The 111,002-nt window shown below is 37.7% G+C and overlaps 2 protein-coding genes across 2 annotated transcripts; both read left to right on the top strand.

Annotated features, from left to right (window-relative positions):
• The first annotated feature begins 23,554 nt into the window (after positions 1 to 23,554).
• LOC148420058 (uncharacterized) lies at positions 23,555 to 35,830 on the top strand. Its single transcript, XM_088421970.1, has 3 exons — positions 23,555 to 24,230; positions 35,628 to 35,697; positions 35,820 to 35,830. Exons 1-3 carry the CDS (start codon positions 23,940 to 23,942, stop codon positions 35,828 to 35,830), a joined length of 372 nt encoding a protein of 123 aa, XP_088278096.1. The 5' UTR covers positions 23,555 to 23,939.
• A 35,765-nt stretch (positions 35,831 to 71,595) lies between these two features.
• Positions 71,596 to 109,103, top strand: col13a1 (collagen, type XIII, alpha 1). Its single transcript, XM_088421780.1, has 35 exons — positions 71,596 to 71,616; positions 79,858 to 79,908; positions 83,089 to 83,124; positions 83,362 to 83,388; positions 83,608 to 83,634; positions 84,644 to 84,670; positions 84,751 to 84,777; positions 86,357 to 86,383; positions 88,013 to 88,084; positions 90,589 to 90,681; positions 91,291 to 91,332; positions 91,442 to 91,459; positions 91,634 to 91,660; positions 91,746 to 91,790; positions 92,048 to 92,065; positions 93,426 to 93,461; positions 93,544 to 93,588; positions 94,856 to 94,942; positions 95,025 to 95,051; positions 95,138 to 95,173; positions 95,265 to 95,321; positions 95,402 to 95,425; positions 95,544 to 95,597; positions 95,857 to 95,901; positions 96,719 to 96,760; positions 96,859 to 96,909; positions 97,014 to 97,040; positions 97,339 to 97,425; positions 98,715 to 98,750; positions 99,781 to 99,834; positions 99,903 to 99,956; positions 100,136 to 100,171; positions 103,814 to 103,900; positions 107,404 to 107,442; positions 107,519 to 109,103. The coding sequence occupies exons 5-35, from the start codon at positions 83,632 to 83,634 to the stop codon at positions 107,519 to 107,521; spliced, it is 1,326 nt and encodes a 441-aa protein (XP_088277906.1). The 5' UTR covers positions 71,596 to 71,616; positions 79,858 to 79,908; positions 83,089 to 83,124; positions 83,362 to 83,388; positions 83,608 to 83,631; the 3' UTR covers positions 107,522 to 109,103.
• The last annotated feature ends 1,899 nt before the right edge of the window (positions 109,104 to 111,002 follow it).

The following is a 111,002-nucleotide window of genomic DNA, read 5'->3' as shown; positions in this document are numbered from 1 at the left end:
CAAATCACGAGAAAAAAAATTGCATCTTATACTGTAGTCCGACAAATACGGTATTTTTCAGGCTAATGCATGATTCCCTTCTGTCAGGTTATGATGGACATTACAGGTTGACGTTTCAGGGAGAGATACTTACTGCTGGGAAAAAACAAGAACAAAGAGGAAGAGATGTAAAACACTGCAACCCAATCTTATCAAGTTACGCTGTAAAATCTTAATGGGCAAACTGTGTGTGTGTGTTTTTTTTTTCTTCCGGATGTTTTCATACTTACTTTCTGTAGTTCTCACGACATAATGTATTTGTTGACTGTTGATTCCGTTTTAGCATAGTGTGCAGCGTGATGATGGTGATTTCTGTTCCACTGACAGAATCCCATGTCAAGTGTTAAAAAATACAAATAAATAAATATTATGGAGACTCGAGCTTTAAATGGCTAGAAACTAATGGTATGTTCATTTTTTAAAAAATGATGGGGGTCCATGTAGCATGCTGTGATCAATACACAAAATGACTGTTCTGTGTGTATTTTTAAAACTGACCCTCACATGACTTTCTTTGCGTTAGTGTCTAGTTGTACTGTGTTGATCCTCTGTTATAGTCTCTGCCATATCCTGTTTCTATTCAGGAACAATAGTTCACAGATTGACAGTATGGGCATGTGTGAAGCTGCGTTCACACCGCGGCCCTCCTGTGTGAATGCTTTTTCCTGGCTTGCTGCCCTGTGTGCAAGCAACCAGTAAATCATTGTGGGTTTTTTTTTTTCATCTATTCCATTTTTATTCTAGTGGGGACAGTATGGACAGAAAAAATGTTGAACCTTGACTAATATCCTTTCATGTGAAATTGGACTTGACTTTGACTTAGAACAATGTCACTGATTACTACATAGAGTGGTACCTCGGTACTCGACCGCCTCTATACTCGACCAAATCGGTGCTCGACCAAAAAATTCAAGTAGGTAATGCATCGGACCTCAAACAGATTTTCGGTTCTCGACTAGCCGAGCCGAGCCGAGCCGAGCCGAACGCGCTCCTCGGCGCCAGTTCAACTCAGACCGCCAGCGGAGTAAGACGTTTGTTCGAGTATTTCTTCCCGGATTTAAACTTTTTCGTGTTGCTCTAGCCCTTAATAACGGGTCCAAAGAAAGACAGTGATAAGGGGAAGGCAAAGAGGAAAACAATGAGGACCACTATTGAACCGAAGAAGGAAATTATAGCAAAATATGAACGCGGTGTACGAGTGTCCGACCTCGCGTCGCAGTTAGCTAGCGTCATCATGGAAGGAGTAACTCCCTCGTCGGCCCAGGACGAAAGTTCGGTTCGTGTGGCGTTGAGCGTTATGTCCTCGGACGTTCCCGTCTGGTTCGAGATCACAGGCGGTAACTATGACAGCCGCTTCGACGTCTGGTTCGAGATCACAGGCGGAAACTACGACAGCCGCTTCGACGTGGGTAAGGCCAGCGGAACCCTAATTGTGGCCAGGCCGCTGGACGCCGAGCAGAAGTCCAACTACAACCTGACCGTGGAGGCCGCTGACGGGACCAGGAGCGTTAGCACGCAGAATACCCTGACCTGTTTGCGCTCATTCTGGTGCTCCTGCTAACCGGCCTGCTTGCTTTCGGCGTGAGCGAATCTGCGCTGGTCAACAAGATCTTCACCGGCATCAATCCGGTGGTGCTGGGCTTCGTCATCATCTCGGATTTGCTCCGTTTGGCCTCGCCGGCATCCTGTCTGGTGCCGCCACCTGCTTCTACGCCTTGGTTGGCTTTGACTGCATCGCTACCACAAGCATGTCTAATTATTCAGTACTACCACATACATAAGATGGCGGCGCGTGTATACGCAGCGGCCACTCGCTCTCCCGACAATGCGTTGTCTTGTGTACATGTAAAACGCAGAGGATAGTGAGAAACGCTATTTCGATTCCTTTGTATGTTAAGCACATGTGAAGAAATTGACAATAAACTTGACTTTGACTTTGACTTTGACACATACTTTCCATTATTTCTTATGGGAAAATTGGTTTCGGTGTTCGAACAAATCGGTGCTCGACCACCACCTCAGAACGGATTATGGTCGAGTACCGAGGTACCACTGTATTACTAAATGTAAATGTGCTTTATTTATTTATTATTTATTTTATTAATTTGCACACTTTATCTGACCTGGGCCTCTTCAGATCAAGAATGAAAACCCATTTATTCAGGGCAGCTTTCAATATTCAGTAGTGTGTTTTTTTTTTTTTTTTTTTAATCTTTTATTCTGTATGTTCTACTGTGAAGCACTTTGGTGGATGTAAAGCGCTAAATAAATGAAGCACATTTACATATTACTATATTATCAATTCTGCAAAATTGAGATAAAACACAACAGGAAATAAACTCATCCATCAATAACCTGTCTAAAATGAAAGTGTTTGGCCAAAACAAGTCTGCAAATGAATGATGAAAATAAAAATAAAAAAAAAGAAGCATACTATGTCTCTGAATAATATTCTTGTTCAGTGTTTTAACATCTGTTTAAATGGGCTGAATTTAATGTGCTCCAGTTCGTAGTAAATGATTTAATAAATAGACATAACAAAAGCAGGTTTTGTTTCCGTGACATACCGAGCATTATAATGGAAGACAAAAGTTTTTTATTTATTTACTGTGTTTTCAATTAGAATGACGAGCTAGATCATGTATTGTATTAAAATTGTAGTAAAATGTATCAGTGATTCAGCTCTTCATTTTTTCGCATATGTCAGCTTTTCTAATCGGATATTTAGACATTTACAGTTACTAATGATTAAACAATCAGACGTTGTGTTTTGAAATGTCAGATAGTGTTTGAATGCACCACGTGCACTACATACATTACATAGTTAGCGGCTAGCGCTAATGCTGGAGACTTGTGCCGTATCATACAATGACAGCGTAATTAAATAGCAGTATCTTAGCGTTATTGAACAGCGATTAAAATATGAGTATGATTCAAATATGAGTTTTAAGATCCATACAACTTCTCAAAAATCTGAAATATTATGCAAAAGAACAACTTCTGCCTCAGGTCTGACTGTAGCTCGCAGATTTTAATCCGCTAATCGTTTTCTAGAGGCTTTAAATAGCTTGAATATTAATTAAGCCCCAATTGTTCTTAAGGTACCGATATCAGCAGGATATCCCTATCATAAACACAAGAACTAAGGAAATACAACATTTGTTCATTGCAGGGAAAAAAGATGATTTTATTGTCTTTCGGTGTGTCATAGGCAGTTCGGTTTCTTTTCTGGGAACGAAATTATCATCTTATGTTCGTTATTGATATGACAATTTAGAGGGTTTACTTTTGTCTGACCTCAAAGAGTTAGACTTGCTATCATGTTTTAGGACAATGAGATGATTACTTTGCATGGTTGTTTCAAAGACGATATCACAGGCGTTGGTTTCCTTCCAGAATGCATCCATTTTTGTTGTTGTGTGGCATTTCTTGTCATTGGCTATTTTTAGGGAAATGTTTAGGGAAATGTTTCTCGTTTTATTGTACAGTAACTTTACATCACAAAATATTAAAGTACAATGGTGAAATGTTCCAATCATTCCGTCTCTGCTTTAGATATGAGAACAACATCATCATCATTTCAGCTCAAGATTCATTTCTAATCCAGTACGGCTCACAGAAGCTGAGTGCACTCACGCCTTCCTTCCCTGACTTGGGCCCTCAACCACCCAAACCTTAACACCATTGAGAAAACATTTAAAATAAAGACGGTGCCACGCTTGTAGATAAATGAATCAAGCTGCCCCAGGCCAAAAAATGCCACCCAGAAACTCTTACCGTGGACATCAATTAGATGAACATACACCACCTGAGTATACAGAATACGTGAATGGCTGTAATGAGAGACTTAGAAAGTATCCACTTCACATCGCATGGATGCAATTATTTGCCACAGGCATTAATTTACCACAACTCTGTTGGGTCGGGAAACTCTCAGCCGGCTTGCTGAAAACGTCCACTGTTGTATGAATGTAAATCTATGTATTTACCTTTAGTCTGAGACACATGCAGATACAGCATATTTCAAATTTAAATCTAATTCTAAGACCTCTGTAAGAACTTCCTTAAAGGGTTAGTGTGTAAGATTTAGGCTGTTTTTCATTGCGACAGAAGGAGGTGGCAAAGGTGCTGCATTTACCATTGTCCGTAGCTATAACAAACATGGTCGCCATGTAATATAATTTAATGAGAACTAAACCTATGATTATATTTAAAACATACTGTTAGTCACTAAGAACACATTCATTTGCAAGTTTTTTGAAAGTTACAATCATCTAATGTATTATTTTTTTAATGAAAACAGTCTAAATCTTACACAGGGTCCCTTTAAAGAGGAAAAAAATGATTTTATTCACATCTAGAATGATGAATTCTTCATCGAGTGCTTGTCTACGAAACAAAATAGGATTAATATCAATGACTAAACTAAATTGTGTGTTGAAGGCTAACTTCAAAATGAGCATCCAATACATAGATGTCAAAGCAAGGTCGTAGTACGCTTTTAATCTGGAATGATCCTTTATCCTTTGTAGTGGTGTTTGCTTCCAGCTAGTTTCTCCTCGTGACGTGTTTTTATTCCTATCACAGTCTGTAACTCACAACGTCACAACGTCAACACTATAACATTCAAATTCATACTCAATCGCTGATTAAGAACGCTAAGAAACCACGTGTCAAGTATTCTATTATTTACAATACAGCACAAGTCTCCAGCGTTAGCATTAGCTGATAACTATGTGGTGCATTCAAATGCAGTCAGATATATCAAACCGACACTAAAAAGGTCAATTTATTTTAATGTTAACGGCTAATATTTAACAAATGTGGGCTTTCTATCTATCTATAGAAGATTACCTATACCAAGAATGATGGGGGCGAAATTAAAATATATTTTAATTACAATACATGCTTTATTGACTCACTTAGATTTACATTACCTAATCTAATAAAGAGACCTCCATCTTCCAAAAGAAACCAAAAAACAAACAAAACAAAAAAACGACCTTGTTTCCATTTGTCATTCTATCTTGCAAAGCAGACTGGAGTTGAACATGACAATTCTTTGCACACCTACAGATTGAAGCGGAAATCATTTTGAAACAAAAATGGGTTTCGAATTGAAAATCGATTCTGAATCCAACCATAGATGCAAAAATTTGAATCGAATCAAGTCGTGAGACAGTCAAAGATCCCTTGTATTGACGTGCTTGATGAAAGTAGATTATTGTGTTTGCAAACATTAGTGTTAATCCATATCGACTGCCTAAATTACAAGTCACGTCATTTTTACAAGGGCAATTTAGTACTGTAAACTGTTGATGCTAATCTGACAGACTATGCAGAAATCCGGACATTTTAATCAGAGTCGCTCAAGCTCAACTCAACTTGAACTCAATTCCACTCTTATTTAAGTGCCCACAATGCTTATAATGCACCGATGACGCCATGAACCATCTTCGTCCCGAAACGTTTAATAAGCACTCAGTGGTTTGCTCTGCTACGTTACCACTCGCAATAATAATAAACATCGTTGAGTTCCAACATCCATTCCGAGAGATATCAAAGTAGGTTTTTTTGGGAGTTGATTTCTCCTCTGGACTCTTTATAAATGGTGTCAGCGTCCTTGTTCCCAATACATGAATTGTTCTAGGGAGGGCAGGAGAGGATGTACAGATAACTCAAAGAATACATTTCAAGGAAGCAGGAAGGTCATCCTCCAAGATGGAGCAGTATCACACCGCGGGGAATTATGGCAATAATTTTTCATCCGTCCAAACAGAAAGGTTGATGGGAAGTCATTAATTATTTTATTTTCTGCTCGGCAGGACCACACAAGACTGGTTTGCGCTGCTGCCTCACAGTAAGCACGTGATTGCAACTAGTACAAGGTGCATCTAAAATTCAAACAGGTGAAGCGATTGTGACTTTTACATGGCGCTTATGCAGTTTTTTTTTTATTTGTCATTAATCCTGATGTGTTTGAGAGATGCCATTCTGTGATTTGCATTTTTTTTTTAATGATTTCTTCTATCTACCAATGAGGGAGTTTAACGTTTTCAGTGCTCATTTCTTAGGCATTTTTTTCTTAGTTTTTTTCTTAGTCTGTTTATTTGGTATGTCAATATTAAGAAGGCAGACAAAGCATAGCCCAGGAATTTTTGTTTGGGTGAGTCAAGTGGGCTAATGGCGTCAGATTTACCCTACAGGGCTTAATGTTCAATTCTGAATTTTGGTGGGAGAATCTGATTTTTTTGTGAGGTTGTTCACATTTCCACATAAATGATATCTGTCCCGCATGCACAGAGGACACCGTGATGTCACACAGTGGGCCCTAATGTTTCTGGTCACGGACTTTCCACAATGTATGGCCAAATGGCTGTCATACCAGAGCCACAATGTTTTTTGTTGTTGTTTGTTTGTTTGTTTGTTTGTTTTTACTATTTCTTAATAAAAAGAACTACATTCCGCACTGTTCTGAAATTTGACTGTCCTTCCACCATAAAAGGTTCCATAGCTTCGATGTTGCAAGGAGAGTGTTTGCTATTTTCAAATATGTTACAGAGATGTCTGCATGTTATCTAAAATTACCCCTGCATACCATCTGAATGATTAAAGCTGTAGTGGCACGCTAACCCTGTCATATGGCTTCAATTGTGTGACCTTTTTTCATTCATGGCAGAGCTTTTTTTTGTAACCTATGCTGTTGACTCATTTATCAGACTATTTAGCTTCTTATAAGATAGTTTTATTGTCCGCAGCTTTGGCATAGACCATTTTGCATGAGGATTCGCTGTGGTTGGAACACTATAGCTAAAACACATGCTTGTGTTGTTGTCAAGGCCGAGACAGACATTGAGACTTGACTGGATCAAAACAAATACAAGAACAAGGCTTTTGGAGATCGAGACAAAGATAAGACAAAAACTTTTAGAGGTTGAGACAGAGATAGAAAAATCATTAATAAAAAACCATAACAAAATGACCAAATCCCATATATATATATATATATATATATATATATATATATATATATATATATATATATATATATATATGTATATGTGTGTGTGTGTGTGTGTGTGTGTGTGTTTATCCAATTCTTTACAGCAGCAGTTACAGTATTAATAGTAGTTGCAGTATAAATAGTCTGAGGAGAGTAAAAAGCTTTCAATTCAGAGATGAGACTAAAAAAATAGACCAAGACTTATCTCAAGCACCACACCGCTAACACGCGCATGTCCGCCCTCTCGTTCAGCTTCATTCACAATGCCGACCAGTTCAGTGTTGCATCCACTTGTCCAATGCACTGTCCCTGGTGCAATGTCCTTTTACCCAAGCATATTTTAAGGAGAGCACGATGCCAGGCTTTTGCTGACACCCCGTTTCCCCCACCCCTTCATCAATGTAATATTTGAATTATTACGAATTATTACGAAGGCATGTGCCAGAGAGCTCCACAACTGCATCCAAAAATCAAGAACCTTAATTTTTTCAGCTGTACTGTAACTGGTCAGTCACCTCAAACCCGTTCGTCTTGTATATCCCAACCAGAGGGTATGAAATGCCAGAATTTTTAGCTCTCACGGTGTCTTGCTCAAGGGTATCGTAGCCGTGTTCCTAGAGATGGTCTTGAACCAGGTGTTCCCCGGGGGCAATTGACGATACGAACCCTACTAACGCTTAGAGACTTTTACTTATACTTGTTCTATATTTGTCGACATTGAACATTTACACCTATGATATACAAAGTGTTTACGTTTTTCAATCCTTCGCTCAAGTGCGTAATGGACGTTGACAGAAGTCAATGTGTTTTCCAGTCAAGTACAATTACACTGTGATGCATTAGACAGCACTTGCACGCTGTGTAATGTGTTCCGAAACAAAAATAATCAGATGAGCTGGCTCATTTACAAAAGCGCTGAATGGCTTAATAATACGCGAGGCCAAATTCTCCATCACATGCACCCGTCTGTCTATCAGTGATCCAAGTCTTGTTTAAATAAGCACAAGACAAAGTTTTCCTGCAATTAACTTCAGCACTGGCAATTGCTTACCACTAATGACCGGCGTTATAGAGAACTACGCCTGTGTGTAAATTAGACGGGCACTGTGGAGACATTTACACCTTAAGATTGCATTGTCGATTGAATTAGAAAACAGGTTGTAACAGAGGAAGAAATAGCATGGAAAACAATAATCATGGGAAATTCTGAGCCTCAAAATGTAGTGACATATTTTCCTTACTATAAGGCGCACTCGTATATAAGCTGCAGCGTCAAAATATGAGCAAAAAAAAATGTTTTGTCATGGATAATCCGCAATGGACTATAAACCGCACGTGATAACATCAGATCTTTATGCAAAAAGATGGTATATGAAGTTTATCATTTTTTTAGTAATTTAATTGTTTTGTAAATGTCTGTAACTAGCAACATCCTCTCTTTAACAGACTGAACATACCTGCATCTTTAGTCCCAACATATGTATAGAAAATGGATGGCTGGATGGATGGATATCTGTTAGTTAAATAGCAGTTCAAGATCAATACTTCAATAGCGTCTATTTTTTTGCCTCACACATTCTACCTAATTCTTGTACAATCATAAATACATTAAAAAAATCACATGTACTGTGTACTGTATATAAAATGTACAAATTTACTTGAAAATTTTATACATTCGCTTATTATATTTAGACCAGTGGTTCTTAGCCTTGTTGGAGGCACAGAACCCCACCAGTTTCATATGCTCATTCACCGAACCCCTGTTTAGTAAAAAATAAAATAGGATTTTTTTACTGGTGCACGAAAGAATAGTGCATTAATATCACCTTGTTTAAATAACAAAACCAACACAGTGCATGGTAGGAAATCTCAGTGCAGGACGCTTTCAATGACAGTGCCCACTAACTGCAGACTAGACTGAGGGGTGGACCTATGCGGCGGAGGCTCCAGCGAACCCCTGAGACCCACTCACCGAACCCCTAGGGTTCGATGGAACCCAGGTTAAGAACCACTTATTTAGACATATATTTTTTTAATAATATATTGTTGTAACTCTTTTTGAGCACAACTATTGATTCACATCTTTTCAGTTCTATTTGATAATTGTTCCATAAATTGACACCTTGAACAGATACACACATTTGCTTGCTGGTGGATAGCAAAAAACCCCTAAAAAACTCACAGATAAGCCGCACTGGACTATAAGCCGCAGGGCTCAAAACATGAGGAAAAAGTTGCGCCTTATAGTACAAAAATGCGGTAATTTGTCAAAGTTATAGCAAATGCTTGATACGTTCTGTAAGAAAAGGCAGTGATTGAGTGTAGTGAGCCTTGCTAGTATTGTTGGTAAAAGTGAGGCTGTGTGGGCCGCATTAGGCTGGTATTTGATTGAAGTCTGCCAGGCTAAACTTACTATGTCTATCTGATTAGCGTGCAATTGCAGAGATTACACAGGGTGCTTTCATGTTTTCTCAGCTGACAGTTACCGTGGCTGCAGCCCGTCATTTAGACCCCCCCTCTTTTTTTTTTTTTTTTAAAGTGAGAGCATTTAATGGGTGACAGGTTCCTAAGCTTTGCTGATTTCAGGCAGGAAAAAATGTTCCCAAATTGCTTCGATGTCATCTGTTGATCAAGGATATATTGAGTGCTTCAAATGGAATTTGAATTTGTGCACCAGTAAAAAAATCCTATTTTATTTCAAATGGACCCCCCGACAGGGCTATCCGAAAGGAAAATAAGAAACATGAAGAGTGCTTAGGGTGGCTTTAAATATATTTGCAGAATCTTCCTGAGATTTTGAAGTAAACCTTTGTAAACTGACAGGATAGAGTGAATTAGCTAAAGCTCCTATCCAATCTCGGCAAAGGTAGCGGTTTCTTTTAGTCTCATTGGTCCGTTCAAGGTCACCGTTTTTCTTGACATTTTTAAGAAATTATGGAACTGTTGTTTTTTTCTTACATCACAGAACTTTAAACATTCAAAATCTCCTTGACAACAACAACAAAAATCAAGAAAAGCACTGTTTTAAAAACCGTTAGGACCTTGAGCGAGGCCTGACAAATCCCTGACGTGAACACACATTCTAATGTTAATGTTTGCATCTCAGTGGGATAGGGATTTAAGATTGCAATCACGATATTGGCTGCCACGATTAATTAAGCTGATCCTCTGCAATATTAACATTTAAAAAGCCTGATTTACCTGTCAAATCAAGCACTTTGTCATCCTACCACCAGGGGACAATGTTTCCCACATGTTTGCATGACAAAAGCCTCTGCTTTTTTCAATCCTAATATAATATTTACCAGTGTGAAATGTCGTTGAGTTTCTCCCTTGATTCCTAATTATTATTTACTTTATGTATTCATTTTAATTTATTATTATTATTATTATTATTATTATTTGTGAGTACCAAGCCTTGAAGCTTAAAAAAGGGCTACGAAAAGACATCTTTGACCAAACATGATGAATAATTGTGATTAATAATCATGATTTCAATATTGACCATAATAATCGTGATTATTATTTTGGTGAATGTCGGTGACGAAAAAAAAATCTTCATCCCCCAACGGAGAGGTTGTGATTTCATAAAACAATCCCTACTTATCAAAGTCGGTAAAATTATCAGTACAACTACTTACAAGTAAAACTAAAATTAAGTGGGTGGAAAAAAGCCATTTCATCTCCATGTTGTGCCTATAAATTTAATTTGTAAGAAACCACAGTGTCTGAGGAAACACAATAAGAAAAAACAAGATTTCTACTGATGATGTCATTCATTTCTTCTCTCACAGTAACATTATCATAGTCACACCTTCACCGCCTCACAATGACCTTCAGAATTTATTTTTTTTATTGTGTTTGCAAGGCTTTTCCTGTCTCATTTTTGTGCCTTTTAAACGAATCTTTGAATTTTTGCTAGTCACCCGATATCTATCAGAGGCGTTTTCAGGTCCAACTGTTCCGTTGGCGTGTTTTGATTCTTGTTTTCGACTGTTTCCCCGGTGTCTGTTGCCTGTCTCTGTTTGCACCCTGTTGTCTCATTAACAGCTTTACATGGTCTCTTCGGTTTGCCCTTGTCACCCCATATCGGTTTCAAGCCAGTTGTCATGTTCAAGACGGTCAAGCCAGTGGCACAAAATGTCAATATTGTCTCTCTTTAGAACGTGCTCGCCACCTGGAAACACCTCAGCCTGTCGTCTTCGCCATACTCGCCAGAAACTATTCTTTCCGCTAGCTCGTCTTCTCCGAGTAACATTTCTTTCAAGCAGTCGATAGCGCACAATTACTTATTCTGAATTCCGCTAGCTTCTTGCCAGATGGCCTCTGTTAAATGTTTTCTCAGTTGAGCTGCAGGTAGCGATGATACAGACCATTAACCATAAGCCAACTGGCGCCATACCAACGAACCGCCATTATCCTATCTTCCAGTTGTCATTTTCATGAAGTGTGGGGGCATTCGAGGAAGTTAAAATAATGGTCCCCCCCTCAATTCTATTAGCGTTGACCTGTGCACTACAACTTGGTATCCCGCAGGTTCTCAATGAACAAAGGTAGAGGTCATTTCAGTATATAAGGGATTACCTTGTATAATTTTTGAAACAGACATCTGCTTTCACCTGTTCCTGTTTTTCTATAAATCTGGCAATATTTGAATGTTCAAATCCCACTCCTACAACACAAGCATCTTTAGAACAGGCCATTGGCACCATGTCAGTGACTCCTAATCTTGAGTATTATTTCAGTGCATGCCTGTGATGACAGGTTGTTATGAAATTTATAATTTCTTCGTTTGACTTCTCGCTGTGACGTTTTCTCGTTTTACTGTAAGGCTTAAGTCTTGTGGCTTGCTCTAGTTCAATTCTTTGTTAATTTGTCATTCAATTCTTTGTTAATTTGTCATATGTTGTCACTGACTGGCAATGAGCATCCAAATGAAGGGAAAATACTGTAAGCATTTCTATTTCCTCTTTAAAACAGTGACCTTAAACCTCGAGCAGCATTTTGACTATTTTGGGGTCTTTTTATTATAATATATATATATATATATTTTATTTATTTATTTTTTTTATTATTTTTTTTTTTTACCGTATTTTCTGACTATTAGTCACATCAGTATATAAGCCATAGCAGCAAAAATAAATAAATAAAAAAATACCTCACACATATTTGCTTGACCGATGGGAAAAACCAGCAGATAAGCCGCACCGGAATATAAGCCGCAGGGCTCAAATCATGATGAAAAAGTCGCGGCTTAACGTCCCAAAGATACGGTAATTCATTCTCACAGTATTTTAGCCATATTGTACTTTAACATGTCACCATCTAGGTGAAGTTTCAGCTCCCTGGTGTCCTCTTTCAATGCTTTCCCTTGTAAAGATCAAAGGATCGGACTAACTGTCGCATATGGCTTAGGCAAAACTATAATCTGCAAAGCAAAGGAGGAATGATGGGAAAGTAGACTAGAGACGGTTATAAGAAGGAAAAACAGCACCCATTGAGCATCAAACCTCTTCCTCCTTTCAGGAGAATTGCACCCAAGGGAAACCGTTCTCAACTCTCGACATTGCAAGCAGGCGGTTTTTCGTGCGTGAAACTGAAAAGCTTGTGATTGATGGCTGCGATGAAACATTGATTGCCATGGATACTCCACTGGATCTCCGACTTGACAGTGTAGTTTCCCCTTTTCCATGTATTTCACAAATGGCATTAGCGCATAAATCTACTTCACAGCGCTTAGTTGTGACATTTTGTGGTGAATGTTTCACCTGTTTTTAAAAGAACCTTTTCAGAGACCCCTTTTTTTGAAGTCTTGAAGCTATACCTTAGTTATGACCGGTCCAGCAGGACAACACATCCTCTTTTTAATTTTAAATAATTTGACAATATACAAATGTAGATACATTTAATTGTTTGTTTAGGCAACTAGCCACATGAAGAACTGCACAGCTATTACTACGCTATTCAGTACACCCATAAAAAAATATTCAAATAAAATATTAAAACATTAAAATAGTGAATGCTCTTTTATTTATGTATATTTTGCAGAACTCTATTCAGTCGATGAACATCTACAATATAATACATACAAATAAACACAATTGTGCAGTATTTTGTCCAGTCATTTGATTTGAACATAGAAGGCATTTCACATCAAAGGAAAAGCATTGAAAGAAGACTCTAGGGAGCTGAAATTTCACTCAGATGGTGACGACATCTCAAAGTTCAGCATGGCATGACCTCTTAGTTAACGCACTACCAGGAGTGTGCCACCCCTTGGCTATAAAACTGAAAGAATGATGAAGAAGAAAATGGCCCAAAAATGATCAAAATACTGCACAGCAGTTACACATATTATAAAATGATAATACTCATTCTTAAGTATTGTGATTTTTCTAAAATATTTGAAATAAAATCCAGCATAAAGTTGCCTTGCACTCTAGTTTTACCAGAATTCTACTTTACAAAGTAAAGTTGACTTGATCAGTCTGTGCATAATTGTACTTTGAATTAAATGCCACCTGCTAAAAAAAAAAAAAAAAAAAAAAAAGGATGATTTGCAATCACAAGATGAATGTTTCTGACTTGATGGCCTGTTGACTGTGTGCGGCTGGACGTTGATCTTCTTAGCACTGCTGGTCCAGGACCCAGGTTTGGCACAGGCCGAAACCAAAATCTAAATCAGTCTGCAAAGCTTATATTCTGTAGCCAGCGGGCATGACCAAACAAAAGTGGTTGGAAAGCCCAGTGAGGAAAACCTGGTGCTGAAACAGCACTTTTCATAGTGGCTCCAAAAATAAACCTCCCCATCCAGTGAGCTCAATCACCTTGTGGTTTGTCTAATTAAATCATCCAGCCGTGGATTATTTAGAGATCTGAATTGGACTTTGCTAACGGTCCAAAAATATCACTTGCAGTAACTTGTTTTCAACAATGATAACAATAATATTTGGCAGGGGATGTGTGTGCGTGTGTTTCTTTATTACTTTGTGAGTTTGTTTCAAGAGTCTTGATTGAATTTGCCAAACATGGCTTGCATAGAAGCTTCATAGCAATATGATTGATTAAAATAGTAAACAAAAAAGAGTGCATTTTGCAAGGAAAACTCAAGCACTGTATTACATCTTTGGCTTACCATCTCAAAGAAAAACATCCCACTGGGGTTCTTTGAGAGGACTTCAAGAAAAAAATGACTGCAAAACTGAGTCAGATTTGATACTGTAGTTGTTTTCATCAGTTTTTTATGACAGGAAAATAATCATATTGGAAAATCATAACCATCTTGATTCTTAAATTTGCATTAAATGGTAGCAATTACTATTATCTAACATTGTTTTTGTTTGTGTTAGTGTTTTTGTTTGGTTTTGTTTTTATTGTTTTTAATCATTTAATATGTCTGTTGCAACTTTTGTACAAACAAGTTGCTAAAATGCAATCAATTGTGATTGATTATGGCTCATTTTCCGATTAATTACCGGTAGTTAAAATTAGAATAATTGACAGCCGGTATACAGCTTCTCCTGAATTTGCCTGATGAATTTGGCTCCCATTTTCCTCTGCATTTGCAGGTGCCTCCTCAAATTATTTGTGCAATGCAAAAACTTAAAATGAGAAGAGCAGACAACATTTTGTGGAGCTCAATCAATATACAGTAAATATCCATCAAGAAGTGAAGTAAAATGGTGGGAATTAAGGATCCACATACAGAGAAGTTTCACGTTCACTTGAAACGCTCACCATTTGTCTTTGACCTAAACTACACGTTGCATTTAATAATCCACTTTCCACACAGTCAAACCTCAAAACTGGATGCTTCTAATTTGTCATCCCAAGCCTGGCACTAAGCTGACCAACCACAGGGTGCATCTGGTACATCACTGGGGGTGGGCAGTGGTTAGCAGAGTTGGGAGTGGGAAATGCGCGGTTACTGGGAGGAGGATGACACCAAAGGCTTTTAATAAGCACTTGTGTATCTGTTTGCATGTGGTAGTAGTTTGTGTGGATGAGTCATGCTTAGCCAAGACAGATGGAGTTGACAGAATTCATCGGCCGTGTCAATGACTACTAGCAAGTGTAACAGCAGCATGGATGAACAATAATTGTAATTTCATTATCGTTAACAAAACTAGGTCTAAAAATAAATTGAGCATCAGATTAGCAGATGAATTGGATCAATGATATACAGTCATAGCTAATGAGTTATTTTTGAGTCATGTTTTTTAATATATAACTTTATGCTTTCTATATGTAGTTTAGCTCATCTTTTTGTGCTTGACTTTGAGGTATGGAAAGCAAAGGTCAATTGTTGTCATTGTTGACTATTGTTATTGACAAAATCTGGCATCTGTTGTGGGTAAGTGGACTGGTTCAGGGATTAAAGGAATATGTAAAAACTAAACTTAAAAAAAAAACAAGCCCCCATCACACCTTTGATAAGGTTAGAATGTTATTGAAAGAAGGAGCTTGCTTGCCACAGAAGTTTAAAAGTTTAGCTTACCACATCAATACAAAGCACCCAGTTGCGACTACAGCCTCAGCTAACAAGAACAAGTAAGATGCTAGAGCAAAGCTATTTGCCAAACTAAACATGGGAGCACAATACATTTAAACAAATTCTGCGACTGACAAGGTGGACAATGTTTTTTTTTTAGTGTTATATCTTAATAATTTGGCACAACGAAAACCATTCCACATGATGGTTGAAACTAAAGTTTGCACTCAGCACTTGGAACTAGTCTCAAATGCAACAAAAGGGAAATGCTTACAACTGCATCTGCTAAAGAAAACGAATGAGTGAAGCCATTTTTTTTTTGTTTTATTTTGCCTGTGTGAATCACAGCACATAAATTCATATACAACCACCATCCTGTTACTTTTACCCTAAAGACTAGCAGCCATTTTTTAAAGCATTCACCTAGCATAAGTTCTACAATAAACTTGTAGATGGAATATTCCATTTATCATTTCAGTCATGAATGAATATCCACTGCAAACCGCATAATCTGTCAACCTGTCTCTGATCCATAAACACACACAACCTGTGCCGCAAAATATAGTACCTTTTACGTATTCTAGGTAATCTAGTCGACTTTTGGTAACCAAATTAGCAGTTGCATAGTGAGGCAATTCCCACCTGGTCCACCACAACACCCACAAAAAACATACAAACGCGCTTAACTAGAATGAACTTGCGCTCAAACAAAAAAATGAAGATGCACCAGTTTTTAGTCAGAATATACGGGTACCGGTTTACCAAAATAGGGCCCTCATCCTCAGCTAGCTTGTCTTGTTTCTCCATTGCTGAAATAGTGCTCGAATGAATCAGACTGAAATTGTTTTTAATGGCACGAGCACAAGTGTGGTGATTAGAAATACATATTTGACACAACTGCCAGCAATACATTAGGAAGAAAATAGAGTTCAAATTATGTGTGACTAATTAGCAATGAATGACAAAACCACAAAAAACGCCAGATGTGGCTTCGAGCTTCATTGCAGCGGACTGGATTGGAAGGGTTGTGTTTGTGCTGTTCTTTTTTTTTTTTTTTTTAAATATGTATGTATATTCATAGTTCCAGAAATGGGCACATCTGTAGAATACTCCAGTCCAAGATTTACCAGCAGCCAGGCCACCCGCCCGTCATACTCCGTCCATATTTATTTCAATCTTAACCAAAACTGTCTTCTTCAGTCCATCTCACAGATTGTTTTTTTAACCACGCTTTCATGAATGCATTATTATATTTTAACCGCGCTTCCAAAATATGGGAAATGTCATTGCGGTCTGTGGAAATATATGCAAAGTCGTTCAAACTGGACTCCTGTTCCACTGACAACTGACGGAAATACGCACAGCAATGCTCCGTGTGTGACTTGGTGCACCTGTATTTGTAGGTTGTGATTCCGCCCAAGGGGCAAGTGTGTGGTTATTTCGCTAATTGTTTCCTGAACAAGCCCACCCAATAGAAACAGTGGCCCATAGAGTGTCATGTTGACCTAAGATTACCTTATTTAATCCTCCACTTTCTAAAAAGAGAAGTTACAGCTGCAAGCACCACTACGGTGACCACACTCAGCCCTAGTAATTTAGTATTATTAATACGGTACTTTATTTCAAATGAAAGACAGTTTGAGGGAAATACCCTTGTAACATTCCATGATTTTGATGGAAAGATTTAGATGATTTTGGTCGGCCGTCATTAGCGTTAAAACTTAACCAAAGACGTACTTTGGTTATGACTTGAGCTAATACAGACGTTTGAAGTTTGAAAAAGTGGATCTTAGTTTTATTAAGCTTTGCGTTTGACTGGTGACCAGTCAAGGCTGTCTTCTGTCTCACAGTAAATTGTAGTTTTCAAGATAGGCCTTTAAAGGGTCTCGAGCTTGTCTCGGTAGCAAAAGCATTTTTAGTCGTTCTTGTCGTGGTCTTGGGCAGGGCGTACTTCAGATTTTTGATTGTGACTGGTCAAGGCATTGAGGTCAACATCTTGGTCTTGTCTCTGTCTTGACCTTTAAAAGTCTTGCTTTATCTCTGTGTCCTCATCTTAATGTCTCAGACTCAGGTGTTGTGGTCTTGGCTACGGTATGTTCTTTCAGGATAGTCTTGGGCTCATTTGACCCCAGTAAACTGAAAGTGGCTAAAATGTATGCAAACAGCTCTGTAGCATTACATTTTGTTATCAAGTTGGAACTTGCAACTCCTCTCTAAAATTGTGTATGAAGTATGAATACTTGGTGCTTGTTGATACTCAAACCAAAAATAATCAGTTATTATCACATTGATGGTGCAGAATATCCCTTTAATGGGGTAACTTACCATATGTCACATTCAATCTGTCACGTTCCGTCTGGGGTTTTCGGGTTTTTGGATTTAGTTTAAGTAGTTTCTGGTTCATTTCGTCTGATTCATTCGTGTTGTTTTCCCTGCGTCTGCCTTTTTCTCAGTCTCGTTAGTTTTCGTGTGCCCCTGCTCCTCTCGTGTTAGCCAATCCGGTTCCCCTGCCTCCTGTCCCCGTCCAGCTGTAGTGTGTTTTCAGTAATTAGTCTTCGTGTATTTAAACCACCGTCCCTCTGTTGCTTTTGTCGGATTATTGTTTACAATCGTAAATAAAATTTATGAAACTTCAATCTTTGTGAAGGCCATTTTTTTCCCTTCTCTTTAGTGTTCCTAGTGCACCGAGCAAAATCCATAAAGGCGTGAGTCTGGTGTTGAGGCATATGACTGGCAAAGAGCCCTGTCCTCAAATCCATCAAACACTTCTGGGATGAGCTACAACAGGGATTGTGGGCTTGAGCCACACCAGATGTAAAAATGGACACAATTCCCACAGACATACAGGCAAGCATCAATTTTCTTCTTTATTATTTCCTATAGTTAGCTGTCAGATGAACAACTTCCACTATCTGTCAATCAGAAGCCCGGTTTTAGGATTTACTTCATTTTTTTTTTTTTGCATTTCTGAATGCAGCCCGTGTTATAAATCAACAGGCAACTTGTGCTTGAACTCCTTCCATTTGTACTGCCTGATTCACAGTGATACGACCCTCGTTTTTGGGGCACTCTGAACAATCATAGCCACGTTCGAACAACCCAAATTCATGAATGTTAGTCGTTCAAGCTGTATAATCAGGCATTTGTAATGCATTTTTGCACCACCGCCTAATTTGGGTATGAATCGCGCATGTGCATTGGGCAATTGCCGTATTTTGTTGTTTCTCATCCCCCCATACAGAGCACTGTTGGCTCCTAAGCGCCGAAATGACCAAACAAATTGGAAACTTATGGCACAGATCAGTTCGTGCTTCAGAAATTGCCCCCACCACCTGAACGCATGGCGCCAATAGCGAAACGACGAGCAACATTGGCGATTGAGTTTATTGAACAAGGATTATGGGTGTGATTCTGAACTGTCGTGTTGCTAGTCTTACGACTGGTAAGATATAAGGACATACCAGTATATGGTAGTAAATATGCTTGTGAGTAAATTTGTATATTTAAAAAAAAGTTTCAAAATTCCGGACAAAATCAGACAGCCGTTTGCTCGTTTTCACAAAAATACTTAAGGATGTTTATTGACTCATTTCAGTTCATGCAACTTTCCTCTTTTACTAAATGCACCTTGTGACTGCTGCTGTGCTTTAATATATAACTATAATAACACAGCAGCGAAGGAAAGGTTATAATTTGGATATTTAAAAGCCACATCAGCTTGATACTGCGGTAAGAGAGCAAAAGCTGGAACATTATTTAAGGTTTCATAAAAGGTGCCCTGTGTTCCACAAGTCCTTGAATCCTTCGGCACATATGGTTTCGCTAATGTGAATTAAAGCCCAAATATAACATACATGGATGTGGAATAGATGGCGCATTTGCTGATCATATTATAGCAATTTTATAGTTGAATTAGTTAAAGGTCAAACAGAGGTAAACAGCTTTATAATATCAGTCAATATACAAATTGTGCATGCAGTTTCACATAAACTACAGTGAACCACAAAGTGGCACAATGAAAAATGCAAAGAATATTTCCAGAATTTGTCTATTTAATACTGATATTGAGTATTATCGGCAATTGTAAGACATTTCACGTTTTGAAAATACGTGAAGCAAAAATCCATCAGGAATGCTTGAATCCAGTTTATGACTGACCTATTCTAGCCTTATTTATAATAGACAGTATGTCGACTCAGACCTGGTCACGTCATCGTTGCGCCTATCTTCTAGCAATGCTTTCTATGGAATGACTGTGAAGACGGTTCGAAAGATAGGGCAGGGCACGGTTACTGATAGTCCTGAAGGTACAGATCAGTGTTATCAATGTATTGGACGTGGCACCAGACAGGTAGCCATTGTAGGTGTTGCAGGACTGGAGTATTTTGATGGGACACGGTCAATGTCCAGGCATGCAGAGTAACAAAGCCTGACGTGATGGCAAGACAATCTGGCGGAACCTGGTAAAAACAGAGTAGACTTATATGCTGGGCAGGTAATTGGCTGCACCTGGTGGTGATTGGACTGATTGGAAGGACTGTACTTAAACAGGAGGGCGAATGAGATTGCTGAACAGGCAGGCTGTGAAATAAAATCTAAAGTTTCTGACAGTGTCAAGATGAATGAATCTCATGGTGAGTTTAAACTTCCCTATGATGAGATTTAAAGTCATCATGACGGGTTACCCTAAAAAGCCAACTGAATAATGGTTAAACGCTCATGGCAGTAAATAATTATGAAATGACACCAGAAAAAATATAAGCTCATCCAGTCATGGTCATGTCCATATCAAGACAAAGCCGTCAAGACAAAAGTTAACAACGAGAATGGCCAAAATCAAGGAAAAACGGAGACGGAAAGTTTATTTGTTGAGCAAAGGGGCACACCTACCTTGAATGCACAGATAAAGTTGCAATGCTCAAGAAATCAGATATAATAACTCAACTAGACATGCTGATTATTATGCAAATGACCAAGAACATACTCACGTTGTAAATAAAAACATTAATATTTTGAACTGTTATTAATAAATATTAAGAAGATTTTGGATTAATGGATCGCTTTTTTGTATTGTACTGTGATCTAGCAAATTCTGACATACATGCCCTGGTACGAAAATCAAAATTCAGCGATTTTTACGCTGATCGAAGAGGCGGCGTAATTGAAAATAGAGCACTACGTTACTGGTGTCTGTTACCATCAATGAGTGTTTTTCACGAGCGCATCCAATACGGAGCTGTTAAATCCTTAGCTGTAAAAGGAAGTCTAAAAATATTCTGTCTATCCTCAGTTCATGTCGCTAGCGCTTATGTTGTCTTTTGGTCGTGTCACTCTAGATGCAGGACAGCTGTTGGGCCTTTTCAGACGGTTTGCGAGGTTTAGCTCTCCCCTGCTTCTGTTCAAGATGAGGGCCTGGAGGCTACTCTGTTGTCTGGGTGGTCTTCTTAAATGGTCTCGACGGTCCTTCCCTAGTCATAATATCTTAATTGATACTCAGGGCACCTCATCTTTGATTGACTGGCAAGTTGCATTTTAAAATATCCACCAATAAGGTTGTAGAGGCCGAAATTGACACGTTACCATGACTTTCTCTATAAACTCACACTAAATAGCACAAATTGATGATTTTTCATGAGAATCTATTTTTCATGATTATTTATCATTGTTTATTATTACTGCAAAAATCCCACTACGTTCATACTTTCACGTGAAATCTGTAGTCAATGTGCGGCAATCCCATTGGACGCTTTGGCTAATATTAACAATGCTGTTGTTCATTAAACGCAATGATCGACATACTATGATTTAGTTAAACAGATCATTCAGTTCTAACCCTGAAATACCTCAAATTAAATAAGTAGTAAGTGGAAAAATAGGTATAGAGTGTTATGGTTGAGTTCCCACTTAATTGCAAAAATTACCTGCATAAAAATGACATACAAAAAAATATGTTTCCTCTCAGTCAGGAGGAGAATGATGAAATTAATATCTTGAAGGATAGCAGAACTATCGGTGCTTCAAAATAGTAACTGTTAGCTGTAAAAAAAAAAAAAAAAAAAACTTTAATTTTCAGTTGTTGTAAAAGCCATAACTCTGTTGTAATGCTTTTGTTCATTTTTTGTTGAAATTAAAGCCCATGTTTTGGAGGTTTCAGCATTTTTCTGTCTTATCAAACAGAGGTCAAATATTTTAAGCTGTCTTTAAACAAAGGTCAAAGTATTGTGACCTTAATACTGACAAAAAGAAAACTGGAAAGAGAAGCAACAAAATATTAACAAGTAATCTACCCAATATCAATCGCAGATGTTATGAGAGCAGATGTCAAATCAAAATTGAAATGATTCCATGATTGCAACAAATGCACCTTCAATTTTGAGTATCATCTTCAAAGAGTTCATCGTTTGGAGGATCACAAAGCCAGCTGCCCATATTGAGCCGCATTGTAATTATAAGGGTTTGAAGCACATGTCGTCATCATGCCAAGTGATTTTGGACCGGCGAGCTTCCGTCATAAGCCTTTGCAGGCGCATGGGATTCTAAGATGTGGCCGACACTGAAGGGACATCCCATGAGCCATCTAAAATTACAGTGTAAAGATGAGATTTTTATTAGCTATTTATACTGTGAATCCTTCTGCATGGCCAGGGGCCATATTCAAAGTTGGCAGGGGATTTCTTGAGGCGCACCTTCATATGGATGACTGCTACTAAATATTAGATTTTCTAAACTGCAGCTCGCTTGCCAGAATAGCATTCCAAAAGACCGTACGTGGCACTTGTTGATGGGGGGGTGGGGGGTGGGGTCACTGGAGACTGGGGTCACAGTGACAGTTGGAGATGGGCTCACTACTGGTAACACACTGCATGGTAACTTGGTTTCTCTTATGATTGTAAAACACACTTGCATGCTCACCTCACACACATGCACACACACACACACACACACACACGCACACACATGGTTACAAAGTGGTGCAAACATAGTCCAGTCTAGCCGCCAGTGTTTTTAATAGGCTTGGAGATGAGGACTTCAAAGGCCACGGGATATGACAAAAACGTTTTGTTTATTTTTAAACCATGGGTAAAACAACAGAAGCAAACTAAAGGTTTGGGTTGTCTTTTCTGCTCTGTACAATTTCAGGGCTAACATCAAATAGCAGCTTTACTAGCTCTTTTTATCTACTGATATGCACCTATGAGCACATCATTTGAATTGTGTGTTGGTCGAAGGAAACCTTGAGGCCAGTCTCTCTCGCTCTCTCTCTCTCTCATCCATCCATCCATTTTCTAGAGCCACTTATCCCCTAATATATATATATATATATATATATATATATATATATATATATATATATATATATATATATATATATATATATATATATATAAAAACTGTGTGTGTGCATGTGTTTTCTTTATTTTTCACCTAATACTCTTCAAATTGACGTAACTACACCAAATGACCACAACACCAAATGACCACAATTTATATGTCATTGGAGATCATTTTTAAAGCACAACATTTTGTTAAGTTAAATATATAGAGCTATTTTTATCTTTTTTTTGGGGGGGGGGGGCACAATAATGTAATTTCCATTCACTGCACTGTCACGACAGTGCTTTTTTAACTATATATATATATATATATATATATATATATATATATATATATATATATATATATATATATGGCCCACCCCGAGATTACCCTACCCCAGGCATAACTTTAATTTTAAATTCTAATTAAAACTGTTAAAATTAGAACGAATGGAGTGTTAACCATCATCACACTCCTCTAGCAGAGAAGCCGGACGATTTGGCATGTTGTTTTGATTCGATGACAGCAGTACAGTCAGCAGACCATCGCCACAGCAGTTGCCGGTTTCGCGTCCCCTAAAAATACCCCTCACCAAGTGCGCACATCAAAGGGGGCTACAGCGTTGCCACGAATCCCGCCCCGGCTTTTAACCTAAAGCCAGCCACGGAGGAGGAGCAATGCGGTGTGTGCAAAATGGGCCGCGGCATCTGAGGGAGAGAGAGGAGAGAGACGCTGCTTCGGGTTTCAGTGAGGCGCGCCGACGGCAGACCTGCGGCACACACTTAGAAGAGGAGCAAGCGATTTACGCCAGGAGAGCGCAACTGAGATGACAACCGCTCCATCTGCATGCCTCAACATCACCAGGAACATCTCGGACCCATGGCAAGCCGCAAAATGTACTTCTTTTCACCTTTGATATAGTTGCTCACCTGAGGTCATCTGGCAAACTTTTTAGAACGTTAAGGAGCAACAGGTTGACGACTTGTGACAAAGCCGGCGAGAAATTTCATCCGGTTCTCTTCATTCTGATGAGTTGACTGATTTTTTTTTGGTTTTCAAGTGGATAAAATCATTCATTTTAAGCCCATAATGGAAATGGAGCAGAAGTGGACAGTCGCTGGGAAAACGAGCCAAAAAGTACAGAAGAACGCTTCCGAAAAGCTCAAGTGCAGGGACAATTGGAGACATTTTTCTTCCCTGACGGTTTGTTTTGCATTCTCTCTGATAAGTGTTGGAATATGCATTGGAGTTTTTTTGAGGACGACGGCGTTGCAGTCTAGGATAGTAAGTCTCGAGCAGCAGCACCTCTCTGCCTGGATGTTGTCTCTGGAGCAGGTGGAACCCGTTATTTTGGAAAGACTGGACCAAATCCTGGACAAGGTGGGTGCTTTTCAGTGTCCAGTAAAACCCAATTTAATTTAGAGGTCAAAGACAAAAAAAAATCACTTTTCTCTCGAATGAAAAAAAAACCAGACAGTTCCTGGAGGGAAAAAAAAATGGTGGCAATTTGATCTTCATTTATCTAACTTCACAATGACTTTTAATTGCCATCATTTTTTTTCAGACTTCAATTCTTTTTCTTTTACTTTGGAAGGATTAGTTGCTTTGCGATATATTGTCTTTCTCATTTTGTGACACTATTAGTAATTCATGCAAGGCGCCAAAAAAAAAAATCTTTTTTTAAGGTTTTTTTAATGATGTTTTTGGATGGTGGACCAAAACACACTTTACGCACCCTAATATTTAGCCCCCTAGAAATAGTGATATATTAAATGCATGTTTGCTAAGAACATAATACAATGTTCAAATCCCCGCTCAGCAAGTTGTCCAAATGAAAATTTGAGTGCTTTAATAGTAGTTAGTAGCTACAAGGTGCTCTTCACATCTGTTGCTCCTAAAAGCGCCCTCTGCTACCCTTTTATTGACCACTTCCACAGCTACACTAACAAGCTTTTCAAGTGATTGAAGTCTCCTAACGGCCTGTTTTCTCTACCTCTGTTTTCTTTGGCCAAGCCTTTATCATCCCCCACTTCACCCCCGCTGCTTTCTCACAAACAGGCATTCGCTCTTACTAGGTGAGCAAAATGCCCGGTGCCTACTATTTCCTTTAGGCCCCCCCTAAAAAATAAATTTACAAAATGTAATTTCACACATAGTTTTCTTATCTTCCTATAGTATATTTAAAACCCCCTGAAAAAAATGAATTAATCATTTTTATTGATTCAACAAAGTTGGTGGTTGCTGGTAAATCAGATGGCCTCTGGTGTGACTCAGTTTTCAACTTTGTCATTTCATTAAAATCCATCCAGCCCCCATTTTTTTAGCACCACAGTGTTCCCTTGCTAAATCGTGGTTTGGTTACTGCGGCTTTTTCTATTGCAGGTTCACTTCACTAGTTTTCTTGCTTTTTTTCTCCTTTTAAGTCAGCCTAGTCAAAACAGCAATTTCACATATTAAAATAAAAGCAACTTCTACTACAGGGATTTTCATTTGTGACTACTTCGTATTTATTGCCAGTTTCCCTTTGTATTTTTACTTTTTTTTAGTTGCAATATTGTTTTTATCTACCTTTTTTTAACAAAAGAAACTAAAAACAGCAACCCAGCCTATTCATTTGGATTCACTGTTATGTCAATTTTGTCTCAACAAGACAACAATGTTGGTTGCATTTCACCCAAATGCGAGACATCATTGGAATTGCCAGGATGCACTCTATTGTAGTGCTTCTTAATTATTTTTTTCAACCAACTCTCACCAAATGTTAACTTTGCCTTTCAAATGGGTTCATACAGGTTACAGCTTATTCAGAATCTGAAAAAAAGCTTGAAATGTATTAAAGTACCTGAAAAAAGAAAAAAATCAATCCTCAATCAAACTAGAAATATTTTTGACCAACTGAACCTTTTGACAGTGAATAAAAAAAGAATAAAGAATAATAAATGTAAATCGATCTGGAATATTAACACCAATAACTTAAATATATTAACCTGAAGAAAAAGATATAAAGAATTGTGCTGCCTTTATTTGTACCGATAATCATTAATGTGATATAGAAAAAATGTGGACAAGAATTTAAAAGGTTTCAAACCTCCACGCAAATTTTGAGTTCCACAGCACCACCTACTGCCATAATGTGCAATTACACTACATAGAACAAACGTAAAAACCGTTATCAAATGCAAACACTAGGCAAATTCCTTTACTCCACTTATTTGGTTGGAATCTGAAGCGGACTACAGATTCTTCTGCTTTGTGTGTTTTCTATTGCCACTGTTTTTTTTTTGCAATCTATAAGTGACGATCACTGCTCTCATTGGCCAGAAATGACGAGGACAGGACATAGATCATAAACCTGGAAATGTAGAAAATCATTCAATTCCTATGCGCACTGAAGGCATCTCCAAAAAGTGGGTTTCAGGCCAGTTGTTTCATCTGCTCAAGGATTTTTTTATGTGACACCTGCATAAAAAACATATCATGGTCTTTTTAACCCTTGTGTAGTATTTTGACCATTTTCTTCCACATCATCCTCACAGTAGTGTAGCCAATGGATGGCACACTCTTGGTAGTGTCACTTGGACCTGTTGTCACCATTTGGGTGAAATTTCAGCTCCCTAGTGTCTTTTTTCAATGCTTGAATCAAATGCTCATGGTGTAAAGATCAAAGGATTGGACAAAATACCGCACGGCATTAAAGTTGACCAAATAATGCAGGACATAGTAGGGTAGCTTAAATGAGTCAAAATCTAATGTCCACTTTGGCCGGTATGCAGGGCTTGTTTTTTAAAACAAAAATATTTATTTATTTTGCATAGGAATTTTGTGACTCATTGGCCTTGAGGAGCAATTTTCCAATTTTGTGCAGCATTTTTTTTTCGTATAATCTCGGGGACCTAAAGCAACACTTTTTATCGAACAACATGACATTACAATGTTTAAGGTTAATGCATGGATTATCTTTTTTCTATCTAAGCTTGAAACTTCCAAGTGAATTTGAACGCACCATACTTCTCTTCATCACGTGAGCTTTTATGAATCATAAAGTCCAATATTTACTCCGCAAACAGCTTGACGAAACCACTTATTTCGAGGCATGATTTGTTGTTTTTTTTATGACTGAAGGACTTCATCATCGGAGATGTTACTTGTGAGTTACGCAATTACGCCCACAATAAAGACAAACCAAAATTTGAATTTTACACGGGGCACATAGTGATGAGAATCTCCATCTGCAGAGTTGCCTAAGGCAATGCAACAGGCCTTTTTTGTTTATCTCCCTGCATATACATAGTCATTATTAATGGGGCACAACCAGATGTAGCCTTTCATTGTTACTTTAACCCAAACAGACGATTTTTTTTTTTTTTTAACGTTTGCCTCTGGTGTGTTTTCAACAAAGCTCAATTGTCCAAAACGTTGTACGCAGTACAGAGGAACTCAATTTGAGCGCAGTCAATTGCGTGACCTTCAACCTTCCATTTGCTTTCATTTTGAAAGAATTTTTCTGTCTTACAGCTTATTCCGCAATCCGTGTATCCACTTCAGCTGCAAATATATTCTATCTCAATAAGTAACATAATTACTTGCAGTTATGTAACGACGGTGAAGTTACGCCTGCCTCACTTCGGTTATTGAAAGCGTGCTCTGTATAATGAATGACTGCATCGGTTGTAAACGGTGATTACAACTCAAAGTGAGGTAGTGCGTAAGGAAGATTCCATCTTGGAAAGATGGCTGTTTGGGCCAGAGGACTGGACTTGGACCAGTGTTCAACTTCAATTGCCAGATGCAGGTCAAGTTGTTTTGCCAGACTTTGCAGCACACAGCTGTTGTTCCATAGCCTGATGCAACCCAAGATTTGTACGGGAATAAAAAAATCCGCCCGAGTCAAACCTGTGATGTGTTTTCACAAAATTGGGTTCATATCTCTGAAAATTGAGCGATTAATATATTCTAATTACACCTCCTTAAAATGATATCTATTATATGGATTTTGCTCAAAAATTGGCGGTTAGATGACTTAGAATGTTGCTAAGTTCTCTTTCAATCTTTCAATTGTGCTTATTGTCTACTAATTCCTTAATTTTGTCACCTTTGAACACAATTTGATCCTTTAGCCTGCTTGAAAATGAAAGTCGAGACTTTAAGGAGGTTGTTTTTGTAGAAATCCCAAAATGGACATATTTGGCAAAAAATAAAGGCAAAAACTCAAAAGTATACATTTTTTAAATTTATTTGTTTCTAAAGATTGATTACAGAAAGATAAACAAGGATTCAAATTCAAACCCTAGAAGACTGGGTCGTATCTGCGCCACGCAATGTCAGTAAATACTTTCTAGTCTATTCTATTTCTAATCATGATTTATGTACAGCACTTTTTTCTTACAGCTGTGTCGTTTTTTTTTTAAGTGGTCTATGAATAAAGCTAAGTTGAAAGTCGTAAATTGGGGTCACCAACCTTTGTGAAACTGAGAGCCACTTAGCTACCAGTTTGATACTCACTTCCGAAATTACAAATTTGCTCAAATTACCTTTAACGCAATAATGAATGGTGGACGTATTTTCATGTATTGTTTGTCATGATAATTGGAAAACCGATAAATCATCATGTGAAAATCTTATTTCGATGAATGTCTGCCAGTTTTGCCGTTGTCAAATGATCACGTCTACAACGTTATTAGAAAATGATAACATCCCACGCATTGTAAGCCAAAGTCTAACTAACTACTTAAGGACCAGTACATCGAAGCTGCGATTGGCTCATAAATTTATAAATCCTTTTAGATTCTGTTACTTGGATCGTTACTCGGATACAGTTTTTTTTTTGCATTGGTTCCTTGACGTATCAATTACTATTTATCACCTTTGTCATACAGGACATTTCAAGCTGTATCAAGTTGCTATGCAGCTGCTATGGTCATGTATTAGTCATCTTTTAGGGTTTTAGTTTATAATAGAGGTTTTGAGCATGGGCCTAGCTAGAATTAAAGTCAAAGCTGTCTTACTAGTTCCAAGTCTAGATTTGAGTCTCTTTCCGCGCCATGTTTCAGCAGTCTTCCTTGTCAATGTTCCGAGTTTAGTTTCCGAGTCTAATTTGATGAGTCGTGGTAATGTTAAACTGTTATGTATGAAGACTTTTTTTTTCATTTCCATGTCCTGTTGGCTTCTGAGTCTGAATCCTCCTTCTCAAGTGACAGTTCTAAAGCTATAAATATCATTCACAGTGACTTTAAGGAATTTCAGCGGGTATTGTGGGATCTGGTTTAACTGTCAATGTGGTTGCTACCTGGCAAGCCAATTTACACCACGTGCGTGATTGATTCATGCATTGAGTCATACTGGCTTATTTATTGTCATTTTTTTATGGTGACTGTTGAGTATCATGCTATCACTTCACACAAGCTCCTTTAATTATATTCCTTATTGGCTATTAGTGCATTTTATGTCCTATTTATGAAGCTCTTGTTAATCATGTATGTGATTACAAGTACAAATGAAGGGTCTTAAGTTTAATAAATCAGATGTTGATGGCCTGTTTTCATTTTTTTTTAAATACCGTATTTTCCGCACTATAAGGTGCACCTAAAATCCTATTTTTTTTAAAGTTGATGGTGCGCCTTATAATCAGGTGCGCCTTATATATGGATCAATATTGAGATGGATTGGGATTCGTAGATGGGGAATGAACTGATAAAGTAAGCCTGTTTCTTTTGTGTGTTTACAGTTGAACAAGTTGGTCAAATTAACATTGAATTATTATGCTATTGAGAGTTTAGAGTTATTATTGTTATTACTTTGAGTATTATTATATTGTGATTGAAAAAGTTTTAAAATATGTCATTAATTTGGGGTGCGCCTTATAATCCGGTGCGCCTTATATATGGAAAAAGTTTAAAATATGTCATTAATTGAGGGTGCGCCTTATAGTGCGGAAAATACGGTACCCAAAAAAGCTTTGCACTGGTTAAGGGGTACTTGGCTGAAAACATATTTCACAGGCTGTACATCACTGAAAAAAAGGTTGAGAACCACTGGTTTAATATGTAACAAGTAGTTTGTGTTTGGTCTACAGAAGCTTGCTAATATGCCATTTTTTCTGCCACATCTTGACTTGACAGTATATGACCATCCTGCGTGTAAAATCTTTTAGATTCTGAGAATATCTTTAAAAAAGACCATATTATTGGGGAGCTAAATGCAGACGAAAAAAAAAATCAGCAATAGATAGGACAGGAGGGTTCTCTGCACCTGATTAGAAGGATCCATACTTATGAAGTTTTGCAAAACTTGCAGATGCGATAATCATATAAAGAGTTCTTTGTATCGGATTTACGTCTAGGCCATTTGAAGACCTTCAAAGGAATTCAGTTCTGGTAAAGCCATTCTTTTTTTCAGTTGTATATAGTGTGTACTGTTTCTCGGTCCATTGCCGTTCTTAAGGCTTGAATGGTGAAATTCCTTCTTAGTTTGTCTTTCCAGCAGGCATCTGGAGGATAGGGGCCAAAATTGACTGCTCTTTGAAGTCCCTCCAGGGTTATAAATACTTTTTTTATGGATAGATAAATGATTTTAACTTTACTAATGCAGGATATCTTACCACTTGGAGGCAGGTATTTTGTATTTTTTAAAAACTAATTACGTCCAGCCACCGAAGTATTTGCACTTCCTCACTATCGCCGCCGAAAAACACCCTGAACTCCTGACCTTCTCCTGACTCCGCCGCTATCCTGCCCCAAACATGGCCCCTATTACATTTACAATCATGCAAGAAGTACTCTCTGCATGCATGGCAAAAGGCTGTTTGCACATAGTGAGTGCAGATGCTGACTGGGAGCGCCACGCCACATTTGAGGTGAAGAAAAGTGGAAAATTCTGTTTCCAACTGCACTGATTTAACCACACAGCTCCCCGCGGAACTGTCACCCTCTATATCGAGAAGTCTGTATGTATGCATGTATGTATGACAACTCCGTTTTACATAGACCTCAGAAACACAAATAAGTGTGTGTGTGCGCCTGTTTCAGTAGACATGACATACCAATCAGAAAGCCTATTGCAAACAGCACACTCAAGCAAAAGCGCTGCGACTACGTGCCTCTGCACTTCATCAGGACACAGTTAACATAAAAACCAACACAAATACATCGGGACATGCAAAATACACTGCATAATAGGGGTCACTACTTTCACCACACAATGACTTAAGAGCCTGAGACTAAGCAGGCATGCTGACAGTTGGCGTTATTAAAAAGATTTATAGAGCTGCAAGGATAAGGAAAAGTTGAAATGACATGATTGCTAGCATGATAAAACTTATGTCAAAAAACGCTGGATGAAAGCATTAAATGCTGACTGCTAAATGAGAATTCTGAAAAGGTTTGAATGTTTCCTCGTTTGATGAGGAAGAGAGGCGTTTTTTGTAAACAATATTAAAAACATGCTAAACTTTAGAGAAGCTTTAACGTACAATGAGTTTTCATCCAATTATGAATGAACATTTACTATACTTTTGCAGACGATTAGGCACATCAAATTTGGCTCATTAAAACATTTTCATGCAAACAGTGCAACAGATTATGAGAGAATATTATCATTGTAAAGCATTGTATGATAAATTACACTCAGTGACTCAGTGAATGTCATAGATGTGGTATTTGTTTTACTTCAGATTTTGTAGGGAGGGAAGCAACTGTATTGGAAACACACACACAGCTCATTTTGTGTTTTCTGCCTAATGGTATCTGTGTACAGTGCGCCTGTACCCATGCAAATATCAATACAGTGGTCCCTTGTTCAATTGCAAGTGTTACGTCCTAAAAATAACCCACGATAGGCGAAATCCGCAAAGTAGCCATCTTTATTTTATTTTTTTTTGCAATTATTATTGATGATTTAAGGCTATAAAACCTATAAATACAATTTATACACTTTTCTCAGACGGGAATGAATATTTTCGCTCATTTGTATCTCATTTAAACACTTCCAAAGTTCAAACCTTGGTAGATTGGACACATAAGAAATGAATTATAATAATAGTAAGTAATAGTGACTCACGTGTATTTCACAGATTTTCAAGCTTAACCAAACCTCAACCATTTTGACCATGATTCAACATTGAATAAACATCGTTTACTATTTGGGAATACACAGACGCCGTTTAAAAAAAAAAAGAAGCAAAATTGCACGAAAAAAAAAAAAAAATCCATGGAACTAATTGTATTGTGTGCATATTTGATAGATTTAGCATTCATGTCAGTTTCTATTCCTTACTACGTTATTTGTATTTATTTAATAGTCATTGTTTCATTGTTTTTTGGTTTAATTTGTGTTAACTGTTTTCACTGTTTGTTATTGCAATGTCAATATTTTGTCCTTACGAATAAGATAAAATGAAGTATTACATTGCTCTCTTGATTGACAGTTTAACAGCTGTAAACAAGTCAATTCACTCACTATTACCACCTTTTTAAATGATTGACTCAGTCCCGGCAGCTGTTGCAGTGTGGCTGACATTTGCAGTCACCTTGCACCTTGCAGTCCCAGGTTGCAGTTTTGTAAAAACACCACCAGAAATGCACAGATTGCGAACGTTCTGATCCATGCGTTAAGCTAGCCGCAGTACATTTCTCACAATTCTTTGACATGCAAGTAGAAATTTGCTGTATGACGAAAACATGGACGCGTGCTAGCGCCTATATCAAACTACAAGGCCCAGTGTTGAATTTTGAGAAAGTTAAGGATTTTCAGCCACGTTGTCTGAAAATTACAATACCAGAGAATTTTATTTTGAGTTATATCAAATGAGATGAGAATAACTTCCTTTCAATGTTAATTTTTGCCTTTTCATCACCATCTTTGTATTGAGCAGACTAAGATGTAGTTGTGCCATAGAGGGTTCAGTCTGAATGTAGGTCAACTCCTCGTACCCACCATCATGTTATCTGTCTCCCACTGACCGCAAACTCGTAGAGACTGACTCAAAAGTGTCCGTGTTGGTTGGAACAGAGTACAGTGAAGCCTTGTTTATCTTGGGGAATATGTTCCAATCCCACCAGTTATAGACTTTAAATACATTTAAATGAATAAAAACAAACAAAAGTAACACTCAAACATATTAAGACACAACTTTTAAAGTGTTACTCAGTTGTATTATGAGGGTCAAGAATTCACTCTCAGTTTCTATCTGACACAGTTCTCCAAATCAGAGCAAACTGTGCTTGTTTGAAGCGATGAAACTGTCACTTCCAATTGAAGTTAACTGTAAAAAGCAGAATTAAACTTTGTATGCTTTCACACCAAAAATTTCAACCAAACAATAAATAGTGTTGACTCGACTTATAAGTTTAATTAGTGCTTTGACCAAGCTTGAAAATAAGATTAGACATGCTCTTATATCAAGTGAAATCTCAAGTCTTTAATAAGTCACCAAAAAATGGTATCACTGATGAAATTCTACCAAAAAAGCTTTGTTGGGGTCCTTATCTACCTCTTCATAAATCATAATGCTGATTGTATTGATATTTTTCATTATACAGTGGCATAAATCTAAATTCAGATGTGCCTCTTGAATGCACTATAAAATCCCATTCGAATCATCCGTTTTCTAGAGCCGCTTAACCTCACAAGGGTCACGGGCTTGCTGGCGCCTATCCATGCTGGATTTGGGCAGTAAGTGGGGGACACCCTGAACTTATTGCCAGCCAACTGAAGGGCACAGAGAGATCACAAAGAGAACCCACGAAGGCTAGGGGAGAATATGCAAACTCTACACAGGAACGCCGGAGCGAAGTGGATTTGAACTGGGGTCCCTGAACTGTGAGGCCAACATGCTAAGCGCTGCCCTACCGAGCTGCCCCTTATTAAAATCAATTGCTTAAAAATGTGAGATAACTACACCTTCTATTTTTACTCATCTAATAGATAATTCAACAGTCAATTTCATAAAATTGAATATCAAACAAGTTCCCACACTTTTTTTAAAATGTTTTATAAGAGGTAAGGAGAGCTCACGTTTTTGCAGTAAAAATCTTGTGTTGTCATCATAGTGCATACCTCAGCTGATGTTTTTTTTTTTTTTATAAACATCTGCAATCCCCTTTAACATTCCACTACCTTCAACAACATTTGAACCCGCACAGTGAGTTTTCATTTGCATGAATGTGATTTTAAAGGTATCAGCGGCCTTTGCTGAATTCATCTTGTTTATCTACATAGCAGCCACGCGTATTTTGGTTTGAGTCAGACAGAAGCCTTTCAAAGTCTCGGGATTTTGTGTCTCTTTTCGCGTTATGACACGTCGACCAAACTGCGGTGCCACAGACTGAGATAACAGTCGCGGATGTTCTCTGTAGACAGCGCCCAGGGGACGCGGAGTGCTAGGAATGACAGCTCCTCCATAGCATCCCCTCTAGCACCTGTCGCCAGCTTCTAAACAGTTCATGCTGGCATTCCTCTGCTAGTAAGCGCTGCCAGTAAGACTGACCGCTATGCTTTGGAGTACTTGCGTGGTTTTGTATTCTGCTCAGGGTCAAATCAAAGGCGGACATTTGCGGATCTAATGAGGTCAACTCTCGGATTCGCTGAAAGGACGAAGAGGAGTTTTTTGTTTTTTTTAATTAAGTAGTTTGCAATATTTTGTGCATCTAAGATACGATAAATAAATAATCAAATAATGTGATGAAATGTTAATTTGTTATGTTGCGTGTACAATGAATACTTTTAACCCTCACCAGGCAGATGTTGCAAATTACCAACAATGATATGAAGCCCCTATCTATTCCACCTTAGAATTTTATATAATTTAATATTAAATAAATCATATAAAATGTTAAATCTTAAAATATTAATTATATTAGATTAATATTTTATGAGATTGTTTCAGAAGTAAAAAAATTCAAATACAACAGTTAAACTTGAATAGCTAAACATCACATGACCAACAGGTGAGTCATGATTGGTCATTACCCGAGCCAGGTGATGTCATTTTCAGTTGACAGCAACTGAAAAAATGTGTTTTTAAAGTATTGCTTACACATGCAAAATAATTTAGATATCAAATTAATTATAGACAGATGTTATGTTATGCACAAGCTATAAAAAAAATTTTTTGCAAAAGCTAAAAAAAGTAGATCATTATTTATTTTGTTATGAATACAGTAATAATAAATAAATAATAATAATAAATCAATATAACTTTTTCACAGAATTTTTTGAAATAACGTAAACCTTTGAATAAATGTTTGTTGGGTTTGTTTATTCCATTAAACAAAATTGTAAAATAAATAAATAAATAAATAAATCTTAACCCCTTGTCAAATCATGGGCTTGCTGTTGCCTACCCCAACTGCCTTTGGACCCTGAACTAATTATCAGCCAATCACAGGGCACAAAGACGAACGACCGTTCACACCCACAACTAGATCCAAAGGCACTTTGGAGTGTCTAAAATACCTATAATGCATGATTTTGAGAATGTGGGAAGAAACTGGAGTTACTCAATATTCTTGCAAACAAGCTGGAAATAAAACCAACAATTTTAGAAAATCGGTCTTCTGTAGATGCTGAAAAAAAAAATCACCTATAATTTTCTCCATCCAGAAAAGCTTTGCCCTGATTAGGGTTAGTACCTGTCTGAAAAAAAAACTCTTTTATAGGGGATACATCATAGGAAAAAGTCTCAATCACCATTTTAAAAATGAATTTTCTCAGTTGCTATATTTTCTGTGGCTATGGATATGGATTTTTTCATTTTTTTTCTTTTTTTCCCCCCAAATTCAGAAACTTGCAGCACGACTACCAAAGACGCGAGAAGTGAGGGAGGCTCCTTACAGCTGCATGTGTCCCCCAGGTATGTCTCCCATTCTTTGCCATTTACTGAAAAAAATGTCACAGAACAAATCTAAATTTTGTTAACGTAATTTAATTGTAAACGTAATCATATTCACTATATTTGTATGATTTTTCTCCCAGTTCCATCTTGAGACGATCATAGTATCAGGCCACCAGTTGCTCGAGTACCGGGGTGGCCAAGTCCGATCCTCGAGAACCACAATCCAGCCTGTTTTCGATGTTTCCCTTCGACCCACACACCTGCCTGAAATCAGGGTCGTTATCAGAATTCCGTGAAGCAGGCCGATGAGCTCATTATTTGAATCAGGTGTTTCGGTTGTAGGGAAAGATCAAAAAATGGCTGGATTGTGGCTCTCGAGGACAAGACTTGCCCCCCCCTGCTCTAGTACAATCAAACCAACAGGCCACACACCACACAATGGTCTTTTTTTTTTTTTTAACAAGAGATAGGTCTGAATAACATAAATGAAAAGACCAGATAGACTCCACTTATGGACATTTCTTTCCACCCAATTTGCATCCATTGTTACAGAAATTGCAGGGAGTGAGAAACGTTCTACTCAAAAACACCTGTTTTAGCCAGGTGGTAGTCATTCAGCAATTGGCTACAAAAGTGTGCGTGTGCCTGTGTATGTATGTGTATGGTTGCACACACATCAGCAGATGTAATTTGTCATTAACGTTCACAGAAATACCTGTTTACAACCAATCAATATTGATCTATAATAGAGGTGTCAAACTCATTTTACCTCATGGGCCACATGGAGAAAAATCTATTCTCATGTGGATGGGACTGGTAAAATCATGGTATATAACATAATTACCATTGGTGTCAATTATATGTATATTTTTGCTATGCATGCCTGGTCCTAATTCCCAGCAAGTAGTGGCCGGCGGTAAACTGTAAAAATATTGTTGTAAGAAAATCTATATACAATTTAAAATAACTTCCTGTTAGGTCTTCTTTATATAAATAAAAAACTACATACATGCATAAAATGAAAAACAAATATCAAGTTGATGGAAAATGCCCACATCAACATGGCCAACTTTTTTTTCAAGGATTACAGTGAAGTGCAAAGGAAACTAAAGAGAATAAAACTGTGCGGGCTGGTCTTAAATCCCAGCAAACAGCACCGGTAATCTGTAAATATATTGTTTTAAAAACATGTATATATAACATGGATAAGATCATCTGTGTGTTGTATGTAAAAGTAAAATTGTTCATTTATTGGTTAAGGGCAGCAGATTCATGGTTTCCATCCGATTAGTATTATTTTTTTTTTTTAGTATTTCACAAAATCACCCTCCAGGCCAGATTAAACCTCCTCCAGAGTGCGGACAGTAATTTTAACACCCCAAATCTATAGTCTGCTTCAGTTAGTTTTCCAATTAACTGAATTTTGAAATCTTCTTAAAAACATGCACTGCAGTCAAAACAGACTCAATCAGAAATTCTATAACTTGTTTTGTTGCCATGGATCAATGTGTTTAATTATTCTGTATTCTGTAAATGATCACCAAAAAAAAAAAAAAATCACTCTATTTTAATAGAATGACAACTCAACAGAATGACATTTCATCTCCAGTCATTTCTCACTCCTGCGTTTTTGAAAAGCTTTGACATGTGTGTGCAAATGTATGAGTCCCACAGCGCTGTGGGAACAGCAGGAGGTGCCCGTCACAACACATTAGTGCTAATTGGTCTTGTCAATAGGATGTGAGTGTTCCAACATGGTGCTAAGTGTCTGTGGGTCGGCCCATTAATGTAGTGATCAGTTTGGAGCTTCAGAAGAGTCTCCACTTGCTGCAGGTGTAGTCAGGCCAACCAGATGGTCGCACCCTTTTACAGCTTCTTGTGACTGCGTGACTCCCCGGAGAAACAATAGCTAGCGTGGGAGTCTGCTAAGGGGGGAAAAAAGGTTGGGGTCGTCTTGATAGTTTTACCAATCATATATATATATATATATATATATATATATATATATATATATATATATATATACAAACATACATAGTTCATCAATTATGAAATTGAAATTGATCATCAAATGATTTGATTATTGCAGTTTGATCATTTAGATTTATTACATTTTTAATACATTTTTAATTAAAATTGTCTAAATCCTCTCCATTTCAGATTCTTAGCAGTGTATATTTTCAGATATATTTAGTCCTCTGTGAAGATCAATGTTTTTGTATCGGACCAAAATTAAACCTTTGCGTACACAATGGAAAGGAAAAAAATTAAAAATGTTGCCAATTTCCTGACTTGATGAACCAAACTGAGTCTGCACTATGAATTAGGAATGCCCTGTTTTAATAAAAGAATGGAAATAAAAACTATGCCTTTTGTAGTTTATTCATCCATCGACGGTTTATTAAAAAAAAAAAAAAAAAATATATATATATATATATATATATATATATATATATATATATATATATGTATATATATGTATATATATGTATATATATATATGTATATATATATATGTATATATATATATATGTATATATATGTATATATATATGTGTATATATATATATATATATATATATATATATATATATATATATATGTATATGTATATATATATATATATATGTATATATATATATGTATATATATATATATATATATATATATATATATATGTATATATATATATATATATATATATATATATATATATATATATATTAGGGGTGTGCAAAACAATTGGGAAAGAACTTTGTCTCCATTTGTTATTCTCTCTCACAAAGCAGACTGAAGTAGTATGATGATTTTTAATTTAACCCAAATTTTAACCCAAATCAAATTGTTTTGAATCAAAAATCGATTCTGATTTTAATTTACCGGTAATTTTCTTTCATCAGAATCAAATAGTCAGTCAAGGATTCACACCCCTAAAGCTTATATATAGTCTCTAAAGCGAATGAGGTGTATTCTTTTAAGATGAGGTCCAGTGCAGAATATAAACTCTAAATGTAAATATTTTTCCTCACAAATAAGATGAAAAAGAAACGCAAATATTCCAAAAGTCAATTGCTTGTGTGCTTATAAGTAAAAGTGCTTTTAGACAGTTCTTTTGATTTCTACGGCGCAGTGAATTGTAGTAAGCGCTTCCCACCTGGCTCCTGCCAGTCATCACCAGGCGCACACTCTGTTCACATGGATGCCATACTTTCGATTCTTGGCATTGCCCGGTGACCGAGAGGGCAGAACTGCGGTGCCTTGATGGAGACAGGATCCTCAATGAAGAAGTCCAGTGTAAAAGAAAGAAGTAGTACCAGTGACAGATGATCAAAACCGGTAACATCATCTCGGACTATAAATGTAGCCCCATGCAAAAACACACCAGTTGTGGCTTTAATACCACACATTTGATATACCTCGTGACATATTGTTATCATGTGGTGTGCTAATTCACTCCCAATTTTGATCATCGCCAAACTTTTAACAAACAAACGAAAAAAGCTGATGACGTAGCGTTGTACGGATGTATTTGTATAAATCGTGTTCTGTACTGTATACATGTGTGTACATCATGGATGCCTGTGCTTTTGAGAAATAAAACTGAGCTTGACATGTTTGCAGGAGTGTGAAAAATGAACTTTGCTAAAAGTAGAGCGATAGAACGCGCGCCGCTCCGGACCTCAAAGGTGCCGCAGTCTTGTTATTCAAATGTTTATCATCACTATAATACAGCTATTGGTAGTACACTGTGCTTTAAAAGGATGGATAGGAATCAGCGGGAGCATTTTTTACAGCTGAGTGGGTCTCATGTCAACAGTATGCCGTCTGTCGGTCTCCACGCAGCTTTGAGAGGCAGTGACAGCACATCTTACATGCATGCAAAAAAAAAAAGCTTGCATTGTTGTGGTAGTATTAAAAAGGAAAAGGAGTGCGGAAATTGTGCGTATGAAATGTATTTTATGAATGCTTAGCGTAGTCAGTCATTGTGCTTTCATGCTGTCCCTTGTTACGGCCAGGTGACTAGTTTGTCATTAGTTCACACAGAATGTGTGAATGTGAGTGTGAATGATTGTCTGTCTATGTGCCCTGTAATTGAGTGGTGAGCGTGAGTCATGGGTGTGGTCTTCCTTCTTCAGCTGTCAGCTGGGAAAGGCTCCAGCTGCCCCATATGTCATACAGAAAACAGAGCCATTAAGCCAGTTCTATAATGATTTTTTATTTGTTTTATCTAGACTGCATCTACATTATATTATAAGCACATATACGTTTATTGATCACCAGAAACATCCCATGTATTTATTATACTGATTATAGCCGATTATATCGGTCCGAAAAAAATTATCTGTGGCCAATATTTGCTCATTTCATTTTAACCTTAAGTAACTGTACTGTCGTGATTTATTACACACAAATGCATACTGTACCCTTGTATCCTTGAGTATACATCATGAAATGTGGTTAGCTCACTCTGCAGATGAAAGGAAGTTGTCCCAAAAAAGAAACTGGATGTCACTAATTTACATACCAACTAAAGTCACAGTTTTAAAAACATAATCATAAAATACATAGAGCAACATAAATTAAGCATAAGCGTGTTAAAAAAGACATCCATTCAACTGGTAGTAACACAAAAACACATCACAAGAATTAATTTCCTTATATTTCATTTTCAGTTGTGCAATGCGTCCTGTGATCTGAAAAGTGTTTTTTTTTTTTTTAAACAACATACAGGTATTTACTGTTGACCCCCGCAATTCTCTGAGAAATAGTACCAGACCAGCCCATTAATTCTGAAAATCCATGTGTAATTGGCACCTATTTTTGCATATTGGGATAAAACAAATGCTATTTAATATGAATAGCATAAATGTAAATGCAAATTATTAAAATGTAAAAATGATCAGCCAATTAATCTGCATCAGCATTGGCCTGAAAAAATCCATGTGCACTTGCACAAAAGCAGGTTCTTAATGTTTCTAGTGTTAACATCAGGTAAGAACAACACATAAGTAAATAATAATAATCACATTCAACATTATGCATTTAAATTACAGAATAGTTTCAATGCTCCTCTGGACATTTCCCTTATTTAACAGCCTATGCATATAATATACCACTTTTAAATTTAAACATATGACCTTTGCGTTAAATATTAACTATCGCCACTGTTTTTGTATCAGATGTAGGCTACGTGATGAAATTGATTACCAATTGCCATCGTCATTAAATTAAACGGAGGAAACCTTTCAGCTGTATTGAATCTTTCGCGAACATTGTCTTTCTTGTCAAATTGGTCGGAACTAAAAAGAAACAGCAATGGTGGCCTTGTATAATACAAGAGGAAGAGGCTTCCACTAATCTATGCAGCTGACACGGGGCCGGGGGGTCTCAGGGTCACGGTGTTGGTTATTTAAGGAGTCCCCCAAGTTCACCTTGACATGTGTGCTGACAGGAAGAGAGCACAGCAGATCCCCTTTCTTTACTCATGATAAGTTTACAGTGCAGCTGCCAGTGTGTGGCCATAATTGGAGGAATGTGGCAGCCAGAGATGAGTAGAAGGAAGCCACTGGACAGTTGTACAGACAAAGGAAGAGGAAGGTCATTGAAGAACTAAAAATGATGAAGGCACTAAAGCCCGACGCCCACCCAGCAGAGTCTTTAATTTCTGTTGACTACACAACCGTATTTATTGCATCCGGTATTGTCCATTTTCAAAAGTTGTGTGGAATCTTCTTGGTAAAGGTACTTGGGAGAAGACAGTGGGGCAACAGTTTTTTTGTTTGTTTTTTTTTGGCGTAATTCGTGCAGGTAAACGTACACCTGACTGAAAACAAAAGAAATTGCCAAGTACAATAGACACTTCCACTGACTTGTAAGCAACGCTGGGATGGCGGCCGCATTGGTAGCCGAATGACATGGATGTTCGACTTTGACAATCGGATGTGTGGGCAACTTTGGGATGGATGGTTGGATGGATGGATGGATGGATGGATGGATGGATGGATGGATGGATGGATGGATGGGTGGATGGATGGATGGATGGATGGGATTATAGACAGACAATCGATAGATGAAAGATCGAGGGATGGATGGATGGATGGATGGCATTATAGACAGACAATGGATAGATGAAAGATGGAGGAATAGTTGGACGAAGGGGTGGATGAATGAACAGATGCTATATGAGTGGAAGGATAGTGATGTATGGACAGATGAATGGATGGACACAATCGGTGGTGGAGGAATAATAGGAGGGACGGATAGATGAATGGATGGACACAATGGATGGGTGGAAGGATAGTCGATGGATAACAGATAAATGGACGGAGGGAGGAATGGATGTGCAAAAAGTATGGGTAGAAGGATAATGGAGGGATGGACAGATGAATGGATGGATGGACATAATGCAGGGAGGCAACGGAATTGCTGATGAGTACCACGTCATCCGCCATGTCAACTACTTGGAGGCTGCTAACACGTATGAAGGAACCCATGACATCCACGCCTTGATCCTGGACGGAGCTATTACCGTTACAGTTGAAAAGTAAAGTTTTCAAAGTTTGAATGAGAATATGCATAAGCGATAATTAGATGTGTAAACGTAAGCACTTTATTGCCATCTTTTCAGCCAAGTGTTTTACTTTGTGTGTTTTCAATTGACAGAACACTAAAAGTCATAGTACTTTTTTCCTTTTTTTATTTGGATGGATGCTTGAATGGATGAGCGAGGGATTGACAGGTGGATGAATGATGAATAGGTGGACAGACGTACACATGGATGCTGGACTGACAGATGAACGATGGATGGATGGCCAGATGGACAAAATTGTGTTTCTTACATCGCATTTTTATGTAAACGAAGAGATTCCCCACCAATGTACATAGTCTTATCTTATAGTGTGGCACATGTAGTCGACGTTGAACAAGGTGATCTGCAGTAGATTAGTGAGAAAAACACACCATCTGGTTTCCTCATAAAAAATGTTGTAGTGAGCATTCCGCCACCTGATCTCTTGCTCCCGCTATTGCAGCTCTCTTAAACACGACACGCCATTAAACTTGTTAGTATCTTGTTTGGAGAGTGTTCACAGCCAACTCTGAGAGAGAAAATGTTTTTACAGACCCTCATGGGCACTGTCTCAAATTTTAATTTTAGGAAATGCAAATTAAATGAGTTTGGGAAGCACGGAACGAACTTTCTCTTCTAAATATCACAAGTGTGAGTCAACACAAATATTCATATTTTTTTGGGCAGAACTAATGAATGCATGTCCATGCAAATGTGATTGAGGCCCGGGGCTCCAGCAAAGCAGAAGCAAACAGATATTGAAGCTTCTCGAAAAAAAAAAAAAAGCATGATAGTGAATACATCAAGGTGAAATTAGACGTAACTGAGTCTGACGTTCCCTGGTGCACACCACTTACTGTAGTCCAATTATGGACCTTATGGGACAAGAGGTTCCAAATGGAGACCAGCTGGCTTGGCGCACTGGACTGCAGCCCTGCAAGCTTTCAACGTTACTGACAGATCTTTTCTATGTTTTGTAGGGTTTTAACACTAGTACCGCAGAAGGTTACCGAGGTTGACTGGAAGTGAAAGGAATTTCCTTACAAGTCACTGGATTGTGATTATTTACTATGATGTAAATGACTAGCTCTGTAATTCAGTTTTGGCTGGTAATTCAGAATTATGAGCATTATTATACTATTCTTATCAAAAACTGACTTCCATTTCTAACTCTGTGGTGAGTTGCTGGCTTCTCCCAATGAGTTTGAGGGTTTTGGTTTTTTTGTAGTCAGCATGACTCATACATTGTAAATGTGACAACTGAATTGATTTAATTCCATTGTTATGATCCAAGGTAGTAAAAAGACTTTTGGAAACACCTTAGTAATCAAATGTGGTCTCAAAAATACCAAATCCGGTCCTCAAAAGCCCCTGTTGGCCTCTTTGGCCAGTCATAATAATAATAAGCAAAAAGCGCAATAATAATCACAATGTGCTTGGTGCACAGAACATTTGTCAAAAAGTTTTGTACTGTATATGCACAGCCACAGGTTCACACCTTTACAATTCTGTTTCATAGTTGCTCCACAAATTGACACCTTGAACAGATACACACATTTGTTTTACCGCAGTGAAAAAAACGCAGTGAACAGGTCTATAAGCTGCGGGTCTCAAATCATGAGAAAAAAGCTGGGTTCAAAATGTATGGTAGTTATCAAATGAGTTATGGAAAAAAGTATTAAGATTTTACCTTTAAAAATGGGTAAATGTGACCTGTTGCACAAACCATGAATGTTTAAGTTCACTTTGAAACAAATATTAAATAAGTGCCATTATTTGTGGTTGAATATTTTCCACATGATATTTTAAAATGAATCAAAAATTTTTAAATAAATTTTTGCTGGGTATTTCTTCCATTAAAATCAATTTAAATCATAAGCAGGAATGCACTCGTGAGACGTAGTCCACTGGTTGTCAATTTCATGAAAACTGATCTAGCAATGGCCCAAGTAGGGCTGGCACACTGCATGAGTTTCATCTACCCTTAATGCCTGCCAATTTTTTCACGCCAAGATATATGCTGTCAAAATATATCCATGATTCTTGATCCTTGAGTTACTTTGACAAAAACGTGCGACAAACATTTTTTTAAGACCCATGGGAACATTTTTTTGAAGGTTGCATGTAAAATAGTACCAGTCATTTTTTAATGATTCATAAAGTTCCAAAGTTGTAGTGATAATTCTGTCATCGACATGAAAAAATATTGATGGAATTATGCGTTAAACAAAAACATGTTAATCAAATCAGAAGGTTTTAGAATGTAGTTTTTACAAAGTCCAAAAGTGTCACAGTCCACCATTTCAGCCACCTCACTTCCAGCTTCACCACACCCGCTCAGCCCTCCTTCTAATCAGCCTCGAACACCAACACCTGCAACCATTTACCCGCTCAGTATAAAGCCCGGTCACTTCCCTCCACAACCCGCCAGATCGTCTCTATGCGCTACGCCGAGCTTTCCAGCAATTCCTCCTGCCAGCCTGCCTGTTGTCCGACCCTGTTCGCCCTTGACCTCCCGATTGCCTGCCGAATTGACTGGATCCTTGGTATTTCGACCTTGCCTGCCTCTGACCACCCGCTAGCCTGCCGTCTTTACCTGTATGCCCGAGCCCCCCTCCCGTCTCGCTCCCTTTGCCCGACTCCCAGCCAAACCCCAGCTCTCCCGACTCCAGAACCCCCCAGACGTCTGTGCCACGCTCCCGTCAGCTCCCACGACTACCCGCACCTTCTGTTCAATAAACACTCTGCCATTGCCCTTACCAGTGCGTGCGTGCTCTTGGGTCCTCCCTCGTCCCGCCTTAACAGTACGATCTGGCCAGTCCAAATGGACCCAGCGTGCCGATCCCTCATCCAGCCGTCATCCGCTCCCGATCATCCGCCCAATTTTCTGCCTCATGACCGGCCCGAGCCCCAAATTGGCGTCCCGGAACGCTACGAAGGTGATCCCGAAACTTGCGAGGCGTTCCTAACGAATTGTTCACTTTTGTTCGCCCTGCAGCCCCGAACATTTGCCTCCGAGCGCGCTAAAGTAGCGTTCGTCATCAACCACCTTACGGGCCGAGCCCGCTTGTGGGGAACGGCGGAATGGAGGAGACGGTCACCCGCGTGTGCCTCCTTCCAGGCGCTCGAGGAGGAGATTTTAAAAGTCTTTGGACTCAGCTACGCCAGTGCGGAATTGGGCCGGGGCCTGCTCGAGTTGCGTCAAGGCGACGGAACGGTGGCGGATTACGCCATTGACTTCCGGACGCGAGCCAGTCAGAACAGGTGGAACGGTCCCGCACTCGTAGACGCCTTCCTTCATGGACTGTCCAGCCGTCTTAAGGACGAATTAGTTTCTCATGAACTCCCCGTCACCTTGGACGGGGTGATTAACCTGGCGACGCGGATAGATATCCGCTTGCAGCATCGGCTACGCGAACTGCAACGGGAAGAGACGCACCAGAGGGCTTCTCCGCCGGCCAGAGTGAGCTCCCATCTGGCGACGTCAGCTCCTCCCGGTGGCGGGAGTGCGCCAACGCAGCCAGCTCGCGCGCCCCTGACTCCTGAAGAGCGGCAACGCCGCCGCTCCGCCCGGCTCTGCCTTTATTGTGGGGAACCAGGACACTTTATTTCCGCATGCCCAGTGAAAAGACCAATCCCGGTCCCGAGTAGAGTAAAAATGGGTCAAGTGACTCTTTCCCTGTCCCGTGACAGAGCCCTCTTACAAGCCCAACTCCTGCTGTCTGATGGCCCCCACACTGTAGGCACCCTGGTGGACTCTGGGGCTGACGCTAACGTCATTAGCCGGCAGCTAATGATTCAACTCGGTCTCAAGAGCTTCCCTCTGCCCAAACCCTCACCTGCCCATGCCTTGGACGGGCGCCCCCTGGGGGTGATAACTCACCAAACCGCACCTCTCTCTATGCGCTTGTCAGGCAACCATGAGGAAAAAATACAATTTTGCATCCTAGATCATCCGCAGATACCGCTAATTTTGGGGCTGCCTTGGCTTTGTCGCCACAACCCTCACATCAATTGGGAGAAGGGAGTCATTTTGGCTTGGGGCTCATCATGCCATCTCTCCTGCCTCAAGCGCGCATCTGTTCCTGATCCCCTCGCCGCTCCGCCTGCGCATGCCGATATCGCTGGTGTGCCGCCTGAGTATCACGACCTTAGCCAAGTCTTCAGCAAAGCGCGTGCAACCTCCCTGCCTCCCCACCGCCCTTATGATTGTGCAATTGACCTATTGCCCGGGACAACGCCTCCAAGGGGTCGCCTATACTCTCTGTCGGGTCCAGAACGGCAGGCCATGGAGAGGTATGTCAACGAGTCGCTAGCGGCGGGCATCATACGTCCTTCCTCTTCTCCGGCGGGGGCAGGGTTTTTCTTTTCCGAGAAGAAGGACAAGACTCTCCGCCCTTGTATCGATTATCGGGGCCTGAACGATATCACGATTAAGAATAGATATCCTCTTCCACTAATGACCTCAGGGTTTGAGCTACTGCAGGGGGCTGCCTACTTCACAAAGCTCGACCTACGCAATGCCTACCATCTCGTGCGGATTAGGGAAGGCGATGAATGGAAGACTGCCTTCAATACCCCGCTCGGACACTATGAGTACCTAGTCATGCCCTTTGGACTCACCAATGCCCCAGCAGTCTTCCAGGCACTACTCAACGATGTCCTGCGGGACATGCTCGACAGATTTGTATTCGTTTACCTGGATGACATTCTCATCTTCTCCAAGACGCAGGGTGAGCATGTTCTCCACGTTCGCGCAGTTCTGCAACGCCTGCTGGAAAACTCTCTGTTTGTCAAAGCGGAAAAGTGTGAGTTTCATGCCTCATCAGTGTCCTTCTTGGGCTACATAATCGCTAAGGATAGCATCAGTATGGATCCCGCAAAAGTCTCGGCTGTTACTTCCTGGCCAACGCCCGAAACCAGAAAACAACTGCAGCGCTTTCTTGGCTTTGCTAACTTTTACAGGCGATTTATCAGGAATTACAGCGCCACGGCAGCTCCTCTTACGGCTCTCACCAGCCCCAAAACCCCTTTCCGGTGGAACCCAGGTGCCGAAAGGGCCTTCCAGGAACTCAAGCACCGCTTCACATCGGCCCCAATCCTTCAAATGCCAGATCCTGGTCAACAATTCATGGTCGAGGTTGATGCATCGGAGACTGGGGTTGGGGCCGTTCTCTCCCAGCGGTCACGGAAGGATGGGAAACTCCACCCTTGCGCATTCTTTTCTCAGCGCCTCTCTCCCGCAGAGAGAAATTATGACATAGGAAACCGCGAACTACTTGCCGTAAAATCCGCCCTGGAGGAATGGCGGCACTGGCTGGAGGGAACGAAGATCCCCTTTGTGGTGTGGACAGATCACAAAAACCTCGAGTATATCCGTCAGGCTAAGAGGCTGAACTCCCGCCAAGCTCGTTGGGCATTGTTCTTCACCAGGTTCAACTTCAACCTCTCCTACCGCCCAGGATCCCAGAATATCAAGCCGGACGCCCTCTCCAGGCAGTTTGAACTTGAGGACAGTTCATGCCGGGACCCGGAGACTATCCTTCCCCCGTCATGTGTCATTGGCTTGCTCACCTGGGAGATCGAGGAGAAGGTGAAGTCAGCTGCCAAGGGGCAGACTAAACCAAGCCAATGTCCCAGTAACCGTCTGCCTGTCCCCGACTATCTTCGTTCCGAAGTTCTACAGTGGGCTCACTCTTCGAAATTGACTTGCCATCCCGGCATTCAACGGACCCTGATTGTCCTCAGGCGACGGTTCTGGTGGCCCTCTATGGAGAGGGACGTGCGTGAATTTATCCAGGCCTGTCCCATTTGTAGTCAGAATAAATCGTCACATCAGGCTCCTTCCGGGCTGCTGCGCCCCCTTCCTGTTCCGCATCGCCCTTGGTCTCATGTTTCACTTGACTTCGTGACCGGTCTACCTCCATCAAACGGTAACACAGCCATCCTGTCCATAGTTGACAGATTCAGCAAAATGGCTCACTTTGTTCCCCTCCCGAAGCTTCCCTCCGCAAAGGAAACGGCACAACTCCTGATTGACCATGTTTTCCGCCTACATGGGCTTCCCCTTGATGTGGTGTCAGACAGGGGTCCTCAGTTCAGGGCGGCTTTTTGGAAGGAGTTTTGCCGGCTCATTGGCGCTACGGCCAGCCTGTCCTCCGGGTTCCATCCGCAGACCAACGGGCAAACGGAGAGAGTAAATCAGGAGATGGAAACTGCCCTCCGCTGTCTGGCATCCCGAGACCCTGCCTCCTGGTCGGCCCAGCTCCAGTGGGCAGAGTATGCCCACAACACGCTGACCAGCTCCGCCACAGGAATTTCCCCCTTCGAATGCGTTCACGGCTACCAACCTCCGTTGTTTCCGGCTCTAGACGACGACGCCACCTGTCCGTCTGCCCTTGCCTTTGCTCGGCGGTGCCGCCGGACATGGGCCCGAGCCCGCTCGGCCTTGCTGCAGGCCAGTAAACGCTACACTCGGACGGCCAATAGGCGGCGTACTTCGGCCCCAACGTACCAGGTGGGTCAGAAGGTCTGGTTGTCCACTAAGGATTTGCCCCTTCGAGTGGAATCCAACAAACTCGCTCCCCGTTTCATTGGTCCCTTCCCCATCCAGAAGGTACTGAACCCGTCAGCTGTGCGTCTTGCCCTACCTCGCTCGATGCGTGTTCACCCAAGTTTCCATGTCTCCCGAATCAAGCCTGCAATAGATAGCCCCCTGGTTCCCGCGCTTCCGCCTCCTCCGCCTCCTCGGTTCGTTGATGGGGGCCCGGTGTACACAGTCCGGCGGCTGCTCCGCTCCCGTCGCCGCGGCAGGGGCCTCCAGTACCTAGTGGACTGGGAGGGGTATGGCCCGGAAGAGCGGTCTTGGATCCCAGCCCGCCAGGTTGTGGATGCCTCCTTGGTCTCTGACTTTCACCGCCTTCATCCTGATCAGCCATCTGGACCGTCTGGGCGTCGTGGCGCGCCCCGGCGTGTTGCCCGCCCCCCCGCCCATGGGGTTTCCCCGGCCGTTGGCCTTTCCCTCCCGCCCAGTGGTGGCCTTGGGACGTCGGGAGCCGTCCCTTGATGGGGGGGTTCTGTCACAGTCCACCATTTCAGCCACCTCACTTCCAGCTTCACCACACCCGCTCAGCCCTCCTTCTAATCAGCCTCGAACACCAACACCTGCAACCATTTACCCGCTCAGTATAAAGCCCGGTCACTTCCCTCCACAACCCGCCAGATCGTCTCTATGCGCTACGCCGAGCTTTCCAGCAATTCCTCCTGCCAGCCTGCCTGTTGTCCGACCCTGTTCGCCCTTGACCTCCCGATTGCCTGCCGAATTGACTGGATCCTTGGTATTTCGACCTTGCCTGCCTCTGACCACCCGCTAGCCTGCCGTCTTTACCTGTATGCCCGAGCCCCCCTCCCGTCTCGCTCCCTTTGCCCGACTCCCAGCCAAACCCCAGCTCTCCCGACTCCAGAACCCCCCAGACGTCTGTGCCACGCTCCCGTCAGCTCCCACGACTACCCGCACCTTCTGTTCAATAAACACTCTGCCATTGCCCTTACCAGTGCGTGCGTGCTCTTGGGTCCTCCCTCGTCCCGCCTTAACAAAAAGACAGCTTTGCACGTCTTGTTTTTTTTCTCAGTCATGGTTAATTCTTTATTTTCTATATCATGAATGGCTTTCAAATCACATCTGCGCCTTTTCAAAAGGTAACATCTTAAAATGTTTGACGCCATTTGAATTTGAAGGTGTTTCCAATCAAATATGACCCATTTTCAGCATCTTAACAGGAGAAGTATTTTTATGGACCTCAATTTTTTAAACCTACTTTCAAAAGCCATTTTCGTTTGTCTAAAAACGTCACTATTGTCTTTACTGTACACAGACAATCAAAATGACTCGAAAGAATATTTTCACATTTTACAACACTCCTGTGTAAACGGCCGCTTTGGGTGAGAGGTAATTCACACTCACATTCACGCCTACAGCTTCACTACCGACTCTTGAAATAACCTTCCTGCATACTGTACATTGAGACTGTGGGAAGAAGTGAGAGAAGCCCCCCACCTCAAAAAAAAAAAAAAAAAAACACATGTTTGCACATGCAAAATTTAATTATTTCTTATTAATGTTAAATGTCCTTGTCAAACAGGTTGTATAATTATGATCTATTCATACGAAACATGTAATAACCTGTGAATTATCTTGATTGACAGGAATTTATGAACTGACAAATGTGCATTCGCAAATACACAGATACAGTAGATGCACATGTGCGCGCACACACACCGTGCGAGACGGTGATACTTTACTCCAGACATCCTGTGGGTATCGAAGCAATTTAACCAACCAAAAGGGAGCGCACTCTTATGTTAACAGAGCCGGGCTGCCTGCCAGAAACAGCACATTTCATCTGCATTTTTTTGGTTCAGAGTCTCAAATCATGATTTTTTTTTCTTGATTCTTAAGCTTGGACCAGCTCCTTAAAAGCAGTAGTCATGATGGTTAAAATTGCAGTAGTTTATTTGCAGAAGGTCATCTAGCACCTTTAGGGTTCAAGTGTAATTAAGGCAGCTTGATTCGGTGGGTCAAGAGGTACCACAACCCAACCACACGACTATTTGGCTTTTTTTTTTAGGTTTAAGTTCTCTGGAGTCCAATCATGTCATCAACCTTGTTAACATTTGGATTTCTGCCTATTTCTGATTAGGGCCCGACCGAGCTAGAGATGGATACCGATTTCCTGCAGGTAGCGGGGGTCAATACTAAATATATTGTTAGAAACAAAAGTTGTCTTTTCGGCTCACAAAACACATTCCGAGCCACAATGAACTCTTTCAGTGCCATGAACGAGAGTTTTCGCCTTTTAATAGTAATAACATTAATAAATAATGCAATTCTCGTCAGATACGTTTTTTTTTTTTTTTTTTATGGAGGGTAGCTGACACCCATGACTAATGATTATCTAATAGAAGGCATTTTAGCACTGTAGTGACAACTGTGACCATTGGATGGCAGTGTCTTCACACTTACAACACAGATATCACCTACATGCAATTCAAAGTATGGATTGGAAATCAGTCTTTCATATGATACCACCCATATTTACAGAAATAGCAATCATATTCTGATAATCACAACAGTTTCACTAGTCTACAGCTGCTGTAAGTATTTAGAGTTCATAAAGTTAAAAATATATTTGGTCAATGCTTGAAGAATCATAATTAATCCATTTAATCTGCTAGTTGATTAATCGGTCGGGCCTAACTAGCAATTTTGTACAGCCTGACGACATGATCGGCGGAGCTTGTTTTGAACGTGCGTGTATTCGATAAAATTAAGGAATAAATACATTTTAAAATAAATGAATACTTTAAATCAACCAATAAATGACCTTTTCCACCAAAAACTTTTGGTATATATTTTTTTATTTAATATTGTACAAGCATTCCAACCTAGGAAAAAACGTTTAAAAATATATCATGTTGGACCCAGGAGCATTTGATATTCCTCCGCTGTAAAGTTCAATCTTAGAAAACAACTTTAGTAATGCACAATCAACAGTAGATGGCAACATTGCTCCAATTTTAGATAAAATACTGAGCACAGTATGCTGAATATCAATTTTTTCAAAAACGCACTGAAAATAAAAAAAATTCACGGTGTGAAACAAGTATTTTTTTTTTTTTATTTTCTATAATTTTTATTTCTTTTTTTATTTTTTAAATTATTTTTTAATATGTTCTATTTATTTCATATAAACCAATCGAAGCAGCACTCCTAATTTTGTCATATGCCTGCTACACAGTGACAATAAAGGCATTGAATTCTATTCTATTTAATTCTATTCAATTCTAGTTTTCCTCCAGTGCAATCACAATATTGTAAAACTCAAAGTAATAACAATAATAACTCAAATAATAACTCTAAACTCTCAATAGCATAATAACTCAATGTCAATATGAGCAACCTTGTTCAACTGTAAACACACAAAAGAATCAGGTGAAGCTTATTTTATCAGTTCATTCCCCATCTACGAATCCCAATCTCAAAATTGATCCATATATAAGGCGCAGCAGATTATAAGGCTCACCATCAGCTTTTTTTAAAAAATTAAGGCTCGTAGGTGCGCCTTCTAGTGCGTAAAATATGGTACTTTCTCATTTTTGAACCACACACCCTGATTGAATAAAACCAAAACCATCAGCACACACAGTTGTTTTTCTTTCAAATGAGTGTGAAAGTAAGTTACGTCTGACTGCACCGAAAAGTGTCAAATGACCGATTAGTGAAATTTGTGAAAATGTAGCTTGCCGGACGCTAAATAACGGACGGCCATCTGCTCTCGATCACGGCGGAGCCGGTCAGAAGAGCGTGAATAATATTATGTCTGCCTGTAAAAATGTCTTCTCCTCCAGTAACTAGGAAATGTTTTGGTCTCTCGTTTGCCCACATTTAACATCAACGCCAACATGAGGCGGGAAACGTTTATTTGCCGCGGCGACATTGATGGATGTCTCCCTTCTACATTGGACGGCCAAGTAGTTTTTCAATAGGTTTTCACTTCTGACACAACTTACCTGTTGATGACAGAAATATAATGAAAGGTTTGTGGATTGAATAGCTGACTTTGTGCTTTACTACCTTGCGTATTGGCACTTAGGGGGACTTCGTGTGCTTCCGAAGTGTATATATCCCACTGTTCTTGAATTTCTGCAGACACTACACTGTGTTTATATTTGGTTGCTGGAAGTGCGCTCCGCATATTTGGCTTTGTGAAAGGATTGAGGAATGCTGAAAGATGAAACCTACAACCTGGAATACAGGAGAAGATGTGTGCCGAAAACGGCGCCGATGTTGAGCCGCAAGTTTTGTATTCGAAAGAGGGAAGCAAAAATGATTTTGCCAAGCAAAAATTGTCTGCTTTATAGTACGGGCTCTTGTCATATTGAAATGTTATGCACACACTTTGCAAACTATACACATTGCATTTTTTTTACGAATTTTGTAAATGCTTTTTACTGCGTGATAATTAAAGTTGTTCATTAATATTGTTTTTCCTTTAACCATTCAAATTGTTCAGTGGCATCAGTTTTATCCGTAGGTTAAATTTATTAACACCCACAAAAAACTGTAAAATAGTACGGTTTGTCCTTGTAGTCTGTGACGTGATGATGATACTTTAAGACATAGCCATTAACTAGTGTCTATCGCCACCTACTGTCTTGAAGTGAAACACGAGTCAACAAAGAATTTTCTGTTTGCTGAAATACTTTGACTGCCGCTCAATGTAATGTTGCAAAAATCGCTGGAAAATCAATGCAATAAATCTTATTAAACTGCCTCTAAAAAAATGGTCCAAATCTTGGACAATGGTTATTTTTGTACACAAAATCTCGCACCTGCAGCTGCAATCAAATGGAAATGTCAGAACTGTTGCATTTTGAAATTATACATGTTTTAATCATCTGCTGGAAATTTCAGCTCCCTTGTGTTTTATTCCCCCATTGATTCTCTTCTGATATCATGAAAAAAAAATCAAAAGGAATTTCCATAATTTGTAAAATAATGCCACAAGGGTTAACTAAACTTTGATGGATAACTGGATGTTTTTCATAGTTTACACATTCCATCCCAAAGTATTTACAGTATTAGTATTACAGTATTAGTAGTACTAATATTGATTTTTTATTATCTAGCTGTCTAGTTAAAATAGACCTTTGACGTCTATAGCCGTCAATGGCACTGAATGAGTTAAAAATGTTTAAAAATGCAATACTTATTATTATTAAGGGTGCACCACAATTTTCACAAAGGTGATTTGAAACAAATGATTAATGATTTACAGTCATTTGATTCATATATATAATTCAATAATTCAATGTTACAGTTTAGTTCAAAAGGTTAAGATGCAATGGCTTTAATAAAATTCCGTGTTTGTTGTCATTTTAAGACGATGCACTTCTATCTTTTCAAATACAACATTTCCCGGTCCAAACCACATGTAGTTTAAAATCACAAAATTACATAGATTTTCTTGATTTGGACTTGATATTGTATTTGTACTTTTTTTTCTAGTAAACTGTATTCCACGTACTTTTCTACCCAGAAGACATAGATTTGGGGTTCTGAGGTTGTCATTGTTGGACCGGATTCCAAGGAACTTTTTTGCACATATTTGGTTTGGGCAGGTGCATCTAAATTTGCTCGGTGTTGTGCTTTTAACTCTCGCAACAGTTAAGAACAACATGCACAAGTTAAATTGAGGCGCAGTCTCTTTCTTTACAACTAACAGGTAATTAGATCCTCTTACACCAGTAGGAAAAAAATAGTTGTTTGATGAGGCCTGGCCCAGATGAGCATTCCCAGCGCTTGAAGAATGTTTTCCCAAGTGTCGTATGTGATGTCCGACTGATCGGATGGTATCATGTCATCGGTGTGTCCTGCGTGAATGTGAGATTTCCACTTGGGATTAAATCACTCAGGATGCTTGTTAATTGACATTGTAAACAACGTTGTCTTGTGTGTTTGTTATTCTTGAACGTTACCACATATTTGCAGCTATGCCACTTTCGTTGGTTGTGTTGTTTCGTTGAAGTGATTAGATTCTTGGTAGCCCAAGCTGGTGCGGGATTCCGATTGGTGCGTTCCCACATCAGAATTTGCTGCTTTGCTGCTTGGTGTCTTGTAAAGACGTTAGTGTGTCAGGTCTCTGAGGTGAGCAGAAGAATGTTGCGGGAGCTCTATGGCTTTTCCAGAAATTTGCAACTAGTCAGAAGGTTGGAGGGGTGGAGCCTTTTTTTTTTTTTTTGTGGAAAAGCAAGAAAATAAAGTGACCTGATCTGCATGAGGTGACACCCAAAGAATAGGTTCCCGGACTATAAATGGAAAGTGGAGTTGAGTATGAGACAGTTCTGACAAAATACAAATATCCCCCAAAAATCATGTTACACGAATAAATGTGTAAAATTTGTGGAATACATGATAAGTGCCATTTAAATTAAAAAAAAATCCATTTAAATACACTCCTAAAATATTACACAAAAAGTTATGTATGTCAACTCAAAAAGATGCAAAAAAGCTCAAGTTGTAATTAATTTTACCCCCCCCCCCCCCCCCCACACACACACACACACATTATCCTGGAGAAATGAATGGACTTTTTAAAAACACTTAAAAAAATCACAATAATTTAATTTAAAATTGATTATATTTGTCAAGTTTAGGCAACCTGGAACATTTAATAAGCGACAAACAAGAAGGAAGAAAAGGGGACTGAACTCTCTTTACTCGTGAGGAGCGCAAACAAAGTGTGCACAGTTGACCGATCTCCTACCATCAGCGATATATTTTCTGTCCACTCTCTTTTATTCATTAGAGCTGGCCCAATTTACAAAACCACTTGCTGCCCTGAAAGGTAAAGGTAAAGTAAAAATCAGTTTCTGATGGTGGGGGTTGTGTGTCAAAGTCCATGCACTATCAGTCCATACAATCACTGCTATCTTCTTTCCCAAGAGCATTGCGACAGACCCCATACTGTTCCATATTGTGATTAGGTCACGGTACCTCTGATTAAATTGTCATAGTGGTGATTAGGTCGAGGTGCCTGCTTTTCTTCTTACAGCTGCAGAAGACATGTCGTCTCCTCACACTTTATTCACAAATAACTCTGACAAAAAATATCCATGTCTACCAATGGACAAGCTGCAAAAACAAATATGGGATTACCTACACACAATTATTCTTACAATATCAGGTTTAATGTGAAAAGGAAAGTGTTATTTCTTTCCCCTACAGAAAAAAAGAATCACACACAAATCATGCAAAACGGTGTTTATTAATCAATGAATGGGTTATCCTCCATGAATGAACTGGAGGTAGCCATGCTCTCGCTGAGTATTTCAGGACATGGGTCAAACCTGTTTCTGGCTCACCCCTGAGTAGTCTACGCGTGTTTGTGTGTGAAGGCAGATGATGACAAAGAGCATCTGTGCGCGATGACTTCCCCAGCTGGGAATGAAAGTGCACTGCGCTAGTAAAGAGTGAGCAAAGGGGAGGGGAATAAGTCAAAACAGATGAGCCGAGCCCCACTGAAAGTGGGGGACAGTTGGTTTGCTCAAGAGCTGTTAACCAGCCATTTGATGTCCCTTCCATAAATAGGCTTATTTACGGCGCGGGAGGAGGTAGCGACGAGTCGGAGGTGACGGCCACTCTCTCGCCCTTTCCTCAATGGCCTCCTCAGCGGGGCGGCGCTCCGATGTGTGTTTAAGCGGTCTGCCGGCTTATTGGCCCAAAGAAAGTTGACAGCGCGCCATGCTGTTTTCCCAGCGTGCCTCACATTCACGTGGGGGCTTCCGACTCAAACCGCACCGTCGAGACTATTTGCTTTTACAGATGAGGGTGTTTTACTTTGCATAGTGCCACTTCACACTCACTTTTCCTTTCCACTGCCGGACGTTGACAAATGGCACAAGTTTCCAGTTTTATGTATTTTATCACCTTAAATTTGAACCATTTCAGAAAAAGAAAACGTAAGGCCGTAGCCTACATACGTCAATACGTTCTTGCAAGCGGGTGGTGAATGTCTCCAGTTTGCCCAAGGTCTCAAAAACTCTCTTTACATAATCACTCAATTCTATTTCCAAAGATGCAGGGATAAGAGATGGAATTGCTCTCTGATTGGACAGAATTTGGCAACACTACTGCCGCCTAGTGGCTCGGCATGCTTGTAAATTAATAAAATCGCATCATGCGGATTTGAACCCTTTTTTTTCAATCAAGCAATGTGGATGGATTACCTGTAGACAAGGCCTGAGTTAGTATGATATTTGAGGGCACATAATTAGGGATGAGAGGAGATTACAGTGAATTCCGGACTATATAACGCAGCAGCAAAAATTAAGCAAAAAAAATCAAAAACAAGCATTTTTATCAAGGATAAGCCACATCGGATAAAATCAGATATTCATGCAGAAAGAGGGTATTTGGAAGTTAGTTTTTTCTTAACTTTTTTTTAACTGCTTGCTTACAGAAACATCCTAACTTCAACAGACTGAACACACTTGCATGTTTAGCGCCAACAAATTCTTCAATGCTTTTAACCCGCTTTTATTAATTCATGCGAGAAAATATTTAATAAACAAAATGGGTCAAAGTTTAAGGAGGGTAATAGGTAGAGATCGAACAGTATGCTTTTTTTCAGGGTTGATATAATACCAGTTATTGGTAGTCAAGGAAATTGATAACCTATTTAAATACAATATTAATTTCAAGGAATACATATATATACATATATATATATATATATATATATATATATATATATATATATATATATATATATATATATTTTTTTTTTTCTTTTTTTTCCCCTCGCCTAGCCCTAGCATGACATATAAAATCGTTGAAACTAAAATTATGAGGAGGTTTGTGCTAAGCAGGATGCAATTGTTTTTTTCATAAACCCCACATGAATACATTGTGGCATCTCTACTTTATAATTTCATGGTACATAAAGATTTTATTTGAATTAAGATTTTTTGTTATCAGATGTCTTTTTTATGGGGGGGGTCAGTTCAAGATGGGGTTAGAACATATGGAAGTCTAGAAGGGGCCACTGGTGTTGAGATGAAGAAATCTGAGAAAGTCTTGTCAGTCATAACTCTGCCAAGCTGGAAAAAAATGAAATTTTTGTGGCTAAGCCTGGTTTCCTCATTTAGGGCTCCTACAAATGAAACCCGATTCCATCGCATGATTGAGCTTTTCATTTTGTTTGTCTTTGCTGTGAACATACTATCCTTCATCAGACATGACTGCTTATTTTGATTGGCTGTTTTGAGAGGAGAATGAGCTCCTCCGCAGAGCATTGGACCACATGAATCACAATGCTCCTCTTTGTGCTTCAAATAGTCATTTAAAGTTAGCTAAGTGCAAGACAAGATTTATGGTGATTTCATCTTACGTGGCTTTAATCCCTCTCATGGTTAATTGCAATATTTGGGGGCTTTAAGTCATCCACTTTTCACATGAAAGACATGTACCATGTTGTTTGTGGGGTGTAAAGTCGAGCAAATACTGTAGCGAACCTCGACACCAGATGGTATAAATGTTGGCTTAGCTTCCATTTATTGGAGTAATGGCTCTTCCTCTCCCTCGCAGAGCTTCTGGTTTTATGCCTTGTAGAGTATGCCAGACTGATTCTGCTCGCCGGTAATGCAATGAAAACTTTTAAGTGCTTCTTAAGATCTTCTCAACACCACATTCTTAAACTTGGCAGAGCGCTGATGTGAAGTCCAACACATCACTGGGGACTTGGCTTTCTTGTCCTCAAGACGTATTTTTGCACATAGTTTATTAAAGGGGAAGTCAATCCAAAACCTCTCTTTCCAATATGTTCTACCCACCCGTACTATTCCAAATAAGACATTCTTATTGATAATGCTTTTGAAGAATATGAAATAAGCAGAAAAATCCATCCTTTTTTTTTTTTATTTATTCATTTTATTTTGCCATTTTTTTCACTGACTATTGCCTGTAAATACAATTACAGTTACTCAGAGTTCAACCAATCACAGTTTAGCTTGTGAACATCACAAGAGCTAACGCAAAAACCAGGTGAGTTGTGATTGGATGTTGTCTGATCCAACGATTGGGTCATTTCAGGCAACAACCAGTTACAAAACGGCCGCCCCTTGAGATGGGGGGAAAAAAAAAACAGGTGGACTTTGCTGCTTGATTCATGTTCAACAAATCAATGTTAATTAGGTTGCCATGTTTGGATTAGTGGAGGCCCATGCATTAGATCGTTGTAAATAAAAAAAAGAAACATTTGGATGGACTTCCCATCCGGGAGATAAATTGCGTAACTTCATATTTCATTTCTGGCTTTGGAAAATTGCATTACAAATGATGCACAGCCATATAAAATGTCATGAAATAAAAGCAAGTAAGGTTTTGCAAAAATTTGTTACAACACAATTTAACAATAAGTTACTTCATCTTCCAGTTTATTTTCTCTTGGTTTGGAAAGGAAAACTTAGGGTTTCTGCCACAGCATTAAAAAACACAAAATTAAATTTGGTGATGGTTGGAGAAACCCTGTTAGAGTCTTCCCCTTGAAGTGTTTTAACTGCTCAAATAATAAAACAATGGTCCGAATTTTAAGCTTCATTTTCCCATTACTGGTGTAAATTTTCAGAACTATATATTTACAAAAAGCCCTCTTCTCAATTCAATTTACACCTGTTGCCACTGGGGCATGCATTTTAGTATGAGTGCACATGTAATTTAGCACTTTTGGGATTTTAGGAAGATCTTAATAAATCACATGAAAACACCCACCAAAGCATGCCGCAATCTGGTGGAGTGAGCGCGCAATTTAGCGCCTGCTTTAAGAAATCAGGCCTTAACATCAGAATTCTGGAAACAACAATAGGCTACTGTTGTACATATGTGCACATCATGAACAAAAAGTGGCATAAGGGCAACTATGAAACGAGAATTTCTGTTGTGTTAACCCGTGCACAAAACACAGCGCGGGTGAATTTGTTGTGTTAAGCGGAGCAGGGATGCCATTTGTCAAGGCATAAAGTAGTGTGCCGGCCTTCGGGTTCAATCAGAGGTGGGCTTTTCCTCCCGTGACGCTCACAGTCTGCTGTTAAAGCGTGGCTGACAGGAAGCGAGTGGCGCCTGGATAGAGCTCCCTTTGGAACGGCCACATGCTCAACCTTTTATTGCTTTCACTGTCTGACTAGGATGTTATCATGAGCTCAAAACTGTTGATTGATTCAGTGCGAGGGCACGGGGCTGTAAAATGTTTAGGACCTGCGAGCGCTCTGGTCATGTCTCGGATAAATTAATGACAAAATACATTTTTGTTGGCTCGCAAAAAACGCGATTTGCCAACATCAACACGTGTATCGGTCAGATAAAACATTTTAGAGCATCACTTCAAAATAGCTTTGGAAAAGAGATGCCCTTAGAAGTCCAGCAGGTGGTGCTCTTTGTATTTTTCTTTCTTTTTTCTTTTTTTTTTTGCATTATACTGCCTTCTTAGTGGTTTTCTAAAATGGATTACTAAATGTGCAGTTTTTTTTTATATAAATATACAGCACTTGTATACTTGCTGCAAGGTGATTTCAGTCCCCAGTTTGCAATTCAAATATCCCATTGTGTATGGACTATAAATTTGAAGAGTTTTCTAGTGCTACAACATGGAAGTTCGACAGAATAAGCAAACATCAAGATGGCTTAGACAAATGTATTCAAAAAAAAATTGCCTTAGGTCTAATTTTTTTAAGTAAATTAAACTTGAAACGTGTCAACTTTGTATCTTAGTTAAAAATGCAAATTGTATCCAACCATGACTTGAAAACACCTAGTACTATTCAAAATTATATTTTATATAATTAATAATATTAATAATATATAATTTATATAATTTATATATATATATATATATATATATATATATATATATATATATATATATATATATATATATATATATATATATATATATATATATATATATAATGTGAGATTTTAACAGGGTGTCTGCAGTTTTCAGCAAATGTAATATAATGTTTTAATGCATTACAGGGGCACTTTCTTTTCAAATTAAGAGTAAATAAATTAAAAAAATTAAGAAAAAGAAAAATCAACCTTTTGCTAGATTGTTTTAATGACTCATTAATTTACAGTTGTGCTGTGTTTGTGTATTAGATACTTAAAAAAAAAACATAATTCTGGGTCAAAAGAGAACCAACCCAAAATAGGGGTCAATTGGACTGAGCATTCTGCGCTTTTGTGTTTTGTTTTGTTTTTTATTCAAAATAACTCAAAGGGTTGCGTTAAATTGACCCAACTGTTGACTAAGTGCTTGTTTGACCCCTAATTGGGTTATTTTTAATCAAACTCTTTTTAGAGCGTATTTACATATGTGCATACCTGGGGGCATAGATAGCAATTAGCCAGGAAGAGATTATGTAAGTAAGACACATGTGGGAAGCCACAACGATTTTTAACCGTGTGTGTTTGTGAAACCATCTGAGCGCATTTTAGAATTTTTGCAATGTTTTTTTTCTATACATACTCAATTTGAAGCTATTTTTATCTCTGATGTTTATAGGTACTTTTTAAGATTCATTTTAATTGAATAAAGTCTTAAAAGTGGTGGACCTTTCTCCACACCGTCACGAGTTGGAAATACCATCCAAATCCCTCAAGTGGCGATTTTGTTGTTTTAGATTTCCACTACAATTCATTTGCTAGACTTTCTATGCTTTTATTTTGATTTGTGATGCGGCAGAGGATCCACAAATATAAAACAGATGATGGTAAACTCTCTATCTTCTGGAGTTGCTGAATAAAACACACCTAGAGAAACCACTACAATTGTAGTTCCAAAGTTTCATAAATCAGACACGGATGGATTTTTCATCCAAAAAATGCTTTTCACCGGCTAGGGGGTACTTGGCTGAAAGCGTATTTCACAGGGGGGGGGGGTACATCATTGAACAAAGGTTGAGAACAACTACTCTTCTCCTGTCAGCCTCTCACTTTTAACTCCCACCTCAGACATCCACTACCCCACCCACAACTTCAGAGGAATTGTTCCAAAACCCACCGGATACGTTTGAGTCAATCTTGATGATTTTAAAAGCTGGAGCAGATGAATTGCAAATGCTGTCTCTCTGTTTCCACTGCTCGCTCATCGACTTCCCATAATTCTGCTACTTCCTTTTGCTGATGACATCGAGCAAAGGAAGTTCAACCTGGATGACATATAGTTTTTTCGGGACAGAGGTCGCTGGACTTTTGAAGGTTATTTAACAGCGCGGGGGCCCCTCTTGGATTACGATGTGGGAGCGGGTGCATCCTATCTAAATCAACCAATGGGCAGTCTTTTCCAGTGGGTCTTTTGTTATGACATCTTTTTATCTTTTTTTGCCTCCCACATTGAGGATTTCCAAATAGTTCTTCTCTCTGTCTTCAGCTCACCTTTCCTCTTGTGCACTTTTATGTATTCTTTGTTTTTTTTAATTCACCAGGCATGTACAGTATATCTGTTCTATTTCTGTCAAGCGATTAAAAAACAATGAGATTAATATATTAAAATGTGTAATTAATTGATCTAATAATCTCATTTTAATCTCACTGTACAAAAAATCTGAAAAAACTCTCAACCAGAGGTTTTTTTTTTTTCTTCATTTGACCTTCAGGAGGAAGGAGGCCATTTTTGTTTGTCAGTTGCCAAATGATCAGGAATTAGCATTGAAATAAAACGTCCATCCTGATATTTGCAGACCTGCTCAAACTTGAGGTGTTCTCAAGGTTCAAATGTATTATGCTCTCATGTTTAGTTTAGCAAAAAGTTTTGCTATGGCTGGCTACATTAGTCGCTACTGCTTGATGTGGCTGCAGTCACAATGTGTGCTTTGCATTTATGTGGTAGGCTAAACTTGAGCTGCTTCTGTGGTAAGCCAGCTCCTTTTTACAAAGAATGCATACCATATGAATACCTTGATCAATCAGGGTGTTTTTTTAAGTAAAAATGTAACAATCCTCAGACCAACTTTCCTGGTTTTTTTCCAACCCATAACAGAAGCCTATAAAGTTATACCGAACAAAATGACAGCCAATCAGTGTCCACTCTGAGGTGTGATTGACTTTTGTTTTCCAACTCAAGTACAAGAAAACCCTATGCATAAAAAATAGATCTGATCAGCCTACAGAAAGCTAAAAGTTAGAGATTAAAAATTAAATTAAAGTAATTAAAAAAATATTTATGGCAATAATTAAGTGATTGTAATTCATCTGATCCCCCTATTTTTTTTCTTTTTATATGTAAGCCCTACTGAGTGTTTTGTCACTGAGCTCTGTAACGATGAAGCCAAAGCTCGTTTGTGTGTGTGTGTGTGTGTTTTTTTAAACAAGCCTTAAGACAGTTCACAATGTTGAAAGGAAAAACCTGAAGAACTCACTGCAAATGAATGCAACCCCACCATTAAGTTAATGAAAGAGTAGCCCGGGCTTCAGGCTCAGCGGTCTTATGAAAAACACTGACTTTGTATTTCTAGTGGTTTGGTGAATTAGCGAGTCAGGAAAATGTCACCCAGCATCCTGTGGCACTTATGTTGAACCTAATTATTTAATCATGGTTAAAACTATTGGTTTCCCAGGCTTAAAGGAATTTTCTGATGCTTGGGAACCTAAGGAACAAAATGTGAGGATTCTTGGATTGTACGACACCAAAGTGATACCTTCTTAACACATTTAGAGACATTATTATGAACTCATTCAATCACCAAATATTTTTTTTTCAAGAGACGTTCCTTACCAGTTACAAGTTATATATATATATATATATATATATATATATATATATATATATATATATATATATATATATATATATATATATATTATTATTTATTTATTTATTTATTTTTTTCCAAGTGTTTGGCCAAAGGAGGGTCTAAAAATGACTGGTACTAAATGAGTTCAGTACTAAAAAACTCAATCAATTTATGTAATTAAATTGATTAGGTAATCAAGTGAAGAATTGATCACTCTAGAAATTTAAGCACTGAAGTAACAGATTTCATTAATCAAGTCCTATAATGATTCTTTAGGTACCAAAGTAATGAATTATTACTAAAGTGCTAAAATAATCAATTGCCAAGTACATAAAATAACAGTTTGCTTTAGCACTTGATTGCCTAAAGTAATTGATTACCTTAGTATTTAAGTAGCATCCAAAGTATCTAAACTAATCAGTTGATTTATTTACTTAAGTACTGAAGTAATTGATTACTTTAGTTCTCAATGGTTTTAGCTCTAGCTAAGTTAGTAGCGGGAATTGGAGTCTTAAAAAACGCAAAGATATGTTTTGGGAATTGCATTTTAAAGCTTAAATCAGATACTCATGTTTTTTCCAGCAATAAAAAATATTGGTGAAAAATCCTTTACAGTTTAATAGGGCTTTTTCTTAGATGGTAAGTATAAGGAGATTGACTGAAAATGTATACATTTGACAACACTAATAACAATGTGACCGAGTAATGTAGCATTTCTATCATGTGGAGACGACCTAGAGAGAACTTGCCGTTCAAGGTCACAATGCAAATCACTCACACCCACGGATCATTTTAGGAAGCTTGTTCTCTGTCCAGGAATGAATGAGTCGGAGCTGTTTTTTATCAATGCCTTTCCTCCTTTCCATTTCCTCCTCCTGCGAAGGATTTTTGAGAATAATGAGTTAGTCAGGCTAATGGGGCCTTTTCTGGCAAAGTTACAATGTCGTCTTTGAAGTGAAAGGCTGCTGTGTAATTACTTAATTTTACATTTAGCAGCCATGATTTTTTGGTGGTCTTAACCTGGAAAAAAAAAAAAAAACCTGCCCATTCATTTCTATCTGTTTTTGTGTCCATTTTGTCTCTGCGAGACAGCAGTCGGTTGCATCCCACCCAAACACACGAGACGGCATTGAAACAGCCAGGATGTCCTCTAGTGAGGACACAAGGACTTCGTTCCTTAAAAACGTAGCGCAAAAGCAAATGTCCACCTCAGTGGACACAAATGAAAAGGACTTGATTTCAGGAGGATATTTGGATGATTTTTGAACACAAGTGACCTTGTTGGCTTTACTAGCTAGACGAGTTGTCACTACTCCAACTGCCAGTAAAAATAAAGCTCTTCTCCATCCCATATGGATGTTGGCATGTGCTGAAGTACGATCAAACGGGTCACCTGTGCAAACCATCCTAAGGCTTTTTGAGCCATGCTGTCTGTTCAAAAAGGTAAAGCCTCACTCTATCCAGATAAGCCCCCACAAAAACAAAACAAACCCAAAAAAACCGCAATAACAACAACAAAAAAGCTGAGCACTGCAATGCCCAGTATTAGCACAACTATGTAGCACCTAACATGATCCTTTTAATTTATCAGACATCACAAAGGCATCCAAGGAGTGTTCTTGAAGTGCTACCAGAGGTACGAGGTTGCAGCAAGATTCAACCCTTGTATTTTGTATTTTGACCATTTTGCGGTCATTTTCTGAAAAAAAAAAAAAAAAAGAGTAATTTTGGTTAAATATTGTGCATTCGTGTATTATCAACACAAAAACAAATACCACACTTCCACACTTATTTATACATCATTACAACCTTTATAAATGTTTTGATGATCGACCTTTTTTTCACACTTAGATTCAAACTTCAAATTTTCTCCTCAAACAACAACTTCAGGAAAATCTCTCCACATATATTTTGGTCTAGGGACGAATATGTTGCTGCACATTTGAGATGGCATTCTTTGTTAAAATGTGATCAGTAGGAACGACATTTTCGTTCATCATGCCAGCCTATATGGAGCACACTAATGGAGTCTGAGCTATTGGTAATGACATCAGGACATCCCGAGTTGTGTACTCCCCCAAAAAAACGGTAAATAAACAAACTTAAACATGTTTAAGACAGCTTGAGATGATCCTCTTCAAAAATGTGTGACTTGGGGCATGTTTTTCTACAAAATGGTAAGTGAACCCCAGAAGTCAAGAAGCATAATGTCAACTCGGACCTCAGATGTGTGGTTACAACAGCAACTGTTGAAGCAGGCAATACGAGAAAACAAGATGGCAAGTCTATGGCGGGTTTTAGGTTTAGATTCCACAGGTTATTCCGGGAGCCATATTATTGGAATGAGCTGGGCTAGTTTTGAGATACGCTCAAATAAACTGAGATTAAAGGGCACATACTGAATCAAGCCCATATCACACTAAGGCGAATTTAGCTAATGGTGAATGTCAATAATGCTAGACATTTTTGGGAGGGAGGACCGAAAGTTGTTAGCTAAAATCTTTTAAAGTTTGAACGAACCCGAACGAACCAAATATTAGCTTCGCGATTATTCACGAGCTTCTGCCAACTTCTTCGTGCAAGATTTGGTTTCCATTTCCGGGCACATCCAAGAGGTGCCCTTACATAAGTGGGAACAACAGGTGTTAGCAATAGTTAGACAGCATTAATCCCGGGAGAGGGCAAACTTAGCATGCATGATATGCGTGCAGTCAAACAACATCCTCCGCTGTTGCGTGTTTATGGCTTTGCATTTTGTTTCATGTTGTGCCCGCTGCTTGTTGCGCACAAAGCTGTTCATCAGGCGCCACGTTCTGTACTATATTTGAACCCTGTTGTCTTTGGCCTCCCGACGTGCCTTTGGATCAAGATTCTCTGAGTCAAGTCTCCTGTGTGAACGGCTCTGGCCAACAGGATGTGAAGGCAGGCCCAGAATGTAGCGGGAATCTTGTGGTAATGTTTGTTTTTACCGCTCTTGCGTGCAGAAAACTGCAACTGTAAGAATGACTGACAACCTCTCCTCACTCCAAACTGGAGAAGAGATAGCGTGCTCCTTATTCCCCTCAAGTGTCTCTTTCCTGCTCCCCACAGTTTTTTCTTTTTTTTTTTAATTTTATGAAAATGAGAAGAAATCGACTTGACTCAGCTGAAGGGTTGCTTTATTGACCTGTCAAAAAAGTTAAACCTCCCTAGCACCAGTTGGGTTTGTCATCGACTTGGACGTCATTAGTTATTTGTCCCGCTTTCATTTACTATAATCAGAAGTGTCCAAACTGCAGCCTGGGAGACATTTGTGGCCCACCATCCACATTTCAGAGGTCCGTGGCATGTACTAATATTACATTTTGGCTCGCAATGCTATTTTGAAAAATGCAATTAAACTTTGATGGTAGACACTAGTCAGCATTAGGGCTGTCAAAAAAAAATGCTTATTTGTCTCACCACCTTGAACAGAACACCTTGAAGTCACAGTTTTTTTTTTTGTGATTATACATACAGTACATATATATTATATATAACTATATTATGTAGACAATTTGATTGATTTGTTTTTAGAATGTTTAACTCATTCAATCTCAAAGACGTATTTATATGTCTTTACAAAGTCCAAATATTCAATCCCAGGTAAGACTTAGGACTATTTTTTTTTTTAAATATTAGTGTAAAACAGTGCTTCTCAAGTAGTTAGGCGGGACCCTCTGGGGGGGCACGAGGTGATGTCAGGGAAAAGGCTTTGTTTTTGTCATGTGAAGTGTAATTGCAATAAATTAAGAATTTCCAACATTGTTGTACTTGGTTATGTTTTTTCTGTTTTAGGCTAATTTCACTGCCATTTTTTTTATTATTATTATTTCACAGTATACTGTATCTGCAACAGTTCGTCAAATGAAATCTGGAAAAGCAAAGTCTTTTTCTCTGTGCCCTAGTAGTTGATGACACTTTTGTTTGATTAACCTTGACATCCCACAGAGATTTTTAGTCACAAAACATTTTCAAGAATGTAATTCAAAATGTGTGTATATCTATCCTACAAATGTTTAAATCAATTTCTCGAGATGTAATCAACAGAAATTAAGCATTAATGTCAGCATTATCAATAGGAGAGATTGTATTCAGAACAAAACCTGAGTCAAAATGTGTCAACTGATTTGAATTATTATTATTATTGTATTATATTGAATACATGGGTTATGTATGTTTAAATGTGCTAGCGTATGTTCATTTTCATCCCTATGGCTCTTCAATGTATGCATAACACACCTGATATTTCATTTAATTTGAATTTTTATGTGATAAGAAAAACAGGCCGAATATTTAGAAAATTTGAATACGTTGGCGACATATATTTGGTCCTCACAATGGCAATGTTAATGACTGAAATGAAGATGTTGTTTACTTTGAATCCTGACTAAATGTAACAATAGTTTATATAAATTCTAAATGTTGCTTTCTTCTTCTCTCTCTTTTTTACAGGACCTCCAGTAAGTAGACACGACACCTTGTGTGATCCATGTGGGGTAAAGTAAAGAATATCTCTGTTTGGGTGTGTGTGTGTGGGTGAACTGACTTTATAAATATAATTGCAATCATATTCAATTTATACACATTTATCATGTATTGTCCCATTTTGGTCACAGGCCACTTTTAATACACACCATGTCTGATGTGATCGTCTATAGTATAATTGTTTTATACTTAAACACACATATACCAAAAATTCCTCTTGGTTAATAGAGGCAATTGTTGTTTTTGCTCAGTGAGTATAAATAGCCTGGTATGAATGTTTTTTTGTTTTTTTTTGAAGCTGTCTACAGTGTTTTTGTTCACTTATCCTGTGGCTTAAAGGTTTATAACATTGCAAACATCAATAGTAGTATTATTTGCTCATTTATGGTGTTTTGCTAAATGTTTTACTAGCAGACTTGTTACGTCAAAGTTGAGCGTTTTGATCAAATACACAACATGTCGTTCTCTTTATTCAGGTACCGTATTTTCTGCACTATAAGGCGCACTGGATTATAAGGCGCGCCCTCAACTAATGACATAATTTAAGACCTTTTCCATATATAAGGCGCACCGGATTATAAGGCGCACCCTCAATTAATTTGTATATATATGTATATATATATGTATATATATTTTGAAACGTTTTCAATCACAATACAGTAATACTCAAAGTAATAACAATAATAAATCAAATAATAACTCTAAACTCTCAATAGCATAATAACTCAATGTCAATATGAGCAAACTTGTTCAACTGTAAACACACAAAAGAACCAGGTAAAGCTTACTTTATCAATTCATTCCCCATCTATGAATCCCAATCTCAATATTGATCCATATATAAGGCGCACCGGATAATAAAGCGCACCATCAGCTTTTTCAAAAAATACGACTTTTCAGTGCGCGTTATAGTGCGGAATATACGGTAATTCAAGTACTCCAGAAAGTGAATTTTCCATGATATTGTATGCCCTCTTTGAGGATTTCATTAGCATCATATAAACCTAGAAAATGAGCTCAACGAGTAAATATGATGACATTTATCTGGAATCTGGTCTGCTTTTTGGCTTTGGCTCTGAGGAAGGTCACCACATATCACGTCAGTCACATTACAGAGCACCTCGACTTTCTGCAATTTCAACATAAACACATGGCTTTTGAGTGTGTGATACGTTATTTATTGATGAGGCTGATGTGTGAAATTTTTGTTTGGATTGTGATCGAGCCCAAATCTTAGGTACAATGATGCTGTTTTTGTTTTTTTGTTTTTTTGACAGTACCTTGTATTATTATGAAGGAATGAATACTTGAATCGTAAGGTGAAAATATTCACATCACTTAAATTTGCTATCATCATATCGTCAATTATTGGGTGGATGAAATTTCAGAAAATTTAGGTTCTGCCATATACAGTGTATAAATATATATATATATATATATATATATATATATATATATATATATATATATATATATATATATATATACTCTATAGTATCGCCTCGTCTGTTGTGGGGGGTGCGTTAAAAAAAAACGCAGTAATCGGTGTTGTTGTTGTTGTTTTTTATAGTTTTGTTTATTTGTTTTCGTTTACTTATTTTGTTAGAAAAAAATGAGTATAGTATCACTATTTATTTTTTTGACCGAAAAGGAAGAAATGCTGCAAGAAAATTAGTGACGTAAACCTGTAATAGAAAAAGTTAGTTTCATAAATGAAAAGCCACGATTGAGTGAAGCTACAATAACCAAACCGGGATGTAGCGAGGGAATATGGTTCAAGTTATTTTATTTGTGTATTAAGTTTGTTATATTCTACAGCACATTTAGTGAAAACAATATTTTACAGTTCTACATTTTATGTCAAGTAGTTGTACATAACAAAATCTGAAAAATTGACATTTTCATTTTTTATTTTTCTATTTATTTTCTGCCTTCTGTTTATGTATTTCATGCAGCCACTTGACAAAACCAAATAGAGTAAATTCAACGCAAAACTGTTATGATTGGTAGAGCAAATGATTCAATCTTATTTTTGTACTTTACACACATTGTATGGACAAAGTTCGTCATTGTATATTGAGTCATTTTCCCGTAGTTTTTTTCAACCTATTTTGTTGGAAGTAGTATCCTTGGTGTGCAATGCTATGTCATTGCAAGAAATTGAGTTTTTTTTACTAACAATTAGAGGAAGATAAAATCTGACAATGTGCAGTATATATTTTGAATTATACAATGGTTATGTCGAAGCATCGAGGAAGGTGGTGAAAGGTGTGGACATGTGCAGACATGTGCTTGAAATCATAACTTAATATAAAAATGGAAAAACAAGTTCCGAAAGTGCATAAAAAGCAACACCAAAATCCAGAAATAAACTTCGTACGGGAAAATCAAAAAAGGACGACAAAGAACTGGCAAAAATTTAGATGACGCTTCCACAAGCAACACATTGAACAATGAGCCAACAAGAACTGAAAGTAAATAGTAAACTAAATACACTCAAAACTAACAAGACACAAGGAGCACCTGGACAAGAAACAATTGGAAGAGGCAGCTGATTGGCCAACATAAAGGAAGTTAACACAGACAGGTGGATACAATCACAATGATGAATACAGACATAAAGGAGAACGAAACATGAACTTATAACACATGAACAAAACCCCACAACTTGAAAACGCAATTAAAAAACACCAAAAGCCCAAAACAGAAAATTACAGAAAACCCCGTTACAATACACAGAAAACAAATACCAACAGAAAATCTTTCACCTAACTTTCCCCCAAAGTTAATGGAAAATTTTACTCAACAAAACTTTCATCCATAGACACACATGTCCATACATATACATCAAGATAAAATCCCAAGCTGCTATCACTTTCCTCAGTGAGCCATCGTCGCTGGAGTAGCTTTTCGGAACTCGTCGAGAGTTCCTGTTTTGACTTCCCTCCAATTAGCCTTACATCCTTCCCTTTTGGACCTGTTTGTATAAAAAGCACTGATTAGTGTTCTGCTGGGAAAGAATAACCACTTGTCAGTGCACAGCGTGGAAAGCATTGAAGGCCGTTGTATTCAAGCTTCTTTTGTCGGAGGCTATTTTGCTGATGTGGGATGTATCCCAACTGAGAATATATTCAAGTGTTCTGGCGTCAGTATGAGTTAAGGGCTCGTTGTGCAGCCGCATAGGGGCATTGAGAAAAATGGTGCATGCTTTGACACAAAACCGATCCTTGCATGTGACTTTGTAATGAAATCAAGTATTCTGTTCTTGAATTTAATCATAAGGGAACAAAATACCGGAATGTTGTCTCTATTGCATGTCAAACTGAGACGGATTTTTTTTTTTTTTTTTTAATAATGAGCGTTAGTCTTTTAGATGAGTTATTTTGGTCTGTGTCAGTGCATCGAGATATTTTTCATAATGTTTACTTCATGTGTATGATTTACTCTTCCTTTTTTTTGTACCATCATTTCTCTCACTCCTTTTTCAGGGTCCACCTGGACGACCAGGCTTTCCGGTAACTTGTCTTTTTTTAACATTTGTCTTTTGTGTGTCTGCATTTGCATGCATGGATAGCGATCGCTTCAAAGTTGCTCTTTATTCAAAATCATTTAGGTATATGCAGGTTCAAAGCTAAAAATAGATTTCCACACAATTATAATATTAATATAAAGTGCCGCGTATGCACCTGTAAAAAAAAGGGAATTCTTGATAGGAAATTTCATACACAGTTAAAATGGGGTTTTTTTGTATCTAAATCTGATTAAAGTAATAGAACTGAGTATTAAAAAAAAACGAACACTTTTTTTGTCATGTAACTCTATTGTGTGAAGACGGTTTTCCTGATTCCTAATTGATACAGTCAATTGAAAATGACATTTTGACTACTAATTGATTAAAATTTGCATAAATGTAAATAACGATCTTGGTTCTAAGTAGGATTCATTTTTTTCATTGGTTTGCACTCAGCAAGTAAGTTATTATTTACTTTATTTATTCATTAATCCATTCTAATTTAATCGTGATTATTATTTTGGACAAAATTGTGCAGCCCTATGGCCTGGCCTAGAATAATAGGTCGCAAATTGCAGTCAATTCTGGAACAAACTAACCTTTAAATGCACTATGCAAAGTTTTGTCATTCGGATCGTGACGTTGACATCAGAAACCAGACTTTTGACCGTCACCTATTTCCAGATATTGACAGCGTATTGTCTGTCAAGAAAATGAAAAGATTTATCAGAAAAACTACAATATTTAATAAAAGAATGTACTAAGTTGAGCACGGGCTTTCAAATATTTTCTTGGAGAAACCAGCATTGGCGACTCCTGTGACATTTTTCTTTTTTTTTTCTTTTTTTTGTTTTATATATTCCACACACATTCACATGTATATTACTGGCATGGGGAGGAATCCCCCTTTTCCAAAATCATCACTTTTCAGGATACCCCAAACCATTAGCATTGCATGGATGAAGAGAGCAATTGATTTTCAAAACTTGAGATCGGCCAATCATTTGTAAACTAAAGCCAATAAGATGTGTTTTATGAGCGTGCGACCGGGCTCCAGCGATGCATGTGTGTGTGGCCCAGTTGTGATGACATCTATGACTCCACAAAGTCTGAGCAGAGTGACCCGCCATGTGTGTATGTGACACAACCAAGTTTATTTATAGAGCAACTAATCATAACAGACCACGCTCCCTCACTCTTCTTCTTTCAGCATTTGATTGATTTGTTTCTAGTGGCATACTGTGGTTTGAAATCCTTATTGCGATGAAAGAAAATGCTGGTCAATAAAAGAAGGATTTTTTTAACAACTTATACTGCAAAAAGTCCATTTTAAGTAAGAAAAAGGCGTATGATGTTAACTGTGTTGATTTTTTTTGTCTAAAAGGAAAAATAGGCTGTTCAAAATCTAAAAAAAAAATGCTTATTTCAAGGTGTTAAATCTAACATTTGCTTGTTTTGATTTCTTTGCTAAATTATCTTGAAAACTCAATTTTTTTTCCAAGTGTTTTTCTTTAGTTTAGGATTAGCGAGCAAAAACAATGATATTAAAAGGATGAGATTTACACAAATTGCGGATTAAAATTATGTTTCCTTAAATCATGAGTATTCTAGTCATTGTTTTATTTAATTAATAAAATCATTATTTTGGGTTGGCTTGTTTTAAAGGGACAATATGTAAGATTTAGACGTCTTGTTTTTTTTTTAATTAAAAATCAATAAATTAAATGATTATAAATTTAAAAACCTTGCAAATAAATGTGTTCTTAACGACCAACGGTATGTTTTAAATATAATCGTAGGTCTAGTTATCATTAAATTATATTACATGACTAATTTAAGAAAATGCATCTTAGAAAGGTTTGCTTGAATCCAGCAAAACTGGCCTGAACTTTTTTAATGATTGAGAAAATATTCTTTACATTTTATAGTGTATTAGGACAATTTGCATAACTCAAGGCTGAAATGAGAAAAAAAAAAACACTTATGTTGAGCTACATTTGAAAAAAAAAAAAGAAAGGGAATTACAGGAAATTAAATTACAGGAAAAACAGGAATTACTTCTTAAATTTGACTTAATATTGAGAAGTATTGAATTTGAATTTGATTTGCAGCTTGCTTAAATTAAGGATTTCTGACTTTTTTTGCACTCAAGTTGTTCTTGAAACGCTTAGAAAAAATGCCTTAAAAGGTTTTCTCGGCAAGAAAAAAACAGAAGAAAATATCTTTTTTAGTCTGGCACTTTTTGCAGCGTACTGTATATTACCCTGCTTTTTTGAGTGGTCTGATGAAATTACCTGTTTCAGGTAATAAAATTATTTGTACTCTTTGAGGGTAGTTTTGTGTTTATTGTACTCTCATATTTGATCTTTTATTAGATCATTATTATTATATTATAGATATATATTATTCGATAGATTATATCTGCACCTTTGGACAGGCTTTCACAAAAACAGCTCTTCTCTTTGAAACAATAGTTCCTATTTTGATTATTGGAATACGATTTGTCCTGAATGCAAACCTGAAAAACTTGTGAATCTAACTCACTCTGCAAATGCTTTAAGAGACTAGATTCTTGTTTATGCCACATTTCAACGCAATGCACCCTCAAAAACCGGCAAGAATTGAACTGTATACAACTAAAAAAGGCGCCGCTACAACAATGACATCACGTCTGTTAAAAATAACACATGAAAGACAGCAAAATATCCTGGGAGACGCCATAACACTCCCATCACACTCCACGATAACTTTTAGTCGTGCCATGTCAAGCAAAACTACAAATCCCATGATGCAATACAACAGCTGCCTTATCAAAACAATGGGAGACAAGTGGTCATTTTATAGCTCTGTGTACATGAAGCTTGACCACATTTTATCTTTGGGAACGGCTGTTATTTGTGATGACCAGTGTAGCGATCGGGGGGGATACATTTTGGACTCTGCAGCATGCCTATCATGTTTGAAATACTTGATAGTTATGTATTCATCTTTAAAACTACAGTATTTTGATCATTTTTGGGTCATTTTTTTCCACATCATTCTAAAAGTATTATTTCAAAGGGGTGGCACATTACTGCTAGTGTGTTACCAAAGTGGTTGTTCCATGTTCAACTTCGACATGTTGTCAGCATCTGGGTGAAATTTCAGCTCCCTAGTGTGTTCTTTCATTGCTTTCCCTTTGATGTGAAATGCCTTAGATGTAAAGATCAAAGGATTAGGCAAAATACTGCACAAGGGTTCATGCTAGAGGTTTAACTATTTATTTTGGATTTCCATGTTGGTGCAAGCTTTGCTTTGTCAGCGATTTGAAGTAAGCTTTGATTTTTGCCTCTCCATACAATTGATTGATTTTGTCACCCCTGCTAACGGTTTGGACTCATGTGACTTTAATCTTGGAAAGAAAAATGACTGGATAGATCTTTTTCCAAAATATGTATACTTTATTATTATGAGTGGAGTGGAATTGTGTAATAGTTGGCCACAACTGCCTTCGAGATTAGAAGTTCTGGGTTTGATTCCTGGCTTTGGTTGTCCTGTGTAGTTTGGCCACTTGTTAGTTTTTGTCTGGGTATTCCAACTTTCTCCCACATTCCAAAAACGTTTTATTTAATGTAGGACTTTAAATAGTCCATAGGAGTGAATATGGGTGTGTGGCTGTTTGTCTAAATGTCGGCAGTCTTTTTGCAAGAACAGGCCTTGTAAAAAAAAAAATGAATGGATGTGTGGAAGTAATATGAGAAAAAAGGCTTGTTTTAATTTTATCCAAAGAATGGTATGGCATTGTTGATCATTTTTATATTTTAATCATGTTCTCAATAAGAGTCCTTCAAGTGTTGGAATGGAATTTTATATGTACAGTGATTATGTAGAGCAAATGGATTATTTTAATCTCAGTTTTGAGCATGCGCTAACGGCGCTTAACCATTAGTATGATGCGGCACGGCTACTTGGCAATGCAATCTTAATGCAAATTATGTTGGTTGGTCCTTTAATTGATTTTATGGCATTGGGACTCAAACAAACTCAAACAATGTGATTGGCTTTTATTTTCCAAAGTAACGAGTCGTGTAATTGTATTAATTTAGTTCTGTCATACCCAATATTTATACAATGGCTCAAAAACTGAAGAGTTGGCAAGTCCAAATGTCAAATTATGTTTGGGTGTTGCCTTGTCTTCACTCTAACTTTGATACTGATCCATGCTCCTTAATTTACATTGGTCAGGGTGACAAAGGCAGTACAGTCGGCCCCCGGTTTACGAACACCCTGTTTTACGAACAATTCGATTTACGAGCGTGGACCACGGAGATTTTTGTCCCCCACTCACGAGCAAACCTTTCGTCTTACGAACAATCCGACAAGCCGGCCATTGTATATGCAAATATATTTTCGCTTAGCTGCGTCATCAAAATCAGCAGTTGACGCTTGCGACAGTAACGTGAACGCTATTGCTCTTACAACGTCACAGTCACTGTCTCAGTCACGGTGTCAGTCACGGAGTCAGTCACGGAGATGCCATATGCTATTGGTCGATTAAGGTCACCCGGTCTCACTCACGGAGATGCTATTGGCCGGCGTCATGTCAATCACAGAAATGCCGATATGCTTTTGGCCTAACGCCTTTATCTAGCTTGATGGCACAGCTGGTCGGGATGGAAGGAAGGAGAGAAAATAAGTGAAAAACGGAAGGAAGGAATGTTGTGAAGACTTTGCAAACTTTATCTGTTAGACATAACAGATTGCTTCTAAAATTGCTATATATATATATATATATATATATATATATATATATATATATATATATATATATATATATATATATATATATATATATATATATAGAGAATATAATTCTACTGGAATAGAAACAAATTCCAAATGGGATGCCCATGTTTCCATTAAATTTGAACGCTTCATAAAATATCCTATAATTTCTTCTTGAGTTAAATTCATACTGTATTTGTCCAAATGAGACCCCCTCACTTCAACCTCACACATCCCCTTTTCATACATTACTAGTCCTTAATTTATTTTCATGACCTAAACCCTCTCCATGTCTCTAACACTGGTTCCTCTCTCTCCTGTGTCTTTCTTCACACCTTTTTGCATGTGACTGCTGTGTTTGATCGCAGGGCTTTAAAGGACAAGCAGGGGAGAAGGTAAGTTTAGGCCATTAGATATTTTTGTGGCTGTCAAACTTAAATGTCATTTGCTAGCTTGGCTTTGACATCTTGCCACCTGCTGCAGGGTCAACATTTTCTACTGTCTTTAAGTTAGCAAAATCTTGAATAACTGAAGGAAAAAAAATAAAAGAGATGTCCTAGTTTTGGGCAATTTTTCCTCAAAAATTAACATTTCCAATTTTTTCCCCTTCAAAAATATACATTTTCAAATTTTGAAAAAATTTTTTCAAGAAAATAAATAAAAAATGACGCTTAAAATTCAAGACAAGTTTTGCTTTTATTTTCGCTAGCATTTAACAAATATAATTTGCTTAAAATTTAATGTGCAAAACGTCTGCTTTGCATGCAATAACGTCAACAAATGCAGACAAACGTAGCATAGTCTATAGAACATCATGAGATTGATCAAATGCAAACTTCAATCTTTTTTTTCAACTTTGTTAACGATAAACATTGCATCTTGTATCACTTACCTCACATGCATGTACAGTTATGTCACATATTGCACATCCAGCTGTGTTGATAAATATATTTCACACGGCTGTAAGTCGGTCTATCTTCTGTTCAATGTTGTTCTGGAAGGTCACATCATGGTGTTTGTTGGTTCCTTTAACCACATATATAACTCATAGTCGAATGACTTTTGAGACAAGGAATTCCGGCTCGTTTGTCGACAACTGCACAGTGACGCGCTAGCTAGCTTGTTGATTTATAAAAGTCCATAGCAACGCTGGGCATCATACTCTAGTCCGTTATTTTCATACACTTCTTTTACAATTTGAATCTTTTGGCTGCTGGGAAATGAAAGTCAAGACGAGTCAAGAAGGAAGTTGTTTTTCTGGACCAAAATTAGAATTTACGTCAATAACTCAAAACTGATCTCTGTAACATACGACTGGTTTTGTGAAAAGACATCACGTACTGTATATGCTTTTTTTAACCTGAGATCTCGCATAATTTTTGGATTTGGAGAAATAAATGACAGTGATATTCTCTGCGTTTAGTACTGGCTATGAGGAATGGCATATGCGTTGGTTCAAATGAATATTTATGGTCATCTCTGGAAAATAATGTCATCTTGAAGGCATCACGCTTTGCTTTGAATTTTCTAGCCACAATTTGACAACGTGGCCTGTTCCCATTACTCTATCTTACTGTAGAACCTCTGAAGGACATTTACATATCAATCTAGACTTGTTGACTTTGATTATGCATGGACAAATGCCTGTGGATTATTTGATACCAGGGTTGGAGCGAGGGGGGCGCAATATCCATAATTCTACTTTTTTGCAAGTCAGACTGGAATTCTTCAGTCCCCTTCTTGAAAAACATATCGCATTGAACTAGAAAATATTTTTGCAAATTTTTGGGCATTCCTCAATTTTTATTTCATTTTGTGTGTGACCTAGATGATTTTATAATTGATTAAAAATAAATGAAGACACCTTCATAGACTGTTTTTCCATTATTACTCACTCTATTTTTTTTAAAACTTACCATTACTTATTTCTGGGTGATTATATAATTTTGTTGATCGCAGAAAATCCCGCCTGACAATGGAAGTGCCGGTATATTTAAAATGGAAACAAGATTCTTTTGTTGATGTTCTTTTGCCATGTGAAACTGCACGTACAGTATTCCACATATAGGGGATGCATGAGAAACACCTGTAGCAATAAACATGCACCCTCATTTAATCAAGATAGTTAATATCGTATATTATTATGATTATATTCTCTTCCATCATGCTGCTAGTTAGCTTAATTTCCTCCTGTACTGCAGTACTTTCTTCAGTTTTTTCACCATTGTTTATGTGCCTGAAATTAATCTGTAAAGAAAAGTTTTGACCTCCTCCGATTTTACCAAATGAACCGTGATAGACATTAGGCTAGCAAAATATTTAAATGTTCAACCACATTCTTTGTGATGTATCAAGATTGCAAGAAATCAGGGACAATGTAAAGTCAATGTAGACCATATAGAACTGGAGCTGGCCTGGGAAGAACTAAAGCGGCTTGAGAAAAAAAGCATATGGCATCACATTATAGATAAAAAAAAATAGAGAGATGACAGCAGATGGATATTCAGTTTTAGAAAAAGGCAAATTAAATGTTCATTTTCAAAGAAAACTATCTGTGATTGCCGTCCGTTTATAATTCCATGGGGGATTGATTCTATACTAAATTCTCAAAGTTTTAAGATTTAACCCACTCACCATACTAGTTTAATTCACTCTATACATCACGTGATGGGAAGAGCAAGTTGCAAGTTACCCTAATGTTTGTACAAGTGTGCCTGTGCTTACTGTAGACAATATCTCAACTTTGTCTCATGCGCTGGAAATTGTGAGAAATTAATGTGGTCACAGAAAGTTGTTTGGATCTAAACGAGACTTAAACGTAATCTTTCCATCTCTGTCTTTTTGCTTCAGAGTTATAAAAATAGACATTTACGTGGAAATATAAAGCCCCTGTACCACTGAGCAGCTAAAAATTTGCTAGTGGTTGCTTGGGTAATGGATGTTGATTTTTCATAATGATGTTTGTGATTTGGTAGTATTATACTGTATAGTCTCCAAACTTTACTGCCTTGAAACTAGCCAAGTTGCTCACTTTCATATGTGTAACATCCTTGGCGCTTTTGCACTGATACAAATTGTTGAAAGGGGCAGACAAAAGTCAGTTTTTTTAGCTGCATACGGCAGAAATATTCCATATTTTTTCAATTTTACCACATTAAAAAAACGTTTACGTTTTCTGTTGCTCAAGATATCATATTCAATCAGTGTGCAGTATTTTGTCCACTCCTTTGAGTTTTAAATCAAAGTCAATTCACATCACAGGGAACGGATTGAAAGAAGATTCTAGGGAGCTGAAATTTCACCCATCATTGCATGACCACTTAGTTGTTACACCACCAGGAGTGTGCCATCCCTTGGCTAAAATACTGCGAGAATGACGTGGAACAATTCGAGTGGACATAATACTGCACAAGGCTTAAACATTTTAAGGGGTTTAGTCCAGCTTCTGTGTCTCACAGTGTAACAATGTTTTGTCCTCCAGGGAGCCCCAGGAGAACCAGGTCTGTCAATCATTGGACCAAGAGGACCTCCTGTAAGTGTCTTCTCTTAATGTTACTGATGCACATTTGTGTTTCATTCAGTGATTTGTTATGCTACAAACAGCTTCAGATTCAGAGAAGAGCATGTTTACCTCTGGGTGTCATATCGTCTCCCCACCAGTCCGCTTCAATTTTTTTTATTTTTTTTTTTTAAGTCATTCAGTTGATATAAACAACAAATCGTTTATTTTCATCTGTAGTTCTGATTTTTAGACAGCTAAAAATTTTACAGGTCAGCATTCATGATAAGCATTACCATTGAAGGTCAACAAACAATAACTACAATTTAGTTCACACGTGTATAATGTTTAATGTACAATAAACATGTAATAGTGTCCCCAAAGTCACTTACAAAAGATGCTTCAACAATATTCCTTGAGAGTGGAGTTGCCTGTTAGCTACTTTGAGGTCGGTAACTTCCTTTTCTGCTTCTTTTCTTTTTCTTAGCAAGCAGACTGGGCACATTTTGAGCTTGACTACCACCTACTGGTTAAAATTTGAACACATAAAAACCAAGCCAATATAGACTGTAGCAACATGTTAGCTTCTCGAATAATACAGTCCTAGTTTTATTTTTTGAGAAGTTATTTCCTTTATTTTGAGAAGCTCCCATGTTCTAGTACTGTCTTTAGTGAAAGCCATTTAAGTACTAATTCTGTAATTTTAAGCACTGGAGCAAGATCTCAAGACAGTCTTTGCATACCGTGTTTTTCCCCCTCTGAAGTACTGGTTTGGTATGCATCTTCCGGTTTGCAACCGTTGAACATTACTTTATTTATTTATTTATTTTTATTAGAAATGATCCCAAATTTGTTATAACTGCTGTTTTGGGGGGCAGTCTTTTTTCCCTACCACCATTGCAACACTTGCAAGAAATGCCCATGTCGAAAATCGCGAAATAAACGTTAAGGCAGAGTTCTGTGGAAGATATTTTAGTTGACCTATTTTTAAAGCCTAATTACCCTACTTGGTTGACTTTTTTTCCCATCCACACCAACTTAATATTCCAAAAAAAGAAAAAAGACAAAATAAATCAAACATCTACAGTATATTGTATGTACAATATGTGTACATAATATGTCTGTCGGTCTGGTCTTCTCTGTCTTATGAATGTTTAATATGCATGGTCTTGGAAGATTAGAGAAGGCCATAACGTACTGAACTCAAATCCTAACCCTAAGATCACACTCCCGGACAAGGCCCGGATGATTTTGACAGCTCACAGTTTTCTTTGTAAATATTTTGTAAAATGAATACGTCCTCCAATGAGTACAATCCATCCAAAAGGTTACCGTTCATTCCCTTGGAGTCACTTTTAAAATGGCTGCTTACGGGAAGCCCAACAGTATCAAGTGCCATTGTCAACAAAACTTTCCTGAGGATGAACTTGGAGCTATATTGTGATTACTTAAATAAAGAAAAAAAAAAACAGCGGAAGACTCAAATCACCAGGTTCTTCCTGCATTAAAAAATTCTGCAAAATAATCCAAGTTTTTAATAATAGTGTCTGTAATATCAGTTCTGGAACTCAACTCAACTCTAGTAAATGAGACAAAACAATATGTAAGGAAATAATTTTCCATATTTTGATTCCTGAATGCCCTTTTAGCCAAGCCGGTAGATACATTATCACATCAGACCGAAACACTCGCACTCGGACAGTGGTATTGCTTTACCTGGACAAAGGAAGGTCCTTGTATTTCCTAGCATCTGGGTTATGGAACTCAGGTTTGTGTTGGCTTGACAGGGTTTTTTATTCCAACTGGGTGAATGACCTGCTAATGATAAAATGATTGTATGTAATTACAGACAGCATGGAAACAGTAGAATTATTCAAGAGGTTTGAATGTGTAATTTGGCTATGAATCAATTGAGGCAAAGCAGCAACAAGACCAGTCGGGGGTCTGTGTCAGTTTTCCAGACCTCTGCTCAAATTCATAATTTCTGTTGAGATCCAATTATTTCCCAATGAACTTTATGTTCATTTCGAGGAGTTGTATATGGTAATAATGACATTACCTTTTCGTCTTCTGGGCGAAACCAAAAGTCAAGGCCACCTTAAGTGGAACCGCCATCTGTGTTAGTCATTGGATCGTATTACAGTCTATATCTTTGAGTGCCCACTCTTCCTGGATGGTAATAGGCATCACTAATGAAAAACAGTCTATAAAGGAAGTTCTTCACAGTAGGAGCCAAGTCCAGATCATAGCGGGCCAGACATCCAGTAACACTTAGAAGGTGGTTTACCACTGAGATGAGGATATCATGAGAAAATGACAGTTCAGGCAAGTGCATAGCTTAAATGCTAAATGGACTTTCCATGACAGTTTAAAACATATCGGACTGATAAATCTGGACTTTGCATGTATTAGTTTGCAAATACAGTGTTCCATTTGGTGTATGTATTTTGTCTATAGTCCAAAAACGGTTTTGTATGCAGGATTTTTTTTCTTCTTTTATTAATATTCATTTGTGTGGAGCATGATTTTGTTATGGTTAAAACACAAATTCAAAACCGTGTGCATTGAGAATTGTGCGATAGAGGGCAGACATCTACAATGGAGTAAAGGGTAAAAAAAAAAAAACACATACACACAAACTTACAGATTCTCTTTTGCTTTCTAGTTTGAAGGTTTTCTTGGTTGTATGTATTTTGTTTGTTTGTTTGTTTTACAATTATGTAGCCATTCTTTTTGCAATCTCAAAAAGCAGGAGGGTACAATTGAGTACACATGAGGGTACAATTATCCCCAAGTGCATCAGGGAATTGGGGATATTTTTTATCACAAAAATCTGCAGATATCAGCAAATCTAATTTAATGCCTTGATAGAGACAGTACATTTTTCTTTTCAACCTAAGAGCAAATTACATGGAAAATTTAACCCATTGCTATATTGTGTTATAGTAACTCCTGTTCAATTTATTTGATCAAGTTTTATGCAAATGTGTAGTGTCATTAGTGACACATTTTTGGGGCAAATGAGCCTGAAATAATACAAATGATGTTAGACAATCTAGTGTCTGGAGTTGCTGAATAAAATATGCTTAGAAAGCCCAATGCAGTTCAAAAGTGTGACACAGCACAACACAAGACTGTACTTTCAAAAATAGAGAACTAGTTCTGGGGTACTTGGCCCACTAAACAACCAACTTTTTACATTTTTCTATACAGGGTCAACCTGGAACAAGAGGATTTCCAGGATTTCCTGTAAGTACTTAAATGAAATATTTAAATGAAAATAATCATTTTTAAAGTGTAATATAAAGACATAAAGTAGGTAAATTCAGTTAATTGCACCCACAATGCAATAGTGATTAACATTTTATATCAGAAAGACAGACACAACTCCTTTTTTAAAATATCCATAGTACCTGTGTAATAGTTGCTATTCACCTTTGAAATGTTACTTGTGATGTAAAGCTTGTGTGTTTTCTTTGATTCCAGGGTCCTATTGGGCTGGACGGCAAGCATGTGAGACGTTTTAAAGTTACTTGTGTTAAATGTATGCCGTAGGGAAGAAAAAAAAGCATAAACAAAAGTTGGACATTTTATTTCAATCATGGAGATAATTGCATAATGATCCCCAAAGACCTGTACTGTATCAAGTCATATTTCCTGCAATGAGTCCAATATAAATTTGGTTCATTTCAACAATAATCTTAATCCTAATTCATTTTCCCATTCTCACAGGGACAAAATGGGCCCAAGGGTGACATGGTAAGAATCCTTTAATTAAAATATGCAAAAATATTTGAAATTTTAGCAATATATTTGACTAATGAGCTACAATTATTCCAACACAATGAAAAGGTGAATGTTCATCTCTATAACCAAATGAAACTATATTTGCAATGCATCTTTTTTCAAATTACACATATACAGTACTTGGATATAGTCTACTATACGCTTATTAGAGTGAGTTCTATAATATATATATATATATATATATATATATATATATATATATATATATATATATATATATATATATATATATATATATATATATATATATATACATATATATATATATATATATATATATATATATATATATATAGAAAGTAGCTCATATTTTGTGCAAAACGCTAACAAGAGATCTTTGTTTTGGTTCAAGTCATATCTACCATGCTGAAGATCTGGCTTTTATCATAATCGCCGCAGAAACCAGTATTTTTCTCAGCCACTCAAATTATTACTCATATATATATATATATATATATATATATATATATATATATATATATATATATATATATATATATATATATATATATATATATATATATATATATTTTTTTTTTTTTTTTTTTTGGGGGGGGGGCTGAAATAACATTGAGTGTTGATTAATATGATTATTCTCTCATAATGAGCGCCTATTTAATTGTATTCCTCCTAACATATGTGAGTGAGAAGTTAAAAGACATTTGAGAGGCTGTCTGGTTAATATTAGACATACTATTGCTTTCCAAAAGTAGCTATGGTGCTGTTTAGCCTGCGGGGTCACCCTTATGGATTGTAATAGATGTGACGGCCCCCGGAACTCCTCCCTGTGTTCATTAATCAACCAGTTGCTGCACAATGACAGCTCGTACCACAGGGCCTGCTGGGAAGTCAAACTGAAGGGGTTTGCGTCGAGCAAGTGCTGTCATGAATACGAAGCTAAGAGAAGGAATTTGTGCTTATGAAATTAGATTTAAAACGGTCATTTGCTGATGTCTTTCAGGGTCAGCGTGGTCCAAAAGGAGTCCCTGTAAGTCAAGCGTATATGATGACGCACCTTTTTTCAGGACAAATTGATGCAAACTGAGATTTGTTGTTTATTTTCCTTAGGGAGAACCAGGACCTAAAGGAGAGAAGGTGAGAATTAGTGATTGACAATTTTGCAGTGCATGATTGGGTTGTAAGGACATTTTCCACCAAGTACTGTATAATGGAAACAGACAATAATAATAATAGTAATAATAATAATAATATTGTAGTTGTTGTTATTATTATCGTACAGTTGATTTTTTTTTACAGATTTTTTTTTTTTATTTAATAACGACGACGTGCCGAATCTTCCACACAAAATCTCCAAGCGTGCAAACAAGATAAAAATAATTTTCTAATTGTTTCTGCTGCCCTCAAGTGGTCAAAATAATTTTTGGGACAACACATTCTGACTGGATGCTCATTGGGATCGACTAATGAATATATTATTATTTGGGCATTTTGAAGAATATTGAAGTCATTTTTTCAAAATCTGAAAGTTAATAATAAATCACTTTATAACTGTGGTAACTTCAGGGAAGTACGGTATTTATTTAAAATGTTAACTTGATCAGATTCTGTTGACCCTCTGAACACTGCACCCTTTGTTTTTGTTATTTAAATGCTTTAGAAAGCAAATGTAAGGGAAATGTTGACATTTGTAATATTTTTAAATTAACTCTGGAATTTACAGAGCTTGATATGCTGTATAAAATTGTAGGGAGCTATTGTTTAGATAATCATTTAACTTTAAAGACATTCTGATGACCCTGGGAGATCACTAAAACTTTTGCTTGAATTTTAGAGCTGATATATCTCATGCAAATTAATTTATTTAGGAAAAAAATCGTAAACATATGTCTTTATTTCATGCCAATATTTTCCTTTATACTGAAAAGAGATACCACTTCCAAATATTAGTTGTCGGCCTGATAATTGCTATTGGTATCGGCCCTGAAAAAAAATACATTACAGTCTTTAATCTCAGTTAAATTTCAAAGAGAAGATACAGTATTTTTCAGACTATAAAGCACACCGAAATAGAAAACACAACATCAAAACGAACAGAAAATCCATTTATGTAATGTATAAGCCACAGGTTGTAACACCAGATAAATATGCAGAAAGATGGTGCATAGTGTCGCATTTTTTTAAATTTTTGTTTTGATTCAAAACTTGGATCTGAACCGTTTTTCAAACTGCCAGGTTCCAACAACAACATACCTTCAACATAAACTGAACATCCCTGTGCCGATGCGTTTGGTTTGCTTTGAAATACTGCACTAACACAACAGTAACCCACCTTATTGTATACACTAGTGGAGTGTTCCCCCTGATGGCGAGCACAATAGCAATTCAAACTCAAAATTAAAACTTTAATAGTGTCATCTTCTGTCTCTCTATATTTACTGGGAGATCGCCCCTCTGGTGGTTAGTTTAAAAAAAAAACTGGATTTAATACATGAGAAATAAATAAGCAGTTTACAGTCCGAAATCTACAGTAGATCAAGTAGAAAGAAAGACTTATCAATGTGTTTATCTTATTATTATTATTATTATAATTATTATGAGTATTATGATGATTATTATTATTATTGTTGTCGTTATTGTTATTGTTATTGTGATTATTATTATGTATTTAAGCATTGAAGTTGTCATTTGTTTAAACCTTTTCTATTCTCTGCAGGGTGTCTGTGGTGACTACACACATCGGGTAAGAAAACATTCTATTGAAGTGTATCACATAATTGCAAGGACGTTAAATGATTGCACATATGGAGTGTTTTATTCCACAGCTGGTGATATTGCCTCTCACAACATTCATAGTCATGAATGCAAACGCAAAAGCAGAAAATTTACTTTGGAACAGGAGAAATGAACAGAAGTCGGGTTGACAAAAGTAGCCCAGTGATGGGTAACATACGCAAGCAGTTGTGCACTTAGTTGGCTGGCCATCTCTTGGGTTTGACTACTTGAGAGAAAACAAGGCAATTACCAGCACTCTGCTGGAACATGAAGTTGGACATGATAAGGGCCTGTGTGAGGGCGTGCCAAGAAAAAGATTTCAGTGAAGAGGGAGTTCTGGAGCACTTGAGTCTCTTGGTGGAATATTTACTTTTACAACAAGTGAGTCCAATAAGAATTTGTGTTTTGCTTTGCACCTAAATGGTCAGGACGCTTGACATTTTACTTTGAGGGCAACATTACGGCTGGTTAATGCGCTATTTCCAAATATGTAGCAAAAAAAAAAAAAAAACATGCATGGTTGACAAATTTTGTGGGGAAAAAAGTGTTTCCATTCAATGATCGATACCTGTGTGGAGACAAGCAAAGGAAAATCAAGTGTCATGCGTTCGGAAGAAGTACTACTTAGAGTAGTTTAGTACCTACAGAGATTTGGATTTAGTTGTTTAATACCTAAAGTAATTGATTACTTCCAATACGTTAGTACTTACTAGAAGAAATTACTAACCCTAAGGTACTCAATTACTTGTGTACTTGATTCCAGTAATTGTAAGTACAGTTACTAAAGTAATTGATTACTTTAACTACGTTACCTAATTAACTCTTAGAGTATTTTTTTAAGGAGTCAAGTACTGTAGTAATCAATTACGCATGTACTTAAGTGCTAATCTAAGTGCTAAACTTTAAGTAGTTTAGTATAATCAATTTTTAACTGTAAGTCACACCCACAAAAATTTGACAACATATTGATTTTTGTCATTTATAAGGCGCACCATACTATAAGCCTGACATTGAATATCAGATATTTAGGCAGAAAGATGCCACATGGAACATGAAACGACATTATGCCTTCAACACAGCCTGAACATATTTGCACTTTTAGAAACAAGAGCATATTTTCAACATAACACAACACACTCTCATTGTTAGAATACTGCGCCAACACAACAGTAACCTCCCTGTTCAAACTCTAAATCAAAACCTCAACATCTTCTATCTCCCTTTGTTCACGGGGAGATTGCCCTCTGGCGGACAGGAGAAAAACTGCAGATAAGCCGCACTGGACTATCAACCGCAAGGTTCAAAGTGTGAGAAAAAAGTAGCAACTTATATCCCACATTTACAGTAAATAAGTACCTGGGATTGCTTGTCTAGACTCTAGGGGGAAAAAAAAATCTGTTAACACTCTTGCAAATTTCCTGCGGAGGGAGGGATGATTTAATAACATCACACACACGTTTCCAACCATTTGGAAAGGTTTGACCTCATGTGTTAAAGAGATAGACAGCTAAAAGCACACACTCCCTTCTTTATCTTTTGGCTAATGGTTTGCTGTCAACACATCTCCAACCGACTAAAGCGACCACTTCTCCGGCAGAGCCTTTTTGTGCAGGATCTTCCCTTGAAAACCTTGGCTGCCTTGCGCTCAAGTCAACCGCTGATGTTGAAGGTTTGTGGGTGGCCACAAACACCCCCATGGATAACACGTTGGTTGGGGGCGGAGTCACCAAGTCGTGCCGCAAAGAGAGGCCCTGAAACCAAGGCACTCCTCAACCAAAGACAATATCTTAAATTTTTAACCAATTACCCTCATGAAATCACATCTTCTGTTTGGATTATTATTTATTGATATTTGCTTCAATGTACGCCGTAATATGCCATTTTCAAAACACAATTTGACTGAAGATATTTCCATTCTAAACATTGGGGTGGAAAGCGGCAAATTGTGAGGTACAAAAATGCTTGCCTACTTTTACCCCTTTATGTAGAATATATTTCCATATAAAATTGGAAATGTTCTCTACTTAACTCTTGTGTGACTAAGTTCACGCACGGGAAAAAAAATCTAATCTTTTGGAAATATGTACTGTAAAGTAAAATGTAGGCAAGTTGCAGTCAACTCAGTCAACTTTGGTGTCAGAGGGCCAAATGAACTTTTTTTTTTTTTAACGCTATCGCCCAAACTGTTATTTGATGATGCTGATCATCTCAACAGAAGCGACGTATTGTACAGCCCTGTGCTGGACAGTTGGCCACAGTAAGTCCGGATATTCACTGTTACTATACTGCTGTACTCTCTTTGTGGCAAGACTGGCGCACACTTGATTACTGCTAAACTGCAATCTAGGGGCCTGGTTATTACAAGGTGGCTTCAAAAAAAAAAGAAAATTCCTCAATAAGGGATTTTTGATGATATGTGAAAAATTAATCTCTTTCAGAAGAATATTTGTCTTTAAAAAATGCATATATACGTTTCAACACAGATGCCACTGTCAATCATCCCTTTAGCCATTCCAGGCCCAGAGTTTGCTGTGCCTTTCGACCTTTGACCTTGTTTCTTTCGGCTCCTTTTATTCCTTGCTTTTCACCGTCATGTTATATTGTATTTCTCTTTCCTTCATCCCCCTTTCCTCCCTTCTTTGAACCTCTTGTTCTACCCTCTTTCCTTTCTGTGGCCTCCTGGTGACCTTTGCCCTGTGACCTTTTTTTGCACCGTTGCCCACCTGTGCATTGTGACTTCCCCTCGGCAGATGTTGCCTATCACCGTGCGCAACATGCCCTCAATAAGCCCTCTAATCCTAAAACGCCTCAAGGTACAATTCCCTTTTCCCCCTACTTGCCCCCTCCGCTCTGTTCTGTCGGCGCAAGTCGTCTTCAATCGTCGCCCGCCATCTCGCTGTAATTAACCAATTGCTGCAGTAGCTATTGCTCATGAATAATGAAACATTTTGCAGGCCAAAGGTCTTTTCTGTCCGTAGGATTTCATCCATCCATTTTCGCTAGAATTTCTCTTCATTCGGACAACAGATAGCAATTTGGCACTGACCATGGCAGTGCTAGCAGGACTACATTTCCCATGATTCATGTACACTAGGGGTCTCAAACTCCAGTCCCCGAGGGCCACAAGCCTGCATGTTTTCCATACTGCTCTCTTAAACACACCTGATTCAAATGATTAGGATCATTTTCAAGTTCCTGCAGAGCTTGCTAATGAGCTAATAATTTGATTCAGGTGAGTTAAAGACAGAAGCATCAAAAACATGCAGGATTGCGGCCCTCGAGGCCTGGAGTTTGAGACCCCTGATGTACACGGAAGCAGGAACTAGTTCTAGTTGTACCTCACCTATTGTGTAAAATAGTATGCAATTAGCCTTGCAATTATTTAATGACAAAGACATATCACACAATCATTGTGGGCAGGCCACTAAAAGTTGTAACTCTTGGAACTCTGCAACAGGCTGACTTTTGTTCATGCTCCATGCCATGTCACAACATAATTTGCAGCTGCAACACTGGCTGTAATTATGAAAGAAAAGCACATAATCTGTCTTTAAATACAAAATAATTCATGCCTTACTGTCACAATATTGTTTCGTCATGATAGTCATCAGATTCGGCTGAATAAGTGATTTGTTGGCTTCTGGCAGTTCTAATCCATATTAGTGTGTATATAACCCTTAAAAAAAGCACCAAAGGCATAAATCATTACAGGTCACTCTGTATAAGGCTGAGAACGATTTGTTTTAACGTGGATTTTCTGTATTATCCTAAGTAGAATGTGCCATTTGTCTCACACAGAAACAGCAATTGCGTACTGAAACGTTCTAAATTTGCTTTAGAAAGTTAGTCCAGGTGGCTATTCAAATGAGCGTAAACCAACTGTTTTTTAATTACAAAAAAATCGACCCGAACGAGGACAAGCGGCGATAGAAAATGAATGGATGGATGGAAACAGCCGTTTAAAGATAGAGAAGCAAAGTCTTGTCAAGTGAATTTCAAAATTTGAGTACTTTAGCAATAGGATCAAGAATGGACCTTTAGTCTGTCCTCTTAACAGCTTGCTGCACACATTTCCTATGTTCAACGCTTTGGCCCCTGATTTGTGTTGTGCCGGCATGGCCGATGTGACAAGGCCCACCCCATCATGACAGGTTGTAACTCAGTGTTTCTCAGCAGGGCGAGCCAGGAGCGCAGGGGCCCCCGGGACCACCAGGGCCCCCTGGTCAACCAGGGAATCCGGGTCTGAATGGAGCCAGCGGCTCACCGGCAAGTAGAACATTCAAACCTTGCATGTTACAACAAGGCCTGGAATCGCAGCCCAAGTCGCTATTCGGTTACCTTTTTAAACGCAAAATCTTGTATTCATAAAAATTTCTATTTTTGCGGAAAAAGTCACCATTTTTGCACAAGTCATAGTCCACCAAATGGCAAATCCAATTTCATCAAGATGATTAACGGAGTGCACGTAATCTAAAACCTATATTGTCTAAAGCCATCATATTCATTTTTTGGTAATATAATCGTGGTGTACCAACACCGACATGTGCTAATGTAGCCATGTCAAAGATTTTCATTTTTAATTGAATAAAATCACTCACCTATAGGACCTCTCGACCAATGGCAGCACTCAGGTTGAATTTTGGTTTTGGTAAAGCTATGTCACGCTAGCTAGGTTGCGCTAGCTAGGTTGCGCTAAGCTGACGAACAAGGGTTTCATAGTATGTAGGTATGTATGTGTATATGTATATATATATATATATATATATATATATATATATATATATATATATATATATATATATATAGAGAGAGAGAGAGAGAGAGAGAGAGAGAGAGAATTAATATTAAGTTTATCAAATATTTTTTTGCTTTCAGGGTAAACCAGGTGAACCAGGAAAACCTGGAAAAGACCCTAGGGTGAGCTTTGATTCGATTCAGTAGCCTATTTCACACTATTTATTTTTCTGCAAGTAGAAAGTATGTTGATGTGATGCTAACCATAAAATGTTTGGGTTTTTTTCTACAGCTCTTACCAGGACTGAAGGTAAATGAATAAATAACAATTTACAGTATGTTAAAAATGTTCAGTCTTGATCATGTAGCTTCATATGTTGATCACTTCTACGTTATTGGCAAGTCGCTGGTCCAAATATAGCTGATATTTTGAAGTTTGTGGAATTAAAGTAAAAACATCAAATGATTTTTTTTTTTTTTTTAGGGTGAGCCAGGTATACCAGGACAGAAGGTGAGTTTCTTTCTTCATGTTCAAAAATTACTGGTTAAATACTATCAAGTACTGGTTCATGTACTGTATGTGGTTTTCTCCATAGGGTGATCGAGGGGATGTTGGTCCGATGGGTCCAGGAGGCCCAAAGGTACACGGACTTTACTCTTGACCTGTGGGCAAATAAGAAACCATGCTGCCCTTTTTTTGTGCTCAGTGGAAATACATGTATTTTCCCATTCACTGTTGAGTTTAATTTGTGGCATCTAGGGGAGTCAAAAAATGTTACAAGGGCTTCATGAAGCTTCATTTTCATAACACTAGTGTTAGCATGTGAAAAACTTTCCTGTACTCTCCAGTGGACGTTTGACTTTTTTTCTAATTAATTTATTTTCCTCTTTTTCACAGGGTGACCAAGGTAGCAAGGTAAGTTTAGTGTTTCTTGGGTATTCTTGTTTTGCAAGTGTAGTTTTAAAGTTTTTTCAGTAGTGTTTTTTTTTTTTGATAGATTTTGATGATTTATGAAGAGCTTCACTAGGATTGTGTTCTTTAGCAAATGTCCCCACTTCTTCTTTATTGCTTTTGGTTAGAGTACAAAATAGGGTTTTGATGTAAGAGAAAAAGTCTGTCATAAAAATTTAAGGGAGCTTTTTTTCATGAGTATTCTGGTACTATAAAATGTTATTGTTCCATCTCCTACTCAGGGAGATGAAGGGAAGAGGGGGTTTGCAGCAGAAAAAGGGGGAAAGGTAAAAAACTTGTAGTTTTGAGTGTATAATAATTAGAATAATAATTTGCTACCATGCATTAATCCTGTATGGCTGCTTGACAAAATTCTTTAACCCTATATATATATATATATATATATATATATATATATATATATATATATATATATATATATATATATATATATATATATATATATATATATATATATATATATGAGAATAACAAAACAGTGCAGTTATTGATAACATTGTTGTTGTGTTTTTTATGTTTACATTTTTTAGAAAAAAAATGTATATAAAAAAAATACATCATTACCGGTAGTCACATTAGGAATTCAGAAAATTCAAGCTGATATCTTGAAAATACACAGCTGTGAACAAAGCGGTTTCTGGTCATAAATCATCATCCATATCACAGAGCTGAAAATACCAAGCTGTTATTTGTCTAAGACGTAGGTGTCAAACTCCAGTCCTCGAGGGCCGGCATCCTGCATGTTTTCTGGTTTTCTCTCCCCAACACACCTGATTCAAACGAAAAGCTTATTAGCAAGCTCTGCGGGAGCTTCAAAATGATCCCAATCATTTGAATCTGGTGTTTTTGAGGGAAAAGGTTTGAAAACATGTAGGATACCAGCCCTCGAGGACTGAAGTTTGACACCTGTGGTCTAAGAGATGCCTCATTTGAAAAATCTAAATTGTAAAACACAACTCTGTTTTGATGAACATTTTTACAACTGATTCCTGTCAATATTTCTTCCTAATCTTAATAATCAATTCAGAATTAAAATAATGATTCAGGAAATGATTAAATGATCAAAAAATATGTAATTAGAGGATATTGTCCATGATTAGTCACATGAACTAGGAACAGCAGATGTCCGTTTGCTCCTAGGTCTGCATGCAGTTTTCTACCTAACGATTCAAAACTGCATTCCTTTTTCTCATTTTGACATTTTCTTCACCTTTGCATCGTATGATTTTTGTTTCTGTCATCGTATTCTCTTTCCTTCCCCCCTTTGTAATGCTTGACCTTTATGGTATCTTTTTTTGTAAAGGGAGATCGAGGCTTCCCCGGCCCCCCGGGGCCAAAGGTAATGTGGATATTGAGCTAGTATCATGCACATCATATCAGATGAGCAGGTCATAGAGAGCAATTTGTCTTTCACTGCAAAGGGCCAGACTGGCACCCCTGGCATTCCTGGCAAGAGGGGCTATAGGGTAGGCGTGGCATGGAAAAAGAATTGCTGTCTTATAACCCATTTTTATGTTTTAATTCCACGTTTGTGTTGTATACAGTACCAGTCTAAAGGTTGTAAATGCCCTTAAATTTGCCCTACATTGTAAATCAATACTGAAGTCCTCTGGACTGTAGTAACACTTAAAAATGGATCCACTAAAGGCAAAAGTGTTACTTCAACCGGAAGTTTTTAAATTTTAGATAGTTCAAAGTATTTGTGGTTGAAATTGATTGATTTATTGAATGTATAAACACAAATTTCATCAAGATGAACAAAATCTGAAGAAAATTTCAATACAGTAATATTTATTAGGGATATCCAGATCCCGATCATGTAATTGGAAAATGGAATCGGTATGGAAATGGTAGGGGTGAGGAAAGTTTATCAACAACTTAGCTGACCATACAAGTATGTTTGTTTTTTTAAAGTAATTTATTCAACCCCTGTTATCAGCACAAATGAAATGACTGCAACTGACTTAGTTGCAGAGTAAAACCAATAAAATACTGTACTGTAAAAATACAACTGTAAAGTGTGACACGCTTGAATATTTTCTAAATAATTTGTGTGCTGCTTGTCAGAAACTAATGACAGAGCCACTGTTAGCTAGGACTACTCTGTACTAACACTGCAGCTTTGCTTACCTTTTGACTTTGTCACGACAGTGCTTCCGTGTTGTCTAATAGTGCACCTAGGAGCTTGGGCAATTATAATGTCACCATTTGGAAACATAAAAAATGACAACAGATAACAAACTTTGGACTTAATTTAACTTTCACACTTGATTAGTGGGCAGGCAATCCAGAGTCTTTGTTATCATATAATTAAATCAGTTTTGTCTTATCTCACCTCATGCTAAACTGTTATATTCATTTAAAACCACAAAGCCAGCTTATGCTTAGCAATTGTAGTAGCATGGTTTGACAAAAGTATATTTCTAAAAAGATAATGCTGTTCTAAAATGATCATGCTTTTTCGTTTGTTTTAAATTTATCAGCAGATTGTACTTGTACATTTTTCTTGTCAGTTAGCGCAACTAATCATTGAAAAATTCCATATACTGTACTTGCTTACGTAAAGTTCACATTAATATTACCTAGACAGAAGTAGAGTGAAAGCATGAAGATGGAACACAATCTTTATTAACAAAAGTTTTCTATTATACCTAACACCAACCACAGTAAATTCAATTAAATGATTGTTTGCAAGATTAAAGTGCTCTTAATGCCTATATTTTTTTCTCACAGGGAGAGAAGGGAGAGGCTATTATCTCGGCACTTGGAATTAAAGGAGAACCCGGCTCACCAGGCGCGCCAGGTCTAATGGGACCCAAGGTACTGAGCAAATATTTGGTTGGGTCATGTCACCTAATTAATAATTTGTCTAGGAAATTGCAACATTTTTTTTTTTTCACAGGGCGACAAGGGTGATCAGGGAAATCAGGTATGATTATAAAACTTGGTAAAAAGGCTTGAAAAGAACATCAAGGAGGAACCAAAATAACTGTTATAACTCTGTTTACCTCCCAGGGAGAAGCAGGCCCTGAAGGCCCAGCCGGACCAAGAGTGAGCCATGACCGAAATACTTCCAGAAGTTTGCAATTACTAATGATTATGCCAAGAATTAAATGTACATGATCGTTCCCTTTTGTTATAGGGCCCCCCAGGTCCAACTGGTGAACCAGGAAAATCTGAAATCCACAATAATGAAAATGTATGGTACTCTTATTGTTAATCATTTGTAATGTAAATGTAATCTGTAAATGTTTTGTAATTGTAATATTTTCATTTCAGGATATTCGCAACATACATCTGATGGTAAGGTTTTTTTGTTTGTTGTTGTTTTTTTTTTTTAGGTGAATAAATCATCAATTCCAATATGCATAAACAGTCCTATTTTAGATGTTGAAATGACCTCTTTGCATTCAACTTCTAGGGCCCACCTGGATTACCTGGACCTCCAGGGCCACCTGGGTTCACTGGGGCAAAAGTAAGATATTTTTGTTATTATTACTATATTGGCAAAACAGAAGAAGGCAAATTAAGACATCATTCATATAACAGCAATCCGCTTTGCACTGCTGCTTCATAGTTAAAAGTTGGGTTCACATTAGTGTCCCATCAGAGATTTGGGGTGGAGTTTGGATGTTCTCCATTGATTTTCTTCATGTTTCTGACATTATTGTGACTCTCTAATCTGTCTATAACACCACCACTCACTCAACAACACCTACAATTTTTATCATTAGGGTGAAGTTGGCCTCCCAGGTCCCCCAGGTCTTGACGGAGAGAAGGTAAGATATAAATAGTTCTATAATATGTGGCTCGATGTAGTATAGTGTGATCCCTCGCTACTTTGCGCCTCACCTATCACGCCCTCAGTGCATGGCAGATTTTTCTGGGGGGAGACTATATTACAGAAAGACGCACACCGTACTGCAGTACCGTACTGTTGTCCCTGTTGTCCATTTCCATCCTTTGTAGTCTCACGGAGCGCCGCAGATATTTGTGGTAATAATGGGAATTTCAAGTGTAAGCTCTAATTGTCATCATATTTGGACTTCACTTTAATTAGACTTCTGGGCACCACTAATATAACTGCGGCTTTCTGGTAGACTACAGTCAAATTAAATGGGAAGCGGAAAGGACAACAGTACAGTTACTGTATAAGGTTTAATAATTTAAGATAGAAATAAATATGTGTACTGTAGTAATATTTGTCTTAAATATGTAAAGTATAAATACTTTTCACATTTGAAAAATTCAGGTACCCACATACACGTGCATGAAAATTTTGCTACATTGTGGTTTTTCACTTAATCGTGTGGGTTCCGGTTCCCATTAATCGCGAAAAACAAGGGATCATTGAATTCAAAGTAGAAAAAGAGAGTTGAAGGAATGACTTAAAAAAAAAGTCCCCCCTAAAAAAAATCTTCAAACGAAATGTGATACTGAATAGTATATGTCACATGTTCCTATGAAACCAGGTTTATGTCGGGGATATTAGTTTTGAGTTATTGACAAAAATAAAAGGTATCTATCTGTCTGTTTGGTCTGTCTGTCCTTCCCCCTTTCCATCCAATCTTTATTCATGTCTTCTTGTTGTCTTAGGGCATAAAAGGGGACTCTGGAGAAGGAGGAAGGTCGGAGATGGTAAGTTAGAATTGAGCATAATACATGACAATGACATTTTATGAAGTAAGCTTTTTAAATCATCATGACCTCTTAACTTTTTTTTCTTCTCCTTTTAGCTCTATGGTCCTCCAGGTCCCCCAGGGCCCGCGGGACCAGTTGGCCCAGCAGTGAGACTAATATTCTATTGTACCCATCTACAATAACAATTGCAGTCATTGATAAATATATCATAGAAATATTGAGTTATGGTATTTTTCTGTCTATTTTTTAGGGATCGCAAGGACCTTCGGGGCCAAAGGTTAGGTACCATTTTTGTGTGGTTAAATATCTACTGTAAATCAAGTTTTCTATGGCATTCAGTGCTTGGCTTAGCACTGAGTGATAAAGATAGTGTAATGCCACCTTATAGCGATCGATTTTAAACATCTCTGCTGACTACATTTTCAAAAAAAAAAATAAAGCAACTTTCCTATTTCAAGGGTTGCCACAGCAAGTCATTTATGTACAGAAATAACACTTTTTTCACAACTATTTTAATCAATTATACGGGCCAATTATTTAGCCTTAAGATTGTGATCATTTTGCATGTTTTGCAGGGGGAGCCAGGCATAGGCGTCAGAGGAGAAAAGGGAGCAGCAGGTCAGAAAGGTGACAAGGGAGACCGAGGCCATCTTGGACTGCCTGTAAGTGTTCAATGACTTTTCCGTTTTGCCCCTTTTTGAGTAGATTGCTATAGAGATGTTTTTAACAACCTAACGTTTAACCAAACATTAATCACTAAAATTGTATTATAGTTTTAAATCAACACATAGATTATGTTGGCTGTAAAGGTCAATGCTATTACATGCACAAATGGAAATTATGTAAATAAAATTAATTTGGGGAAGTACCATGATTCCCCAAATATAGCACGCAGGAATTCTTAATTTTCGGGTCAAATTCTAGTATTTTCCATGTTACCGTGTATAGGATGCACCAAGAGTTTGGCGACAATGTAAAAACTAAGCAAAACAGAATAAATCTCATCTTTGAACATTTTTTTATATTTTCTTGTGTTCATATCCGTAAGTTGTATATCTTTAATATAGTTATATTTAATATAGTTAAGTGTGTTTCAGATTTCCCACATTATAAGCGCTCGGTAAATGCCTCACCAATATAACGTTGAAGTGGCTCGAGTTCATTTTGCCATAAATACCCTAAGTTGAGCAGCATCCATGTTCCACCAAGTTTATGATTATGTGTGTATATGCCAAAAGACCACAATTAATAAATGAGTCAAATGGAATATCTTTCCATGTTCTCTTTGCGGTGCACTTTTGATTGAATCAGACGGAGAGGTCATAATTTTTACATGACCATCTCGGTTTTAATAATATTCTTGTGTGTGAACAAGGATGGACTCGGACGTTGGTTCAGTCTACTCTCTTCTTTTATTGAAAATGATGCCGTAACAACCTCAGCTAACATGAGGTACTGTTCGCTGCGCGAGGCACTGGCTGCTAACAGCCAACTGACGTCCGCCCTCTAGCTTGCCCCGTTATGGTAATTATTGTAAGTACGGAAGATTAAAAATGCACATTTGTGAGTCAAAACCCGGCTTATGCGGCTGATCGATCAATCTTCCTCGAATGGTATTAAATTCGGCCTTATATTAGGGGAATCGCAATATTTGGGCAATGAGTGTTTTGTAAGAAAATATGATAAACCAAAAAAAAAAAAAACAATATACAGCTAATTTATATTTTTATTGTGAAGTCAAGTTTATGTCAAAGCAGTCACTTACTTATAAGCACTATCACCACGCTTATCACAAACTTTTTTGTTGTCACCATCTGAATGTGTTGTTGAAGTCACATGAGTCACAGCTTCACTCACCCCTACCACCTCCCCAATCTGATTCCCCACCCCACCATCCTCCCTCCATCTTCCCCATCACCTGTGCTCTCTAACTATGTACAACGCTATCCAGGGGGCTCATGGGTTGGACGGCAGACCCGGTCCAGTGGTGAGTGGTGCTAAAGTCCTGTTCCGGCCCCCCTACTCTCCTTCCTCCACCTTGTCTTCCTCCTCCAACCCTTGCTAGCTCGCTTGATGTCTGCCATGTCTGCTTGTCTTGTCAGCCTGCTTTCCTGATTCTTGTGCTTGTATTGTCTCACTTTTAGCTCCAGGAACTTTGTAAGGAGAGGACTGTTCAGGCTTGGGTTGGGAGGACTGCACTTGTGTAGTTATTCAAATTTCTGCTGCAACACTTGGGCAACTAGAAATATAAATATATCAAATATATCCAGAAGTGTGCAAAATAGGGTACAGTATACGGTTCCAAGGTTAAATTGCCAATTGAACTGCAAAGAATGGAAGGACATGACTCAGCTAGTAGCAGTCCTAAACTATAGTACAAATCTGACCTTTTTAGAGTAAAATGTACTCCAAGAGAGTTGATGTGATTAGTCCTAAGAAAGTTCTCAGTTTAGACTACCTGCTCTACAGATATTTTCTATTGCTACTTCCAATGTTGCCCAGTGTTGCTTCTAAATTTAGATTTTGACAACGTAAAATTTCAATCCCAACTCAACAGTCTTTTGCCCAGTGATTTTTTTTTTTTAAGACAGCAAAATTGCAAAGATGACATTTCTGGAAAGATGAGCATGCGGATATGCCCATGCTGCATGATGAGACATTCGAATCTTTTTGAAACACCTTCCACATGATACGACTGCATACGGAATGATCCAAAGTTTTCCTCTTGAAATTTGACTGCTATTCCGATACGACTGCAGCTGTTGACATGAGATTCTTTTTTCCTACTTTTTACCAGTCTGGACAGTAGTTCAACAAGCTTAATGTAATAAATACAGATGTCTTGCGAAGGAAAATGACTTTCATGATGTCCATATAATCGTTTTTACAATTTTTTTTTTTAACATTTGGCACATTATTATTTTTTAAAAGCTTGTTGATGTGCTGATCGGAATTTGGTGTTTGAGTATTGATAAAGTAGCTGCTACCCTATGATTATTGCCACTTTTGTTTTGAAGGGTCTGTTAGGACCAGCTGGAGTCGCAGGGCCAGCAGGACCAAAGGGGGAGAGGGTGAGTTTCCAGTATGACTTGAGATGTCCATTTTGGAGAAGTGTAGACTAGATATGATGTCATTGCAGGGTGAGAATGGAGAAACAGGACTACCAGGACCAATCGGCCCACAGGGCATTCCTGTAAGTCATTTTTCATTGCAGAAGACTTATTTTAAGGCATCTAAAATAATTACTTGACATAACTGCTACCTTTTTCCGCGATAGGGTGTTAGAGATGATAAAATATGGATAAAACGTTTTTTTTTTTTTTTTTTTTAAACTAAGAAAGAATATATAATATTGCCTGTTTCTTTTTACAGGGCTTTGTAGGACCACAAGGACTCAAAGGGACTCGGGTAAGAAAGATGTACAGTATATTTCAGATTGTTAAACTATTGGAGTCAGTTCATATACTCAGATATATATTATGTATAGTCATTAAAAAGTATGTTTCCATTGATAACTGAATACTTTTAAGTCTTTGGAGCTTCAACACAGTCAGTGACTACTTTTGGTAGTTTTATAAAAGGACCTTTCCTGCACAGTTACAACTGTCATTTTTTCATATTTATTCTCAGATTTTTAGATGTAAGGCTCCGCAGTCCACCCTCAATTGCGATATTCAGTATATTTTTCTTTTTTTTTTTTTTTTGTGAAACTGGGTGTGTGGGATTTAACATGGCTATTTGAAAGTGTAACGGTATCTTTTTGGCAATTTGAAATAATTCTGTTGCCACTGACCTGAGTTGGGATTGCTTCAAAGGCTCGCAAACATGTGAATTCAAGAGCAGACTGTGCAAAATGTAGACACTCTTTTGTATCATACATGAAAATATATGTATATGTAATGGATGGATGGATGGATGGATGGATGGATGGATGGATGGATGGATGGATGGATGGATGGATGGATGGATGGATGGATGGATGGATGGATGGATGGATGGATGGATAGATAGATAGATAGATAGATAGATAGATAGATAGATAGATAGATAGATAGATAGATAGATAGATAGATAGATAGATAGATAGATAGATAGATAGATAGATAGATAGATATGGACAATTTTAATATCTCACAAAGACAAAAGAGATTTATATTTTTTATATTTATATATTCAAAGATATTTTCATATAATGAAAAAAATGGGTAGTTCTTATTCCCAAGAGTAATCAATCACCAAGATTGAGGTTGAGAATCCAAATGCAGGGAAGCCAAGAATGAGTCAAAAGACAATTTAATAAAAACAAGGAAAATAATTGGAATAGAGTAACAAGAATACTACATTATTTAAGTCCAAAATAGCAGAGTACATAAGTAATAAACACTGGTAATGGCAATATTGAAACAGTAGTACATACTAAAACCCAGACAAAACTATACACTTTCAATAGGGAAGAGAAGATACGATTAAAAAAAATCTAAACAAAACCAGCACAAATGGGTGTTAATAGTTGTAGACCTTAGAGTATGACTAAGCTAAAAAAGAAAAAAAAGAGAGCCAAAAATCTTCTTTAACAATGCTAAATATTCTTGTTTGAAAATATTTCTATCAAGGATGGAACAAGTTCATGACAATGTGTAGATTCTTAGGGCAATTTTTTTTCCCACAAATTGTCAGGCCCTTTAATCTATACCAGTTTAGAAACTGCATTTTAGATTTGTTTTCTTGTGAGATATTAAAGTTGATTCAATGATCCAAACATATTTCTTAAGATGTTTAATTCCAGTTATTTGCTTTACTCTTATCCGAATCAGTGTTTTTCATGCTTGAAATCCACAATGGGGAAATTGTTTCTATTTTGTCCACCATGTGTTAGCTGCGATACCCTACCTCTAAAATGTTTCTGTTCCTTTCCTATTAACATGTTCCTTGTTTAATATTTCCACTCCCATCAATCAAGTCTTCACATTTCATAGGCTTTTTCAACACATTCAACTGACTTCCATGCAATCGCAGAACTCAAACGACAACACTTGATTCCGCATAGTGAATGGAGAACACGTCGCAAGGATGAAAACCATTACAATTCTGCCGTTAAGTCACCATTAAGTTGAAAGTGTTGAAGAGATAGCTATGGGATAGTGTAGGTGTTTTTACTCTATCTTCCTTTGTATCCACAGGTCTTCCTATCCCCTTTTTCCTTCCCTCCACCTTGCCCCATGGCTCTTTTTCTCGCAAGGGTTGCCTCTCTCCCTCTCACAACACTTGGCCTCCTGCTCCTCCTGCTCCTGCATTCTAATTAAAGTCCTGGGTTAATACTCCTTCTCTTACACTTCCTTTTTGCCTATTCCTCCTTAACAGTACATTTACCATGCAAGTGCTCATGAATCTACCCTTGACCCTTTTTCCCTATTCCCTAAATGGCAAGCAATGCTCTCCCATCATTGCATGCTTCTAAAGTTGTATGTCTTTTTGTAACAATTCAAACCTTACAAAGTAGATGGCTCGGCTTTAAATACATCCATACAGTAATTCGTAGTACGTCTCGGTTTTTGTCCAGACACGTTATATTATTGCGACGATAATTAACGTCTTCAAATTACAACAGGGTTCATTTTTTACTCAAACATCATAAATCGATTTGCCACAGTAATGAATGAAGTAGTTAATTCGTAATTACAGTCAAAAATCACCTGAGGACAGATATGAAATTACGAAATGGCCAAAAAGTGCTGCAGTCCTCTTCCACCGCTGTGTATACCTCAAACCCAAACAGCCCTTGACTTTGGTGAGCAGGTGATCTGTTGCTACATGAAACACAGTTGATATACTAAGTCTACACACCCCATTCAAATGCCAGATCTTAATGGTTGAATAATAAGAGCCGTTTCTGTGAAGTAAATATACATAACTGAAATAACGTGGTTGCACAAGTGTGCAAACCCTCTTATAACTAGAACTGTGGTTGTGTCCGAGATTCAAACTCATATTAAATGGAAGTCATCACACACCTGCCACCATTTAAAAAAACTAATCATATATATATGTATATGTGTGTGTGTATGTTTATTTTCTTCTCTTTTTTTGATATATTGCAAAATTCTTGTGTTTTAACAGTTTATGAACGTGTCAAGCTCACAATATATTCATATAACCCAAGTCAAGTGAAAAAACAACTGAGACAATAGCTACCATCTTTTCCACACTATAAGACAGATAAATTGAAAAAAGCCTTTAATAAAAAATGAATAAGCGCATGCAATATTATTGTTTTCTTTAAATAAAGAAATAATAAAAATGATAATCCAACGAATGAAAAATACATGTACTTTATTGAAACAGTTTTGAATCAAATAACCAAATATTTAATGAGATAATTTATGATCAACCGAATATTTAATGAGATAATTTATTAAGGGCGACAAAAATCAATGAATAATTAATGAATTTATGAAGAACAACAAAAATCAATGAATTATTACGGTTGAAATGCTAAAATCAGAGGATTCAAACAATTTCAGGTCAAACAATGGCTTTAAATGATTATTTGATTAATATATAAATAGTCTGCGATTAATTTGATCAATTAGTTGTTGATTAATTAAAAAAAATGTGTAGGCAGCTGATATTTGATGACATGGACTGATGACGATGGATTGTTATGAATTCTGTTGTATGTTAGGCTTTATGTTTTTTTTTTTTTTTTTGTCTGTGTGGTTGTAGTACCGACAAATTGCAGTTAAATAAAGACCAAATCAGAATATTTTTAAACATATGCAACATTTAGCAGGTAATTCCCCCAAAAATGCATAACTGACATTTGCTCACCAAAGCTCTGGCTTCAATAACCCATCCCTAACTCCCCGAATATGCTCCAAATTCCCCTATTCTATTTTCTTAAAATACAGAACACACTTAACCTTTCCCTTATATAAACTAAGGTAGTTCTCACATTAAAATAATAACACATAGGTTTCACATAGCAAAATCTCAAAATGACACAAAGGAGGACTAAAGTTTGTCATTTGTTTAATACACTGTTGTTTGCAGGGAGAGAGGGGCAAGAAAGGCAACAGGGGGGCCAAAGGGGATAAGGGAGACCAAGGAGCACCTGGATTAGATGCCCCATGTCCGTTGGTATGTCAGTAATCTGTGTACAACTAAGAGCCAAAAAAAAGGGGGTCACTGTCTTCTTTTTGGCTCTGGTGTTCTGTGGTCCTAATCAACCTCGAGCCTCTTTTCTCCTTAGGTATAAGACTGACAGGAATGAATCACTGATATGCGTAACGTCACGTTAATTTAGGGGCTTTCAGATCTACCATTTGGCTTTACTATTGATCGAAGACAATGTGTCCTCACATCTCCGCGGACGTTCGGTTCCTAACCCAATTGACGTACGACTACAACTCAAAACACAACATGGTCAAACTGATGATGTCATCTCAATGAATTCTCTTCCTGTCAGTCCGGGTTGCCTGCATGTTGAGGTAAACCTGCATCAAGTCGCCAAGCGGACGGAATGGGGAAATTCTCGTAGCAACTATGGCTTCAGCTACAAAGCTGGTTGTAAATGGATGATTTCACAAACAGGGTTTCCGAGGCTTTAAAGGAGAGAAAGGTGAACCAGGTTTGCCAGGCCTGGATGGGCTGGATGCCCCTTGTCCTGTGGTATGGTGCTCTCTCTTTCCTCCCCAGCATGCATTCAGCGATCAATAATATCATTTGCATGAGTGGCATCATAAACTAAACAAAAAAGTAGCCTAAGCTTGATCGAGTTGTTCCTTGCAACTTGGCATGAAAATGATAATCATCAAGAAAATCATCACTGGTTTCATTCAGTATTTTATTCCACTTACCATCTTCATTTGATGAAAGTATACTCCAACTAGTGAGCTTTTGATCCTTCACTAACTTTGTAAAAGATCCATAAACTCGGCTGTAGAAGCATGCTCAAAACATTTGTAATAAAAATTAACATGTGTTTTCTCTTTTATCTTTTGCATGGAGCACCAATCTTTTATGGGCAACACTACCACAGGTTATGCAAATTGCTGTTAAAACCAGATTGGATCAATTCAAGCATGTTCTCTTAATATATTTATCGGACCATGAGGCACACTTTAAAATCACAATTCAGATACGTAAGGATGAATGTCAGCTTTTCAGTTTGTCATCTTTGATTCAAATTCCTTCAAGTTCTCATCCACATCTAAATGCGAGCAGACGTCTGTTTTAATCCTACTAAAACTAGAACTGTGTACTTCTGGAATCATGGGAAATGTAGTCCTGGTAACCACAGGCTTCAAGCAGACCAAATACAAGCTGAGCATTTCTGGCGGCACGTTTCCAACGTTACAATGTCGATCAATATTGCAGTCTGTGTGGACCAAGAGGTAAAACGAAAAATTGTATTCCTTCTTATTTGCTTTCACATTCGTATTCACGTTCTCATTCACATTTAGTTGCTTGCAAGTACCCATTTTTCACCATACCAGAACTGAAAATGTGTGCTTTTTGTCAGACCAAATCGAAGGTAAACTTTTTTCGCAGCAATGTTTCTAATGTTACAATGAAGAACCGGCATTAGCTTACCTACGCAGCTACCTTCCAATAGCTTCAAAATATTAATTAGGAGACCATTGACTTTTGTTCAGCTGTTAAGTGTCAACCAAGATAGCGTTTAGCTTCATTTAAGCAGTTATTTCCTCATCTGGATGATCTCCCCTCTGCTTCTCCTCCTCGTGTAGTTGCATGCAGAACAAAAGTAACCAAAACATCATTGCTACCCGATATTTTGTTTCAGTTCTCAACCTAGCATTAAAGCGATAAAATTAGCAAATAGACACACATTACCATTAGAATAAGCTATTTTATATGTAGGGTTATGCACCTTATAACCTGTTGTGTCTCTTGTATGTAAAATGCATAAAAAAATACCCTTTCATTCCCGAATATACGGTAATGTGCGCCTCATGGTCTGAAATATCTGGTATTATATTTTTATTCCATGAAAAAAAAATCTTTTGACTGTTAATTCTAGCTTCACTTTTATTGGTACACCTGCAAGCTTGACATTGCAGAACCTCTGCAAATCAGTGTTTTGACACCCATCAATGCCATCGGTTTGGTTTGTACAAATGTATGTGCAGTATGTATCTCATAGTTTATGTTGATCTAAGCCACATATTTTGACCTGCATACCTTTTATTTATTGATCATTTGCTCAGATTTGTGACCTTTTGTGAATTGTTTTTTTCTGCCATGTGCAATCCTAACTAGTGCAAAGCATTTTTGGATGAAAAAATAGGTTTAATACAGAATCCTTTGTCATCTGTGTCTGATTTATCAAACAATGGAACTACATTTGCCTTGTTATCTCTAGCATTGTGCATCCATATAAAACTTGACAAAAGCATTGCCTACAATGTTTTGCAAAGGAGTCACTACATATCATGGAATTTAGCATTGAGTTCTTCCAATTAATTTGCTCTTAATTTGAAAATACATTGTTCCTGTTCTAGCATTAACAGACCTTATTACATACATGGAAGAATCTTGTTACAATCTCACATAGCTCCAAGGGTACGACTCATACCTCCATTTGATAACCACATACAAAGGAAATTGGACTGAATTTCAACATTCCGAAAACAGTTCGGTTTAACATGGCACTACACAGTATTGATATACTTTGCGCCTCATGTATCGCAACCTCTGTGCATCGCAGATTTTTTTCTAAAGCTATATTGTGAAGAGATGCATAGTGAAAGTTTCCTGCAAGGCAAACAGACAAGTTAACTATAAATGCATTTGCTACGGGCACTCTTCAGCCATCCAGCTACTGCAGTGCACGTTTACATAAATCTTAAATTATTAAACCTGATACAGTATCTGTACTGTTATCCCTTCCCTTCCTTTGTAATCTGACTGAGAGCCGCGGTTATATTAGCGGTGCGCAGAAGTCTACTTAAAGTAAAGCCTATAGCTGACCAAACACGATAACAATTAGAAATTTATTACAAAAGAAATCTAGGTAAGAGATTTACAAGGCTCTGCAGTTACTCCATTCATGACTCCCTGAAGCGTCTGTGACTTTGAGAAAGCACAGGTATAACTGCGGCTCTCCATTAAACTACAGCCAAAGAAAATGGGAACCGGAGGGGACAACAGTACACTTACCGTATGGGGTTTGATCATTTAAGGTTTAAGTAAATATGTGTACTGCAGTAATATTTGTCTTAAATATGTAAAGTATAAATAGGGTGTGTAGTCTTCAGGTGAATCAACAACATAGACATAAGCATGTTACATTGCAATTTCTAACATTATCAATGTTGTACCATGCTGCATAATTTTTTTCATTTGGTATGGTATAGACTTGGTATACTTCACAATTTTTGATTAATTTAGACAAATGGGTAGCGTGCCTGTTTTTCCTGCCTTGTGAAAAAATTCTTGGTGACAGAACATTTTTCCAAATCTTTGCATACAACAACAATCATTTGCAACTCCTCTTCAAAGTTCAGTTTGATTTTACGTGTTACCGGTAATTGCTTCATGATCAAAGATTAAAAATTTGACTGCTATACATTTGTAGTTTATTTTCATGAGTGTTCATCTTTTTTTTTTTCTGCTTTCAGGGAGATGATGGCCTACCAGTACCAGGCTGTTGGAACAAAGTAAGTCAAAACTTAACACTTACATATGCCATGTTTCTAACTTTGTTTGAACTAACATTTTGCTTTCTCCTTGCAGTGATAACTTTGGAATGGCTTGTGTGATTGTACATAGAATATTTATTTTTTTACTTTTTCCCTATCCTATTATAACCTAATGAATTAAAAAAACAGTATTAAAAACAAATGGAAAACGTTTTGTACAGATGAGTTTTTATTTTAATACACATGACATTGTATTTGATTTTATTTCTATGCATTTAGTTTTTTAACGTTTGAATGGGGAGTAATTAATTATTAGCAATTACATATGCATGATATTTGTGCATACTGTGATGTGGATAATGCTTTTTAACTTATTGTAGCGTGTTGTTTTATTCTATTGGACAAGACCATGCTACACTGAGTTGTGCGGCTGGAAAGATTCTTGTGGGTATTTGGACAGTCTTAAAATGAACTCTGATAAAATAAACTTTTTTTATGTTCACACAGTGTTAAAAATGAGTATAAAGTCTGCACTCTTACATAGGGTTTTCATTTTTTTTTTATATATATTAATGTCTGTCCTGAATGCAATTACAACTAAGGCAAGTTGAAGAGTGAATTTGGGTTAGAGCCTGTTGAAATCAGACTTATGTGCCAAATTGAGGTTTATACTCAAATCAAGAACGTTATATTTTTATTCTGTAAATGTTTAACAAAAGGTTAATGAATATAATGTCTTTAAAAATATAAGGATACATTTGTGTCAGTTATATATATGACTATTTCTTGCAACAATAGCTGACATATTGCTTAAGAAAATGAATATTGCACTACAATTAGCTCCAAATTATATGGCTAGCCAAATCATTTACTCTAAATTTTTCATTTTTGTAAAATGTTTTGTCTGTTTTTACAGTCTCAACAAACCAAACACACTCTCTCTCCTTAGCTTTCCTAATCAAATTCAAATGCATGAAATGTCTTCAAAGTGTCGTTATTTTGCATAGTGGCATACCTGTAATTTTTGCGTTATTACAATAATGTTTCCATACTTTGTATGTGTTTTTACCAATACTGTATTATATGCCACTTCATGCTTCATAATGGTGTGAGTCTGTATTAACTGTAACTTTGTCTTCTTGTCAGTATTAAACACCCATTGTCAGACATAAATGTTATGCTGCAACCACCACATTGATATGAAAGCTAGATTTTAGCCAAGGAAATTATTTTGTTTCATGACCAATTGAGTTTTTTTTTTTCATATGCTTAGTAATACTACTCAAAAAAACTTCTTAATCTGTTCAATTGCCCAAGCAGACTACATTCTACAACCGAGCAAATAATAAAGGAGGTAATTTTAAAAAAAGTGCCATCAAATCAATTAAGTTATTCATCTAAGTAACTTCACAAGTGACCTAGTGAGATGCACTGATTGGTTTATAATCTGTTGCTACTTGTATGGTGGTTTCTGACAAGGTTTAATTGTTTTGCTCGGCCTGGATTTACAATGACATTGCTAAGAGACTTTTTACAATATGTAGTACCTCACATTAACTCGTGCCTTAATCAAGCTGGCTTAATTTTTTTTCTGCAATACATTGATGTTTTCAAACTTTTATGTTCTAAAATGACAATCATGCTTCCATAAATAAAACCAAATTTGTTTAAATCTTGCATATTTATGAATTTTATGAATTTATGATACCAATCAGTACATATTTTTTTTTCTGCATGTTGCCAGGCTTTATTTATGATCTTTTATCTCTCTCTCTCTCTCTCTCTCTCTCTCTCTCTCTCTCTCTCTCTCTCTCTCTCTCTTTCTCTCTCTCTCTCTCTCTCTCTCTCTATATATATATATATATATATATATATATATATATATATATATATCATTAAGCCCCCATGGATGGACTTTTTTCCTGTCTACATTTGAAATAAGCTACTTCATTTGATTGCACCATGTGCATCTGGCATTAAAGCTGGAGAGGGAGTCGCGTAATTGATAAGGGGTTTCTTAGTATCCTTAATCCGTGATTGATTTTTTTTTTTTTTTTTTAAATGTGATTTGTTGATGTTGGTACCACATAGACGCTATGTGATAGCAATAAAAATAGTGGTGAAGATGAGTAATTCAAAGTAGAAAGCAGAGAAGGCCAACTTCAAAATGAAAGTGTACTACGGCCATTGCATTGACATGTTTTAATTTGTGTTTTGAAGTTGGTCTTTGCAGCACGTTGTCGGGGTGTGACGTGATAATTTTCATCTTTCTTGGTAGTGTTTGGGGAGTGGGAGGTCTTAGTTGCCTACCAAGTGATGCCCCTCTCCTTCTGTGCCCCTATGTAATTCTGACAGTGTTTTTATGCTTCACCCTTTGTCAGATGCACTGTTTTGGATTTGGCCGAAAACTAAAATGCATTTTTTGGGTGGGAAAGAAAATTTCCAAAGACCAAATTCGGTGCATTCCTACAAAATATTCATTACTCAAATTTGAGTTTGAATCACAATCCAAATGTGGTAGAAACTACAAATGTATTATTTACAGTCTTGATAACTAACCTGGAGCTTGTTTGCAGTTGTTAATCCACTATGATTTATAGTTGTAGCTGTGTGCCACACTGCATGCACTGAATGAGGTGAGTTTTTTAACTGTTTTTAACATTTGAAACATGCACATCTTGCTGTCAAGTGTAATCCAGAGTTAAAAAATAAATGCTGTGAAGAAAAGTATAAAGCACATCATCACATTTGACATCACTGCTTACATTTACTGATCACCTGAAATAACCCACATGTGTACACACGTACACTTACAAACACACACAATCCCATCCTAAGTAAGGATGTTTCGATCCAGAAGAAACCTCTGTCGTAGAAATTAATAGTAAAGTCAGTCATTGTTGCGACATGCAGCTGGGAAGAACTTCTAAATAAAAGCGCGCCTAGACATCCGCATTCATGTGTTAATTGCCATGGAAACGTTTATTTTGAATTTGGCCCTCTCATCACTTTTAGTGGCAATTTATTATGTAGAGATTTATTGCATTATCTTATGTACTCATTGAGAAGAAAAAAAAAAAACAGCCCCCCCCCCTCCAAAAAAAAAATTATCTAGTGTTTTTGCAGGGACGAGAAATATCATGTTGTTATAATTTTGCGGCATTTCATCGTTTAACCCTTTCACTGCCATTTTTTTTTTTAATTTATGGCATATATTACTTGTTTATAAGTCTAGGATACTTGGAAAATTTATTAAAATACCCACTTCCATTTCAGACAAAAAAAAACACTCGTGCATATCCCATAGACCAGCGGTCCCCAACCACCAGTCCGCGGACCCGTATCGGTCCGTGGATCAACTGGTACCGGGCTGCGTGGGCTGCACCCAAAATAATGTTTTGGAGATGATTTAGTTTAACAGTTCATACGTTTGTGCTTGATCTTTGTTTTTTTGGCGCCGCCTCTGGCCACTGTTGATATTACATACATAGTGAGAAGGATGATATGGTTTTCAGAGCAGCCGGCACCCCCCCACCCCCAATATAATTCTAAGGCGTTGACCGGTCAGTGGTGCTAAA

Source organism: Hippichthys cyanospilos, chromosome 8 (assembly GCF_059441005.1).
Source record: "Hippichthys cyanospilos isolate Australia breed blue-spotted pipefish chromosome 8, RoL_Hcya_1.0, whole genome shotgun sequence".
Lineage (NCBI taxonomy): Eukaryota > Metazoa > Chordata > Actinopteri > Syngnathiformes > Syngnathidae > Hippichthys > Hippichthys cyanospilos.
The sequence above is the reverse complement of the archived record's forward strand: the minus strand, read 5'-3'. Positions and strand labels throughout refer to the sequence as shown.

Excerpts from the sequence above, each read along its gene's own strand:
- LOC148420058 (XM_088421970.1), top strand. The coding sequence starts at position 23,940 with ATGGAAATGGAGCAGAAGTGGACAGTCGCTGGGAAAACGAGCCAAAAA. Across the intron at positions 24,231-35,627 it reads TGGACCAAATCCTGGACAAG|AAACTTGCAGCACGACTACC; the intron begins GTGGGTGCTTTT and ends CCCCAAATTCAG.
- col13a1 (XM_088421780.1), top strand. Across the intron at positions 84,778-86,356 it reads CAGGACCTAAAGGAGAGAAG|GGTGTCTGTGGTGACTACAC; the intron begins GTGAGAATTAGT and ends TATTCTCTGCAG. Across the intron at positions 90,682-91,290 it reads ATGGAGCCAGCGGCTCACCG|GGTAAACCAGGTGAACCAGG; the intron begins GCAAGTAGAACA and ends TTTTGCTTTCAG.